The sequence below is a fragment of the Notolepis coatsorum genome (assembly GCF_963971535.1).
Source record: "Notolepis coatsorum genome assembly, chromosome: 9".
NCBI lineage: Eukaryota > Metazoa > Chordata > Actinopteri > Aulopiformes > Paralepididae > Notolepis > Notolepis coatsorum.
In genome coordinates, this window is record NC_140173.1 from 95,679,198 (window position 1) to 95,823,376 (window position 144,179).

Here is a 144,179-nt window from a genome sequence, read left to right on the forward strand (position 1 = left end):
TTTGTTTGTCTGTTATTTTAACTTCACTGTTTTTTATACTTCTTGTTGTTTATCTTCTTTTCTTAACCTTGTCTTTTAACTGCCTTGCTTACTGGGCATACTCACTATAACTGCACCCTGTGTGCCACTGTTTTATATTTCATACGTTTACATTGTTTGTCTTGTTTTTAACTCCACTGACACTTTTGCAAAGATCATTGTTTTAATCCTGATTGTTCTGTTCTTATGCCCTGTAAGGTGACCTTGGGTGTTTTGAAAGGCGCCTCCAAATAAAATGTATTATTATTATTATCTTTAGTTATCCTATGGTTTGTTTATAAGGGGCCAGAGACCAAAACTAAACATTGCATTACAGAAGTCTGTTGTTAGTTTATGTTCATTCCATTTTAAGAGATCAATATTAATGTCACCACAAACAAAAAAAGATTTCTTCACATATCTTCTCAACAATATCACCTATGGTATTCATAAATTGATCAATGCAAGAACCAGGCGTTCTATTATGCAACTCAAGAATATACTCTTAACTTTAGCAGAGTGAATTTCAATTGCCAAACTCTAACAATGATATCATGCGGCACGGTGGTTAACACTGTCGCCTCACAGCAAGAAGGTCCAGGGTTCGATTCCCGCTTGGGGACCAGATTTCCATGATGCCAGGTACCCAGGTGGGGTATCTCCCAGGCCTTTCTGTGTGGAGTTTGCATGTTCTCCCCGTGCTGCAAGGGTTTCCCCCTTCTTTCTGTATAAAATGAAACGCCACCACCCCTTTTGTTTATCCAGTTTACACAGAAATAATCATAACCTTCGAACATAAAATCAGCACCCTTTTCATGTTAGCCACGTCTCACTTATTGCAATGACTTGAAATGTATGGTTTAATGATTTTAAGTAGTCTTTAATTTGATTTTTTGTATATAGGCTTCTGCTATTAAAGTGTATGATTGAAAAACCCTCCAAATTAAGATCATTTAACAGATTCTCAGAATAATATTCAGAATTTGATCTGTAATCATTATAAAGATTTGCCTCAGGATCAATGTAATTTTCAAAACTAAATGGTCTATGCTCAGTCAAATTAAGAAACGATTTAATCACATTAGATATCATCAACTAGTGGATTTTCATTCTCAGAAAGATCACTACTCTCACTTTCTTCAGTAGAAAATGTAAATCTGTCATTTTACGAAAAAAAAATTAATTTATATTTATGTCCAAAACAGATGATTAAGATGTTGTAGATTCTTGTGTCTTCTTTGTCTTATGTTGAATGGTTTGTCGCTCCATCCCAGGGCACATTTCCCCACATGCCATGTCCTGACCACATCTATAGGCATTATTCACTTGTATTGATCCAATCATTCAGATTTCATACCACAACCACCCTGGCTTGCTCTGGTGGTCCGTTTAACTTTATAAACACTTTTCCATTTCTTGTGCAGGTAGCTTGAATCTTGTTTACACTGCCTATTTTTACTTTTCTACTGCACTATAATTTGATTGCCTGTATTTATGTCTTCTACTATTACCCTGCCCATACCTGTACCTCCCCTCCCCCCTCCTGCTATAACGCCCACATTTCCCCACAGGGATTAATAAAGGAATATCGTATACAGTATATGGTGAGAAGAATGACCAGGCTGGCCGCACCAGACCATCTGAGGACTGCTCTGCTCATGCTCACTGTCAGGGTGAAAACATTTCTCACAAAATTGGCCAATGAGCTGAAGCGACACATCTGTACAGTTTTGTTAATTTTATTGATGTCAATAAAGTTAGAGTGAAATCAGACATAGAAAAAAAGGTTGGAAAGAAAAGAAACCCAAATGTGTCCATGCAGCCATCCTTCCAGACCAGCTCCCTACGGGCCAGAGGGGCCCTAATGTCACCAATACACCAGCAAAAGGACCCACACAGCAGGCCAGTAGTCCGGAGTGTGCGATTGTGGACGGAGCCATCACCACGCGTTACGTCATAGATCTACTGTACCAGCCCTGGGGCGAACTGCATTTAAAAACTTTAGCATTCCAGATGGGTGGAGTTTATCGAATAGGACAATGTGAAGAAGCTTTAAAATAGACTATTTTTTTATGTCTCTCTACTTTGACACCAGTGAAAATGTGAAAATGTACACCACCTGTCCTCAGAGGGTGAACCCCACCCATCAGATTAACACAAAAACACTCAATATTTACTAGTAGATGCTATTTGAGCAGGTCTATGCCGCAACGCATACAACACCTCCAGACTGTACTTGAAGTGTTTTACACGGTTGTACCCTTACCTGTAAGATAAGGAGGTCAGAAAAAGGAGTTTTATGCAACTTACTTTATCTAAGACACGTAAAAGTAACTCCAGGTGAAACCTCAACCTTAGTGGTCGGATGAACCCAGGGCCTGGCTCCTGTCTGCTGGCCTGAGAGCCTCCCCAGGGGGGGGGAAGGCTGGTGGAATGACACGAGCGTCAGACTTGGAACGTCCCAGAGAAAATGTAACCCCCAACCCAACCCTGCCCTCCCCTCCCCATGCATCGGACTGTAGTGTGAATGGTGACTAACACAGAGAGGAAAAGTCCAGTGGATTCCGTCTTTAATTGTGTTTTTCCCAGACAGACAGACATCGCTGGTGCAAAGCAGCTTTTAATGTCAATAGGTCTGGGTTTATATAGGTCTGAGATCAGTCATCATTTCTCTCCATCTGTCAGGAGGGTGATATAACAGACGCCATTGGTTATTCTTTACGCAAACCGCACCAAACCCCACCCTGAAGCACCCGAACCCCACCTAACCCTGCCCTGAAGCACCTTAACCCCGCCCTGAAGCACCCTAACCCCACCTAACTCCGCCCAGCCTATTACCTTCCATGAACCAAGCTGTTGAAAGTAGCAGCTCCTGGGCTGATCTGGGACCAGCAGAGGAGTTATTTAGAATTTTCAACTCTAGACTAGTTAGTGGCCAAACGCTCTAATACTAATGCAGGATGGGGGACTGTTACCATGGCTACCACTGTAGTACTAATGCAGGATGGGGGACTGTTACCGCGGCTACCACTGTAGTACTAATGCAGGATGGGGGACTGTTACCGCGGATAACACTGTACAAGTGGCTATTTAAACTGTCCAATCAGCATTGAGAGCGTCTGTCCCGGTCTCTCCTCTCCAGCCAGGTGACATCATTTTAATGTCAATACATTTGGCAAATCATCATCATCACCACCACCATAATAATTATAATAATAATAATATTAAAACAACAAAACAGAATAGTAAAAAACAGACAAGTTCAGTTTACATCAAGGTAGAGAATACAGATCTTATATTTTACGACTAGCTAGGGGAAAGAAAAACGCCACCATGGTACAGAAGCAGAACACGATGACATGTTGTGATGTGTGTGTGTGTCTGTGTTTTAGTGTCCACGTAATGTATATCTATGTGTTAACATTTACAAGCAACATGTTTTTCATTATCAATATAGGAACCGACCGCCCGCCCGCCCGACCGCACCCCCCGCCCGCCCCACACACACACATCAACACGCCCACAGCAGAAAACCTCTTGGAAAATGGAATACTTTAGTAGTGTTAACGGGCTATTTTTCTATCTTTTTCCTTTTTTTTTCTTTTTTTAAACATCCAAACTTTCAGTATATACGTTGCTATGGTTACGGTCCCCAGCAACTTTCTAACTTCAAACGACGAATAAAAAAATAAAACAATGTGATTAAAACAAATCACTGTTCCCCTAACTCCATCCAGTGTGCGTGTGTGTGTGTAGTGTCCACACTTTGTATGGAGTCTGTGTGGTGTTATTTGTGTGTATGTGCGTGCGTAGTGTCTATTTACTCTGTGTGTGTCTAGTGTGTATTATATTATGTGTGCATTGTGCTGTATGTGTTGTTGTGTTTATATTTATATACAATGTGTGTTAGGCATTGTTTAGTCGGTTTAGCTCATGTTTATAACATGATGTGTTTAGTGTTGATGTAGTGTGTCGTCATGGATACCGTATAGAATGGTAGGCATTCAGTGTGTGTGTGTGTTTGTTTGGCGCTCAGGCTGTTTGTACACAGCATGGTAGTGTGTGTGTGTGTGTGTGTGTGTGTGTGTGTGTGTAGTGTGTGTCTATGTGTTGGCGCTGAGGCTCTGTTTGTATACAGCGTGGTAAGCATTCCGTAGCAACACGTAGGGGAAACAGGACTCCAGCAGGTCCATGGTGAGGAAGGGAGACTCCTGCACGATCTGGAACACACACACACACACACACACACACACTTAGCCTGACTATTGAATAGAAAAGCATCAGCATGATAAAAATTATATTTTGATATTTAAAAAGGAACACATACATTATGGGAAATGCGCTTACGGTCTTCAGACAACAAGATAAGATACCAATTTCCTCTCTGTGCGCTCAGTACAGAGCTGTCCAGCTGCAAGTTAGCCTAGCTTAGCACAAATGAATGGAAGCGGATACGGACCACTAAGCCCAGAGGGGTTTTTGCCCAACAGCTAGGCTAGCTGGTCCATACCCACTTCCGTTTATTTGTGCTAAGCTAGCTTGCAGCCGGATAGCTTTTCTACTGAACGCACAGAGAGGAGATTGGTATCTAGAGAGATGGTACGCGCATTTCCCATAATGTTGGCGTGTTCCTTTAATATACAAGAATGTTTGTTTGGATGCATGATACATCCATATGAGAGTCTAGTAGCACACTGTCCATAGACGGCCACTAAGTGAGAGTCTAGTAGCACACTGTCCATAGACACTGAGTCAGTCTAGTAGCACACTGTCCATAGACACTGAGTCAGTCTAGTAGCACACTGTCAATAGACACTGAGGCAGTCTAGTAGCACACTGTCAATAGACACTGAGGCAGTCTAGTAGCACACTGTCCATAGACACTCAGTCTAGTAGCACACTGTCCATAGACACTGAGTCAGAGTCTAGTAGCACACTGTCCATAGACACTCAGTCTAGTAGCACACTGTCCATAGACACTGAGTCAGAGTCTAGTAGCACACTGTCCATAGACACTGAGTCAGTCTAGTAGCACACTGTCCATAGACACTGAGTCAGTCTAGTAGCACACTGTCCATAGACACTCAGTCTAGTAGCACACTGTCCATAGACACTGAGTCAGTCTAGTAGCACACTGTCAATAGACACTGAGGCAGTCTAGTAGCACACTGTCCATAGACACTCAGTCTAGTAGCACACTGTCCATAGACACTGAGTCAGAGTCTAGTAGCACACTGTCCATAGACACTCAGTCTAGTAGCACACTGTCCATAGACACTGAGTCAGAGTCTAGTAGCACACTGTCCATAGACACTGAGTCAGTCTAGTAGCACACTGTCCATAGACACTGAGTCAGTCTAGTAGCACACTGTCCATAGACACTGAGTCAGTCTAGTAGCACTGTCCATAGACGGCCACTGGGTCAACACTGCATTGAAAGAGAAAGCAGACCCTGTCGTCATGGTGGTTAGCAACCTATAGGTGGCGCCTTCTATATTTAATTCTATGCGCCTGCTGCCTTGGGGCCGCCGTATGTTTTCATGAACGTTCTCTTGTTTCACCTGAACAGTTCACATGTTTCTGAAGACACTTGAGGTGAGAAGTAGGCAACGTAGCTGCAGAGTCTTGATTCATGTTTGATTTGGCAACACCAGGTTTACAGCAGCAACGCTTTCAGAGCGATGCGGCCAGATAGGCACATTATTCCCCCCGTCCCCCCCCCGTCCCCCGTCTTATAGTCACAGTACTGTGTGATTCAAACAACACATTATCAAACACTAGATGGATTGGAAACACTGAGATAACACAGTTTATACAACGGCATGCAAATTTCTCGATTCTGATTGGCTGAAACAGTCCATTTACACGTATGTATTGCGATCAGTCCACGCTTGCTGGCCCAGGACCCGCCCACAACCGAATCACATCACATCAATCCGCCGGATCACAAGAAGGTGGACAATAATCTTTACAAATGGATATGTTGATAGACTAAACGACTAAATATCAAGCGATTCTGTCACAGCGAATGTCTTAGTCGTTTAAACAATGTTGGATGATGTAATTGATGGGTCTTGAATCATTCTGTAACAAAAGAAAAATCGCGGATTGATTGATTGATTAATTTTCAATATTTCTTTCAATTTCTTTTTCCTTTCGACTGTCAGCGCTCGCTCTAGTCTACACCCACCGCCACACCCCCCCCCCCCACACACACACACACGCACACACACACACACACGCACACACACACACACACACACACACTCTGCCTGCAACGCGGGGGATAGTCAGACTGAGAGAGAGCTGGGTGCTGCGCTGTTCTAAGTGAGCATGGCCTATTGAGTTGATTGATTGATTGATTGATTGCTAATTTTATTACTGTACGCTTGGTTTCCAACTGGTTAAGTTTAGGCCCTCTACAGTAGGTTTAAAAAAATAAATAAAAGAATAGGGCGAAGAAAACGTTTTTTTCCTATAGGGCAAAGAAAACTTTTTAATTTGTTTTACCTACTTTCTATAGAAGCATCTAAGAATGAAGTTCTATGGAAAGTAGGTCTGCATTCCCTTAACAATTGTGTGTATTGAGCCGTACTGTATTGTACCCATTCTGCATCTGGTAATAAAATTTTCAATCAATCATTCCAATAATACACAGTTGGATGTGTTAGTTGGTTGGATGCACTTCAAGCTGCTTCCACATGAGGCAACTTCTCTCAATCATTCCAATAATACACAGTTGGATGTGTTAGTTGGTTGGATGCACTTCCGATCTGCTTCCACATGGAGGCAAATTGTCTTTTTTGTAGTTGTGGGAACTACTTTTTCTGGCGGATGGTTTTTTCAATAAATCTTCGATTAATGTGTGTTTATTGTATAGAAATAAGGTTGGATGAATGTGGCAGTTGTATAAAAGCTTTACACCACTTGCAGTCGTGATTTGTGAACAATAAACCATGCATAGGGGGGTCTAACGACCACCCCTAGGCATGGTTTATTGTTCACAAACCACTCCTGCGCGTGATGTAATGCTTAAATAACCAGGAGGGACGTTTCATTAGAAAACTGCCTTGAACTGCCATGTTAGTGAAGCTGGTACAACCAATACACTACATGTAAAGAATACACAGGAAACTTGAAAAGGGCTGACTGCCTCTCTCTCCACCTGTCTGTCTCTCTCTCTCCACCCGTCTGCCTCTCTCTCCACCTGACTGCCTCTCTCTCGCTCTCTACCCGTCTGCCTCTCTCTCTCTACCCGTCTGCCTCTCTCTCCACCTGTCTGTCTCTCTCTCTCTCTCTACCTGTCTGCCTCTCTCCACCTGTCTGTCTCTCTCCACCTGTCTGTCTCTCTCTACCTGTCTGTGTCTCCATCAATCAGTCTTACCATGTCCAGTAGCAGGTAGACAGATTCTCGGTTGCGGGTTGTCATCTTGTCCGTCTCCTGGCCAATCTTCAAGAGGCTGGACGACGCCAGCTATATACACACACAAAATATCAATTATTTACCCCTATTTTGAACTATTACAACTTTCCCCACTGTAAACATGGTGGTGTTCTAAACCGGGGCGTCTGGGTAATTTTGAGGTCTAAACCATCAGAGAGCTCTCAGGAAGAATAGATCTTGTATCTCAGTGGGACCTTCCAGACTAAATAAAGGATCAAAATAATAATTTGAGACGCAGCTTACCAGTGTGGCCATTTATTATTTTCTATCTATCTATTCTAAATATATACTTGATAAACATTGTTTTGAATGTTGCCTTTTCAAAGGCTGTATATTAATAGTGTGTATGGCTGTATATTAATTGTGTAATAGTGTGTAAGGCTGTATATCAATAGTGTACGGCTGTATATTAATAGTGTGTAAGGCTGTACATTAATAGTGTGTACGGCTGTATATGAATAGTGTGTACGGCTGTATATCAATAGTGTATAAAGCTGTACATTAATAGTGTATAAGGCTGTATATCAATAGTGTGTACGGCTGTACATTAATATTGTATAGGCTGTACATTAATAGTGCGTACGGCTGTATTCAATAGTGTATAAGGCTGTATATCAATAGTGTATAAGGCTGTATATCAATAGTGTATAAGGCTGTATATTAATAGTGTGTTCGGCTGTATATTAATAGTGTGTGTTCGGCTGTATATCAATAGTGTGTAAGGCTGTATATTAATAGTGTATAAGGCTGTACATTAATAGTGTATAAGGCTGTACATTAATAGTGTGTACGGCTGTATATTAATAGTGTATAAGGCTGTACATTAATAGTGTGTACGGCTGTATATTAATAGTGTGTACGGCTGTATATTAATAGTGTGTACGGCTGTATATTAATAGTGTGTACGGCTGTATATCAATAGTGTATAAGGCTGTACATTATTAGTGTATAAGGCTGTATATTAATAGTGTGTACGGCTTTGGGGACATTATGCAGACCTTGAAGAGTACCTGGGAAAGTGCCTACTGCTATTTTTTTTTATCAATAACTGTTGACTGGTGGCTGATGTGACGAGAGGACATTTCAAGCACCTTTTTCTTACCTAAAATGGCTCAGAAATATATATATATATATATATATATATATATATATATATATATATATATATATATATATATATATATATATATATATATATATGTATGTATGTAATAAAAAAAATAGCCAAGACAGTTGTCACGTATGGAACCTAGATTGGTGTGTGTGTGTGTGTGTGTATCTTACTGCTAGGAACTCTTTGAGGCGGTCTTCGATGCTTCCTTTATGGATAGTGAAGAGAGCAGCAGCAATCTGGTTGATGGCTTTAGCCAGACAATGGATGTTATTACAGTGGCCTGTAGGGGGAGCCAAAAACAAACTGCTGTCATGATGATGATCACAACAACAACAATACTACAGCTACTACAGAAATAATCATAATAATAATAACCCAATAACAATAATACAATATAAAAAATATTCTGACAATCATTGAGCCAGTTTGCTGAGGTATTGCCATAGCGACGTACCTTCGATGGCAGGGCTGTACTGTGACATCACATTGCTAGCCAGGGTTGGCATGGAAACTGCCACAAACACCATCAGCAGGCAGGCGATCTTATACTCCTCCTCTGGACTGATGTTGTCTACACACGCACACACACGTAGATATGGACATGGCTTCATACCAGTTGAAGGAACACTGACTGGATATATGTGTTTTTAATGTGTGTGTGTCTTGCTCAAGATAGTGTGTAGTGTGTATATACTGTGTTTGTTCAGAGTGTAGTGTGTTCAGACTGTATAGTGCGTTTGTTCAGAGTGTAATGTGTTCAGAGTGTAGTGTGTTCAGAGTGTATAGTGTGTTTGTTCAGAGTGTGTATTGTGTGTATAGTCCATGTAGTGTGTTCAGAGTATATAGTGTGCTTGTTCAGAGTGTGTATTGTGTGTATAGTCCATTTGTTCACAGAGTGTGTATTGTGTGTGTAGTGTTTGTTCAGAGTGTGTATCCCGTGTTCAGAGTGTGTATCCTGTGTTCAGAGTGTGTATTCTGTGTTCAGAGTGTGTATTCTGTGTTCAGAGTGTGTATCCTGTGTTCAGAGTTTGTATCCTGTGTTCAGAGTGTGTAGTCTGTGTTCAGAGTGTGTAGTGTGTGTTCAGTGTGTGTTCAGAGTGTGTATCCTGTGTTCAGAGTGTGTAGTCTGTGTTCAGAGTGTGTAGTGTGTTAAGAGTGTGTATCCTGTATTCAGAGTGTGTAGTGTGTGTTCAGAGTGTGTAGTCTGTGTTCAGAGTGTGTAGTCTGTGTTCAGAGTGTGTTCAGTGTGTGTTCAGAGTGTGTATCCTGTGTTCAGAGTGTGTATCCTGTGTTCAGAGTGTGTAGTCTGTGTTCAGTGTGTAGTGTGTGTTCAGAGTGTGTATCCTGTATTCAGAGTGTGTAGTGTGTGTTCAGAGTGTGTAGTGTGTGTTCAGTGTGTAGTCTGTGTTCAGAGTGTGTATCCTGTGTTCAGAGTGTGTATCCTGTGTTCAGAGGGTGTATCCTGTGTTCAGAGGGTGTATCCTGTGTTCAGAGTGTGTAGTCTGTGTTCAGAGTATGTAGTGTGTGTTCAGAGTGTGTGTCTCACCACTCTTCTGTGAGGACAGGGCGACCACCAGCGCTGGGTCGATCTCACACGGCAACCCTGCTGCAGACGACAGCTCATACACATTCATCGCCACCTACACACACACACGCACACACGTTTTAGATCCATAGCAGCTCTTTATATCATCCCAGAGGAGAGGAGAGGAGGGGAGGGGAGAGGAGGGGAGAGGAGAGGAGAGGAGAGGAGAGGAGAGGAGAGGAGAGGAGAGGAGAGGAGAGGAGAGGAGAGGAGAGGAGAGGAGAGGAGAGGAGAGGAGAGGAGAGGAGAGGAGAGGGGAGGAGAGGAGAGGAGTACCTTCATGTCAGTCTCTCTGGGGATGTGGTCTTTAAAGTCCTCCACTGAGCTCACCAGGAAGGGAATGTGACAGGAGAGAACCTACAGGAACACAATATATTATATTATATTATACTACATCACATTAGAATACAACATATTACCTTGTGTATTTATTGTATGTTTAGTGAGTGTTTAGTGTGCGTTTGTGTATGTTCAGGGAGTGTTCAGTGTGTGTATGTTCAGGAAGTGTTTAGTGTGTGTTTGTGTATATTTAGTGAGTGTTTAGTTTGCGTTTGTGTATGTTCAGGGAGTGTTTAGTGAGTGTTTAGTGAGTGTTTAGTGAGTGTTTGTGTGTGTTTGTGTATATTTAGTGAGTGTTTAGTTTGTGTTTGTGTATATTTAGTGAGTGTTTAGTTTGTGTTTGTGTATATTTAGTGAGTGTTTAGTGAGTGTTTAGTGAGTGTTCAGGGAGTGTTTAGTGAGTGTTTAGTGAGTGTTTAGTGAGTGTTTAGTGTGTGTTTAGTGAGTGTTTAGTGAGTGTTTAGTGTGTGTTTGTGTATATTTAGTGAGTGTTTAGTGAGTGTTTAGTGAGTGTTCAGGGAGTGTTTAGTGAGTGTTTAGTGAGTGTTTAGTGTGTGTTTAGTGAGTGTTTAGTGAGTGTTTAGTGTGTGTTTGTGTATATTTAGTGAGTGTTTAGTGAGTGTTTAGTGAGTGTTTAGTGTGTGTTTAGTGAGTGTTTAGTGAGTGTTCAGTGAGTGTTCAGTGTGTGTTTAGTGAGTGTTTAGTGAGTGTTTAGTGAGTGTTTAGTGAGTGTTTAGTGAGTGTTTAGTGTGTGTTTAGTGTGTGTTTGTGTATGTTCAGGGAGTGTTTAGTGAGTGTTTAGTGAGTGTTTAGTGAGTGTTTAGTGAGTGTTCAGGGAGTGTTTAGTGAGTGTTTAGTGAGTGTTTAGTGAGTGTTTAGTGAGTTTAGTGTGTGTTTAGTGAGTGTTCAGGGAGTGTTTAGTGAGTGTTTAGTGAGTGTTTATTGAGTGTTTAGTGTGTGTATGTTCAGGGAGTGTTCAGTGAGTGTTTAGTGAGTGTTTAGTGAGTGTTCAGGGAGTGTTTAGTGTGTGTATGTATAGTGAGTGTTTAGTGTGTGTTTGTTCAGGGAGTGTTTAGTGAGTGTTCAGGGAGTGTTTAGTGTGTGCATATATAGTGAGTGTTTAGTGTGTGTTTGTGTATGTATAGGGAGTGTTTAGTGTGTGCATGTATAGTGAGTGTTTAGTGTGTGTATGTTCAGGGAGTGTTTAGTGAGTATCTTACATCTCGGAGGGCCTCCTGAGCCAGAGAGCGGAAGGACAGAATAACCCCGATGATCGTCATCCTCTTCAACACACTGTCCACAGCTACAGACAAATATATATATATATATATCAGTTAATATATCAGTCATCCTCTTCAACACACTGTCCATATATCAATAAATATCTCAAATATAGTTCATATATTGACATTTTCTCAAGCCATTTTCTCTGTCTCTCATATTTACTGTCATCAATCAATGTATCATCAAATGTAACCCTCAACACAATGTTTACACATAGACAAACACTATCAATATATATCAGTAAATATATATCAGTAAATATATAATATATACGTGAATATATATTGAGTGTGTGTATGTGTGTGTGCTTACATGTGAGCTTCTTGAACAGAGCAGCCATGTGTTCTGGTTTGTCGAAGCTGGTCCTCATCTGAGTCAGAACCTCCACATTATCTACTACCAGTTTCTACAGACAGAGAGAGAGAGAGAGAGAGAGAGAGAGAGAGAGAGAGAGAGAGAGAGAGAGAGAGAGAGAGAGAGAGAGAGAGAGAGAGAGAGACAGACAGACAGACAGAGAGAGAGGAGAGAGAGAGAGAGAGAGGCAGTGAGAGATAGAGAGAAACAGAGAGAGACAGAGAGAAGAGAGAGACAGAGGAGAGAGAGAGGGAGAAAGAGAGGAGAGACAGAGACACAAAGAGAGAGAGAGAGAAGAGAGACAGAGAGGAGAGAGAGAGAAGAGAGAGACAGAGAGGAGAGAGAGACAGAGATACAGAGAGAGACACAAAGAGAGAGAAGAGAGACAGAGGAGAGAGAAGAGAGAGACAGAGATACAGAGAGAGAGACGAAGAGAGAGAAGAGAGACAGAAGGAGAGGGGGCAGAGAGAGAGTTTTAATATATGTGTAATTATGAGTATGTATTGATGTGTGTGTATTGGTGTGTATTAGTGTGTAATTATGAGTATGTATTGATGTGTGTGTGTGTGTATTGGTGTGTATTAGTGTGTAATTATGAGTATGTATTGGTGTGTGTGTGTGTGTGTGTGTGTGTGTATTGGTGTGTATTAGTGTGTAATTAGGAGTATGTATTGATGTGTGTGTGTGTATACCTTAAGTTCAGCGACCTGTGAGGAGATGTGCCACATCAGACTTTCACTAAGAAACTTCATCCCATACGGTCCCAACAGCTCCGACAGAGACCTCATCTCTGCACACACACACATCATAAATGTATACATATGTACATACAAATTAAAACCTCATAGCGTGCACTGGCATGTATATGTGCCGTTTTGCCCTTGCGCTCAAGTCATGGCACTTTGCGAGCTTCTAGCGGCTGCATTTTTCAGCCAACATATAATATACCGTTAGAAAGATCTATTTGTTGCCGTTCGAATGCCACCTCACTCGACCAATTCCGTGCCTCGGTTCTCGAGTTACATGACTATTTACGCGCCGCGCGCCAGATGACCACCCCGGACTCCAGACGACCACCCCGGACTCCAGACGCTTCAGAACTGCCAATCATCCGCTGATGGCGAAAATGATTGGTCAGCGTTGTAGCCAATGAGTGTATGCTTCCAACGATTCCCCACGTGGGGGGTGCAAATACAGGAAGTAGGTGAAAGTTGACGAGCGAAAACTAACGCTTTTTTTTTCTTTTTTACCGCGGTTTACCCGAACCTCTCTCAAAGATCCATTTCTGAACAGATTCTTATCAAATCTGGACCTGTACTACATAAGACTTCAGGCTATGGAACTGCTGTGTTTTCCAGCTCATACCTCTATGCTGGAATATGGAATCTTGCAACCACTAGAGAAAAATGTGAGTACACAAGTTCAAGTTCAACTCAAGTTCAGACCTCTGTTACTCTATTTCATTAGCACTAAAAGTGATTTTCCTTTTTTGCATTAGTAACTTCAGAATGTTATCTTTCAAAAGAGACCAGGTTCATGCATGTGCTATAAGTATAAAGTATAAAGCTAAGCTTTGCAAAAAATAGTATGCAGTCCTCAAGTTCAAGTAAAACAATTGCCACTTTTCTGGGTGCCTGTTAAGAGGTTAAACCCACAAAAACAGTGTGTATATCTCTATCTATTGATAGCAGATGGATCAGAGTACACCTCAGTGTTTATGTACAGTACATCAGGTATTCCTGTATGTATATTTGTTATTCATATATGTATATTTGTTATATTTGTATGTATATCGGTTATTCAATATGTATATTTGTATGTATATTTGTTACGTGTATAGTGTGCATATATTTACCAGAGATCTGAGAGTATTACTAGATCTGGGAGATATTGGAGAATTATTATGTGAATATTGTGCATATATTTATATAGCTTCTATGCTCTGCTCTGATTTTTAAGGCTGAATTTTCTCTCCATCCCGTCTTTGGCACTTTATGTTTTATGTTGTTGTTGTAATTTATTATGTATTGACTGATGAGTGTACTGTTGCTGTTTACATGTGTAACTGTTGTATGAGCTGCTGTCTGTACAGGTCGCACTTGTAAATGAGACCCCGGTCTCAATGTGATTTTACCTGTTTAAATAAAGGCTAAATAAATACAATAAAATATATGTGAGGGCATTATTATGTACACTGTTGTGCATATTGTGTATATATTGTTATCTATATATTGTGTATATATTTACCAGAGATGTAGGAGTATCATGATGTATATTGTTAGGTGTATATTGCATATATATTACATGTATATTGTGTATACATTTACGAAAGATGTGGAAATATTATGATCCATATTGTTAGCTGTATATTAAGTGTAAATTGTTTGTGTATATATTTACCAGAAATGTTAGAGTATTATTGTGTATATTGTTAGGTGTATATTATATATTATATGTATATTTTGTATATATTTACCAGAAATGTCAGAGTATTCCTCTGCATTGAACGTCAGCTCGTTCTCTGTGGGAAGGTTGACGAAGGCCTTCATGGCGGGGAAGTAGGCGATGTGTCCATTACTGACCTGACGAAGCAACGTCTCCAGATACCTACACACACACAACACACACACACCACACACACAGTTAGTTAGTATAGAGGCTGGCGATGGTAGGTTCTAACCTACCAGTTAGTGTAGAGGCTGGTGATGGTAGGTTCTAACCTACCAGTTAGTGTAGAGGCTGGTGATGGTAGGTTCTAACCTACCAGTTAGTGTAGAGGCTGGTGATGGTAGGTTCTAACCTACCAGTTAGTGTAGAGGCTGGTGATGGTAGGTTCTAACCTACCAGTTAGTGTAGAGGCTGGTGATGGTAGGTTCTCCGTGGCTGTCCAGGTGTTGCGTCTGCTGCAGTAGGACGTTGTTGAATACCCGGGTGATGTCGATGGTGACGTAGTTCTCTATAGACTGCAGTACAGTCATGTAGGCTCGCACGCTGGTCAACAGCTCACTGGGCTTGGCTATCTCCTGGGTAGCCTGGTTGTACATGGTCATTCCTACTATAGACCTACACAGAAATAAATACAATATAAGATTTGCATGTTTAGTTAGGCTATTTCACCTTGAACTATATGTGTGTGTGTGCGTGTGTTTACATGATAAAGCATATATCCTGGTGTGAGGTGAGGTACTCTGTGTGTGTGTGTGTGTATGTGTTTACATGATAAAGTGTATCTCCAGGTGTGAGGTGAGGTACTCTGTGTGTGTGTTTACTTGGTAAAGCGTATCTCCAGGTGTGAGGTGAGGTACTCTGTGTGTGTGTTTACTTGGTAAAGCATATATCCTGGTGTGAGGTGAGGTACTCTGTGTGTGCGTGTATGTGTTTACATGATAAAGCGTATCTTCAGGTGTGAGGTGAGGTACTCTGCGTGTGCGTGTGTGTATGTGTTTACATGATAAAGCGTATCTCCAGGTGTGAGGTGAGGTACTCTGCGTGTGTGTGTGTGTATGTGTTTACATGATAAAGCGTATCTCCAGGTGTGAGGTGAGGTACTCTGCGTGTGTGTGTGTGTTTACTTGGTAAAGCGTATCTCCAGGTGTGAGGTGAGGTACTCTGCGCGTGTGTGTGTTTACTTGGTAAAGCGTATCTCCAGGTGTGAGGTGAGGTACTCGTGTGTGCGTTTACTTGGTAAAGCGTATCTCCAGGTGTGAGGTACTCTGTGTGTGTGTGTGTGTGTGTGTGTGTGTGTGTGTGTGTGCTTACTTGGTAAAGCGTATCTCCAGGTGCGAGGTGAGGTACTCTCTGGGTGTGAAGGTATGTTCCCAGACCACCATGTTGGGAACGTAGTTGATGGAGAAACACAGTTCAGACAGAGCTGTGTGGAGTTTATCTAGACTGTAAAACACAACATGTTTATATTACTATAGAGCTGTGTGGAGTGTATCTAGACTGTAAAACACAACAACATGTTTATATTACTATAGAGCTGTGTGGAGTGTATCTAGACTGTAAAACACAACAACATGTTTATATTACTATAGAGAACAGTTTATCTAGACTGTAAAACACATGTTTATATTACTATAGAGCTGTGTGGAGTGTATCTAGACTGGAAAACACAACAACATGTTTATATTACTATAGAGAACAGTTTATCTAGACTGTAAAACACATGTTTATATTACTATAGAGCTGTGTGGAGTGTATCTAGACTGTAAAACACAACAACATGTTTATATTACTATAGAGCTGTGTGGAGTTTATCTAGACTGTAAAACACAACATGTTTATATTACTATAGAGAACATTATAGAGCTGTGTGGAGTTTATCTAGACTGTAAAACACAACATGTTTATATTACTATAGAGCTGTGTGGAGTGTATCTAGACTGTAAAACACAACAACATGTTTATATTACTATAGAGCTGTGTGGAGTGTATCTAGACTGTAAAACACAACAACATGTTTATATTACTATAGAGAACAGTTTATCTAGACTGTAAAACACATGTTTATATTACTATAGAGCTGTGTGGAGTGTATCTAGACTGGAAAACACAACAACATGTTTATATTACTATAGAGAACAGTTTATCTAGACTGTAAAACACATGTTTATATTACTATAGAGCTGTGTGGAGTGTATCTAGACTGTAAAACACAACAACATGTTTATATTACTATAGAGCTGTGTGGAGTTTATCTAGACTGTAAAACACAACATGTTTATATTACTATAGAGAACATTATAGAGCTGTGTGGAGTTTATCTAGACTGTAAAACACAACATGTTTATATTACTATAGAGCTGTGTGGAGTTTATCTAGACTGTAAAACACAACATGTTTATATTACTATAGAGAACATTATAGAGCTGTGTGGAGTTTATCTAGACTGTAAAACACAACATGTTTATATTACTATAGAGCTGTGTGGAGTTTATCAAGACTGTAAACATGTTTATATTACATTGTCATCTAAAATAACAAATTGATGAAAACATCATCATGTTGATCAATTACGACCGACCGACCGACAGACAGACAGACAGACAGACAGACTCTTACTTGGTGACCAGCAGACGGTTCTTTCGCATACTCTCTACACCAGGCTTCTCTCTCTCAGGTTCTCCCTTCTTCCCTCCTGCCTTCTTAGACTTCTTATTCACCGCCTGGCTGATGGTCTTAGCACAGTGTTTAGGAAGCAACTAGAGAGAGAGAGAGAGAGAGAGAGAGAGAGAGAGAGAGAGAGAGAGAGAGAGAGAGAGAGAGAGAGAGAGAGAGAGAGAGAGAGAGAGGGAGATATATATAGAGAGAGAAAGAGAGGAGAAAGGAGAGAAGAGAGAGAGAGATGAGAAGAGAAAGAAGAGAGAAAGGAGAGAGGGAGGGAGAGAGCGAGACAGTAGAGAGGGAGAGCGAGAGAGAAAAAGGAGAGAGACAGAGAGAGATGAGAGACGGAGTAGAGAGGAAGAGAGAGAGGCAGAGAGAGAAAAAAAGAGAAACAGAGAGAGACAGAGAGAGCAAGGTCTATCTGCTGTCCTGGGTGCGTCCATGCTTTCTACAACGGAGTTCGGCGATTTGCGAATCTGATTGGCCACTTGCCCATTTCCGCGTCGAACAGCCTGCAAAGCACCTGGCGTTCTATCACCATGCTCTAAGACAAACTCTAACCTTAACCAACTTCGAAAGAGTGCCTAAGCTTAACCGTCGAAAGAATCTATCGCCATGCTCTAAGACAAACTCTAACCTTAACCAACTTCGAAAGAGCGCCTAAGCTTAACCAGTGTAGACACTTGCGGTCCCACGATTGGGCGTACATGTCACATGACCAGAAATGAATCGCCGAACTCCGTTGTAGAAAGCATACAAGTGTCCTGCGTAGCCAGGCTGTGTGTGTCTGTGTGTGTGTGTGTGTGTGTGTGTGTGTGTGTGTGTGTGTGTGTGTGTGTGTGTGTGTGTATACCTGGTCACTGAGGGTGCACTGCTCAGTGCAGATGTCTGTGATGAGGTTGCGCGCCTGCTTGGCCATCTCATCCAGGAACATGTTACACAACGACAGGCTGCGGTCTCCTATGTGATGACGCTGTCAACACACACACACACACCAGACACACACCGTCTGTTATTATCATTCTCTCAGGGTTTGCTTCTATCTGGTCGTCAGATCTCTTGAAAGTTCAAAGACCCTCCGAGCTCCACCAGCGCAGAGGGAGGGAGGGTCTCTCCATCTATTTAACACGACTCAAGAAACACAGGCGACAGTCACCTTGACAGTCGATTCTGCCATGAGAATAACATACACATTAAAATTGCGATTCTAAGGGGGGGCAGGTGGCGCACGGAGATTACGTTCGTCACCAACACTGGGAGACACTAGATTCGACCGGTTCGAATCCAGCTCCCGGCGTTGCTATCAGCTTGGCTGGCCTCTCACACTGATACAATTGGCTGTATCAGAGGGTGGGAAAGCTGAAGGGTGGGTCCTGGGCGTTGTGGACAGCGACCCCTACAGTTCGGTCGGGGCGCCTGCTCAGCAAGGGTTGGAACTAAGGAGAGATAGTGTGGCCTCCCACACGCTACACTCTCCCCGGTGAGAACCTGCACGGCCAGGTTGGCCTGCCGGCAGGCTGCACATGCGTCGGAGGAAAGCATGTGACAGTCTCCGGTCTCCCGGACCAACAGTAGGGGAAAGTACGCAACAACCAGGAAGGGTGGGATGGGAGAAAAATCGGGAAAAAGAGGGGAAGAAAGATAATAAAAAAATAAATAAAAAATTGCGATTCTAAATCGATAACATTTTCAAATCGATGCAGTTGAATCGTCACCTTAGGATCGATGCATTGTTACACCCCTAATTGACAGCCTTAACTCATTGACCGCCACGCTCTTTTCCCATCTTTACTCCAGGCGCCAGGGTTATTGACCATTTTAGCGATGTTTGCGGACCCATCGTGTGTTCTGTATTATAGCTATGGAGACAATAGTATGGCTAATTTGACAGGCATTGTTCATAGTGCAACACTGACTAACCAGTTCATTTATACATACTGTAGTTTGTGCACTATTCCATGCTAAACATCGCCCGTTTCCAAAATAATCCATAATTCTTTCATAAATCGTGAGATACGACGCGTTATATGCATTATGCCCAAATCGTTCGGGTTGCTCGTCTGAAACTCCAAATACTTCCAAAACAAAAGGTATATACCATGTACATATGAGTCTTCACAAAATAATCAAGGGGGGGGGTTGTTTTAACACAAAACTGCAATCGTTACCAAAAGCATGTTTTAGGTCCGGTAAAATACGACACTGTAATCGGTACAAAAACATGTTTTAGGTTCGGTAAAATAGACATAGAATAGACCTTACCTTAGCCAGAAGGTACTCCAAAAAGAATAATCCCAGTGATCCCATCGCGATTACTCGTGTATATGTGTATACTCGTGTATACGGGAAATAGGTTTGAGGCGATAAAATCTCAGAGTGATCGCTCTGTCCTCATTCCCTCTGAGGGGGAGCAGTTCTTGCAGACAAAAAAGAAGAAAAAAAATGTCCCCACACTAAACTATCCCAGTTCAAAAGGTAGGTGATACTGCCACCTTGCAGGATTCGATCGCCATTGCAATTTTAACGTAGGCAGGTGTGCCAGGGAGACCCAGGGAGCTCCAGCCGAGTGTTTAGAACGGGGATCAAAGGAAAAATATCAAAGGATCAAAACCCAGAGAAAAGTCATGTTTGCCGCTTAACCGTTTTTCTCTGGTTTGGCGGGCAAAGAGTTCATATATATATATTAGAGGTGGGCATAGATTAATTTTTTTAATCTAGATTAATCTATCTGCAATCCTGGATTTAATCTAGATTAATCTAGATTAAAATGGCTAAAAAAAAAAAAAAAAAAAAACCTGCCGAAGGCATTCAAAATATGTGTGTTCTACCCAAATAATGACCAGAAGTAAGTCCTTACTTTTTCTTTCCTCCTTATGTTTCTCAGGCCAGGTGGCCCATTACACCATGATCCCATCTCCCGTTTCCAAAATGCATTACAGACTGTTTGAAAAAGCTGTTTTGCTATGATAATTGGTAATGAAATATCAAAATAATGTTCAATTAGATGTACTTGTGTTTAATAAGTTGTTTTATTCAGAAGTTAACACAAATAAATAATATTACCAGTACAGTACAGTATCTAGCACACTCTCAGGAGCAAAACAGAAAGAATCATTTCAAACTTGAACTATGTGACATGGCTTGAATCAACTGCTCCAGTGGAGTTGCTCAGTGGCCAATGGTGTCAACTGTGGTTGTACTGGGCAGCTCCCAGGTGTGAATGGAACTGTGTGAATGTGAAGCAGGGCGTTCCTGAAAAAGAGCATCTGTGCTCAGCGAACCTACCCTGGGTAAATAAAGGTAAAAAAAAAAAATGTAAAAAAAAAAAAAAAAAAAAAAACGTTTTTTTTTTTTTTTTTTATTAATGCGTTAATTATATTATCGCGCGATACTAGTATAGCGTTAACGCAGCACGTTAACACCGCTAACGGCCCAGCTCTAATATATATATATATATATATAACCTCCTCCCGACACGACTTGTGTGTACAGAACATGAAGTGTGTGTGTGTGTGTGTGTGTGTGTGTGTGTGTGTGTGTGTGTGTGTATATATATATGTATATATTAAGGCTGTCAAATATATCGCGTTAATATCGCGTTAACTCCCGATTCTATTAATGCCACTAATTTTTTTAACTCAAGATTAACTAAAACATTTTTTTTTTTTTTTTACTAGACTTCACTCAGGTGTATTATTGATGCTCTCATTGATACTATGTTTGTTTCTGAAGTGTGTGTGTGTGTGTGTGTGTGTGTGTGTGTGTGTGTGTGTGTGTGTGTGTGTGTGTGTGTGATATAGAGAGAGAGGGGGGTGAGAGAGATGAGGAAGGGGCAAAAGAGAAAGAGAGCTGGGAGAGTGTGTTTGTGAGGGAGAGAGGGGGGTGTGTGATTAATCAGCCCTTGTGTGTGTGAATGTAACAAGTTCCTAACGTTTTCTTTCCCCTATTATTTCATGCACACTTTATTCATTGTTTTAAATTATTATTTTCTTTTAAGTTATTTTGTGCATCACTCTGTTTTGAATTTGATGCAAATTTGCAATGCATGAGGGTCATCCTTTTGTGTTAAATGGCTGCATATTTGTTGACTCGCATGTTGATAAGAGTATTAAAACTTGGAACTTGAAAAAATAAAAAAATAAACGATTAATTTGCGATTAATCGCGAGTTAACTATGGACAATCATGCGATTAATCGAGTTAAATATTTTAATCGTTTGACAGCACTAGTATATATATATTACCTCTTCAGGACACAGCTCGTGTGTACAGGACATGAAGTGTGTACACAGCAGGGGGAAACAGATGGAGTGTCGGCTCTGAGATGGAAGCTCTAGACATTGCTGGAACATCTTCTCAAATGCACGGCTGTAGAAGCTACACACACGCACACACACACACACACATACACACACACACACACACACACATATTCAAAGTTGGAACATCTTAAACAAACCATGTTTGAGCCATTCATTTTACTACAGCACAGTAAAACCATGTCAGAATAGGCTGAACAAAAATCCATCAATCCATCCATCAGCTGCCAACTGTCTGACATGGGTTAATCTATCATCTCACCAGAAGATAGAGAGGTCGGACGTCTCCACCAGCATCTCCACCAGAGAGTCAACCATCCTGGTGTGGAAGATGATGGTGTTCATCATTTTACCCAGTTCTCTGTGGTCAGCCAGGCCCAGACTGGCCTTGGACACACTGCTGTAGGCCTGCATAGAGAGAGAGACCATTACGACACACTGCTATAGGCCTACAAAGAGAGACCATTTAAACACACTTATGTAGGCCCACAGAGAGAGAGACCATTAACTCTTTCAGGGCCAACAGCGCCCTCTGCTGATGCCCTTCTGGGCCAACGCTGTATCCAATGGAGGAAAGGACTTATTTGCGAGTGCATAAAACATATAAAATATAATAGCAATAGATCTAAATAACACAGTGGTCGTCAATGAGTTGCTTCCAGTCAACATGCACGAAACAGATCTTTTTTTTTATACATACATTTCCATTTTATACCGTAATGAATATCAATATATTTCTAGAGCGTTCTATCTCAATTCAATAAACCCCAGCAAATCGAGCTTAAATGTATTTCCTTAGAAATCACGCCATTTATCGCTTGATTTATGAATAGTTTTCAAATAAACGCTAGATTATCGCTATTATATGTGTACTTGTGCACAAAGAGCAGCGGGGTCTGAAAAATCGGTTCTCCGTACTTTGGTCGGCGCGACCTCACACACACACACACTCCGATGGCGGTGATAGGAACCTCTGATTATGCCAAGACTCGTAACATAAAGGCCTTACCTCACATCTGATGTCATGCAAAAAGATTCATCCAATTCCTGATCGCCATTCCAAATATTGATTGCGTTTATTGATCCAACGTTATATCCAAAAACACATAGATCCACGCTGCTCCCAGTCCCCACAGTCAATGCAATGGTATCCAGCTGCATCCCAGAGAAGTAAAACCTGGACCGGACTCATTTTTTTGCTGCACAGTCCCAACCAATCCAATCCAATTATGTGCAATACCATCCGGGAGACGATAGGGGGCGGTATTTGCCCTTTGCAAGCTCAGACCCATTTCCAATGATAACGTCAGGCTGGATGGATGACAAATGTATGGATATCGCTAATAAAAGAAATATGGATTAAAACCCAGATTGTCTCTGGTTTGGCGCCCAGAGCATGGCGAGTTAACACGGACTATCTCGGTTTTGGCCTCCAGTGAGTTAAGACACTTCTGTAGGCCTACAGAGACCATTAAACACATTGCTGTAGGCCTACAGAGAGACCATTAAGACACTTCTGTAGGCCTACAGAGACCATTAAACACATTGCTGTAGGCCTACAGAGAGACCATTAAGACACTTCTGTAGGCCTACAGAGAGACCATTAAACACACTGCTGTTTGCCTACAGAGAGACCATTTAAACACACTGATGTATGCCTAGAGAGAGAGAGACCATTAAAAACACTGCTGTAGACCTACAGAGAGAGAGACTATTAAAAACACTGCTGTGGGCCTACAGAGAGAGAGAGACCAACAACATACTCTATACTTATAGCACATGCATGAGCCTGGTCTCTTTTTAAAGATGACATTCTGAAGTTTCTGATTCCAGAAAGAAAATTCTATTTTAGTGCTAACGTAATAGAGTAACATAGGTCTGAACTTGAGTTGTAGAAAAACTTGTTACTCAAGTTTTTCTGTAGTAGTTAGTAGTCCAGAGGTAGTATTTCCCCAGAAGGGGGTATGGCTTACAAAAGCATTATGTAGTACATGTCCAAATTTCATAAAGATCCATTCAGAAATGAGTGATTAGGAGTGATTTTGGTAAACGGTGTACAAAATAAAAACTGAGTTTTCTCATAGACTTCAATTCATTCTGCTGTTTTTCTCTTCCTGTTTTCGCTCGTTAGTTTTTCACCAGATCCCTGATTCATACATCCCCAGGTGGGGTATCATTGGAAAGCCACACTCATTGGCAACAACCCTCCACAATAATTTCTAGATTGACGGAACTAGAGCCCCAAGAGTCGGGAGTGGTATTTTGCGCAATACCGTGTACTTTGCACAAGCCTCAAATACCGGCATGTAACTCGAGAACCGCTGAACGGATTTTGTCGCGATCGACAGGCAACAAATAAGCCTTCAATTCGATATATATATATTGTATTACAAAATATGCACACCGGAACCAGTAGGGGTCGCCAAAGTGCCGGTAAGCAAATCGTCCTAAAAAGGGCCCACATGTGGTAAGAGGGTATCATACTAACACACTGCTGTGGGCCTACAAAGATACCATTTAAACACACTGCTGTAGGCCTAGAGAGAGAGACCATTAAAAACACACTGCTGTAGGCCTACAGAGATAGACCATTTAAACACACTGCTGTAGGCCTAGAGAGACCATTAAAACACACTGCTGTAGACTTACAGAGAGAGACCATTTAAACACACTGCTGTCGGCCTACAGAGAGAGAGACCATTTAAACACACTTCTGTAGGCCTACAGAGAGAGACCATTAAAAACACACTGCTGTAGGCCTACAGAGACTATTTAAACACACTTATGCATGCCTACAGAGAGAGAGACCATTTAAACACTTCTGTAGGCCTACAGAGAGACCATTTAAACACTTCTGTAGGCCTACAGAGAGAGACCATTTAAACACACTTCTGTAGGCCTACAGAGAGAGACCATTTAAACACTACGGCCTACAAAGAGAGACCATTTAAACACTGCGGCCTACAGAGCAATCAATGAAACACACTATGTAAGTATGTGTATATGTGTGTGTGTGTGTGTGTGTACCTGCAGTCTGAACCAGTCCAGTCTCATGCCTCTGAAGTCAAACACCTCTCCATCCTCCACTGAAACACAAAGGAATAATCCACCCAGAATCACATGTGATCCAGACACTGGGGCCCAATGTGGGGTCTGGGGACCACCAGGGGGCCTTCAAATCAAATCAAATCAAATGTATTTGTAAGGCCCGACAACACACGTTAATGTCCCCTTCAGGGGGTTCCAAGGACAAGGTGTCCCCAGTAAAGTCAGGAATCATTTAATTTCACGATAATTTCATTGACTAGAATCTAAGCCCAATGACTGAATGAATGAGGACTATTCTGAGCACCTCTGAGCTTCTCTCCTCTGTTATCCACCTTCAGTACAGACAGTTACAGAATTCTGAAGACTAAATGACATCTAATAACAAGATGGGGTCATACCGTCACTCATTACAGAATAAATCAGAGCCTCTAGGTGGCAGTATACACATGAGAACAGTCAACCCTCTGCATGTTGTAGAAGAAGACCATCTGAGTTGCATGGCGTGGAGCCATGAGGAATGGGACCTTTCAGAAGTGCTCACTATGTGTTTCTATGGGTCGACCTCACAGAGAACCTGCTGTCCGTGAGGAGAGACCGTGCTGGCTGCACGACAGGTGGCTTGGGAGATACGCTCACTCACCTTAAAAAAAAGGTAAAAAAAGTCACACAGGCCGTAAAATTTAACATAGCCAACTTTAAATACATCCGAGACTGCCTCAACATGGAAACAGCCAAACTTTACTTCAACTCAGTAATTATGTCCCATCTGACATACTGCATAACCAGCTGGTCTCAGTCCTGCAAAACCACATTGACACCAATTCATTCAGTTCATAAACAGGCCCTGAAGGTGTTGGACAAGAAACCCTTTTGCCACCACCACTGTACCATCCTCCAAAAACATGCCCTGCTAAGCTGGGAAAACATGCTGAAACTAAAGGATGCCAGCCTGATATATAAAATCCAACACGGTCTAGCCCCACCACCTCTCTCACAGTTTTTAATAGAAAGCAGCAGGTTCACCAGAACAGTGCTAGAGGAAAATTTCATCATACCAGGAAGGAAAAGCACATCAGCCTTCTCGATCAGAGCTGCAGAGTTCTGGAACACCATCCCATCACACATCCGCAGTACTAATACACTCAGGTCCTTCCCACACACACTCAAAGCATGGCTGTTACAAAATCAGGTCTGTGACCATTAGCAAGTCACGTCGCAGTCCAGCCCCTGTATGCTTGCCCACTAGCCTGACTGTCCTGATTTATGATTATGTATACGTGTGCCTGCCATATGTGTGCCTGCCTATACGGTGCATATACATGTATGGGCTTTGATTTGCCCCTGTACACTGTTTTTTTTATACAGTAGATGCACGAATGCCTAGTGAGTGAATGTACAGAATATGTTTTAAACTGTTTTTATATTAGCTTTAATGTCCTTCTATTTTTCTGCTTCTTTTCTGGCTTAAACATCTAGCCCAGGGACTACAAGTGAAAACTAGCAATCCTGCTAATGTTGACATATTTACAGTTATTTTTTAAAAATTTGTATTCATTTATAAATGTATAACTGTTGATTGTTATGCACTGTCCCTGATCAAATAAACTGAGTAAAACTAAAGCTTGTCCTGAGGGCGGCGCTAGAGGACATGTCTTGGGGATGAGGTTCATGATGAGAGGGACTCTGTGTTGTTACCTTGTTTGACGCTGAGAGACGTCATGGTGTTGACGAAGGAGGACATGATGATAGACTCATCCTCTGGACAGACAGACAGGTTCTATAGATGGACAGACAGGTAGGTTAGAGAAACAGGTTCTACAGACAGACCGGTGGGTTCTATAGACAGACAGACGGGTTCTATAGACAGACCTGAACCAGCTCATTAAGCACCACGGCGTCGAAGCCAGACAGGTACTGAACGTAGTAGCGCTGCATCACTGGGCCGTACTTCCTCACATGAGCCCTTAACTCCTCCATGTAGAAGATCAACTCTGCTATATGTCTAGAGAGAGAGAGAGAGAGAGAGAGAGAGAGAGAGAGATAGAGACATAGAGATGGAGTGAGAAAGAGATGGAAAGAGACAGAGACAGTTAGAGAGAGACAGAGAGAGATGGAGAGACAGAGAGCGATGGAGAGAGAGACAGAGAGTGATGGAGAGACAGAGAGAGAGAGAAATGGAGAGAGAAATGGATAAATGACCTTATTATGGCCAAGTCATACATCTATGGATCGGGCCAAATAATAATAATAATAATAACTTTATTGTATAGCACTTTTCATACAGAAATTGCAGTTCAAAGTGCTTCACAACAGTAAAAAATACAGGCATAAGCGAGCATAAAAAATTAAATACAAAAAGATAGAGGTAGCAAGGTAAGGTAAATCAGTAATACAGATAATAAAATAGAATAGATTAGATAGAGTAAAAAAGTGCGGTTTGATTCAGTTTAAAATAGGCTAAAATAATAAAATAGAACGGACAGTCAAAAGTGTGATAAAATTGTTAAATAAAAAAATATATAACAGAGCAGTGTATCGCTCTTAATACTTTGACTTTCTTTACAAAGTTCTAACATACAACAGAGCATCGCTCTAACATACAACAGAGCAGTGCATGGCTCTTAACACTTTGAGTTTCTTTACAAAGTACAGTTCTAAATTACCTTATAGAACAACAGAGCAGTGCGTCGCTCACAACAACAGAGCATCGCTCTAACATATAACAGAGCATCGCTCTTAACACTGAGTTCCTTTACATCTGTATCTGTATCTGTATCTGACCATTCCTTCATATCCTTCTCACTAACTCTCATGCTTAACCGAAAGGTCTTCACCCCAACTCAAACCGTCTCACTCAGACGTAACCTGGCCTCCCTATCCCCCTCCACCCTCTCCTCTGACATAATATCCGCTCTACCTTTGAGTGACACCTTCTCTGCTCTCCCCACAGAGATGGCAACCTCCACCCTCCTCTCAGCCCTTGCAACCTCCTTTGACAAGCTCTGTCCCCTTGTTGAGAAACCTGGCCGCCGTTCCCCACCCAGTCCATGGCTGACGGATGCAGTGAGAGAACAAAGACAGGTCCTGAGAGCGGCTGAGAGGAAGTATAGAAAGTCACGCCTCACTGCTGACATCGACACATATCACAACCTCTTGTTAACATTCTCCAAAACCATTACTAATGCCAAAGCTTCTTTCTTTCACCATAGGATCGAGGCCTCTGCCAAGAATCTTCGCAAACTGCATGCTACCATGTCCTCCCTCCTCACTCCCCCCCCCCACCCCTCCTCCCTCATCTTTTTCTGCCGAAGACTTTGCGATCTTCTTTGAGGAAAAAGTGGAGAACATCCGCAGCTCCTTCTCCCAACCCCCACCCATTCCAAACGCTGAATCGAGAACCTCATCCTTCACTCTGTCATCTTTCTCTCCCATTACAGAAGCCGAGACCCTGACACTGGTAACATCGAACCGTCCGACTACATGCCGCCCCCTCCGGACGGGTGTCCCCCAGGGCTCGGTCCTAGGACCCCTTCTCTTCTCCCTCTACACTAAATCACTGGGTAACATTATCACGTCTCATGGCTTCTCATATCATTGTTATGCCGATGATACTCAACTCTTCCTCTCCTTCCCTCCCTCAGATATCCACGTCTCTGAGCGGATCTCGGCCTGTCTGTCCGACATCTCCGCCTGGATGACGACCAACCACCTCAAACTGAACCTAAGCAAAACAGAATTGCTCCACCTGCCGGCCAAATCCTCCCCCCTGACCGACCTCTCCATCACAGTCGAGAATGCAGCTGTGACCGCGTCCCCGACCGCCAAGAACCTTGGTGTTGTCCTCGACGACCAGTTGAACTTCTCTGCTCACATCGCAGCGACAACCAGAACCTGCAGATTCCTCCTGAGCAACGTCAGAAGGATACGCCCCTTCCTGACAAAAGAAGCCACCCAACTCCTCGTCCAATCAACAGTCATCTCCCGCCTCGACTACTGCAACGCACTGCTAGCTGGCCTCCCGGCCACTGCCACCAAGCCTCTTCAACTCATTCAAAACGCAGCGGCCCGCCTGATCTCAAACCTACCGAAGTCGGCCCATGTCACCCCACTTCTTAGGGACCTGCACTGGCTCCCCATTGCTGCACGTATCCGCTTCAAGGCCCTCGACCTAGCATACCGTGCGGCAAAGGGAACTGCTCCCGCCTACCTCCGGTCAATGGTCTCTAACTACACACCCTCAAGACCCCTACGCTCTGCATCTTCTGGCCGCCTCAGACCTACTCCTATCCAAGCTCCCGGAGGGTCATCAAAGAGAAGCCGCCTATTCTCAGTCCTTGCCCCACAATGGTGGAATGAACTACCCATCCCAGTTAGGACAGCCGAATCCCGTCCAATCTTTCGCCGTCGACTAAAGACTCACTTCTTCAACCATTATGTGAAATGATTAAAAAAAAATAAAAAATAAAAATCTAACCCTGACTAACCTTACTGTCATGCACTTGTCCTAATAAACTAACCTACACTGTAACACGCAACACTTTGATGAACATTGTTACTCAGCTGATAGAGCTGTACCCTTCTTGCTGTCTTGTCGTACAGAACTTGTAAGTCGCTTTGGATAAAAGCGTCAGCTAAATGACTAAATGTAAATGTAAATGTTTACAAGGTAGAGTTCTAAATTACTTTATAATTTAGCAGAGCAGTGCGTCGCTCACAACTTAATAGTGCATCGCTCTTAACTTTGAGTTTCTTTACAAAGTTCAGTTTTGAATTACAACAGAGCAGTGCTCTTAAAATTACAGTGCATAGGAGGTAGTGAGATAAAATTCGCATAGAACCGACATGAATTTGATAGGAAGTGTATAAAAGTAGGTAGGGTAAGAATAGTGCAGGTAAAGTACAATTTGTGCCAGGATATCCCTGATGTTTCATTGAAATGCCTGAGCAAAGAGATGGGTTTTAAGCTGTCTTTTGAAGATGTCTAGCGAGTTGGCTTCCCTGATGTTTTGGGGTAGTTTGTTCCATAGTTTTGGTGCATAGTTGATAAAGGCTGCATTACCGATCCTCTTTTGACTGTTTCTGGGAGCCTCTAGTAGTCCAGCAGCTGATGATCGCAGTGTTCTTGCTGGCCTGTAATTTGTTAGAGTGTTGGCGATGGAGCTAGGTCCCTGTCCATTTAGAGCTTTGTATGCAAGGAGAATGACCTTAAAGTCAATTCTAAATGGTACAGGAAGCCAGTGTAAAGCAGCCAAGACTGGACTAATGTGCTCTCTCCTTTTGGTTCTCATTAGCAGTCGGGCTGCAGAGTTTTGGATTAGCTGAAGCCTCTCTGTGGTTTTCTTAGGGAGACCTGTGAAAAGTGCATTACAGTAGTCTAACCAGCTAGATATGAATGCATGAATTAGCTTCTCAGCATCGTTTTGATTGATAAATGGCCGTACTCTGGGCGGTCAGGTGGTGTAACGGAGATTGCATTCGTCACCAACCCCGGAGCGGCTGGATTCGCCTGTTCGAATCCAGCTCACAGCTCCGGGGTTGTCACCAGCTTGGCTGGCCGTTCACACTAATACAATTGGCAGTATTAGAGGGTGGGAGAAGCTGGCGGGGTGGGTCCGGGTCGTTGTAAACAGCGACTCCTACAGTTCGGTCGGGGCGCCTGCTAAGCGCGGATAGGATCTAAGTGGGATAGTGTGATCCTTCCACATGCTACGCCCTCTCAGTGAGAATCCGCGCTGCCAGGTGAAAAGAAGCGGTTGATTGGCTGGACGTGTGTCGGAGGAAGCACGTGGTAGCCTCCACTCTCCCAGACCGACTGTGGGGGGTAAGTGCGCAGCGACCAGGAAGGGGATTGGGAATTGGCATAACGACTAACATTGGGATGGGAGAAAATCGGAGGAAAAAGGAGGGGGAAAAAGATCAATACAAAAAAAAAAAAAAAAAAAAAAAAAAAAAAAAAAAAAAAATCGTACTTTTGCTATATCTCTGAGATTGAAGAACAATGTTTTCGTCACTTTGTTAATATGATAATTGAAGTTCAGTTCTGAATCTACGATAACCTTGAGATATGTGACCTCAGATTTGATCCAAGGGGTTAGTCCTCCCAGGTTCTTATTAACGTTTCTTTTTTTGTTTTGGGGCCGATAATTAGAATTTCAGTTTTGTTCTCGTTTAGTTTCAGGAAGTTCCTACTCATCCATTTATTTATTGCCAATAAGCAGTCTGTAATGGAGTTAATAGGTGTATCATTTGGTTCAGCAGATATGTAGTTGTGTATCATCCGCATAGCTATGGAAACCTACATTATGTTCTCTGATGATATCACCCAGCGGTAACATGTAAAGGGAGAAGAGTAAAGGACCTAAGCAACTCCCTTGTGCAACTCCATAGTTGTTGTCATAATATCTCAGACATGTGGCCTCCTAGTTTAACATAGAATTTCCTCCCTCTGATGTATGTTTTAAACCAGCTTAGCACATGTTCTGAGAAACCGACAAGGTTTTCAAGATGATCGATTAGAATATCGTGATCGATTGTATCAAATGCTGCACTGAGATCTAACAGGATAAGGATGGAGACCTTATTCTCGTCAGAGTTTAGTCTGAGGTCACTGATTATTTTGGTGAGGGCAGTTTCAGTGCTATGATATTTTCTGAATCCCGACTGAAATTCTTCTAAGATGTTGTTTTCTTCAAGAAAAGAATTAATTTGAACTGAAACTATCTTTTCAAGTACTTTACTAATGAATGGTAGGTTAGATATTGGTTGATAGTTTGCCATTACTTTACTATCCAAGTTAGGTTTTTTTAGTAATGGCTTTACAACTGCTGTTTTAAAGGAAAGTGTTGATGATATCTAGCACAGGGCTTGAAACACTATTAAACACCCGTTTGAAGAAAGCTGTAGGTATAGGATCAATGTATGAGGTGGAGCAGTTACATTCTGAGACAGTTTTGCAGAGTACATCTAATGTGATGCATGTGAATCTTCTCATGGTTACATTGCGCGGTTTGCTGTAATCAGCTTTATTTCCATCATGAGTAATGCTGGCCCTGATCAATGTTATTTTGTTGTTAAAGAATAGTGCAAGTTCTTCACACTTAACCGTTGATGACTGAGGAGGTGTAGGGGTAGTGTTGAGTAGTAGATTAATAGTGGAAAAATGGATTCTGGAGTTTCCAGCATTTTCTGTAATGATTTTAGAGAAGTAGTCTTTCCTTGCTAATCGGATGGTTTTATTATAAGCAGTTAAAGAATCTTTGTATATATCACAGCAGATGGTGTTTTTTTGTTTTTCTCCATTTTCGCTCAGCTGCACGACATTTCCTTTTTTCTTTGTTGACCGCATTATAGTTCAACCAGGGGGAGGCTCTGGTTCTTTCTACAATTTAATTTAGAGAGCTGTCATGATTGTGTGGTTCATGTAGTCTGATAAGATTAATGAACTTTGATTCAGCCTTGTCGTTTAGGAGCCTCTTTTGAACTATGATTTTTTTTTTTTTTTAAACATAAACATAAACATAACAAATTAGACTCACAAGCATTAACAGTAAACATCCAATGAAATCACCATTTGAATCATTATAAATATAGTTTACGAGATATATACCTAATACTTGCTATCTAATACCCTACATACATATGCTCTTGCTCGCTCACCCCCCCCCGGACCCCCACTTGGATAATCCATCCATTTTCTTTCGTTTCTAACCAGGCACTACACTTCATATGCTAGCTTTTATTCTCTCCACCACTTCTAACCAGATTGCAATGTTGGTTTCACTGACACCTAAAATTCTTGCTGTAGATATTTCTAGATAAATCACATCGAGATAGGTAAGAACCCATACGTTCCGGCACATTTTTTCCGGTTGAATCCATCGTGATGCTATCAGCTTTTTAGCAGCTGTGAGACTGGATAAAACTAGTCTCTTTAGCTGTATAGGGGCTGCAAACTGAAATACATCATTCAACAGCAATACAGAGGGATGTACAGGTATGTTCAGAGATAAGAATACTGATAATAGCTGGGACACTTCTTTCCAAAATATCTTAACCGGTGGGCAATCCCAATACATGTGCATGAATGTACCCTCATCCCCATTTGTACATAAGGGACATAGGGAGTCTTGTTTAAGTCCCATTCTGTTCAATCTTATAGGAGTCAGGTATGTCCTATGAATATAATTAAGATTAATTTGTTGATGGTCCGGGTTACGTGACGCAATTCGAACGTTTGCCCAGACTTCTTGCCAATCAAAATCTATTTCCAAGTCTGGTATATCGCTCCTCCAGACTGAGTCTAGGGGGAGGATTCCATACGAAGACGTTAGTAAGTGATGATAAAAATCAGATACGAATCCTCTCGATGTCTCTCTTTCATAAAATAATTTGTGGTATCTGTGGTGCTCAATTGGTATCCTTAATGGGACTCCATGAGCCTTCAAACAATACAATAACTGTGCGTAAAAATAATATGTGGAACTGGTGAGGTTAAATTTTTTATGTATATCTTGATAGCTACAAAAACCCTGTTTGTTGAAAACATCTCCCAATGTGTGTATGCCCTGCTTTTCCCATTTGGGGTATCTTATAGGTTGTTTTCCAATAAGGAGTGCATTGTTATTGAATACCTCAATTCCTAAACATATATTTTCTTCTAAGTTTCTCCAGGATACAGATGCTTGGGAGTCAAACCAGGTTGTCAGTGGTCTTAAAGAGTACGCTTTAAAATAGTGGTAAAAGTCTGGAAATGCCAAACCTCTGTCGGCTTTGTTTCTCTGTGCGGTGGATCTCTTTATTCGTGGAGGTTTGTTATTCCAAATAAATTTATATGCGGTGGAGTGTAATTTTTTCCAGTAACCATCAGGAGGGGGTAACGGTAACATTGAGCTAATGAAGTTGATTCTAGGTAAAACATCCATCTTAACTATTGATACTCGTGCCTGTACTGAGTTTTTAAGTTTGGACCACCTGTCAAAGTCATATTTGATCTTATCTTGGATTTTTGTGTAATTGTACTTCACCGTTTGGCTTATAGTAGGGAATACCTCAATTCCTAAACATCTGAAGTGTTTAACCATTGATATTTCTTCTGGAAGGAGTATATTCTTTGCAGGGGCATTAAGTGGAAGGAAAGCCGACTTTGGCCAATTTATCCTAAATCCCGATAGATTGCCAAAGTCATCAATCAACTTGAGAAGATGAGGCATTGAGGAGTTAGGGTTTTGCATGAACAATATTACATCGTCCGCATATAAACTAATATGATGTTGTGTGCCCTTAATTGCGATTGGTTCTATGGATTGGGATTGTCTTATATATTGTGCTAAAGGCTCGAATGATAAAGCGAATAGTCCGGGACTAAGAGGGGAACCCTGTCTGGAAGAGCGCGATACCGTAAAGATTTCGGAGGTGATTATACCTGTTGTAATCATGGCCGATGGGTCTTTGTATAATACTTTAATCATATCAATGAATCCTTTTCCTAACCCCATCCTTTCTAATACTGCCCATAGATAAGACCATTCCAACCTATCAAAGGCTTTCATCGCATCCAGGGACAGCATCGCCTTAGGTGTGGTGTCATCCTTGCTGGCATCTAGCACATGTAGTAACCGTCTTATATTATCCGTGATCAAGCGGCCTCTTATGAAGCCAGTCTGGTCAGGATGAACTAAAGACGTCATATGCTTTTGAAGTCTGATGGCTAATACCTTGGAGTACAGCTTGATATCGGTTCCGAGGAGGCTTAAGGGTCTATAACTACCGCAATCGGTGGGGTCTTTGTCTTTTTTAAGGAGGACTGTTATGAGTGCAATATTGTCGTTCTTATGGAAGTTCCCCTCCTTGATTGAATATAGAATCATATTAAGTAATAGGGGTCCAATTACATCCCAACATGAGAGGTACATTTCTGGTGGGATACAGTCTCTTCCAGGAGCCCTACCACTTTGCATTTCAGATATGGCCTCCCTAAGTTCATCTAGTGTGATGGGTGTTTCTAACTGTTTAGCGTCATCCTCTGATAGTTTAGGAAGGTTAATTTGATTAAGATATATGTCCATTTTGTTTTGATCGAAGGCCATTTCTGATTTGTACAAGTTGGAGTAGAACTCTTTGAATGTCTCGTTGATTTTTTTAGAGTCTGTAACAAGTCCTTGCTGTGCCTTAATGATAGTTATATCTGCAAATTCTTTTGAACTATGATTTATTTTTTCGTTTTAGTAAGGGTTATTTGACTATCAAAGAATATACAGTGATGGTCGGAGAGGGGTAATTCAGTTATTGAGAAATGTTTTATGCTTAGCCCAGTTGTTGTTATGACTAAGTCTAATGTATTTCCAAGCCGGTGAGTTGCATTTGTTATATGCTGTGTTAGATCAAAGCTATCCAGTCGATTTTTGAGCTCTATAGTTTTGGAGTCTGTTTTCTTATTAAAATGAATGTTCAAGTCTCCATTTAGGATCACCTTGTCGTATCCGGTAACACATAGTGAAATCAGTTCAGAGAACTCCTGTATAAATATTGGTGAGTGTCTAGGCGGGCGGTATATTGTGACTATAATGGTTGATTCTGTTTGGAGTTCAATGGCAAGATATTCCATAGACATGAACTCACCTAGTTCTGTGATTCTAAACAAGAGTTTTGAGGAGAAAATTGCTGCAACCCCTCCTCCTCTTCTGTTTTTTCTGGGTATTTGATGAAAACTATAGTCTGGTGGGCAGGTCTCTATCATTATTGATGTAGCTGTGTCGTTACAATGACAGACTACAAAGGAACCCCCCTCAAACTGAACAGTGACATCTCCTTAGCAAATGATCTCAACTCCTTCTATGCGAGGTTTGAGGCTGTGAATAACAACACCAGCCTACAAACCACGGCAATGGGGGGGGGGGGGGTCTGCTGATGGAGACTCAGTGTTCAGGGTAACAGAGCATGAGGTGAGACGGATCTTTAAAAAAGTGGATATCAGGAAGGCAGCAGGACCGGACGGCATCCCCGGCCGCGTCCTAAAAGTCTGTGCCGACCAACTGGCCCCGGTATTCACTGACATCTTCAACCTGTCCTTGGAACAGGCCGTCATCCCCACCTGTCTGAAGAAGTCCACCATCATCCCTGTACCCAGAAAATCTACGCCCGCTTGCCTCAACGACTACCGCCCTGTAGCCCTCACCTCCATAGCCATGAAGTGCTTTGAGAAGCTAGTGAAGGGCTACATCTGTTCCTCCCTCCCCATCAACCTGGACCCTCTGCAATTTGCATATCGCCCCAACAGGTCCACGGAGGACGCCATAGCCCATGTGCTGCACACAGCAGCATCACATCTGGACAAGAGGCAGGGGAACTATGTGAGAATGCTGTTCATCGACTACAGCTCAGCATTCAATACCATAGTCCCCTCCAAACTCATAGCCAAGCTCAGGGACCTGGGCTTGAACTATGACCTGTGCCAGTGGGTCCTGGACTTCCTGACGGGCAGACCCCAGGTGGTAAGAGCCGGCAACTGCACCTCCTCATCCATCACGCTCAACATAGGGGCCCCCCAGGGCTGTGTTCTGAGCCCCCTCCTCTACTCCCTGTACACACATGACTGCGTAGCACAGCGGAACAACAACACCATCATCAAATTTGCTGATGACACAGTAGTGGTGGGCCTGATCTCTGCCAACGACGAAAGGGCCTACCTGGAAGAGGTAGAGAACCTGTCACAGTGGTGTCAGGAGAACTGCCTCTCCCTGAACGTCAGCAAAACAAAAGAGATGATTGTGGACTTCAGGAGGTCGGGGTCAAGGACTACAGCCCCCTCAGCATCGACGGGGCACCAGTTGAGAGAGTGAACAGTTTCAAGTACCTCGGAGCCCACATATCCGAGGACTTGACATGGACCACACACATTGACAGTGTTGTGAAGAAGGCACGACAACGCCTCTACTTCCTCAGGCGCCTAAGGAAGTTCCAAGTCAGTCAGAAGATCCTTAGGAACTTCTACTCATGTACAATAGAGAGCATCCTGACCGGCAACATCACCTCCTGGTTTGGGAATAGCACTGCACAAGACCGTAGCAGACTACAAAGAGTGACACGTTCAGCCGAACGCACAATTAGAGGGGGGCTTCCCACCCTCCAGAACATTTACAACAAGCGGTGCAAGGGGAAGGCTAAGAGAATTATTAAGGACTCGAGCCACCCGAACAACTGCCTCTTTGAACTGCTGCCGTCAGGCAAGCGATACCGGAGTCTTATGGCGAGCACAGAAAGACTCAGAAGGAGCTTCTATCCCCAGGCCATCAGGCTGCTAAACGAACAATAATCGCTAAACGAACAATAATCACTATGCAACAACCATCAAATGCACACAGCACACACACGCACACACTCACTCAAACAAACAACACACTGCAGCACCCACTCTCCACACTTTAGATCACACAAACACACTTACACTTTATATTTATTGATAAAGGATTTGCACTACAACTCGTACACCTACTGTGAATTGTACCTAAACTGCACCTCGTCCATTTATGCCTTGCACTATATAGTATTGTATATTAGTACACTGCACAGTATTGTATATTGTATGGTAACTACGTCTACGAACATTGTACATATGTCTAAACTGAACACTGTGACCTCTTTTTTTACTTCTAATTTTTACTATGTCTTTATTTCATACTTATCTTGTCATGCACAGTCTCTGGAGCGCAACAGTAAGAAGCATTTTGTACAAAAGTATTCTGTACTTCTGTATGACAACTATTAAAGAAACTTGAAACTTGAAACTTGAGCTGTGTCGTTATTGAGCCATGTCTCTACTAAGCAGATGCAGTCCAAGTTATTTTCTTTAATCGGATCATTTACTAAAAATGTTTTATTGTTCAGTGATCTAATTTTATTTGTTGGACTTCATGAGAGGAGATCTGATTTGGCTGGAACTTGATAGCTTTGAGGTTAACAGCAGGTGTACACATTGATGGTGTATAGATTGTATAGCTTTTACCATGCCTACCAAATCTCCTCTTTCCAATGGCAGACTTAAATCTGGATTTAGTACCACCAGGCGCCCGTTACATGGCAGCAAAGACCATGAATGAAATCTACTGTAAGTACCAGGGTTAGAAATTAACATTTTTTTTCAAGGGCTTTTTTTGCCCCCCTTAATTGCTTTTCGGGGCTTTTTTTGTATTTCGGGGGCACAACATTTTTATAATGAAAATTAACATAAAGATTATAAAACATTGTTGACACTTTTTTTTACAGTCTTCGTCCCTATGTTTGATAACGTAATGTTAATGTCTCCATATATAGGGCTCTACGCTAACCTTTTTCCCAAGGAGCACATGTGCTCCTAAATAAAATGTTAATAAATAAAATCTAAATACAAATTTAGGAGCACACAGAAATTTAGGAGCACAGTGACAATTGTTCAAGTAACACACACACACGCACACGATGTGTGACATCATGGCTTGGTTTCATGTTTTGAGGTACCTTCAATTATCTGTAAATAATACATACATACTCTATCTAAATAGATTAAATATTATTGTCCCTGAGTGAGGGCAAGTTGTGTTGTTGTCTTGATATAATAACCGGTTGCCTCTGGATCAATGAATGTCTAATATTGAATAATATTATTAGATATTTTATTTTTAACATCCCTAATTCCAACAGTCAAGAGGCTTGTTTCAAATTGATGAAAAACCTCACACACGCAACGTTTGTGAGTATAGGCTCTGGCCAGATCGATCAATGAAATACGTTGCGCGCTCAGCGCTGTGGAATGAAGGAAATGCGCATCGGGATCGGATTTGGATGTTATTCTTTTGGAGTTGTGTTACAAATGGAATGGTCTTTCCCCGCCGAACACAAGTTACTTAACGTTACACAGGTCGCGCTATGCAGATGCTTAGCTTGCTAACGTTAAGATAGCAGTGTAATGCTTGATGAGAGCAGAGCGCTCTCTCTGTGTTCGCAGCACCTCTCAAGTGCCTGTAACACGCAGCGGGCCCCGCCTCCCTCCTCCTTGGAACAAACATTCCACCCAAAAACTGAATTTCAGTCCAGTTTCAATCTGAACTATTAACAGCGGAGCTGTTTTGTAATCTTCACAATCACTCATCTGTCTCGCACACTGCAAGTAAATGATTTTTCCGGTTTGCACACACATATTATTAGGGGCAATACGAGGGAAATGCTCGCACTGTAGAGCATATATATAATTATATATATAATTAGTAAACTGTCGGGGGCTTTTTTTGCCCCCCTTAACTGAATTTCGAGGGCATTTGGTCAATTTTCGAGGGCATTTTGCCCCAAGCCCCCGTTAATTTCGAACCCTGGTAAGTACAGTTACTTTTGTATAATGTCCATAGTTCCGCCATTTTTGATGGGATTGCGACGTGGTTTTTCTCTTTTTTTCCTTTTCGTTCACAGAGCTAATACAGCTGTCCCTCCGATTCTGACACTGGAAGGGACATGCCCTTTTTTTATCTACTTTTTCTCCCATTTTTCAATTTTTCTCCCATCCCCATTTTGTATTGTCCAATTCTACCCTCCCCTGTCTCGAACGCTGTTAGGCCATGCCTCCAACAGGTCGGCAGCAATGTGGACCAAGCCTTGCATCACGAGGAGGCAGCTGTCGCATCTTTTCACCTGAACAGCGCAATCTCTCAGCGGCGAGGGTCTGCGTGGGAGGGACACGCCGCCCTCGTTGCTTCCTGATTCTGCTGCGCAGGCGCACCAACCGACCTGTAGGAGTCGCTGTCCACAACATCCGATCCCCACCCACCAGCTTCCCACACCCTAATACTGCCAATTGTATTAGTATGAACGACCAGCCAAGCTGGTAGCAATGCCGAGAGCTGGGCTCGAACCCAGCATCTCCTGCATTAGTGGCGAGCGCCTTGCCCACTGCGCCACTTAGCCGCCCTGGAAGGGACATGCCTTGACAAAGTAGCATCCTATAAATATCTGGGCATATGGATTGATGAAAAGATGGCCTTTGATGTTCATATTGGGAACCTACTGAGAAAACTTAGACCTAAACTGGGCTTTTTCTTCCGGTTAAAGAAATGTTTCCCGTCTGAAGCCAGGAAGAGAATTGTGCAGAGTTTCGGTCTGTCTTAGACTATGGCGATGTGATCTATATGCATGCTCCTTCCTCCCTGCTTAAAAAGCTGGATTCTGCGTACCATACTGCCATACGTTTTGTAACGGGTGCAGGCTCTCGCACCCACCACTGCACTTTGTATCAGTCCTTAGGATGGTCCTCTCTGTACCAAAGAAGACAATCACACATGTTGATTTTTATCCTTAAGTCATTGCTAGGTAAGCTGCCCCTATATATCTCCAGACTTCTGTCCTTTTATACTTGCTTTTTTAATACCAGACGAGCAGCAAATGGGATGCTTTTAAATGTTCCTTTGATGCAGTCAGAGCTTGGTAAAGCTGCATTCTCCCACTATGCTCCCTTTTTATGGAATACGCTGCAAGTAAAACTTTGTCTAGAGGCACTTCCTACTGTAAATGCTTTTAAAGGTATGCTACGATTAGCCCTTCATGAAGAATGTAACTGTTTTACCTGATGCTATTGCTGATGTGATTATGCTCCTTGCCACTGCACAAATGGCCTTCTGTATTTATATTTGAATTGTATGTTTTTTGTTTAATGCCCTGTTTTATGTTGAAACTTGTTGTGTGCCGTGTTGGTCAGGACTCCCTGGAAGAAGAGATCTTGTATCTCAATGGGACATTCCTGGATAAATAAAAAAAAAATAAAAAAAAGGTAAAGAAACAATATACGTTGTATTTTATGGCAATAACGTTCAGGTTTGTTCGACCCGTGAGATATAATCACGATCTTCACGTCAATATTTTTTTCCACATCAAGCGGCTGCAGCTTCGACTGTGGCTGGTGTGAGCTGGGTAGTCTAGTTTTATGAGATTTCGACGTCCATCGAAAGCCCTGGGTCTCTTTCTTAAAACTACAACGATTTCATGAGTGCTTCTTCTTCTCGTGTCTAAATCATCCATTTTCCGGTGCAATGTGCAGAGATTTTTATAAGCTCATATTTAGCTAATAACACTTAAAATCATTGCTAAACAAACGTAGTGCTGAAAATATACACTTTGACTTCTGTTTTGATGGGGTTAGGGTCCTTTACTCATGGCTATATTTGAAAAAGAAACGCAACATTACTTAATACTTAACATAAATATTGATCTATTTATGACATGAAATAAATCTTGTACTGGTACCGGACAGATCGGGCTTAACTCAATCAGTGCCAGACCCGAGGATAGTCGGGTTATCTCGCCATGCGTTGAGCGCTAGGACCCCCGAAAACCCGAGTATAGTCGGGTTTTCATCATTATTTCTTTCTATTCATTACAGGCACACGGACTCAGGGTTAAAATGGGGAATCATCCTGAGAATGCCAAAGTGCAATAACGGTTGCATCCTCCCAGGTGGCAGTATCGAGCACCCGTTGAAACCTTATATCTTGGCCTGTGCAACGTTGAAATGTCTCCGGGCGCAGTTTTCTTTGTCAGGCGAGTCGAGCGGCTATCCCGATCGCATTGAGAAGCGTCAAATGCCCCTGATGCATCTGTTGTGGTGGATTATGTTGGCGACACGATGGACACCAATACTGGGACTCGCGATCAGACTATTGGAATATTCTTTTTGGGGTACCTCCTAGTGAAGGTAAGGACTAAATTATATCAATCCTGCTTTGATCCAACCATGATTTCACCTCGATCGCAACGTGTGTGTGTAACGTTACTCCACAACGTATGCCATTGGTGACGATCAAAGCATAAAAAAACTACCCCCCCCCCCCCCTTTCATGCATTCATGATGAGACATAATATCTATTATATACATTTGATTTGGAAATAGTAGCGTGTCCAGGCGAGAAACGCCAACGCTTTTAGTGAAATTCACGTTTTGCTGCATATCATCGTTTTCTGGGATTAGACAGGATCACTCTAAAACTATACTTATATTCACCACGGTATAACATGCAAACGTATAGATGAAAAAATTTATTCTTTTTCACATATTGAACGATAGATAGTTGATGTCAAATGGGCCATAGTATTGTATCCATAGCCATAATATTTAATATATAGCCCTGCAAACACTGCCACTTATTCCTATCTTTTAAGGCGTTGGCGTGGTAAGAACAAACGATGCTCAAGTTCAAGTTTCAAGTTTCTTTATTAGTTGTCATACAGAAGTACAGAATACTTTTATACAAAATGCTTCTTTCTGTTACGCTCCAGAGACTGTGCTAGACAAAAATAGATAAGTATAAAATAAAATAAGTCACGTACGTAGACACAAGTGTTCAGTATGTACAATGTTCAATGCAGAGTAGAAGTAACTGAGTTACCATACAATATACTATACAATATACTAATATACTATATAGTGCAAAGGAGAAATGGGATGAGGTACAATTTAGGTACAATTTACAGTAAGGTGTAATGAGGTATGGGTTGTAGTGGAAATTATTTACCAATAAATATAAAGTGTGTTTAGGTGTTCTAAAGTGTGTAAAGTGGGTGCTGCAGTGAGTTGTTTGTTTAAAGTGAGTGTGTGCGTGTGGATGTGTGTGCTGTGAGTGCATTTGATGGTTGTTACATAGTGTTATTGTTCGTTGAGCATCCTGATGGCATGGGGATAGAAGCTTCTTCTGAGTCTTTCTGTGCTTGCCATGAGACTCCGGTATCGCTTGCCTGACCGCAGCAGTTCAAAGAGGCAGTTGTTTGGGTGGCTGGAGTCTTTGATAATTCTCTTAGCCTTACCCATGCACCGCTTGTTGTAAATGTTCTGGAGAGTGGGAAGCCCCCCTCCAATTGTGCGTTCGGCTGAACGGGCCACTCTCTGTAGTCTGCTACGGTCTTGTGCGGTGCTATTCCCAAACCAGGAGGTGATATTGCCAGTCAGGATGCTCTCTATTGTACATGAGTAGAAGTTCTTAAGGATCTTCTGACTGACTTGGAACTTCCTTAGGCGCCTGAGGAAGTAGAAGCGTTGCCGTGCCTTCTTCACAACACTGTCAATGTGTGTGGTCCATGTCAAGTCCTGGGATATGTGGACTCCGAGGTACTTAAAACTGTTCACTCTCTCAACCGGTGCCCCGTCGATGCTGAGGGGGCTGTAGTCCCTGACCCCCGACCTCCTAAAGTCCACAATCATCTCCTTTGTTTTGCTGACGTTCAGGGAGAGGCTGTTCAAGTCAAGTCAAGAGTTTTATTTGTCACGGCATACAAGTATACAATGAAATGCGGGTGGTCTTGCCCGCAACGATGTGCAATACAGTGGTACAACATATAATAGAATCCAATAAAAACAACATTGTGCAATAACAGGTAACAGGTAACATGGTGTGACATCTCGGTATCTGTACATAGTTATTTACAGAGCATATAGGACATGCTAGGTAGCTTTGGTAGTGCAATACACTGTTACTGTTGCTATACTAATTTAAAGTGGCCTTTCCTTTTGGCAATAAGTGTGGGTGAGTGCGGCATGAGTGTGTGCCCGCTCATGTTAAAGTGTTAAAGTGGCTGCTAGTGCACAGCATGCGTGTCGTGTGTGTGCTCATGTGTGCTTGTGTGTGGATAGTTCAGTGTTCTGTGGCACTCAATGTTCATTGTTCAAGGCTCTGATGGCCTGGGGGAAGAAGCTGAGCCTAAGCCTCTCTGTCCTAGTAGCTGGGGTTCGCAGGCATCTGCCTGACCTCAGCAGCTGGAACAGGCTGTTATTGGGGTGGTGGGGGTCTTTCATTATTCTGCAGGCTCTGGATTTGCACCTCTTGTTGTATAGAACCTGCAGGGGAGGTAGTGCAATACCCGTGGTACGCTCGGCTGAGCGCACCACTCTCTGTAGGGCCTTCTTGTCCTGTGCCGTGCTGTTTCCATACCAGGCAGTGATGTTTCCGGTCAAGATGCTCTCTACAGCTCCTGAGTAGAAGGACTGGAGTATCTTCCCCGATACTCTGAACTTCTTTAACTGTCTCAGGTGGTAGAGGCGCTGTTTCGCCTTCTTTACTACTGTGTCTATGTGTGTTGACCATGTCAGATCGTCTGAGATGTAGACCCCCAGGTACTTAAAGCTGCTCACCCTGTCCACGGTAGCCCCGTTAATCCTCAGTGGTGTGTGTGTCTCCTGCTGTCCTCTCCTATAATCCACGATCAGCTCCTTGGTTTTACCAATGTTCAGGAGCAGGCTGTTGTCCTGGCACCAGCGTTCCAGTACCTCAACCTCCTCCCGGTAGGCCTTCTCGTCGTTGTCCGAGATCAGCCCCACCACCACCGTGTCGTCTGCGAACTTCACTATGGAGTTGGAGCTGAACTTGGCCACACGATCGTGTGTGTAGAGTGAGTACAGCAGGGGGCTCAGAACACAGCCCTGGGGGGACCCGATGCTCAGGGTGATGGTGTTGGAGGTCTGACCCCCCACCCTGACCGCCTGGGGTCTTTCGCTCAGAAAGTCCAGTACCCAGGCGCTCAGGGCGGAGCTCAGACCCAGCTCGATCAGCTTGTCCACCAGTCTGGTGGGGACTATGGTGTTGAACGCTGAGCTGTAGTCAATGAACAACAGTCTCACATAGCCCCCCTTCTGACGGTCAAGGTGAGAGAGGGTGCTGTGCAGTACCTGGGAGACCGCATCGTCAGTGGACCTGTTTGTCCTGTATGCAAATTGCATAGGGTCCATATCACTGGGGAGGGAGGCACAAATGTGGTCCTTGACCAGCCTCTCGAAACATTTCATGACCACAGAGGTGAGTGCCACCGGTCTGTAGTCATTTGGACATGTTGGGGAGGGTTTCTTCGGTACAGGGATGATGGTAGACATCTTGAAGCAGGCAGGGACCACTGACTCCGCCAGGGATTGATTAAATATGGCGGTGAACACTGGGGCTAGCTGGTTGGCACAGGACTTAAGTATGCGTCCTGTTATACCATCTGGGCCAGCAGCCTTCCTGGTGTTCACCTGCATAAATGCTCTTCTCACACTGTGTTCCGACAACGAGAGAGCGTCCCCGCCCCCCCGCGGTTGCCCCCCCCCCCCTCCACAACAGCCGGCGCGGCAGTGACGTCACTAGCCGGAGAGCTAGCAGCGCCACTGTCTACACCAAACCGAGCGTAGAAAGAGTTGAGCTTGTCCGCGAGGGAGGCGTCGTCGCTCCCCATTGAGGGGGCGCTGACTTTGTAGTCAGTTATTGTCTTCAGTCCCCGCCATAAGCCTCTTGTGTCGTTTTGTGCCATTTGTGTCTCCAGTTTGTCAGCATATGTCCTCTTAGCAAGTTTAACAGCCTTGCGTAGAGTATAGACTGGAGCCTTATACTCCTCCATGTTTCCTGACTCTCTGCCCAGGTTGTAGGCGGTGGTGCGAGAGTTCAGAGCTGCTCTAATAGTACTGTCCACCCACGGTTTCTGGTTTGGGAAAACCTGCACCTTTTTCGTGGGGACAATACCATCAGCTATTGTTGTTATATAGCTCACCACTGTGTCTGCGAGCTCGCTGACGTCACTGGCGCTGCCTTGGAACATATCCCAATCCGTGTCTGCTAACACGTCCTCGAGCGTGGCCTCTGATTCGTCAGTCCACTTCTTTGTCTCACGTGACACGACGGCGTCACGTGATCTTTGCTTGTATGTGGGGAATAGCAAGATGGAGTCGTGATCGCTCGAGCTTGAAGACCCCGTTAATGGTGGAGCTGCTACCGCCTTGTAGCCGGCTCTGAACGGGGAATAACAGTGGTCGAGTGTGTTCCTCCCTCTGGTGGAGCAGGCGATGTGCTGAAAAAAGGACGGCATCACTTTCTTCAGGTTCGCCTGGTTGAAATCGCCAGCCACTATCATCGCCGCGTCCGGGTGTTTGATCTGGTGACTGTTTAGGTGATCATGTAGTTCCCCCAGCGCTTTGCCAGTATTCGCCTGTGGGGGTATATATACGGCGGTCATGATGACCGCGGTAAACTCCCGGGGGAGGTGGAACGGGCGGCACAGCCCGATACCTCCTCGTCTTCCTCTGTGCCTCTTCCTGCCGTGTCCTTTGTTCTTTTCTTTGTCGCCGTTCTCCCTTTTGATCTCGGTTGGCCATTCTAGGCATAAAGTGTCTCCAAACTCCTCTTTGAGCCCGGGGTTTAGGTCCATAAGTGTCTGGCGGTCGTATGACGTACCCGCCAGTGTTGCTTTAATAAAAAAAGTAGAAAAAACAAACATAATAGCTAAAAGTGTGTACATCGTTGCGGAGCTAAAACCAGAGGCGTCTGACCGGGGTCGCGTCCTCTCTTGACACCATCCCGCTAGGACCTTGACCTCTTCCAGGTAGGCCCTCTCGTCATTTGCAGAGATCAGGCCCACCACTACTGTGTCGTCAGCAAATTTGATGATTGTGTTGTTGTTCCGCTGTGCCACACAGTCATGTGTGTACAAGAAGTATAGAGAAGGGGACTCAGAACACAGCCCTGGGGGGCCCCTATGTTGAGAGTGATGGATGAGGAGGTGCAGTTGCCTGCTCTCACCACCTGGGGTCTGCCCGTCAGGAAGTCCAAGACCCACTGGCAGAGGTCATAGTTCAAGCCCAGGTCCCTGAGCTTGGCTATGAGTTTGGAGGGGACTATGGTATTGAATGCTGAGCTGTAGTCGATGAACAGCATTCTCACATAGTTCCCCTGCCTCTTGTCCAGGTGTGATGCTGCTGTGTGCAGCACATGGGCTATGGCGTCCTCCGTGGACCTGTTGGGGCGGTATGCAAATTGCAGGGGGTCCAGGTTGATGGGGAGGGAGAAGTCTGTGGCGTCCAATGAGTTAAGAGCTTAATGAAAGTGTTTCTTCACTCATCAAAAACAAGTTGTGTAGAGTCACACCTTAGAGCCCCACCAATATATAAGAAGGCAGATGTTACTTGTGAATGTGAATATGTGTGTGTGTGTGTGCATGCGTGCGTGCGTGCGTGCGTGCGTGCGTACTTGTCTATGAAGTCATCTGTGCTTTTCTTCTGTATGTTGTCTGCATGTCTCAGGAGCCAGATGATCTCATCACGGGCGAACGACAACGCCATGAACACAAACAACGCCTGTAGAGAGAGAGAGAGATCAACAATGGAGGCACGCTAAAGTGATATTATGATGTTTTATGGTGGGTTATGGTGGGATTATGGTGTTAAAAGTGGTATTATGTTGTATTAAGTTGTGTTATGGAAATGTTGTCTATGGCCATCTGTGTTAAATCTCTGTACAGCTTGACTAGTTTAATGTGACCAACTAGTGGACTGGTCTGACTACAGCAGACACATATTTGACTGTCTTTTTAAGAACTCCAAGGTGGGGGGAGGATGACTTTTGACCCAATCTTTTCTCTTCTAGTGTGAGAGCAAGGTTATTTTCCCACTCCAGTTAGAGACATAATAATAAACACCGCCTAGCCAAGCAGATTGTTTATTCATTTCTCCCTCTGGGCATATTTTGGTTATCCTTTGTCATATCTGAATGTACGTAATTTCAATTGTATATTTAATCTGTGTCTGACCGGACCTCTTGGTCACTTTCTGGTCAGACGCTTGTGTGTAAACATGTGTGTGTCTCTCTATAAAACTGATCATTTTCACTGTGGCCACAGATGAATAAATCTTTTTTTTTATCCACTCCCCCCCCCCCCCCCCCCTTATTTTCTATTTTTCTCCCATCCCAATTTCGTGTATCCAATTCTCCCCTCCCCTGTCTTGAACGTTGCTCGACTATGCCCCCCACTGGTCGGTTGTAGAGAGGATAGAAGCCTTGCATCACGTGTTCCCTCCGGCACACGAGGAGGCAGCCTGTCACATCTTTTCGCCTGCCAGCGCGGACTCTCATTTTTATCTCGCGCCGATTGCTATCAAACTGTATACAATCATCAATATAATGCATTTAGGGCTATAAATCACGTTCTGGAGAAAGCTGCAGAAAACGATAAAAACATACTTATACTTTAGACCGTATTTTAGTATGAATATGTGAATGAAAAAGTATAACGTTGCTACACCCTGAACAATAGATATAGGACTTTGAATGGGCCATGGTAATGTAAATTTAGCAATACAATTTAAAAAGTTATAGCCCTGCAAAGAAGGGGAACTTCTCCATGTTAAATAGGGCTGGCGAGGGATGGTAAATTATGAATTTAACCCCGGCGATCAAAGGGTTAATGTGGTATTATGGTGTGATGTGGTGATATTATGGTGTGATATGGTGATATTGTAGCGTGTTCATTTGGTATTATGGCATGTTAAGGTGGCATTATGGTGTTATTACGATGTGTTAAAAGTGGTATTATGGTGTGTTATGGTGGCATTATGGTGCCTTAAGGTGATATTTTGATTTTATATGGTGTTATTATGGTGTGTTAGAAGTGGTATTATGCCGTGTTAAGGTGGTATTATAACAATTGTATACATTTATAACAATAAACCCTGGATTAACAAGATTAAAACACCTGCTAAATATGAAAAATAGGGCCTTCGTGGCAGGGGACACTGAGCAGGCCAGGGCTGTCCAACGGGAGCTAAAAGAAGAGCGAAGGGCAGCCAAGGACAGCTACAGAGACAGTCTGGAGGGCAGACTATAGGCAAACAACACCAGGGAGGTGTAGGCGGGTGTCAGGAGGATTACTGGGTTCAAACGGCAGGGCACTGCTGTGGAAGGCCCCCTGGAGCAAGTTTAACACGCTTTTAAACTGCTTTGACCAGAGTAGCCTCTCCACACTCCTCCCCCCACCCATAAACACCAGCACCCCTCCCCACCCCCAAGCACACCTTCCCCCCACACCCATCAGCACCGGCACCCCCACCCATCAACACCAGCACCCCTCCCCACCCCCAAGCACACCTTCCCCCTACACCCATCAGCACCGGCACCCCACTCCCAACAGCAGTAGCCTGCCCACCACCACCCACAAACACCAACCCCACCACCTCAGCCAACGGCACACTACCTATGGAGACACCAGCTTGCCCTGCCCCAACCCAACAATCCATCCTTCAACGTGTGCAATAGACTGCTGCAGTCGTTCTACTGTCTGTAGTGGCCAGCGTCCTCTTCTATGCCGTGGGATGCTGGGGGGGCTACATCAACCCGAGGGACACCAACAAACTGAACAAGCTGGTGTAATAGTAAATTGTTATATGTTATGTTATATGTTATGTACTACCGGTATGTATGTATGTAAATAAAAAAATATATAAATTAAAAACGTACGTCTTCAGGGGTAGGGCCCGACAAGCCTAGTGCTTCTCGCTAGCCCTTTTCGGACAATGCTGCAATAGCAGCTGGTAAAACTTTGGCGATTTATGGAATGACCATGTGTCCAAAACCCGAAATAAAAAATAACTGAACTGAACATAATTTGTACAGTGTATTGGACATGTCCATAAACTCTGTGTTAAATACATATTCTCTGTACAGCCTTGACTAGTTAACAATGGTCAACTAGTATAACAGCTCAAGACACTAGGGTGACAGTCTGACAGTGTTTCTTAAAACAACAGCCACAGGGCCAGGATATATGACATTTGGCCTTGGCTCCAGTTCTTGTGTGAGACATAACAAAACCCTAGACCCATCTTTTATTTTCATTTTCTCACTAGGGCATTTTTTGTTTACCCTTCTTGTCAGATCTGTTATTAATTTGTCATCTTATGTACGTCATGTCAAACTATGTATTTATTGTAAGTCTAACCAAAGCTCTTTGTCACTTTCTGGTCAGACGCTCGTGTGTCTGATTATAAACTGATCATTCTTTCTATGGCCATGGAAACAAATTATGTTCTATTTTTTATATACAATTTGACTCATCTGAATTTCTACAGTTGACTGTTTTGACAGATTAAAAATATTCCACAACACTGGTGAGGAAGGCTAGCTCCGTGGTGGGAGTCGAACTGGTCAGACTAGAGATGGTGGCAGAGAGGAGGATGAGAAGGAAGCTGGCTGCTATCCTGGAGAATCCCTCCCACCCCCTCTACAACGAGCTAGTCAAGGTGAGAAGCACGATCAGTCACAGACTCATACCCCCCCGACACTCAACTAACCGCCTTGGCCAGTCCTTCATACCAGTTATGGTGGTATTATGGTGAGTTATGGTGGTATTATGGTGAGTTATGGTGGTATTATGGTGTGTTATGGTGGTATTACCTTAGGTCCCAGCAGGCCTGGTTGGTCAGCAAGGACAGTCGCCAGCTCCTTCAAAGCTGAACGCAGGAACTTACGTCTCTCTCTGTGCATGCCGCCACTATACACACACACACACACACACACACACGCAATGTTAAATATCACATAACAGAACCCTATTCATAAGAGAAGAGAAGAGACAAGATGAGAAGAGACAAGATGAGAGAAGAGACAAGATGAGAGAAGAGAAGAGAGAGGACACAAGAAAAAAAGAGACAAGATGAGAGAAGAGAAGAGACAAGATGAGAAGAGACGAGATGAGAAGAGACAAGGTGAGAGAGGACACGAGATGAGAGGACATAATAGAAGAGACAACATGAGAGAAGAGACAACATGAGAGACAAGATGAGAGGACATAAGGGCCCTTTCTCACTCACTCTATTCGTTTCTATTTCGTTCCGTTCCGCCCGTGCCGAGATCTGATGCAAACTCCCCCCCCCCCTCTCCCCCCTCTAGTTTGTGTACACACTTCAGTCTGGGTTTTGTTTACGGTTTGCGTTTTGAGCTTGTAAGCTTGCCGTAGTCGATGATGTCACGCTCGAAATGTAAACACAGGAAGTGTGTTAACACGGAGACTGGAGAATGGATGTTGATATAAAGAAACAAATAACTAATAAATATGAAGTTATATTTGAACCTCAAGTTCAAGTTCAAGTTCTTTAATAGTTGTCATACAGAAGTACAGAATACTTTCATACAAAATGCTTCTTACTGTTACGCTCCAGAGACTGTGCTAGACAAGATAGTATCAAATAACATAATAACATAATATAGCATGAATTTAGAAGAAGAAAATGAGGTCAGTGTTCGGTATAGACATATGTACAATGTTCTGAGTTACCATATAATATACAATACACAATACTATGCAGTGTACTAATGTACAGTACTATCTAGTGCAAAGCAGAAATGGGATGAGGTACAATTTTAGGTACAATTTACAGTAAGTTGTACGAGTTGTAGTGCAATCCTTCATCCATAAATATAAAGTGTGGGGAGTGGGTGCTACAGTGTGTTTGTTTAAAGTGGGTGTGTGCTATAAGTGTGTGGAGTGGGTGCTACAGTGTGTTTGTTTAAAGTGAGTGTGTGCGTGTGGATGTGTGTGCTATGTGCGTTTGGTGGTTGTTGTTGTGTAGTGTTCATTCATTGTTCGTTTAGCAGCCTGATGGCCTGGGGATAGAAGCTTCTTCTGAGTCTTTCTGTGCTCGCCTTGAGACTCCTGTATCGCTTGCCTGACGGCAGCAGTTCAAAGAGGCAGTTGTTCGGGTGACTGGAGTCTTTAATGATTCTCTTAGCCTTGCCCTTGCAACGCTTGTAGTAAATGTTCTGGAGGGTGGGGAGCCCCCCTCCAATTGTGCGTTCGGCTGAACGTGTCACTCTTTGTAGTCTGCTTTGGTCTTGTGCAGTGCTATTCCCAAACCAGGAGGTGATGTTGCCGGTCAAGATGCTCTCTATTGTACATGAGTAGAAGTTCTTAAGGATCTTCTGGCTGACTTGGAACTTCCTTAGGCGCCTGAGGAAGTAGAGGCGTTGTCGTGCCTTCTTCACAGCACTGTTAATGTGTGTGGTCCATGTCAAGTCCTCGGATATGTAGGCTCCGAGGTACTTAAAGCTGTTGACTCTCTCAACCGGTGCCCCGTCGATGCTGAGGGGGCTGTAGTCCTTGACCCCCGACCTCCTGAAGTCCACAATCATCTCCTTTGTTTTGCTGACGTTCAGGGAGAGGCTGTTTTCCTGGCACCATCCCGCCAGGACCTTGACCTCTTCCAGGTAGGCCCTCTCGTCGTTGGCAGAGATCAGGCCCACCACCACTGTGTCGTCAGCAAATTTGACGATTGTATTGCTACTCCGCTGAGCCACACAGTCGTGTGTGTACAGGGAGTAGAGGAGGGGACTCAGAACACAGCCCTATGTTGAGGGTGATGGATGAGGAGGTGCAGTTGCCTGCTCTCACCACCTGGGGTCTGCCAGTCAGGAAGTCCAAGACCCACTGGCAGAGGTCATAGCCCAAGCCCAGGTCCCTGAGCTTGGCTATGAGTATGGAGGGGACTATGGTATTGAATGCCGAGCTGTAGTCGATGAATAGCATTCTCACATAGTTCCCCTGCCTCTTGTCCAGGTGTGATGCTGCTGTGTGCAGCACATGGGATATGGCGTCCTCCGTGGACCTGTTGGGGCGGTATGCAAATTGCAGGGGGTCCATGTTGATGGGGAGGGAGGAGCAGATGTAGCCCTTTACTAGCTTCTCGAAGCACTTCATGGCTATGGAGGTGAGAGCTACAGGGCGGTAGTCGTTGAGGCAAGCAGGCTTGGATTTTTTGGGTACAGGGATAATAGTGGACTTCTTCAGGCAGGTGGGGATGACAGCCTGTTCTAAGGACAGGTTAAATATGTCAGTGAATACTGGGGCCAGTTGGTCGGCACAGACTTTTAGGACGCGGCCGGGGATGCCGTCTGGACCTGCTGCCTTCCTGATATTCACTTTTTTAAAGGTCCGCCTCACCTCATGCTCTGTTACCCTGAACACTGCGCCTCCATCAGCAGCCGACCCCCCCCCCCCCATTGCCGAGGCTTGTGAGCTGGTGTTGTTATTACCAGCATCAAACCTCGCATAGAAGGTATTGAGGTCATTTGCTAAGGAGATGTCACTGTTCAGTTTGAGGGAGGCGCCTTTGTAGTCTGTCATCGTTTTGAGCCCCTGCCACATAGCTCTAGAGTCAGCTTGTTCAAACTGGAGTTCAATTTTATCCCTGTAGCGTCGTTTGGCCTCTGACACAGTCCTCCTTACGTTGTATCGCGCCACCTTGTGGTCATTCATGTTGCCTGCCTCTAGGCCGTCGTTGTATGCTTTGGTGCGCTCTCTCAGAGCTTCACGGACGGATTTGTCTACCCAGGGTTTTTGATTTGGGTAAACTTTCATTTTGGTAGTGGGGATTGTTTCTTTCACCCTAGTACAAACATAGTCCAGCACTGTCTCCGTGTAGGCATTAATGTTATCTGTGTCGCGGAACACATTCCAGTCTGTGTTGTGAAACACTGACCGGATCGTATCCTCTGACGTCACATCCCATTTCTGCACCTCTCGCGAGACTACGGGAGTACTTTTAATTTTCTGTCTGTACTTCGGTGTAAGAAAAATTGATGCGTGATCTGACTTACCGAAGCCACTATCAGAATGAGCCTTGTAGCCACATTTAAATTGCGTGTAACAGTGATCTAGGATGTTACCGCCTCTGGTGTTGCAAGTCACATGCTGATAGAAGTCGGGCAATACCTTTCTCAGATTGGCGCTATTGAAATCTCCCAGAACTAAAATGGCGGCGTTAACATTCGCCTCTTGGATTCTATTTACCTCGTCGTGTAGTCTGGAGAGCGCAACCTTGTTGCTGGCTTCAGCTTGCGGTGGAATATACACTCCGACCAGGACGATCGCCGTTAACTCCCTCGGGAGGAAGAAAGGACGACACCTCTGTTGTCAAGCCTTGTCAATATAACCCACCCCCCTTTTCTCATGAATGGAACTCTGTTGTAGAGTCCGCTTTTGATCGTTTTGCAGGGTTAACAATAACGCTAAGCTAACGGCTAACGCTAACGTTACTACATGCAACATACTAGTAACATTGCTCGCATCGATTATATTGAATGTCATTGATCTACTGGTCGACCGAAAATGTAAACGGGAATGTCTTAACACGACTGCGGACTCTGGATGTTGATATAAAATGAACAAATTGCCAATAAATATGAAGTTATATTTGTCAATATAACCCACCCCATTTTATCACGAATGGATGGTGTTGTAGAGTCCGCTTTTGAGCGTTTTGAGCGATCTACTGGTCGACCACGGCCGACTGGTTGGGCACCACTGGTCTAATAGAAATAAATGCATTCGAACAATGTATAGACATAGCAATGGCAAACAAAATGTATGACGTTATGTCAGCACCAGGCGCCACGCCCGTGAAAAGGTACAAGCTCGCAAAGCCACACCCCCCGTTCTCCCGGGACCGACCCCGAGACCACCTCTGCCAGCTGATCCCGTTCAGCGGGGGGTGAAACGATTCAGCGCCGTCTCGCACCCCAAAAGGGGTGAGTGAGAACACTGCCCCCCGTGCTCCGGGACGGTGATTCGATACAAAAGGCTGAGTGTGAAAGCCCCCTAAGAGACAAGATGCGAGATGGCATGAGAAGAGAAGAGACAAGATGTGAGAGGACATGAGAAGAGACAAGAAAAGAGAGGAGAAGAGGTACATACGCGTGAGACAGCGCCTGTTCTTTACATTCTCTGATGTCATTGATCCGTTTGTTATACCTGAAACACACAAGCATTCATCAGAGAGATAGATAGACATACAGATAGACAGAGACGGAGAGAGAGATATCTGTAAAGCATTCCCGGTAACTGGAGAAAGGTATTCCCGTAACCTATGGGTAACCGAGAATACCTTGAGGTACCAGGAATACCTTGCATAGGTATTCCTGGTTACCTAAATAGGTATTCCCGTTACCCGATAGGTATTCACGGTAACTTTAGATATAGATATGTATTCCGGTTACTTGTGAAAAGGAGAGATTACCAGGAATACCGTTACCATATAGGTATTCACGGTAACTTATATGTATTCCGGTAATTAATTAATTAAATTTAGGCAATCATATTATCAGGGGTAGGCTAGCTAGAGAGAGAGACAGACAGAGGGAGTGAGTGTGTGTATGTGTGTGTGTGTGTATATGGATGCACGTGTGTTAGGGCTGGCCCGAACATTCCAATGGTTCGAAATTTGTTTAGTATATTGACAAGCTCAATTCAGGATTCTAATGATTTTTTTATTATTATTATTATTGCATGTAGATCATTTGGGTAAATGATTGTCAAGCTCTGACTGTGAGGTGTGTGTGTGTTCGCTCTGACTGTGAGGTGTGTGTTCGCTCTGACTGAGGTGTGTGTGTTCGCTCTGACTGTGAGGTGTGTGTGTGTGTGTTCGCTCTGACTGTGAGGTGTGTGTGTGTGTTCGCTCTGACTGAGGTGTGTGTGTTCGCTCTGACTGTGAGGTGTGTGTGTGTTCGCTCTGACTGTGAGGTGTGTGTGTGTTCGCTCTGACTGTGAGGTGTGTGTGTGTTCGCTCTGACTGAGGTGTGTGTGTTCGCTCTGACTGTGAGGTGTGTGTGTGTTCGCTCTGACTGTGAGGTGTGTGTGTTCGCTCTGACTGTGAGGTGTGTGTGTGTGTTCGCTCTGACTGAGGTGTGTGTGTTCGCTCTGACTGTGAGGTGTGTGTGTGTTCGCTCTGACTGTGAGGTGTGTGTGTGTTCGCTCTGACTGAGGTGTGTGTGTTTGCTCTGACTGTGAGGTGTGTGTGTGTTCGCTCTGACTGTGAGGTGTGTGTGTGTTAGCTCTGACTGAGGTGTGTGTGTTCGCTCTGACTGTGAGGTGTGTGTGTTCGCTCTAACTGAGGTGTGTGTGTGTTCGCTCTGACTGTGAGGTGTGTGTGTGTGTTCGCTCTGACTGTGAGGTGTGTGTGTGTTCGCTCTGACTGTTGAGGTGTGTGTTCGCTCTGACTGTGAGGTGTGTGTGTTCGCTCTGACTGTGAGGTGTGTGTGTGTTCGCTCTGACTGTGAGGTGTGTGTGTTCGCTCTGACTGAGGTGTGTGTTCGCTCTGACTGTGAGGTGTGTGTGTTCGCTCTGACTGTGAGGTGTGTGTTCGCTCTGACTGTGAGGTGTGTGTGTGTTCGCTCTGACTGAGGTGTGTGTGTGTTCGCTCTGACTGTGAGGTGTGCGTGTGTTCGCTCTGACTGTGAGGTGTGTGTTCGCTCTGACTGTGAGGTGTGTGTTCGCTCTGACTGTGAGGTGTGTGTGTGTGTTCGCTCTGACTGTGAGGTGTGTGTTTGCTCTGACTGTGAGGTGTGTGTTCGCTCTGACTGTGAGGTGTGTGTGTGTGTAAGAGTAGGAAGACGTTGGGAACTAAGCTAATGGAGGAACCTACTTCCAGTGACTGACGCTAAGCTAGGCTAACGGTGCGCGTCTTCCTACTCCTACTGCATGCACAGAGAAGAAAAAGGTATGTATCTTAACACTCCAACATTTTGGGAACCCTGGAGTTAGACAAGAAGATGCATACCTTTTTCTTCTCTGTGCATGCAGTAGGAGTAGGAAGACGTTTGGAACTAGGCTAATGGAGGAACCTACTTCCAGTGACTGACGCTAAGCTAGGCTAACGGTGCATGTCTTCCTACTCCTACTGCATGCACAGAGAAGAAAAGGGTATGTATCTTCGTGTCTAACTCCAGGGTAGATGCCAAATAAGCTCATTTCCCAAAATGTTGGAGTTTTCCTTTAAATGGTGAGTTTAACGCAGAAGCAGTGAGGGGAGCTGCTATTGTGATCACATGACGACAGAACATTTGACCTCGCTGCCTACGGTATTCCTGGTTTTTGAGCATATTTTTGTGAGAGCGAATGTAGGGAGCTTCGTTCGTAAACAGAAACGAACATCCGAACCCTAAAAAATGGCATTCGGGCCTCAGCCCTAGTGTGTGTGTGTGTCTGTAGTGTACCCTCTAATGTTGACAAACAGGTCCTCTGCTGCTTTGTGGATGTGTGTGTGTGTGTCTGTAGTGTACCCTCTAATGTTGACAAACAGGTCCTCTGCTGCTTTGTGGATGTGTGTGCGTGTCGCCGTGTCTGTACCCTCTAATGTTGACAAACAGGTCCTCGGCTGCTTTGTGGATGTGTGTGTGTGTGTGTGTGTCTGTAGTGTACCCTCTAATGTTGACAAACAGCTCCTCGGCTGCTTTGTGGATGTGTGTGTGTGTCTGTAGTGTACCCTCTAATGTTGACAAACAGGTCCTCGGCTGTTTTGTGGATGTGTGTGTGTGTCTGTAGTGTACCCTCTAATGTTGACAAACAGGTCCTCGGCTGCTTTGTGGATGTGAAAGACTTCGTCTCTGAACAGACAGAGGCAGGTGGAGCTCTGGAGAGCCAGTTTCCATAACGACAAGGCTGCTGCATCAGTGTTCAACACCACATGGCACAGGATGAACCCAACTAGAGAGAGAGAGGGTGAGGGGGGGGGGAGTGAGATAGAGAGAACTCTTAATAGGAATTAAACTAAATAGAGGTATACTTCAGAGAGAGATAAGGATAGCGGGACATATTGTAGCTGTTGAGTTACTTACACACAATCCACTTCTCCATGGTGTCCAGAGAGAGGTATTCACATGGCATCTAGATAGAGAGACAGACATGTACTTATATAGCATATAGACAAACAGGTTGCCATATAGTATCCAGACAAACAGGTTGCCATATAGTATCCAGACAAACAGGTTGCCATATAGTATCCAGACAGACAGACAGACAGACAGACAGACAGACAGACAGACAGACAGACAGACAGACAGACAGACAGACAGACAGACAGACAGACAGACAGACAGACAGACAGACAGACAGACAGACAGACAGACAGACAGACAGACAGACAGACAGACAGACAGACAGACAGACAGACAGACAGACAGACAGACAGACAGACAGACAGACAGACAGACAGACAGACAGACAGACAGACAGACAGACAGACAGACAGACAGACAGACAGACAGACAGACAGACAGACAGACAGACAGACAGACAGACAGACAGACAGACAGACAGACAGACAGACAGACAGACAGACAGACAGACAGACAGACAGACAGACAGACAGACAGACAGACAGACAGACAGACAGACAGACAGACAGACAGACAGACAGACAGACAGACAGACAGACAGACAGACAGACAGACAGACAGACAGACAGACAGACAGACAGACAGACAGACAGACAGACAGACAGACAGACAGACAGACAGACAGACAGACAGACAGACAGACAGACAGACAGACAGACAGACAGACAGACAGACAGACAGACAGACAGACAGACAGACAGACAGACAGACAGACAGACAGACAGACAGACAGACAGACAGACAGACAGACAGACAGACAGACAGACAGACAGACAGACAGACAGACAGACAGACAGACAGACAGACAGACAGACAGACAGACAGACAGACAGACAGACAGACAGACAGACAGACAGACAGACAGACAGACAGACAGACAGACAGACAGACAGACAGACAGACAGACAGACAGACAGACAGACAGACAGACAGACAGACAGACAGACAGACAGACAGACAGACAGACAGACAGACAGACAGACAGACAGACAGACAGACAGACAGACAGACAGACAGACAGACAGACAGACAGACAGACAGACAGACAGACAGACAGACAGACAGACAGACAGACAGACAGACAGACAGACAGACAGACAGACAGACAGACAGACAGACAGACAGACAGACAGACAGACAGACAGACAGACAGACAGACAGACAGACAGACAGACAGACAGACAGACAGACAGACAGACAGACAGACAGACAGACAGACAGACAGACAGACAGACAGACAGACAGACAGACAGACAGACAGACAGACAGACAGACAGACAGACAGACAGACAGACAGACAGACAGACAGACAGACAGACAGACAGACAGACAGACAGACAGACAGACAGACAGACAGACAGACAGACAGACAGACAGACAGACAGACAGACAGACAGACAGACAGACAGACAGACAGACAGACAGACAGACAGACAGACAGACAGACAGACAGACAGACAGACAGACAGACAGACAGACAGACAGACAGACAGACAGACAGACAGACAGACAGACAGACAGACAGACAGACAGACAGACAGACAGACAGACAGACAGACAGACAGACAGACAGACAGACAGACAGACAGACAGACAGACAGACAGACAGACAGACAGACAGACAGACAGACAGACAGACAGACAGACAGACAGACAGACAGACAGACAGACAGACAGACAGACAGACAGACAGACAGACAGACAGACAGACAGACAGACAGACAGACAGACAGACAGACAGACAGACAGACAGACAGACAGACAGACAGACAGACAGACAGACAGACAGACAGACAGACAGACAGACAGACAGACAGACAGACAGACAGACAGACAGACAGACAGACAGACAGACAGACAGACAGACAGACAGACAGACAGACAGACAGACAGACAGACAGACAGACAGACAGACAGACAGACAGACAGACAGACAGACAGACAGACAGACAGACAGACAGACAGACAGACAGACACTAACAGTGTCTGACTGGGCAGGGTTCAGCATGGTGGAGGGGGCTGAGATGAGGGACAGGAGCTGAGCGTTCCTCCACTGGTCTGCTGACAGGTTCCTCCTGGGATAAACCATCTGGAGACTGATCAGACCATCAGACAGAGACTGAGGAGAGGAGGACACAAAAAGAGAAAGATGAGATTTTAAAATCATCATCATCATCATCATTTATTTATTCGTATATGGAATTACCACAGTCCAACAGTACATATTAATATAATTAACACCTTTGTTTTAAGGTGGTTCGTTCAAATTGGTGCTTAAAATTGAATTTCCTACTGACAATGTAAGTAGCCAATCAGCATTTACCAGCTAACTATTTCCATGGTAATTAGTCATCATTGTTCCGTCCACAACATTTAAACATGACTAAACTCAAGTCAATTGGTATCTGTCTGAATTGGTTTTAAAGCTTTACTGCACCGGGACAGCTTCCCAAATTAATAGTTTTAATGAGTTACTGAGAGGTTTATGTTGTTCCCTCTTAACTGGTTCTGCGCCAAAAACGAGTATACTCGTTATTGCCCGCCAATCTAATAACGCCAAGAACGAGTTTACTCGTTTTTATGATCGTCGTTTCCTTTATTCGCTATTGGCATTCATAATTCATCCAGCAAGGCTCCGGGAGCCAGCTGGACTCTGTCTGATATTGCAACGCCTCAATACCGCCACCTGGTGGATTTCAGGCAAGTTGCACTCCACTCTAAACCGGATGTGGCGCTCTGTGCATCGGGGAAAATGTTCCGGCAGAGCTATCTTGTTACGTGGATCCAGACAAACACTCAAGTGGCATTGGATCGCTTTCGAGACGCAAGAATCAATATGCTTTCGGCGTTTATTGCGTCGTACAAACAGAAAATGGATCTAACAGATCGAAATTAAATAATTGGAATTTTTTTCTCCAGACTAATCAGCCACAGGTAAGAGAAAACATTAATTCGATTGTGCATTTATTTCATTGCAATCCATCTGATCAACGCATGATGGAGCATAATGTATAGCGATCATATGCATTTTTTAATATAGTGTGTATAGGAATGTATAATATGCGTCAGGGCCTATAACTCGCATTCTAGGAATTACTGCTCTACACTCTAAAAACATACTTATATTCACGACGGTACTAACACGACAATGTATGAATGGAAAAATATAACGTTCCCACATCCGGAACGATAGATACCCGATGTTGAATGGGCCATAGTAATGTCGATATAGCTATAATATTTTAAAAGTTATAGCCCTGCAAAGAAGGTGAGCGACTCCATAGGGTTACAGCACTGGCAGAGAGTGGTATAAGATGGGCAAACTGCGTGGCAGACAATGTGTTAATGGGTCCAAACAACCCATTATTTAACTGTGTTAATAAACAAACAAACAAACTTCATGGTCTGTATCACTCATATCATCCATACTGTCACCTAAACTCCAGGGTCTGTAGCATCCATCTCATTCATACTCTTCAGTACACCAACTGACACAGGTGGGTCTGTACTTTGCACTCACTCACACACAGCCCTACCTTGCCATGTGGTACAAACTCCTCCATCATCTTCTTCAAAGGGTTCTCGTAGTCAACGATCATCTGACCCAGCCTGGGGTACTCCCTGTCGCTATGGAAACACACAAAGAAACCATGTTTAGCATGCGTGCACACACACACACAGGCTACCGTCTATTGTTTGATGCACATACTGCTCAATGTATGGAGAGTGATACTTATAGTCTACTATTCTATTGTTTGATGTACATAGTAGTACTAAAAGTATGAAAAGTGATACATATGTTTATTGTTTGTGGTGCTGTCATTTACTGTACTGTGGGTGAGGTCCTGTTGTCAGTGTATCATGTGTGTCTGTTGTTGATGAAGTTGATGTTCTTGTTGCGTCTCTGTACCATATTGTTAACAATAAAGACAATGATTAATTTGAGTTAGTACTAAAGGGAATGCAATTTACATATGTGTGTATATGTACAGTATGTATATACTAGTATATACCCGTTTACTGTATGTAAACAACGACCACGCTCCTCCTTTGGGGAGAGACTCCAGGAGGCAGTCTGGATTCAACCATGTGACGTACAGCGTTGATGGTCTACTAGTACTGGGCCCTGTTCCTCGTACCTGGCTAACTGAGTTAGCCGGATAATTTTGAACCTGCTCCAGCGCAGGGTTTAGTTCAGTTAGCTCGATAACCTGCATGGCCACACCCTCGCAAAGAAATCCCAACTCGCTTTCTGAAATAATTCTCACAGTCTAGATCCTATTATACCATTCTGAATTATGTTTTTGTGCTTCGTTCTTCTAGAGGGGGCTTTTGAAATGTAAAATAATATACCTAAAATGGTGATAATAAATCATATTCAGTCTATAGATTTACTTTGTCCTAAATAATGCACGTCATATTTATACGGATACGGCGCTCGGAGTCGCGATACACACAATGGTTATTTTAATAACGGCGCATTGCAAATGTAAATCCCGCAGGGATATTTTTAATGAATGAAACATATCGGGCGTTTGGCTGATTAGTTTCATATTCTTCGCTGTTGATGTATTTGCTTAACGGAGTGCCGGATTGTGTTTCATTCAAGCATAAATTGAAGCGTCTTTATGCATGGACTGTGGATATGGATTACAAGGAATCTGAATCTGTGGATTGTTGAATTGTACCACTGTCACTCACGTTATTGTGATATTGTAACTGTGATTAAAATGTCTGATGAAAAAAATGTGATATCGGTTGATATCGGTATCGGAAATTAAGAGTTGGACAATATCGGTATAGGTAAAAAAGCCAATATCGAGCATCCCTAGTATAAACCAAAGGTTAATCAATTCAATGCATGTATAGATGATGTCCGAAACAGATTAAAACCCGATTAGTAGTGAAACTGTATAGCCTCCCTCCAAGCCTCTCTGACACGTTATTTCGGGGGTCGCGCCTTGAAAACTGTGTTTATATATAAAGTACATGATACCTAAGCCGAGCGCATACAGTACAGATATCCTCATAAGTATCTATTATTTCGTATCAATTAGATACTCTTTGGGCTTGTTTGTATCTACTTATTCTGAAAGTTGAACTAATTATTTTCGCTAGCAAGATCCCATTCGATTATTCATTCCATTAACACTTTGACGACCGATGGGCTTAGTCTAATTAGTGGCTAGAGGACCGGGGAATGTAAACAAACATGTGGGTTTTCTAACAGCTATATCTATACTTTATAGTGTTGCTATCTGTCCATTCTCATTGTCAATTGAGTGCATAAACCGTCCCTTCAAAATGGCTTAAAGAAAAAAAAAATCCATCGGTAGGTTGTCATTTGATAGCGCCGTGAATATAAGCTTTATCGCAGATTTCGTATCATCTATTTTCTGGAAAGCTAGTTATAGAGCTAAAGGCTACTAACGTTATATTCAACGACATTTCCGTTTTATATATGCTAATGAAATAACACAAACTGCTTATGATCCGGACAATCCCAGAGCATCTATGGATGAAAGGGGGGCGGCGGGGGACGTCGATTAGTATTATTGATTACCAATACAGTGTCTGTGTAAGTAGCCACATTCACAGATCGATTGCTTGCGTTGCACAGCAAGCTCCGATCCGGCTATAAATTAGGTGATAAATGTCTTACCGTCAGCCCGTGTGATACCCGGCAGCATTTCCCCGTTATCGATCGGCATCTGGTAGATCGATATGTCCATTGGTTGATGATAAATCCCCTTATTCCATGGTGAAATATCCGCTTCGAAACGTGATACACGGTGCAATCGGTGCATGCTGTTGGTTTGGAATCAGAGTAATATGATACTCCATTGGAGGGTAAAAAAAGAAAAATTCCATTCGCCCACAATGATACTGCAGTGGAGCGATGGCGCCCCTAAGAGGATCTGGCCGGTATTGCATGTTGCCGATTCCACAGAGGAGGGTAGATCTGCAGAGTCGATCGGGGATCTTGATCCGGTTATTAATATGGAATAAAACAATAACAACTTGCCACGGCTATATACGTGCCTCTGGTCCACAACGCATGACACCGAAAGCCGTATATATACACGTGGCCGTCCCCATTGTGTTAAGCCTACTGCCAGCAGGCACATTTAAAGAAATATAATCTGATTGATTGGGGTAATGACTCTGAGGGACTTAACATTAGCCTATAGATTATGCATTTAACTTGTCGGTGAGGCTATTGAGCCGTACTGTATTGTACCCATTCTGCAATCTGTTAATAAAGTTTTCAATCAATCAATGCCATTAGAAAATCAGGATTTCAGCGATCGACACCTGCTGTCTTTTCAGGTGAGGCGGCCGCGCGCAATTATCCTGAGTATCAAGTCTGATTCGAATTAACAAGACTGAATCAGCGTTCGAGGAACAGGGAAAGCCTGGATTCAAACATCGGGTTAATTGAATCTGGATAATGGGACTTTTGATCGACTTAGTTGAAACAAGGTACCTAGGGCCCTGGTCTAAAAAAATAATAATAATAATAATAGAAAATAAAGAAATCTAACCCTAACTAACCTTACTGTCATGCACTTGTCCTAATAAACTAACCTACACTGTAGCACTCAACACTTTGATGAACATTGTTACTCAGCTGATAAGAGTTGTGCCCTTCCTGATGACTTGTCGTACAGAACTTGTAAGTCGCTTTGGATAAAAGAGTCAGCTAAATGACTAAATGTAAATGTTCTAGTGTTTACGTGTAGTTACCTGGCTCAACCACGTGACGTACAGCGTTGATGGTCTACTGGTGTTTACGTGTAGTTACCTGGCTCAACCACGTGATGTACAGTGTTGATGGTCTACTGGTGTTTACGTGTAGTTACCTGGCTCAACCACGTGATGTACAGTGTTGATGGTCTACTGGTGTTTACGTGTAGTTACCTGGCTCAACCACGTGATGTACAGCGTTGCTGGTCTACTGGTGTTTACGTGTAGTTACCTGGCTCCGTGTGTCATCTCGTGGGCGTAGTTGTAGAGGCCAATTATGGCCTTTCGCTCCTCGATGCGAGACAGCAACATCATCAGCGTAGTGTAGGTCACCACCAGGTCAAGGTAGTTCTTGGTTAGGTCAAAGTTCACCGTCTTGACAGACAGGGACATCACAACACAACAGGAAGTTAGATTTTTATAGACGTTTATAGCAGCGGAAAACGTTTATTTTGTACATTATCTAACGTTAACACGAACCTAAACTAACTTTAGGTTAGTTGTAACGTTAGTTTAGGTTCGTGTTAACGTTAGATAATGTACAAAATAAACGTTTTTCCGCTGCTATAAACGTCGCACTTTTATTTTGACAACCCCAGAAAGGAAGTCATTATATATGCTTTACCATCCTGATCTGTGTTAGCTCCGGTTAGCTCAGAGCGTCCGATATAACAATACCAGCCATTGGATTACTGTTTTCTAAATTGGGGAGGCTTTTAATCGTCAAGGTAAGAGGATTTCAAGTCATGGTATCCATAAACTTCAATCGGTTCGGATCATTTGAATGAATGAGAATGTCAACAATCACGACGACACGTTGAAATCACTGGCTGCGCTCAGAGAGGAGTGGTTGGGCAAAAAAATAGTTCAGAGTATATTTGCTTATAAAACGTAATTGTCTAATTCAATTATTTTTTATTTCTCCACGTGGTGAATACACAGGTCACAACATGTTTACATGAACGTTTTGGAGTTGTATTTGGAGTGTATTCTGCAATCTGTTAATAAACTTTTCAATCAATCAATCAAACTATACACTGTAAGGCTCCGGCCCCGCCTCACTTCCAGTGATGAAGCTAAGCTATGCTAACGGAGCGACTGTTCCCTAAGCTAAATGCACGCACAGAGACAAAAAAGGTATGTATCTTCTTGTCTAACTCCAGGGAAGATGTTAAATAAGCTAATTTCCCAAAATGTTGGAGTTTTCCTTTAACACATTGAGTGCCAGCAGGGGGCACACGATTTATCGCTTGAATGCCAGCCTTTTGGGACTGATTTTCCGATATTTCATGATTTTCGCGGAGCTATTTCTATATTCTATATTATGGCTATGTGTCTAATACGCCCGTCGCTTATCAGTGACTTGCTTGCACTGCAGTCAACATGTACGAAACAGATTGTTTTTTCATCTGTACATTTCCGTTTTATACCGTTTTGAAAAACGGACGTTTTTGGAAATGGCTAAAAAATAAATAAAAGATTCTGCGGAAATAGCCATTTACTGGAATACACACAACACGTTGTGATTTCTCGGCTGATTTATGAATCGTTTTCAAATAAACGCTAGATTATCGATAGTATATGTGTACTTATGCACGCTAGAGAAGCAGGCTGAAAAATCGATTATCTATGACCTGGTCAGCGCTAACGTCATATACACACATAGGGGACGTTGTGGAATATGTGAAAAGAAAACATCTGATTACCCCAAGACTGGTAAAATAGATTCCTTACCTCACATCAGATGTTCTGCAAAAAGATTATTCCAATTCCTGATCGCCATTCCAAATATCGATCGCGTTTATTGATCCAACGATCCAACCTCGAAACACATATTCCACGCTGCTCTTGAGGGTCCCCAATGAATGCAATCGTCTCGGGTTACATGCCTGAGAAGTAAAATGTGGAATCCGGGTTTTTTTCCCCCCATGAATTTCCATTGAGTCCAATCCAATGGGTGCATTACCATCAGGGAGACGATAGGGGGCGGTATTCTCCCTTTTCAAGGTCAGAGCCAGTCCCAATGATAACGTGAGGCTGGATTGATGAAAAATGAATGGATATCGCTAATAAAAGCAATAACGATTAAATAACGAGATTTCCCGTCGTTGGCACTCAACGCATGGCGGCGAACAACGCGATTTCTCGTTGTTGGCACTCAAAGTGTTAAGAACCAGCCAGTCACTAGAATGGGTTCCATAGGTTCCAAAATTCCATTCCAATAATGATGTAGTATAAAGGAGGTAGCTTACCAATAATTATGTAGTATAAGGAGGTAGCTTACCAATAATGATGCAGTATAAGGAGGTAGCTTACCAATAATGATGATTATAATGATAATGAGTATAAGCCATGTACCATATTATTATCATTAGTAGTAGTAGCAGTGGTATAATATGGGTATTGAACTCACAATGTCAAAGAAGACCTGGCAGGCATCGATGGTGTTCAACAGCTCACAGACATGGTCCTGTAGAGGGCGGCGACACCACCATCATCATTTTACACATCATTTTTCATCAACGTTACACACATAACACCATTTATTATTAAAAGATTTGCACTACATATCTACCTCATTTGCATTTTGTACTTTCGTTTTGTATATTGTATATTTTGTATAGTGTTTGGTCTTTATTCTTTTTACTTTACTGTGTGAAGCACAATCTTAGGGGGCTCATACAGAACCAAGCATTTCACTGTAATGTACCTTATATGTGACAAATATAACAAAACTTGAATCATCACCATCACCACTACCATTATCATCGCTCTGTGTGTGTGTGTGTGTGTGTGTGTGTGTGTGTGTGTGTGTGTGTGTGTGTGTGTGTGTGTGTGTGTTTGTGTGTTTGTGTGTGTGTGTGTTCCTACCTTAAACTCCATGACATCTACGAAGGTAAAGTAGTACAAGGCCAAGTTCTTCAAAATCTCGGACTTCTCCTTTTGGAGTTGGGCCAACTGTTGCTATGGAAACCACACCCCAGAATACAAACAATCACTTCCACATTACAACAGACCAAGTCTATAAGAAATATGGGATCGATCACCAAATACCCAAGAATATCAATAAACCCAATCACCATTACCACCTTTCGTCATAGCGACCTACCCTGGCATCAGTTCACTTCCAGTGGCATACAGAAGTGCTGCCCACTTTGCTTACAGCTGGTCCCACTTTTTGAAAATATTCTTATGAGCAAATGGGCTGAAAACTAACATTTCTTTTAATTCAGAGTTAAAGGGATAATGCTGTTTTTCAGGAAGCCTAGCCCTGTTTTTTACTCCACAGTGGAAACTAAGTAGATGTCAGTGAGCCTCAGTCAACTTGTACAGACAGGAGTGTGACCCCATTGACTTTGCATTGGTCTGTGGCTAACTATGTGGAGCTAGTGTGAGGAACAGCATGGATTGTAATGAAACTCTTGAATGAATCCAGACTCTGGGTCAACAGGGGTCAGAGGTCAACAGGTCATGTAGGACAGCATGCTGGGAGATTGAAATCGTATTTTAAAAGCAGAATTAGCCAGGCCATCAAAACCTAGAGTTCTGTTGGCTTTACCAGAGGCAGAGAGAAAGAGAGGCAGAGAGAGACAGAGAGGCAGAGAGAGAGAGAGGCAGAGATATAGATAGAGAGAGGCAGAGAGGGCAAGAGAGAGATGCAGAAAGGGTGAGAGACAGAGGCAGAGAGGGCGCGAGATAGAGAGAGAGAGAGAGAGAGAGAGAGAGAGAGAGAGAGAGAGAGAGAGAGAGAGAGAGAGAGAGAGAGAGATGAACTGCTCAGGACTGACTTCTTAATTTTCAGTCAGTTTCATAATTGACAGTGAGATGTCTGGCCTGAGAAGGCTGTCCTGTCTAACCCAGTGGTTTCCATTAAGAACTGGTTCAACTGGAAGTGAACTAAGACCAGATATACTGCTCTTCCTCTACACCCGGGGTTAGTCAGGCTCTATATGGTATAGATCTATATCTAAGGGTTAGATCTACAACTTAGTGGAAACATGGTGTGTTTGGCTGATCCTCGACATGTCGCCTAGTAGGAGGTGTATCATGTGACCAAGTCCTATCAATCAGGTGACAGCGGCCAGGTGCTTAGTTAGGTCAGAAAGTGAGAACCAATCAGATCCAAAATAAGATTTAGAACCAATCAGATCCAAGGCAGCAGATCCAGTACCAATGAGATCCAAGGAAGCAGATTCAAAACCAATCAGATCCAAGGCAACAGATTCGGAACCAAATCCGATCCTGTGGGGGACTGTATGGACATGCCATGGCGAACCGCACTGTAAAACCAAGCTTTTTGAAGTGACGGATACGTTCACATTAGGCTCTAATTTTAAAATGAACAAATAAATGGACAGTAATTTCTATCCGTTCAGTGACGGATCAATGTACAGCCTAACCATGTTTTCATGCATTTCTCTATGACTATGTGTATTACATGATATGGACGTTCAATTTCACATTTGGCCTGTAAATTTGAATCTCGTCTACCAGGTTGGCCGGCCAAAATAATTGCTAGCGGAAATCCTGCTTGGATGTGATTGGTCCAGACTGACCTCACTGGCACACATTAACGCTGTCACCTCGTATATATATATATATATAGGTCTCGTGATTGGAGAACCGGCCGAACACACCACGAGAAACAACAGGTGTGGGCAGGGCTAGGGCCTGCTGCTGCACCAAGGAGCCAATAGGAGGGGAATGTGAACGTGTGGGGCTTCTTAACGAGCTGCTGGTCAGCTTCCACCACCGCGCTCCTTAACGTCTGGAAGAACAGATTTGATCACGGCACAATACAATGGAACGCTCCTTGGTGCAGACCGGTCAGTCAGTCAGTCAGTCAGTAGTGAAAGTAAAATGCTGGCAGCAGAGAGGCAGAGCAAAGCAAAATGGGAAAAAATAGTTACAAAAAAGCTACATTGTTACAAAACTAAATGACAGAAACTAAGATACAAAAACTTACCAAAAAGCACAAGTCCGGAATAAGCCAAGTTTAGCATGCAAAACAAAACACAAACAAACACAGAAACACAGCAGAAAACAACATAAGAGACAGGTTTGGCACAGTTATATCGAATAAAGCAGTTAGCTACAAATACTCACACTCACACACAAACAGCAATTAGCTAAATGACAGTTCCACATAAATAAATAAACACACACACACACAGCACAAGCTAAGCTAACAGTTAGTGTTTTTTTTTGTTAACAAAAACACTTGATGAGCACTCAAGTCAGTTTAAATCCACAAGCACGCACACGCACACAAACACGCACGCACACACACACACGCACAGCTGGTGGTCAAAAGTTCTGAATCTGTTTTGTGTAAAAGGACCCCTATCTGATCAGATGTATGTTGTCAGATGTATGTCGTACATCCTCTCGTTCACCTCTAACCTTTTGTGAATTAGATAATGAGATGAAGCTATTCATCTTATTGTTCTGGGGACCCCCTGAAACCCCCTCAAGGACCCCTGGAGGTCCCCAGACCCCATGTTGAGAACCACCGGTTTATGTGAGGGACGGTAACAGCAAGATTATGTTAAACAGGGTAATAATCTAACTGTCAAGACATGCCTTTAACGGCAGTGGTCTCACTCACTCACACACTCGCTCAGGTTCGCTTATCTTACGTTGTTGTTGCGAGTCTCCACGGCAGGAAACTTCCTGACGATGAATTTCACCGCCGACTCCAGGTTTTTGTCCACCAGATAGGAGGGCTTTGCCTTGGGATCTCCACATGCCTGCAGGAGAGGGGAGGAGGGGGAGAGAGGAGGACGGGAGAGGAGGAGAAGCAAAGAGGATGGGGAGAGCAGAGAACGAGGAGATTAAACAAAATGTCAACACCACTGCTACTCAAAACAAGACCCTCTCTGTCTCTATGTATGTCTGTATCCCTCTCTCTATCTCAGCCTGTCTCCATCTCTCCATCAGTCTATCCCTCCCTCTGTCGGTCTATCTTTCTCTCCGTCTTTCCTGTCATCTTCCTACATGTCATGTGTGGTTTCAGCCTGCAGCAGGAGCGAGGTGTTTCAGGACAATGAGAGGTTGAGATGTAGAGGAAGGCCAACCGACATGAAGCATGCATGAAACAGTGAGACGATCCATGTTGTAGCTTAAGCTCCATGTTGTAGCTTAAGCTCCATGTTGTGGTTTAAGCTCAGTGTTGTGGTTTACGCTTAATGTATCGATGGGGGGGGGGGGGGGGGGTTCCATCCATTAACACTTTCAATGCCAACAACGAGATATCTCGTTTGTTCATTGCCAACGACGAGAGATCTCGTATTTTTTTTATTAGCGATTTGAATTCATATTTCATCAATCTAGCCTCACGTTAGTGCTGCAAACTCTCTGAGCTCCATTGGGAAAATACCGCCCCCTATCGTCTCTCCCTGTGGTACTGCACCCCTTTGGAATGGATTGAATGAAACACATGGGGGGGGAAATCCTGCTTCCTCATTTTACTTCTCAGACAAGTCACCCGAGATGATCGGATTCATTGCCGAGCCCCAGAACAGCGTGGAATACATATTTCCAGTACCCAGCGTTGGATCAATAAACGCGATCGATATTTGGAATGGCGATCAGGAATTGGAATAATCTTTTTGGAGAACATCTGATCTGAGGTAAGGAATCTATTTGACCAGTCTTAGGATAATCAGAGCTTTTTTCACAGAGATATCAACGTGTGTCCTATGTGTGTGTGTGTGCGTGTGTGTGTGTGTGTGCTGATCAGGAAATGAGATAATCGATTTTTCAGCCAGCTTCTATAGCGTGCATAAGTACACATATACTATCGATAATCTAGCGTTTATTTGAAAACTATTCATAAATAGGCCAAAAAATGACAACGTTTTTTGTGTATTCCAGTATATTCCAGTAACGGGCAATTATCACAGAATCTTTATATTTTCCTGAAACTTAAAAAAAAAGATTTTTTTTCAAAATGGTATAAAACGGAAATTAACCGATTAAAAAACAATCCGTTTCGACAATGTTGACTGCAAACAAGTCATTGATAAGCGACGGCCAGATTAGACACATAGCCATAATTTAAGATGTAGTTTATGCGTTCGCAAATATGAGAGCGCTATCATTGAAGCGGGTGGTGGCACGCAAGCACTAAATCGTGCACCCCCTGCTGGCACTGAAAGTGTTAACAGAAGGATAAAAGATGGTCTTCGTTTTGACATCATTTGTAAATGATTGTCACCCTGATTTACAATGCATTGCAGTGACACAACATGCTAGATTTAACTTGAAAACATTTGCTAGCATACTTGCTAATTACATTTCATAACAGTAGCCAGAATTAGGTCTAATGTTTGGAAGATGTTAGCTCTAGTGTGACATTAGGATCTCTGATAATAGTTCATGGTAGAGCCAGTGATAGCTAATGTTAGCTGGTTAGTTCATGGGGACCAGCCTTATTAAAGATATTTAATGGTATTGTTTTGTTGACTGGTTAGGCTATAATCTTGTAATTTTATAATCTTCATTATATATATTAAATTAATCACTTGTTAACATTGTATATTGTTAATGCACTTTACTGTTACCTTGCACTCTGGTTAGGTGCCAACTTATTTTCGTTATACTGTATACTTGTGCTTATTTTAATCAATCTATACTGAAGATGATGTTTGTTAGTCTGAGGTTGATGTTTGTTAGTATGTTGGCTGTCTTGTTGTGATCCGCAAGTCATTTAGTTACTGTTTCCTCCAGATCCATTCAGCAGTGGAGGGTTACCATGGCAACACTGCCACGCTGATAGAAAACATAAAAATGGCAAATTAGTTTAGTCAAAACACTAAATTACTAGAATAGGTTTAGTGCTGCATCCAGTACCAAGAACCAACACATTCTAGAAACACTCACCACCACTGTTACTAAACATTCTAGAAACACTGACCACCACCTCAAAACATTCTAGAAACACTGACCACCGCTGTTACTAAACATTCTAGAAACACTGACCACCGCTGTTACTAAACATTCTAGAAACACTGACCACTGCCGTTACTAAACATTCTAGAAACACTGACCACTGCTTTACTAAACATTCTAGAAACACTCACCACCACTGTTACTAAACATTCTAGAAACACTCACCACCACTGTCACTAAATATTCTAGAAACACTGACCACCGCTGTTACTAAACATTCTAGAAACACTCACCACCACTGTCACAAAATATTCCACACACACACACACGTGTGCATTCAGTTAAATTGGAATTAGAGATGTTCCGATACCATTTTTTCCTTTCCGATCCGATTCCGATACCTAAGCTTTGGGTATCGGCCGATACCGATACTGATCCGATAAAAGTGCATACATTAAAAAAAAATTATATAAACAAAAAAAAAATTATATACAGCTACTGTTTTATATACTGTTTTTTAGTAATAACTAGAAAGTAATGGTATTTATTCAACAACAGGTGATTGTATAGATTTGTATTAGTATCATTAATCAATGAGTGGGGCTGCAGCACTGCAGATATACCCTACGCCAATGATCCACACGGACATTATTAGTTGCTGCACTTGCTACCAGAAGGCTCCGGTTCAGTTAGTAGTAGAGGCTCTGTTGTGATTTTTGCACAATAAATATTCAACATTCTCTTTTGAGACTCCGCCTCAGACTCTTATCATTTGGCACTAAAAGCTAAACATTGTCACCGATATGGCTGTCCGCAACATGTCATTAATTGTGTACGCGAAGTGGTTCAGTGACGACGCTAACGTGAGCTAGGTTAGCTAGCATGAGCTACCGGCAGATGGAAAGACTAACGTTACTGGTGAAAATGTGATTTACGTTGGAATACTCCTTTGCCAACTTGCTGTACTTTGCTTGCAGGTCTGCAGCCTTTATTGCTGGATTATGAATAGCCCCAACTTTAGCCAAGGTAACGTTATGGCTAAACCTTTAACGTTAGTTAACGCTAGCTTTCGGTTAGCTGTTCAATGCTAATAACACCACCAAGCGAACCCATCTGAGCTCCCCGTCAACACCGCTCTGTCGGGAGGATGGCATTTAAGAAAGTATCTGCTGTTAAAATGACAAACAGCATTGACACTTTAATTCACGGTCGGTTAAACACACGTTTGTTTTATAATGCTCACTCAACAGACCGCAGTGTTGTTGATAAATTACGTGGTATCGGTACTCGCCGATACCGATACCAGCATTTTAGGCAGTATCTGCGGCATTTCCGATACTGGTATCGGAACAACTCTAGGATATGACTGTAATACAAACAGTTCAGTTTGTCAGGTACATGCAACACAGATTACAGTGTTGACATCCGTCTGCTTGAGAAAATACCATGTTCTGCAATAAAAATGATTGAAGTGAGATGAACAGACTGAACTTTATTTTATTAGATAAAACATGTTGACAGGGGAGCTCCAGTAGCTCACCACGTACCGCGAGCGCTATTTCAGCGCCGTGGACAACCGTGCTCGTCTGGGGATCTGGGGTTTAGCGAGTTCGAATCCCGGACTGCAGCCGTGCCTTTCCCAGAGTGTCTTCCCCCCCATCTGAACCCTTTCAGCCTGTTTCTGTCGGTCGTCCTTGACCAGAATAAATGCGATAAACGTATAAAAGAGCCAGGGGAATGGCCAAAGTAAAAAAAAAAAAAAAAAAAAAAAAAAAAAAAAAAAACATGTTGACAAAGTTTTACTTTGCAGTTGAAAAAAAGTAATAATTTAAATTTGATAAAAAAAAAAGAAAATCGCAATATTAATATCGCAATACTCAGCGTATCGCGATATATTTAGTATCGTGAGGTCACTGGTGATTCCCACCCCTACTAGTAATTTGTGATTACTACTACGGCAGAATAAAATGTAGTTGATATCGCAATATGTATTTCTGCCCTATAATTCATAATGTCACATTTTTGTTTCACAATATATAAAAATTTGAATATACTGTCCAATCCCATTCCCTACTGACTAATGTCTGTATCGTGCTGCCATCAGAGAGGCTCACAGCCACTGGGAGAGGACCAGATAGGACCAACCAACATGTGTACACACACACACACACATACACACAGTATACCGAGCTGAATGACTGACAGAGTGGAGCAGAAAAGTAATGGAGAGGCAGAGAGAACAAGAGCTTAACATAGAAGCACAGAAAAAGATGATGAGAACCGAGTTATAACTAGAGATAGAGAGACAGACAGTGACAGTGTGTGAGAGACAGTGAGTGAGAGAGAGAGAAAGGGAAAGACAGTGAGAGAGAGAGTGAGAGGGAGTGAGAGTGAGAGGGAAAGACAGTGAGAAAGAGTGAGAGGGAAAGACAGTGAGAAAGAGTGAGAGGGAAAGACAATGAGAGAGAGTGAGAGGGAAAGACAGTGAGAGAGAAAGAGATGGAGACAGAGAGAGCTAGCCACGTGCTCTACAGTCATAACTCCAGAGCATCACTATTACAATCCTCTCATATCCGTTCACTACTACTCCTGGGGGCGCTCTATCAACCCTGCTCCGATGCTGGCAGGAACTGCTGTGCATTGTGGGTAGTGTAGTCGTGACCGATGTGGAGGATGTAGTCCATACATGACGTGTGTGCCATAGACAGGGTTTGTATTGGCGCTGGGATGGCATGGAATCCTACGGGAGCTCAGTGATCACGGTGCGGTTGTCATAACGTAATGTACCAGTCAATCTCGCTCCGGGGGTAAAATCCACGTACAACCAGTTTCCACTGCGTTTAAAAGTGAAAACCGATCCGTCTTTATAGAGAAGCTAACGTTAGCTAACTACTTCACTGAAACACCGCTCTGTCCTGTCCGCTGCTCAGACACCCTTATTAGTCAATGCTAATGTTAGCAATCTAGGTAACTTAGCGAATGCTAGATGGACAACCAACACATGCACACACTCACTTTAAACATCCACCTTTAACATTCACTTACACTTTGAACACTTTTGACAACTACACCATATTTTATCTATTTATCTATTATCAAAAGATTTGTGCTACATCTCTACCTCATTTTAGCATTTGTTGCATTTTGTACTTCAGTTTTGTATATTGTATATTTTGTGTAGTGTTTGGTCTTTATTCTTTTTACTTTTACTGTATGAAGCACAATCTTAGGAGGCTCATACAGAACCAAGCATTTCACTGTAATGTACATGTACCTTATATGTCACAAATAAAACAAAACTTGAAAGTATTGATAACAATAACATTTGCAGGCAGCCTATATACAGTAGCTACCCAGGCTAACCCAGCTGTTAATACTATTGGCAAATATATATTGAAATTATTTTATTGGGATAACCACATTGAGATATATAAATATGCTCCCATGGTTTGACAAACGATTAGAAAGCTTGCGAGTTCACCTAATTAGCCAAATAAATGGCTGCCCAACGATACAATGTTTGCCCCGGGTACAATTTTGATTGGACACAGCTGAGGAGAAGAGGGACATTTGCATAGTGTACTCTTGCTTGGTGACGTGACTGACATGGACACTACATCACACAGTGGTTCTGCTGGTACTTCAGTTCTGGGAGCGGAAACCAAAGTGGTGAAGGAGAGTGAATGCATACATTTATGGTACACATTAGAGCTAGAGTTGGGAGGTATAACAAATATTAACATATACGGTCCGTCATGGATCCATGCAAAGGTATGGATTGTTACTGTACCATCATCAACGATATATAGAAATCGTAAATTACATATATCTTATTCTGTAAATTTATCTAAAAAGATGAATAAAAATAAATCCTTGCAACAGTATTATGAAGATTTTGGGATATATCCCTTTTTTCTTTTCTTTTTTAAACTTTGGCCATTCCGCTGGCTCTTTTTTGCGTTTATCGCATTTTCTCTGGTCAAGAATGACCGACAGAAACAGGTTTGAATGGGTACAGATGGGGGAAGACACTCTGAGAAAGATACGGCTGCAGTCCGGGAATCGAACTCGCTAACCCCAGATCCGTGACGAGCACGGTTGTCCCCGGCGCCGAAATAGCGCTCGAGGTACGCGGTGAGCTACTGGAGCTCCCATATCCATTTTTTCTTAATGCACCATGTCAATTGTATTACAGAAAAATACATCAAAATTATGTCAAATCATAACATCATTTGCACTGGAAAAAACTAAACTGTATAATATATAATATTATCATATTTTGACCATATGGCCCAGCCCTAACTAGAGCAATGTGTAGAAGAACAAAACATACATTCTCCTGTTTTCATTCCTCCATAACATAGGCTACATAAGTAGGCTAGCATTTATTGGTTGTTACAGAAATTAAATACATTTAGATTATATCACTACTATAATATTATAATGTAGAATTACCTTCATGTTGTTCTGAATATATATTTCACGTTATGTACAACTTTATAAAATACCACTAGACAGAATTATATATATTGAAATTCTTTATTTGGAATTACCCCTTGAGATGAACCATCTTGTTTTCAAGGGGGTCCACATAATAATGATTATTATCATAACGATAATTACGTGCCAACTCTGCCGTAGTCCCATTTCTGCAGATAAATGGAGCCCCTGGTCTGGGTACATAATGTGTCATAGTACAGCTAACAACTAGTTAACAGTTCTGTTGGTACATGCTGCTCAAATGTCATTATTTTCTTCATAAGAGTAAGATTTGACCCTCCAAAAAGGGGGTGGTCCTATATCGGGGTCAATATGGTAATAATTTGTTGCTTCTTTAGTTCCATGTATTGGGTACGTCATCAATGTATGGAAACACCAGTGAATCGGCTTAACTGTAGGGCATGGCGATATGGCCAAAAATTATATCACGATAAAAAAATTTATATCGTTCGATATCAATAATTATCTATATTTTTATTAGTATAAAAGAATATATATTTTTTTAATTATTATTTAAACAACAAATGTATGTTTATTTTGCAGCAATTCTTTGTCGTTGCCGCCATCTTTAGTGTTACAGCCCCTCACACCAGTTCTCAGGATGCAGCTGGTTTGAAAGCGAAAGTACCAAAAAAAGTGGCTGTGGCTCCAGGGGAGTTGAACAGTTCTGGCTCTGCTAGTTTCTTTTCTATCTTTTGGAGCTTTTTTGGTGGACAAACCACAGCACACATGCACCGTGACTCGCGACTGGAGACTAGCTCTGCTAGCATACATAGCCTACTGTGTACAGACAGTTTCAAACTGTATTTTAAATTAGAAAGCAAACAAAATAAATCTCAATTTGGTCAGTATTGTCATTTGGACAAGCAAACTTTAGCAGGCTATTTATATAGCCTATAGTTTAGCTAGCTAGTTAAGTCTACAGACTTAATAGATTGAATATTTAGCTAGCTAGCTAGTTAGTTCACAGACTAAAATCATCTGAGAAGCTGGAACATTTCAACAGAACATGCCAAGCTTTATAGGTGGGTCTAGAACTCATATACCACTGCTGGGTCCGGAACACTGCACTGGGGCCGGGGACATCACAGAGGACACAACAACATGGGTTCAACACCCGTCAGCTACACAGGCTGGATCTCAGAGTCTCAACTTGTTTCCTTGGGTCCCAAAACCACCCCAAGCTGCTTAAATTATACACAAGACCTAAATGAGGCCCAATTTAATAAACTGTGAAACAAGGAACCAAGTTGTGACTGCCAGCATCCATGGAGTTTTCTAAGTACACTGTTGTTGCTAGGACAATGATAACTGATGCTAACACCGCTCTAGCCAAGCACTATGGTCAGACTTGTCTCCTGATTGGCTACTGGAGAGGTTACCCTTTGACCCGGCCTGAAGAACTGTGGGGAAAAAACAACACTGTCTTTCAATTTACTGGTTAATATCAGTTCACTAATAACTATAACAACTACTATACACCTAGCTAAACTACTTTAGAACTAGCCTACGCTAGTTTACCATCTCTCACTAGAACTACGCTAACTTGCTAATTTATTGCATTAGAACAAAGTTAACTAACTAAGTGGATTTACTGCGTTAGAACTACACTAACTTAATAGCTGAACTATCTTAGTTTCTGAACTCACTTACTAGCTGAACTAATTTACTAAATTAATTAACATAGTAGCGGAAACTTGTTAGCTCCCAGTAGAAAGCATAATTACAGATCTAGTAAAAGTGTTAGTAGTGGCTAGTGCAACGAGCTAGCTGACTGGTAGTTTTCATGGGGATTAATAATGTGTGTCGTTAGTAGTGGCTAGTGCAACGAGCTAGCTGACTGGTAGTTTTCATGGGGATTAATAATGTGTGTCGTTAGTAGTGGCTAGTGCAACGAGCTAGCTGACTGGTAGTTTTCATGGGGATTAATAATGTGTGTCGTTAGTAGTGGCTAGTGCAACGAGCTAACTGACTAGGCAGAGTGAGAAGTGGAAGAAACAACGGATGGATGGAGGGATGGATGGATGAGTGCAGTGAATGGAGGGGTGGATCATGGGAATACGCTGAGAACCAGGGGTGTTAAAGGTAAGGGTGTGTGTGTGGGGGGGGGGGGGGGGGGGGTGCCAGAACAGACCTCTCTCTCCACTCTGAAAGCAACAAAGTAGCACTGGACGTCACACTCAACCACAAACTTAGTTATGCTAACTAGTACAAAATATTTAAAAACATTAAACATCATTACGTTTTTTCTATGTAGTGACCGTGCGGGTCCCAAGACACTACTTTGAGAACTAGTAGGTTACAACACAAATGTAATCATAAGATAAGACAAGATATTCCTTTATTGGCCCCCCTGGGGGAAACCTTTGGGGTGAGATGGTATAAGTTATCACTGACTGACTGCCAGTTTTGTATTGTATTGCTGTTTTGTCTGGTTTTTGGTATTGTATTATTGTCTTGCCTAGTTGTTAGTATTGTATTGTTGTCCAGTTGTTAGTATTGCATTGCTATCTTGTCTAGTTCTTAGTATCGTATTGTTGTCTAGTACTTAGTATTGTATTGTCTCCTCATCTAGTTCTTAGTATTGTATTGTCTAATTCTTAGTATTGTCTAGTTCTTATTACATTGTCTCCTCATCTAGTTCTTAGTATTGTATTGTCTAATTCTTAGTATTGTCTAGTTCTTAGTATTGTATTGTCCTGTTTTTAGTATTGTATTGTCTAGTTCTTAGTATTGTATTGTTTAGTACTTAGTATTGTATTGTCTCCTCATCTAGTTCTTAGTATTGTATCGTCTAGTAGTTCTTAGCATTGTAGTCTAGTACACTACTTAGTATTGTATTGCTATCTAGTTTGTAGTATACTTAGCATTGTATTGCTGTTTTAACTAGTTCTTAGCATTGCATTGTCTGGGTCTTAGTATTGTATTGTTGTCTTATCTCATTCTTAGTACTGCATTGCTGCCTTGACTAGTTCTTAGTACTGGTGTCTAGTTCTTAGCATTGTATTGCTGTCTCCTTTACTGGTTTCTACTGTTGTATCCATGTAAATCTCTCTGGCAGCCAGACATCGTCAGCTACATGATTAAACTGGAATGATATTCTTTGCTCTGTTGGCTGTCTGTTGGACTAATGTTGCATCTCAGATCTGCTGTGTCATTAGGAAACATGGCCCAGCTCAGCAGCAGCTGGTCTGGGGTCAGCTCACTGACAATACAACCAATTCAGGAAGTTGCATTTCTTTCAAATTCCAAACATGAAAAAACCTGTGGCATTAGAAGGTCATCATATGGAAGCTTTTAATAAATCTCCTGTGGGAGGGGCCTCTGTCTGCTCTCAATCCCGACTGGTCCAGACAAGCAGAGGGAGGAGCAACAACAACAACAACAACAAATACAACAACAACAGAGAGCAGAGTGGAGAGAGAGATCAGGACTGGCAGCCAGGAGGAGGAGGAGGAGAGTAGGAAGGGTGGAGAGGGTTTCATCAGTGGAAGGTGATAAACTTTGCAAACCTTCCAAACTTGTCCTTGCTGCATAGGAGAAGGGGAGGCATTGGAACGGAGAGAAGAAGAGACAGATCAACACAGAGTCGGCCAGCACACACACACACACACACACACACACACACACACTCACATCATCTGGTGTATTTTTCAAGCCGTCTGTGTATCTAGTACAACACAACATGGAGAACAACAGGCTGTTAACATGCTGGAATGTCATCAGGAATTATCACCAAGGTAACGATGATCAAATTATCATTATATTCTACAATCTACAGTCACTCAAAAAAGGAATTCAAACCCAAATTTGCATACACAGGTATCTCAAAATGTATTTTATATATATATATATATATATATATATATATATATATATATATATATATATATATATTACATATTTAATTAAATTTTTTAAACTAAAACCACAATGAAACCCTGGCATCTGCAGGCTTCAGCAGAAGCTGAATTGAATAGCAGATATTATCCTGATTGACTGTAGAGTGTAGAGTTATGTTATGTCATAACAGGATCGCTCAGCTCTATAGAGGCATTGCGCAGAATGTTTGTGTACTTGTCTCTCTTCCAACATGGCTGGTAACCATTGGTAACGGCATTCAAAAGAAAATGCCTGATTTCTGTGAAGGTAAAACATTGGAAAAGTACGATATCTCTGCAACTTGTTTACAAGATCCAGTAATTAGGCACAATTTGTATAAAAAAAAAGATATATTTCTCATAAATAAATACATAGCAACTGTTGTATTTTCCATTGCTGTATTAGACGCATATCAACAGAAATTAAACAAACTGGTGTCTTATCACTTGAAATGGAGTGTGAGCACGGGAAGTCGACTACACGATATATGCTTGGCGTTCACATGGTTAAAGCACTGAGAACACTGTTGCTAGGCAACTGCATAACTTGAAACCACTGAGGCTAACAATTGAGCTATCAAGCAAACGTGAAATGGAAATAATGACAAGAGGAAAGAAAGACGAGATTGTCGGGATAGATCTCTACAATTACAATAATTATTATATTATATAATAATTAGGGCTGTCAGTTTATCGTGTTAATTAGATTAATTAATTACACAGCAAATTATGGCGTTATGAAAATTAACTCAAAAATAATAAAAAAAAATTATTTACAGACTTTTTTTAATATGGTCCAATATGCATGTTCTTGGCATCTGATTCTAGGGACATCTATGGATCTCAGGGAATGTATTCTCAGTGTCAGAAATACTGTGTCTGTTACTAGGCTTGAGTAAATTGTAATGAACCAAATGAGAATATCAATTCAATTTTTTTTATTATCTTTATCTGTGAATAACACCATGCTAAAATTTACCAGACCTGAAAAATCTAAGCAAATGAATAAATGGAAGATGATTAAACAGAAGGTTTTGTGATTAATTCTGCCATCCAGACACATGCAATTTGAAATATGATTATAGAATATAGAATATCATAGAATAGTCCTCTCATCACCACAGCCATTAACCACTCCCTCCAAGCCGGCCATGTTCCACCTGCTCTAAAAACAGCCATCATTACACCCCTCCTGAAAAAACCCACCACCCTCGATCCGGAAGTTCTTTCTAACTACAGGCCCATCTCCAACCTGCCCTTTCTCTCAAAGGTGCTGGAAAAAGTAGTGGCCGCCCAACTTCACCAACCTCAAAACACAATAACCTATATGAGAAATTTCAGTCGGGGTTCCGCTCAGCCCACAGCACGAAAACAGCGCTGGTCAGGGTCACTAATGACCTTCTGATGGCTGCTGACGGTGGTTCCCCCTAGGGCTGGGCGATATAACGATAACGATAATTATCGCAATATATTTTAATAATCGATATCGGAAGAAAAAAATATCGGGAAAAAAAATATCGATATTTTTGTTTTCTTTTTCTACCCTGCAACAGGGCAGTTTTAAAACCAGAGACAGTGGACAGACTTGTCTTTCTTGCCTGCAACTTAAAGTAATGGCTTTGCTTGTCCAAATGACAATACTGACCAAATTGAGATTTATTTTTATTTTATTTTGTTTGCTTTCTAATTTAAAATACAGTTTGAAACAGTCTGTACACAGTAGGGTATGTGTGCTAGCAGAGCTAGCAGAGCTAGTCTCCAGTCATGAGTCACGGTGCACATGTGCAGTGGTTTGTCCACCAAAAAAGCACCAAAAGATAGAAAAGAAACTAGCAGAGCCAGAACTGTTCAACTCCCCTGGAGCCACAGCCAGCAGAGAAGCCGGTTTACTTTCGCTTTCAAACCAGCTGCAGCCTGAGAACTGTGAGGGGATGTAACACAAAATATGGCGGCAACGACAAAGATTGCTGCAAAATAAACATACATCTGTTGTTTATAAAAAAAAATTATTAAAAAATAAAAATTTCGATTTTATTTTATTTGTATCAAGTGATATGATATTGTTATCGATATCGTTATCGCGATATAATTTTTGGCCATATCGCCCAGCCCTAGTTCCCACTCCCTCCTCATCCTCCTGGACTTGTCAGCAGCCTTTGACACGGTCGACCACACCAATTTCCTAGAACTAAACAGCACCAAAACAGAAGCCATTTTAATCGGCACCCCACACCAAATCAAATCATCCCCAATAACCAGCATCACCTTTTCCAGCCAGAACCTCCCCCTCTCACCTGTAATAACTAACCTGGGCATAAAAATGGACCCCCACCTGACCTTTGACTCCCACATTAACCCTTTATCTGCCGGAGATTATTCTCATCTTAATCCCTTCTCTGCCAGTACTGTAAATCTATGGAGATGTTCCCCTTCTTTGCAGGGCTATAACTTTTTAAATTGTATTGCTAAATTGACATTACTATGGCCCATTCAACATCAAGTATCTATCGTTTAGGATGTAGCAACATTCTACTTTTTCATTCACACATTCATACTAAAATATGGTCTAAAGTATAAATATGTTTTTATCGTTTTCTGCAGCATTCCATAGAACGTGAGTTATAGCCATAAATACATATATTAGATCATCAAATGTAGTTTGATACCGATTGACGTCAGATTAAAAATTTCAATTGTACAAGGTCCTAAACGTCATGACTCATCATCTGCTGGTGCCCGGAGTGAGGGGGGGGGGGGTTATAAGTCCGTGGCCGACGTTAAATCATTTATGTAGTATGGGTGATGTATAGATCAGAGCAGTTGGTATGGATAATAATCAAACACGCTGAAACTCACAGCAGCTTCCTCGTAGCGATGGGGGATGCTAATGGAGCAAAAAGATCGTTATTATGGGATGTCGATCTAGTTGGTCCAGTTCCAGGTTGTATAATACTAATATACGTCCAATCATGTTGTTTTTATCGAGTTATGGCAACGGATCCATGTCCAGTGTGTCGAGATGGAGTCCCGCGAGCGATAGCGAGTGGCCGGACGAAATATGGGTGAGCACCACTTCCGGCCGCTCACTTCCGGTTTTGGCAACTCGCCGATCGGCCACCAGATGGCGGTCTTGAACCGTTGGAGAGTTGAGAGGAGATCTACAGCACCCGTCAAGTCTCCGTGGGTGAAATATGATTGCCATGACAGATTTTTGAAATATTGATCTCAAAGACGCTGTACAACGTCATTGGCAGATTACGCATGGCGAGGAATGACGTCTAAACACGTCATTGGCGATTAAAGGGTTAAGCACCTGTGCAAAACCTCATTCTTCCACCTTAGAAACATAGCAAGACTCCATCCCACACTCACCCTGCCAGATGCGGAAAAGCTCGTTCACGCCTTTGTCTCCTCAAGGCTTGACTACTGCAACGCACTGTTCATCGGGATAGCAAGAGCATCCAGAAGCTCCAACACATTCAGAACTGTGTCACCGCTCTAGACACTCAAACACGCTCCAACCCATACACAGGACACACCTTTGCACCATGGGTGACCGGGCCTTCTGCTCAGCTGCTCCTCGGCTGTGGAATGCCCTCCCCGACCATCTGAGAGCACCAAAGTCCCTTGAGGTTTTCAAAAAGGGGCCTAAAAACATTCATTTTTAACAAGGCATTTGCCTGAATTATTCTTTGACTTTATTCATTTTATTATTATAATATTATTTTTATGTTCTTCCATTTCATTGGTTGTTTTATTCATTTTAATTGTTTTTATTCATTTAACTTTTTTCATCTTTATCTCCTGTAGCACTTTGAGATTTTCACAAATATAAAGTGCGGTACAAATTGAATTTATTATTATTATTATCAGGCCTAAAATGGTTATGCGATTAAAATGCGATTAATTCGATTTAATTACAAATCCTGTAATTAATTAGAAAAATTTTTTTAATCGCCTGACAGCACTAATAATAATATATTATTATAATCACACCACATAATTAACTCTTTGCCCGCCGGCCAAACCCGAGAAAAGTCAGGTTTCGTCACCAACCGACTTTTCTCTGGGTTTGATCCTTTGATATTTTTCCTTTGATCCCCATTCTAAACACTCGCTCTGAGCTGCCTGGGTCTCCCTGGCACAGCTGCCTACGTTGGAATTGCAATCCCGAACTGAGTGAACTGGGGATATCAGTTGTCTTCCAGTACCGAGTTTACCTCCGGCTGCTTCTGCCTCGGAGTGGATCAGGACATAGCAATCAGGAGGAGATCTGCTGCTTCCGCCTCGGAGTGGATCAGGACATAGCAATCGGGAGGAGATCTGGTGCCTCAGACCTATTCTTTCCCATATGGTAGCCATGCCCAATATACACAAGTAATTGCAATCGCCATGGGACGACTGGGATTTATTCATTTTGGAGTAAGTTCTGACTGAGGTAAGGTGTATCTTAGGTAACCTGTTGGTATTTTTTTTACCTAAAACATGCTTCTGTACCGATCACAGTGTCGTATTTTACCGGACTCAAAAGATGCTTTTGGTAACGATCGCAGTTTCAAGTTAAAACGACCCCCCCCCCCCCCCCCCCCTTGATGATATTGTGAAGACACGTATGTATATGGTATATACCTTTGATTTGGAAGTACTTGGAGTTTCAGGCGAGCAACCAGAACGATTTGGGCATAATGCATATAACGCATTATTTTGGAAAGGGGCGATGTTTAGCATGGAATATGGCACAAACTACAGTATGTAGAAATTAACTGGTTAGTCAGTGTTGGACTATGAACAATGCCTGTAAAATTTGCCATATTATTGTCTCCATAGCTATAATACAGAACACACGATGGGTCCGCAAACATCGCTAAAATGGTCAATAATGCTGGTGCCATTGAGTAGAGATGGGAAAACAGTGTGGCGGTCATGGGCTCCACCATTATAATTTTTTTTTTACGTCATCACATCACAACTCTTGAACTCTGACCTATCAGAGGTGTGGACGTTTTCCTCTGAGGCCTCTGTTTACACCTCTTCCTCCCCCCTTTATCCTCCCCTTCCTCTCCCGCGTCTCTACAATTCGTAGCCGCATTTCTGCAGACCCCTCTCTGATTGGTTGAGGCCATTTCTGCAGACCCCTCTCTGATTGGCAGAGCGCGCGCATGCGCATGAGCCGCGACAAGCTCCTCTAGCCAGGAGTCGAAACTCCGTTAAGCTCCAGAGAGAGAGGCTGAAAACCCACAGTTGTTGCCCGACGGATGGGAGCCGAATCCCGGATCAGAGTTTTCTGATGAATAGCCCCAAAACATGGAGGTCGCGAACGCAATTTATACGCATGGAAGTATTGATTATGCCATAACGAATCATTAAAAAAATATACCGTTAACTAGGGCTGTCTTAAATGCTTCGAAGCTTCGAACGTTCGATTCGATGGCACAAGCTTCGAACATTAAAAAAAAATCGAAGTTTAAAAAAAAAAATAAAAAAAAAATCAATCAATCAATTTTTTTTTTTTTACTTCGATTTGTGTAGGTGTGTGTGTGTGTGTGTGTGTGTGTGTGTGTGTGTGTGTGTGTGTGTGTGTGTGTGTGTGTGTGTGTGTGTGTGAACTACCCATCCCAGTTAGGACAGCCGAATCCCGTCCAATCTTTCGCCGTCGACTAAAGACTCACTTCTTCAACCATTATCTGAAATGATAAAAAAAAAAAAAAAAAAAAATCTAACCGTGACTAACCTTACTGTCATGCACTTGTCCTAATAAACTAACCTACACTGTAACACGCAACACTTTGATGAACATTGTTACTCAGCTGATAGAGTTGTACCCTTCTTGCTGTCTTGTCGTACAGAACTTGTAAGTCGCTTTGGATAAAAGCGTCAGCTAAATGACTAAATGTAAGTGTGTGTGTGTGTGTGTGTGTGTGTGTGTGTGTGTGTGTGTGTGTGTGTGTGTGTGTAGGTGTGTGTGTGTGTGTGTGTCAGGGTTTCCGTTAGAAATTTTTTTTGCCGGTCTCCGTGACCTGCAAGATATCAATCTACCGGACAAATGAGATTAATTCCGGTCATAGTTTATTGAGCTTTAAAACAATTGATAGGCAGGCTATATAAAGAATGTCATCCTCAAGGCATGTAGATTTATTTATTTACTAGGCTACTTTTGCGTATACAGTCATTAATATATTCCAAATAAAATAAGTCCCTCGATACTCCGTGCTGCTGCTGACTTGAAATAAAATAGACCGCGTATGTGGGCAGTCGGTCTGACACTAAACAGCAGTCTGTTATAATCACATTTTTATGAGCTAACGAATTCCGTTATATTGGACATTTGTATTAATTATATCAAGCGAAGAACTGAGAAATTTTGCAGAGAGAGACGGCAACATTATCGTGGGTTTGCGTGATGTATATCTCCACCTCCCAACGACTTGGTGCTGGTCATAATGTCCGGTGAAAACAACTCCCTCCAAGCACAACTTGACCACCCGAACCGTACCAAAACAGGCCAAAATTAAATAGCCCATGCGACGAACGATTCATTACATTCGTTTCATCGTTGCTCCACCAAGCAGCCGGTCCAACAATGAAAGCTGTTATCAGCGCGAGCCGGCCGCAGTTAGTTTGCAAGAAGCATCCAGCTGCAGACCCGCAGAGCAGCTTTCCAGGTCTGGGGACCGCACTGTGCCAGCAAAGCTGGTGGGTTCTGTGGGTCTGCAGCTGCATGCCTTCCGCAAATCCAGCAGCAAGCTCTCGCTGAGCGAAGCAACGACAACAAACGCAATGATTGTTTCGTTCATCGCATAGGCCACCCAACTCCAGCCCATCCAAATACAATTCAAATAATCAAACTGTGCCCAGAGGGAACTATTTTCACCGGACACTATGACCGGAGAGATTAAATATGTCGGACTTCAACAGATTTTGCCGGTCAAATACCGGTAATTACCGGCTAACGGAAACGCTGGTGTGTGTGTGCGCGCACCTTGTAGAATTCCACACATAAGAAAGAAAGATACTGGGATGAATAAACAAAATAGGAAATAAAATGTAGAAATGCATGCAATACATAAATAAATATGAATCTCCATATATGAAATATAACATTTAGATAAGGTGCTACTGAGATGTTTTGGTGAGTTCTTTGTTTTTTTGTGGAAGTTGCCCTTCTTAAAAATGCATGAACATTCACTGATAATTGGTCTGTAGTAGAGTCTACAAGGTCTACATTGCCGGACCATGTAGAATCCGGACCTTGTAGACTGACATAATTCTGTGCATAGTTTAGTCTACACAGGCCATATTTCAAATAATCAAAATCTTACTTCATTCATCTTAAACATTCTTGATTTGGGGGATTGGTAGTTCCCATGAAATCTGAAGTTGTTCAAACGACAACAGCGATCCACCTTAAATTAAATCACACAGCCGAGTGAAACCTTGTTGGATGCGTCAGTCACGAAAGGGGCTACTTAATTAATTAATCCAACCCACTTTATTTATAGAGCACATTTAAAAACAACAACGTTTACGAAAGTGCTGTACAAGTCCCACAACATAAAAAAAAAAAAAAAAAAAAAAACATTTTTTTTTATTTTTTTTTCGAAGCTTCGAATTAAAATCGAAGCTCGGCCCCGATTGCCAAAAAAAAGCTTCGAAGGTCAGCCCTACCGTTAACTGGAATATGTTGTGTGTGCCTTTACACATATGTTGGACACAACATTTCCGTAGCAATTGACCACCAGACTCTCTTAAGGCATTAACTGGGTTAATTAATATAAATGTTATATTGTAACTGTCTAGTTACACATTGGTTCCGAAACATGTATGTTCCAGGCTGCAATTAAAACTTTGAATCTGAAAGAGCTCTGGTCAGCGAAGCTGGCGAGCGATTATTATTGGTTTTTAATGACAAACCAATTACATAATCCTATCCAACATATGTGTAAAGGCACACACAACATATTCCAGTTAACGGTATATTTTTTTAATGATTCGTTATGGCGTAATCAATACTTCCATGCGTATAAATTGCGTTCGCGATCTCCATGTTTTGGGGCTATTCATCAGAAAACTCGGATCCGGGATTCGGCTCCCATCCGTCGGGCAACAACTGTGGGTTTTCAGCCTCTCTCTCTGGAGCTTAACGGAGTTTCGACTCCTGGAGCTTGTCGCGGCTCATGCGCATGCGCGCTCTCGGCCAATCAGAGAGGGGTCTGCAGAAATGGCCTCAACCAATCAGAGAGGGGTCTGCAAAAATGCGGCTACGAATTGTAGAGACGCTCCTCTCCCCTCACCCTAATGTTTGTTTCACCCCCCCCCCCCCCCCCACAACCCCCACCCCCTTTTCACAGAAAGCAAGTATTTGTATTTGATTAGCAAGCATTAACACATTGTGCGCCAAGAATGGCGTAAATCGTTATTGCCCGCCATGCGTTGAACGCCAACAACGGCGTATCACGTGTTTGGGATCAATATTTAATTTTTTCGCCATGACATTCATAATTCATCCAGCCTCCCTCCGGATCGCAGCCGGATCCTGTTCTGATATTGCAACGCCGCAATATGGATGGTCGGGCGAGTTACACTCACGCCAAACCGGAAGTGGCGATCGGTGCATCGAGGAAATTCCTCCGCCAGAGATATATTGTGGCGTGGATCAATATACACACTCGAGTGCATTTGGATCGCTTTCGAAACGATCAAGGAATTATAAACGACCCCCGCCCCCCTCCCCTTTCCTTCACGCATGATGAAGCATAATGTATACCGATCATATACATTTGAATTTTTTAATATAGCGTGTATAGGAAAGAAACGCCAATCGATAATCTATCATATGCTTCAGGGCCTATAACTAGCGTTTTTGGAATTACAGCTGAAAAGCTTAAAAACACTTATATTCTCGACAGTATTAAACACATTGAGTGCCACGGACGCGTTTTTGTCGTTAGTTCATGCCGACCTTTGAGTGCCCCCGACGCTATATAGCGTTTGTTTGTCTTTTTTTTTTATTGGCGATTTGAATTATTTTTATTATTTTTTTTAATCTTTTTCCCCCTCCTTTTTCATCAGATTTTTCTCCCGTCCCAATGTTAGTCGTTATGCCATTCCCAATCCCCTTCCTGGTCGCTGCGCACTTACCCCCCAGAGTCAGTCTGGGAGAGTGGAGACTATCACGTGCTTCCTCCGACACACATCTAGCCAATCAACCACTTCTTTTCACCTGGCAGCGCGGACTCTCACTGAGAGGGTGTAACGTGTGGAAGGATCACACTACCCCCCTTAGATCCTATCCGCGCTGAGCAGGCGCCCCGACCTGAACTGTAGGAGTCGCTGTTTACAACGACCCGGACCCACCCCGCCAGCTGCCAATTGTATTAGTGTGAACGGCCAGCCAAGCTGGTGACAACGCCGGGAGCTGGATTCGAACAGGCGAATCCAGCGTCTCCGGCGTTGGTGATGAACGCAATCTCCGCTACACCACCTGACCACCACGCCACCTGACCGCCGCTGAATTCATATTTCAACAATCGAGCCTCGGGTTAGTGCTGCAGAGTCTCTCTGAGCTCAATTGGGAAGATACCGCCCCCTATTGTCTCTCCCTGTGTAATTGCACCCCATTACTTTACACTGACGAAGGGGGGGTGGCCAGTTTCCTCATTTTACTTTTCCCTCAAGCCAACTGAAGAATCCATTGTGCTCGCCGGCCCGGAAAACGCGTGGATTATGTATTTACAGTACCCAACACTGTAATCAAAAAGCATGATTGGAATAATCTTTTTGGATAACATCTGATCTCAGTGTGCATATTACAAGCAAAACGTGTAATAGCTCCTAATTGGAAAAATTTTGATGGACCAAGAATTGGTATGTGGATTAAAGAAATGGCTTCAAATATGTCAATGGAAAAGATGGTGTATATTGTTAGACGTAAACAAAACATTTTGATAATGCCTGGGGACCGTTTGTGTACTTCTTAAAGCATAATACGAATGTTGGGAACTTGCTTCAACAAGAACAGGATTAGGGGGAGTAGTAGTACTATGGGACAACTCTTATTATTGCGTAAAAACGACAAGAAACACCCTTTACTTAATGTGTAAAACATTTTGGTTGTATTATTATTTATTTATGTTTATTTTTTTATTTTTTATTATTTAAATCTGTATCCTTCCTATGTGAACTGAATTATTATTTTGTGTGGGGTGGGGTGGGGTTAGGGGAGGGAGAACGGGGTGAAAATGTTTGCTGAATACTGCTCTGCTGATATACATGTTGTAATTTGCAAACTAAAACCCAATAAATATATTGTTAAAAAAAAAAGTCAGAGTATCTGGCTAAAAATACACTTGAAAAAAAAACATCTGATCTCAAGTAAGGAATTTATTTTACCAGTCTTAGGATAATCAGAGCTATTTTCACCTATATATCAGCGTTTGCCCTATTCGTGTGTGTGTGTGTGTGTGTGGCTGTGATCGCTGATGAGGAAATGAGAATCGATTTTTCAGCCCGCGTCTATAGCGTGCATAAGTATACATATACTATCGATAATCTAGCGTTTATTTGAAAACTATTCATAAATAGGCCGAAAAATTACAGCGTGTTTGTGTATTCCAGAATATTCCAGTAAATGCCTTTTATCACGGAATCTATATATTTTCCTGAAAAACGAGGGCTTTTCAAAATGCTATAAAACGGAAATTAACCGATTAAAAAACAATCTGTTTCGACAATGTTGACTGCAAACAAGTCATTGATAAGCGACAGGCAGATTAGACACATAGCCATAAGTTAAGACAGAGATTATGAGTTCACAACGCTATCATTGAAGTGGGTGGTGGCATTTAACCATGCTTTACCATGTTAATGGCCGGCACTGAAAGTGTTAACACAACAATGTATGAATGAAAAAATATAACGTTCCCACATCCGGAACGATAGATACCCGATGTTGAATGGGCCATAGTAATGCAGATATAGCTATAATATTTAAAAAGTTATAGCCCTGCAAAGAAGGTAAACATCTCCATAGGCTTACAGCGGTGGCAGAGAGGGCATAATGATGGGCACAATGCATGGCGCCCAATGTGTTAACAATAAATTTGTATCAACCATGAATATTTGACCACACGCATAAGAAGATTTCCACCACAACTCATTCACAAGTCATTCATATGGACTCTCTCTTCTTGTGTGAACACGGTAAACACAACCCCATTTGAAGGAACCAAACTACACAAACATCCCATGCAAGGCTTCTATGGCACTGCCGTGAACACATTTGAATACGTAGGAAATCACAGGATGTGTTGTCTATTACTAGTAAGGCTGTCCCTGAAGCCCGTTTTTGGGATTCGAACTTCGTCAGGGTTTTTCAAACAGACGTTCGAACCTTAGTTTTTAATAAAAAAAAAGCAATTTTTTTTTTATAAATATCCTCAAACTAAATCCTCAATTTGAATAAAGTGATTAATCTGATTTAATAAAAAAAGAAAAGACTAATTTAATCAGATTAATCACTTTATTCAAATTGTGGATTTAGTTTGAGGATATTTATAAAAAAAAAAAATCTTTATTTGTTTAAGATTTTTTTTTTTGCGTTTATCGCTTTTTACTACTGGGCAGTCCAGTAGAGAGAGAGGAGCCCTAGTTAAGGTGAGTTAATAAATTCACTCTGAAAATCTGCTCCTCTGATAAACTGACTCTTTGGTCAGAGCGTCCAGTGTGCACTCTGAGCCCTCAGAATTTCCGAACAACTTGAGTGCGCTCGCTCTGACACTGGTTGTAAATAGTTATGAGTGTTGTATGTGCCTCCCTGTATTGTAAATAGTTAATATGTGTGTTGTCACTACTGTATGTATAATTGTAAATAAGTTAATTTATGTGTTGTAAATAAATATTGTTAAATATTGTTAATATTTATTTACCTAATTAACACATTGGACGCCAAAAATTAGTATACTCGTTATTGCCCGCCATGCGTTGTGCGCCAGAAAAACGAGTTTGTCAATCAATATTTAATTTTTTCGCCATGGCATTCATAATTCATCCAGCCTCCCTCCGGGACTGCAGCTGGACCCTGTCTGATACATTTGAATGTTTTAATATAGCGTGTATAGGAAAGAAACGCCAAACGATAATCTATCATATGCGTCAGGGCCTATAACTCGCGTTTTAGGAATTACTGCAGAAAACCTTAAAAACATACTTATATTCTCGACGGTACTAACACGACAATGTATGAATGAAAAAATATAACGTTCCCACATCCGGAACGATAGATACCCGATGTTGAATGGGCCATAGTAATGTCGATATAGCTATAATATTTAAAAAGTTATAGCCCTGCAAAGAAGGTAAACATCTCCATAGGGTTACAGCACTGGCAGACTGGGCATAAGGATGGGTACAATGCATGGCGGACAATGTGTTAATGCATTCTGCCACTTTGCACTCACTACATCCACACTGATTATTGTATTGTAAATGACTGCTATTTTATTGTTGTTTCTGCTGCGATTTTATGCTATTTCTGATTATTCTGTTGTCTTGTTATTGGCTGCAAATTAGGCTGCAATTCTTGTATGAAAGGGTACAAAAAAATGTTTCATTGCAGCAGTATTTAAAAAAAGTTTAATAAAATATTTCTAATAAAATAGCACCATAATTGAGGTAAGATAATGAGGTAAAAGAATGTTATATTAAATCATGTGTACCGGAAAACTAAATACAGTCAAATACCGTTATACACTAGGGGTGGACGGTATAAGGTATAAACGGTATGAATTTGCCTATACCTTCATACCTTGTGACCGGTAGACTAGAGCAGCTAGTCACAGCAGTAGCAATGGCGTTAACGTTACTTGACGATTCACTCTACGTTTGCAGTGGTCGTTGCATAGTGTTTAATTGTACTGAGTTTTTCTCCACTTGCTCACGGACCTTGACATATAGTTTGGGCATTTCAATTTGGCTAAGGAGGCTGAGAGGAGACTTGCTTTAGCGCAGCAACGGGCTAACATTAGCCACTAAGCTAACGTTCTTACGTGACTCCGCGGCACCAGTTTCATTAGTGAGGTTATATTGACGAGGCTTGACAACAGAGGTTCAAAGATAACTTCACATTTATTGGCTATTCGTTTCTTTATATCGCTTTATCCATCAGGCTGCTCCCGTTTCCAACTCTTGTGTGTTGACAATGACATCCTGGTGTGACATCATCAACTACGGCAACTTAGGATGCTCAAACCTAAAACTCAAACCTATTACATCACGCTCTCTCGCTCTCTATACGTTGTCAAACATGTATACTAAAGTTAAGTTATGTTGGAGTTTTATTGTGTTTGAGTTGTTTGAGGGAAAGAAACCGCATGTCCTGCAGTAGTTTTTATTTTCACTTTGTGCCGCTTGATTTGATTGTATTTCATAAAAAAGTGTTTTTCAGAGATGGAAGTAACTTGAGAAAAGGTTTTGCATTTTTCTATTGCAGTTTTGCACAATAAATGTTCTTAAAATACCTCTGTACTATGTGAAATATGTCCTAGACAGTAATACAAGAGTACAGTAATAGCTGCCAGATTTTTACCCCTTCAGAAGCATTTATATAGACATTTTAAGATAAATGAATATACCGTGATATATACCGTTACCGTCTATGCTTCAAATTATACCGTGATATAAATTTTAGACCATACCGTCCAGCCCTACGTTATATACCGTCAAAAGAAAATATTGTGATATATTTTGGCCTTACCACCCAACCCTAAATAATGTAATTCAACATGAAATAAGCATGTAATTTAAGATTAAATAAGCATGTAATTTAGTCTTCGAGTCAACAGACCTCATTATCTTCCTGCAGTGAGAGCTGGGTCAGGGTTTCAGACTGCTGTGCCACTTACTGGAGTAAATATAGTTATTTTGGATGCAATCGTTTGACTCCAAAATACCTTTTTATCATACTGCAGGAGCGATTACAGGAAATGTCAGGATAATTTTATGGATTTTTGGAACTCTTCAGAAGAAGGTTGGGGTGGAGCTGCAACAGAATTGACAGGACTTTCAGCCTTTACTTCGTAATCCCATTGGCTGCATCATAGGATTCCACTTTCATTGATATTGAGATCACATGACCAGGGTTTCATTGCTCTTGAGATCACATGACCATGGTTTCACTGATCTTGAGATCACATGACCAGGGTTTCACTAATCTTGAGATCACATGACCAGAGTTCCCCCTCCGCTAAAGTTGGACAAAGTGATACATGGTTACTCAATTTAAAACTCCAATCTTCTACGCTCAGCCAAACTGCTCTAGCTGAAAACTGTAAAAAAAAAAAAAATATATATATATATATATATATATATATATATATATATATATATATATATATATACATAATATGTAACAAACACACCAATGATACATGTTCTACTGTGGTGCAGTTACAATTCTAAGCTAAACAAACACTGGATCAGCTGTGGGCAAATAACACCACTGCTGACCCCCAGCAGGGGAAACACTGAACCTCTAAATTCATAGGGAGTAAAAAATAAATGTCTTTTTAAAGGAATAAATCTTGGGAAATTTGCAGAAAATGTCTACTTTCATAGAACAGACTGGAAGTAGATTTGGGTGGAATTTCCCTTTAAAGGTTTCCCGGCCCCATGGAGCATATCATTAACAGCTGATTGATGGAGAGAGGAATGAAAGATGATGGGAGAGAGCAAGACAGCAAGAGCGAAAAAGAGAGAGAGGAAGGGCGTCTCTAAATGGATAATTACAGGAGATCCCTCAGAAGCAGTTCATATGATTGTCTAATTATTTTCATTCCTTGGGGGAACTCACTTGAGCCCGACAGTAGCTGATATCTGGAAGGCTTGTTGTACACAGCAACAGTAAAGTAGTGAAGCGAGACATCGACTGGTTTATTGTTCTGGTGCTTCATCAACAGGTAACTTCAAAGTGTTCTGAGTAGTATACTCACAATGCCTGCTAAATGTGTATGTTTACTAAGCTACTGGTGTACTCACAATGCCTGCTAAATTTGTATATTTATTAAGTTACTAGGTGTACTAACAATGCCTGCTAGATTTTTATATTTATTAAGCTACTAGTGTACTCACACAATGCCTGCTAAATTAGTATTTATTAAGCAAGCTACTAGTGTACTCACAATGCCTGCTAAATTAGTATATTTATTAAGCTACTAGGGCCTAACAAAATAAATTGTTTGGTTCCTGTTGGTTGTCAGTTAAGGCCATGGGTAGGTAGGGAATTTATTTTATAAAAAAAAAAATTCCACAGCGACTATGGATAGGGAATCTCTTTATTTAATTAAAATGTTCACAACAACATGGACGCATGTACTCTGCCAGCATGTTTAATATCCATAATACTAAAGGTTAAAATACAAAGACACTGTTTTACAAAAGTACAATGTACAAAGGTAGTAGTATAAAAAATGCCACCCCTAAATACTACTCAGTAAATATCCTGACATCAGAGAGCTCTGCAAATATTGTGAAATACTTTTTTTAAACTCATAAAATTAATTTGGGTCGCACCTAAATCGGCAACCGGAACCAAACCATTTATTTAGCATGGCCTAGTGCTAAATTAAATTAGTATATTTATTAAGCTACTAGTGTACTCAGAATACCTACTAAATTTAATATGTTTTTATATATGTTATATTTAATAATAAAATACTTATAGTATTGCTCCTCTATTCTAGCAGACATCCTGGTTTAACTGTACTGTATGTTTTACTCTATTATAGATGATGACAACCTCACAACCTGGTCTAACTGTTTCTACTCTAGCAGATGACCAAGGAGGTGGAAGCTCCACTCACAACCTGGTCTAACTGTTTCTACTCTAGCAGATGACCAAGGAGGAAGAAGCTCCACCCACAGCCTGGTCTAACTGTTTCTACTCTAGCAGATGACCAAGGAGGAAGAAGCTCCACTCACAACCTGGTCTAACTGTTTCTACTCTAGCAGATGACCAAGGAGGAAGAAGCTCCACTCACAGCCTGGTCTAACTGTTTCTACTTTAGCAGATGACAAAGGAGGAAGAAGCTCCACTCACAGCCTGGTCTAACTGTTTCTACTCTAGCAGATGACCAAGGAGGTGGAAGCTCCACTCACAACCTGGTCTAACTGTTTCTACTCTAGCAGATGACCAAGGAGGAAGAAGCTCCACCCACAGCCTGGTCTAACTGTTTCTACTCTAGCAGATGACCAAGGAGGAAGAAGCTCCACTCACAACCTGGTCTAACTGTTTCTACTCTAGCAGATGACCAAGGAGGAAGAAGCTCCACTCACAGCCTGGTCTAACTGTTTCTACTTTAGCAGATGACAAAGGAGGAAGAAGCTCCACTCACAGCCTGGTCTAACTGTTTCTACTCTAGCAGATGACCAAGGAGCAAGAAGCTCCCCTCACAACCTGGTCTAACTGTTTCTACTCTAGCAGATGACCAAGGAGGAAGAAGCTCCACTCACAACCTGGTCTAAACTGTTTCTACTCTAGCAGATGACCAAGGAGGTGGAAGCTCCACTCACAACCTGGTCTAACTGTTTCTACTCTAGCAGATGACCAAGGAGGAAGAAGCTCCACCCACAGCCTGGTCTAACTGTTTCTACTCTAGCAGATGACCAAGGAGGAAGAAGCTCCACTCACAACCTGGTCTAACTGTTTATACTCTAGCAGATGACAAAGGAGGAAGAAGCTCCACTCACAGCCTGGTCTAACTGTTTCTACTCTAGCAGATGACCAAGGAGCAAGAAGCTCCCCTCACAACCTGGTCTAACTGTTTCTACTCTAGCAGATGACCAAGGAGGAAGAAGCTCCACTCACAACCTGGTCTAACTGTTTCTACTCTAGCAGATGACCAAGGAGGAAGAAGCTCCACTCACAACCTGGTCTAAACTGTTTCTACTCTAGCAGATGACCAAGGAGGAAGAAGCTCCACTCACAGCCTGGTCTAACTGTTTCTACTCTAGCAGATGACCAAGGAGGTGGAAGCTCCACTCACAACCTGGTCTAACTGTTTCTACTCTAGCAGATGACCAAGGAGGAAGAAGCTCCACTCCCAACCTGGTCTAACTGTTTCTACTCTAGCAGATGACCAAGGAGGAAGAAGCTCCCCTCACAACCTGGTCTAAACTGTTTCTACTCTAGCAGATGACCAAGGAGGTGGAAGCTCCACTCACAGCCTGGTCTAAACTGTTTCTACTCTAGCAGATGACCAAGGAGGAAGAAGCTCCACTCACAACCTGGTCTAACTGTTTCTACTCTAGCAGATGACCAAGGAGGAAGACGCTCCACTCACAGCCTGGTCTAACTGTTTCTACTCTAGCAGACGACCAAGGAGGTGGAAGCTCGCCTCACAACTTGTGTCAAAGCTGAAGCTTAAACTCTGCTTCTTTTTCAGAAACAGGTCCTGTTTTTCACTTGAAGTGAGAAGTCACCTGATCTCGACCACCTTCTTACCACTACTCGATTATGGTGACTTACTCTATATGTATGCACCTGATCAGTACCTTAGAAAGCTTGATACTGTGTACCATTCTGCCTTACGCTTTGTCACGGGATGTGGAAATCGAGTGCACCATTGCACCCTATATTAGGGCTTACCTTCGAAGCTTTTTTTGGCAATCGAAGCTTCGGGGCCGAGCTTCGATTTTAATTCGAAGCTTCGAGAGAAAAAAAAAATTAATATTTTTTTTTTTTTTATCTTATGTTGTGGGACTTGTACAGCACTTTCGTAAACTTTGTTGTTTTTAAATGTGCTCTATAAATAAAGTGGGTTGGATTAATTAATTAAGTAGCCCCTTTCGTGACTGACGCATCCAACAAGGTTTCACTCGGCTGTGTGATTTAATTCAAGGTGGATCGCTGTTGTCGTTTGAACAACTTCAGATTTCATGGGAACTACCAATCCCCCAAATCAAGAATGTTTAAGATGAATGAAGTAAGATTTTGATTATTTGAAATATGGCCTGTGTAGACTAAACTATGCACAGAATTATGTCAGTCTACAAGGTCCGGATTCTACATGGTCCGGCAATGTAGACCTTGTAGACTCCACTACAGACCAATTATCAGTGAATGTTCATGCATTTTTAAGAAGGGCAACTTCCACAAAAAAACAAAGAACTCACCAAAACATCTCAGTAGCACCTTATCTAAATGTTATATTTCATATATGGAGATTCATATTTATTTATGTATTGCATGCATTTCTACATTTTATTTCCTATTTTGTTTATTCATCCTAGTATCTTTCTTTCTTATGTGTGGAATTCTACAAGGCGCGCGCACACACCTACACACACACTTACATTTAGTCATTTAGCTGACGCTTTTATCCAAAACGACTTACAAGTTCTGTACGACAAGACAGCAAGAAGGGTACAACCAGGGAACAAAATAAGTACCAGCCAACCGCCAATGGCTGGTAAAAAATCTGCCTGGCTGGTAGTTTTTAAAATCTACCAGCCAAATGGCTGGTAAGTCAAAAAGTTAAGTTTGTTCCCTGAGAGCAGAGCTACACAGCAGTGCGCCTATTTTGCGAGCCGAAATAAGTCTGTGGTTTTTTCTTCTTCTCACAACGGGTCAAATGCATCTAACATGCATTGCATCGTCGCCATTCCTTTATGCCCACATCGCCCGAAATGAACGTTATGTTAGCGTAAGCTAACAAGCTAATCCTGATCAGCGGCAGAGCCATAGAGAACAGCAGACAGTGTGGACTGGGGAAAGGGAAATGGGGGGGGGGGGGGGGGGCACTCTCCCTTTCTCTGTGTGTGTGCGTGCGTTTGGAAAGACGATGAAGTCACTAGTCAGGACTCAGGAGAGGAGTATATTGTAGTAAACTGAGGATTACTGAGGATGCACAGATAATGTTGATATTCAAATATAAAAAGGTTTCGAGAGGAGTGGAAGTTTGAAGACAGACTAGACTACAATATGATGCGGGGGTGGTGAGTTGAAACAGTGTGTGTGTCCCCGACCCCACTTCTATGTTTCAATAAATTATTTGCATTTAAAACTATTAACGCTGACTCATTCCTTCAGTCCACTCAAAATTATGCTAATATTCCTTATGTTGTTTATGATATTAATTGAAAATAGCATATGAGAGTATTATATAGTAATAATAACACATGGCGATATACTAAAAAGCTATTTTTAATTTTTGGCTGGTAAAAAATCTGCCTGGCTGGTAGTTTTAAAAATCTACCAGCCAAATGGCTGGTAAGTCAAAAAGTTAATTTTGTTCCCTGGGTACAACTCTATCAGCTGAGTAACAATGTTCATCAAAGTGTTGCGTGTTACAGTGTAGGTTTATTAGGACAAGTGCATGACAGTAAGGTTAGTCACGGTTAGATTATTATTATTTTTTTTTATCATTTCAGATAATGGTTGAAGAAGTGAGTCTTTAGTCGACGGCGAAAAATTGGACGGAATTCGGCTGTCCTAACTGGGATGGGTAGTTCACACACACACACACACACACACACACAAATCGAAGTAAAAAAAAAAATTTTGAAAAAAAAATATTTGAATTTTTTTTTTTTTTTTTTTTTTTTTTAAACTTCGATTTTTTTTTTATGTTCGAAGCTTGTGCCATCGAATCGAACGTTCGAAGCTTAGAAGCATTTAAGACAGCCCTACCCTATATACCATTGCAAGTTATCCATCTCTACAAATACGACGATTTTCTCGATGGCTCTCGCTGGTGCACAAAGCTCTGCTTAAACTGGTTCCCTCGTACCTAAGTGTGCTTCTGTGCACAAAGCAATATAAGTATGCCCTTCGTTCTCAAGCTGTTCTAACACTGGAAGTTCCCCATATGAGAACTGAATTGGGAAAAAGGGCTTTTAAATATGCTGCTCCTTCATCTTGGAACAAGATACAGGAGGACCTAAAATTACCAGGACTGGTCACCCTCGGAGAATTCAAAGCCATTTTAAAATCCTACGAACTCAGTTCCCTTGGTCAGTGCAACTGTGTTTGATCATTTGCCTGAAATTGGAGCTTGATGTAAATGTTTTATCTGTATTTTATTGTGATGTTCTTTTTTATGTTGAAACTTTCTGCTGCCTTGCTTGGCCAGATCGCTCTTGAAAAAGAGATTTTAATCTCAATGATGCTTATCTGGTTAAATAAAGGATTTGATTGATTGATTGATTAAACTGTTTCTACTCTAGCAGATGACCAAGGAGGAAGAAGCTCCACTCACAGCCTGGTCCAACTGTTCCTACTCTAGCAGATGACCAAGGAGGAAGAAGCTCCACTCACAACCTGGTCTAACCGTTTCTACTCTAGCAGATGACCAAAGACCAACCTGGGCTAAGTTAACACTTGCCCAAGCCAACATATACTGGAGGCTGAGTCACCCAACACAAGTCTGACTCACGTCATTATGACATCAAGCCCTGTGCATTTTCCCCGCCTATGGCAGAGATTACAGTCTTTTCCTTTCCTCTTTACCATTTACCAGTAATTTTGTCCTTGATACTACATGTGGGGTTAACCTGTTATGCCCTAGCCATATTTTCTTTGACAGTGAATAACACCATGCCAACATTGACCAGACGTGAAAAATTGCCATTGAGCTCATTCAGCACCTTCTTGAGATCACGTGTACAAAAGAAATTAGGGCTGTCAGTTTATCACGTTAATTACACAGCAAATTATCGCGTTATGAAAATTAACTCAAAATGTATTTAAAAAAAAATATATATATATATTTTTAAATCTCATTCATTCCATAAGAACATAGAATACACATTTACAGACTTTTTTTTAATATGGTCCATTTGCATGTTCTTGGTATCTGATTCTAGGGACATCTATGGATCTCAGGGAATCTATTCCCAGTGTCAGAAATACTGTCTGTTACTAGGCTTGAGTAAATTGTAATGAACCAAATGAGAGTATCAATTAATATTTTTTTTATCTTTGACTGTGAATAACGCCATTGTTACAAAGGATCAGATTAAACCGAATATATATATTTATTGATTGATATATATTGCATAGTAGGGGTGGACGGTATGGTCTAAAATTTATATCACGGTATAATTTGAAGCATAGACGGTAACGGTATATATCACGGTATCATCGTTTTTGATAAAAAAAAAAATATTATTTTATATAATTTTTTTTTTTTTTTAATAAAATATATATATTATATAATTAGACTTGTACTTGTATTATCTGCGAGACATCGCCACCACGCAACAAGCTCCACTGTCTGTGTGTACTCTAGTAGCCTCCAGCTACGGCCAGGTTTCCCCGGAGCTGCACCTGGACCTATACTCAGTAGCCTCGAGCAGAGCTACGGCCAGGATTCTCCGGCGCTGCACCTGGACCCTATTATATTGGAATAACGTTAGCAAGCCCTCAGCTCGAATACGCATCGAATCAGTGTTATAAGACATTGATATCAGGAGCTATCCGGCTAAGCCGGATATATAACGTTAATACAACGCCTCAGTGAATTATTTAGTTCAATGGGACATTTCGTTTTGAACGGTGAACTAACTCGCGTTAACGTGAGCTAACGGCTAACAGGTAGCACACACACGTCTCTCTCTACTAGACTTTGTGGAGTGTTTGTTGATGTCAGGAGCTATCGGTAGCTGGCCAACTAGATACCGTTCGGTTAGACAATGCCTCATCATGTATTAAACTAAAAGTGAATAGTTGACTGGGTCATTTTGTAACGGTAGCTAAGCTAACGTTAGCTCAGGGAGACGCCGCCGACAGCTGAGCTCCCGTGTCCCGTCCCACTAGACTACTAGATCCGTGTTTACATGCGTGCGGTAGGGGCTGGCACGCCCACTGCGCGAAGCCTCCTAAATAACTTTTTCCAGTTCGCACATATCTATTATCTATGACTAATTCTATCTATTTTTAGGGGCAAATGCGAGTGAAATAGTCACGCTGTGGTTACATGACGTCATTGGTATTTTAGAGCTGCACTACCGGTTTAGACGGTATAGTCAAAATCCATACCGTAGAGCAAATTCATACCGTTTATACCGTATACCGTTTATACCGTCCACCCCTATTGCATAGTATTTGTATATCGTTTGATATCCCTTGTATATTCCTTGTACATATACACAGAATATCCCTTTAGCCTATTACAGACCATAATATTTCATTCTCCTATTGGACAGCGGTCCACAGGCGCCGGGGCCGTGCCTCCAGAGTCAGGTTCAAGGCCACCGCCAAGACATGTCTGTACATGCCCGGCCTTGCCCAGGGATACGAGACAGAAATGAGGTTGGCACTAGATTGTTCGCCGTGCATATAAATATGGCGCAGGTGAATACAGAAGTAGAGTTACCCAATAAGTTGAAGCCTCACCCACGATACTCCGTGCGGTGAAGTATGGCCTGTTTGGCCCCAAAATAGAGCATTGAGACCGCGTGCGAATTAATAACTGAATTGTCAGAGTTTGGCGCTATACCGTCGAGTGCGACATATTTCTATTAAGTCAGTAATAGTCTATTTGTGTATAGTGTATCGTGCGGCTAAAGTTCTACAGTGACCAGCATCACCAACGCTTCCTCTTATCAGCTAGAGTGCTTATCCAGGCTGGGCTGCTTTCATGGCGCTTTCACCCGAGGAGACCTAGACGAGAACCGTGTGGACATGTACACTGGATTAATCTACCTGACGACTACATAGCCCTTTGCGGCTGGATTATATTTGTTTTGGTCCTGTGATTTATGGAGCGGAGAATCGCCGACGCCTACACGTGTGGGATTTACCCTGTGAGGACCAGTCGAGTCTGCGCCTCAGAGAGCCTGAGGCCGGCTAGCTTTCTTCACTGTGGAGCTACAGTCTACGGAGAACAGCTGTATTCGTCTGTGGATCAAGAGACTATTGCACCGTCTCCTGTACTTGGAGTCTCCTTAGTCATCGTTGACCAGACTCTCTACTACCGACAGATCCTCTACCCCTGCTGGCTTACAACCGGGGGGACCCTTCCAGTATCTCCCGCTATATATTACTAGTGTACCATAGATATAATTCCCTAAGATTCAGGTTGTATAATTACCTCCTGCGTAACCAGAGAATGGACATTCATTATTGATTTGCCTACGCACATTCCTTTGCCTTATAAGCGCATCCAAAGTAAAATACAGAGAAGTATATTATGTACCTTTTGCTGCAATAAATACTTGATTACACCTTTGTGTGGAACCGGTTCATTGTGGGAAGTGTTCATCATATTTATATATCATGTACTGTATGGCCAGTAATTAAAGTACATAAAGCGGTAGTGGTTTAATGATACCATACTTATCAATACAGTCAGGGAATTGTACCCCTCAGTTACAATTGGTCCTTCGAGCCGGAGGGTAACTAGCGTAATATTAATATAGTGGTATTAATATTGACATGGCCTATGATGAACACTCCACAAAACGGTTCTCCTAAAGTAGATCGCCCGCAGCGTAGACGGCAGACACCTCAGTACTTAGAGGATTACGTTGCCAATATACTACCTAGCTTTCTACAGACGGTAAACGCGGAAAAAGTAGATAGTAAAATTATGTCCGACCCTATCGACCAGGCTACCCCGCCAATAGAGGCCCTAGTGGGTTCTAACGTAACTGACCAAGCTCACGGTAGGGACCAGGAGGGACCCGACATGACTTTACCCCCCGCCAAGACCGAAGAAGTAGTCCCCGGAGAGCTCCAGGATAAAGACAGCCCTCCAGGGATGGAACTCTACCCGCTACAAGAAGAGGAGAGCACCCCGGAGATGGATCTCCAGGACTCGCCACAGGAGAACAGATCTCCAACGAGTACTGCCAGGAGCGGATCACCTCAACCAGCGTCTTCCCCCAGCGAGGCGGACAAGATGCTGGCACAGGCATTCCTCGCCAGCCTAGCAGCCTCAACAGAGCGCGATCGACTCTAAGCACAGACGCTTAGTGAGCGCAAACATTCTTCCATGGAAAGAGAACGCCTTCAGGCGCAGCAACGGAGCGACGAAGATCGTATACGTCTAGAGATTAGACGCCTTCAGACGGAAGAGAATATGGTAAGGGACGGGCCGAAGCCCAGCGCGCCGCCGCCGAAGCCCAGCGCGCCGCTGCCCAAAGAGAAGCAGAGCGCGACCTCGCTCTCACCAAGCGCGAAGCCGAGCGCGACCGATTACAAGCGCAGATAATGGAGCAGCTGATCACCAGGGCAACACCCCCTCCCTCCGCACGGGGTTCCAGGGCCTCGTCAAGACAAGGGTCAAGGGCACCCTCCCCTACCCGATCAAGCGACCCTGAGCCCGACCACCAGAGAGAGCCTATACCCCCCTCCGAACTCCTTCCCCGACCGGTCCAAGCGAGACCCAGCTACAAGGAAGAAACGGTCTACACCGCGGAGAGGCTAAATAGACGACTACAGGATCTAGAGGACCTGCCAGAGGAAGAAGAGGGAGAGGAGGAGAGTCAAGCCCGACAGCAGCACAGTACTCCACAGGACCAGGAGGTCCAGTACAGCCCAGGCTCTACCCCGCGGCTCTGCGCTACAGACCCGACTCAATTCACGGGTGAGCTTGACGCACGACCAGCCCCGAGGAACAGCACCTGGATACGCGGGCCATGGTACCCAGCAGGTACCAGCCCACCAAGAGGCGTAAGAGGAGACTCGCCTAGGAGGCCTCTCTTCCAACGCTCACCGATGTGCCAGCCATCCATGGCATCATACATTGGCACACCGACGTTTCCGGACTTCACCCACGAGAACAGAGCACAGTACACGGAGCTACGAATGTGCTTAGAGACAATGATGTCCGATGTAGCTGATGAACCGTACAAGTATGCTATCCTACTGAAGCACCTCAAGGTGCCCCGAGCGCACAATATAGCGCTGGCCTATGCCACCTCTACTACCCCATACACAGCGGCTCTAGCAGCACTCGACCAAAGATATGGACGCATATGGGACTACGTAATACAAGAGATAAGGCATATTGACCGCCTACCCCCAGCCACAGACAATCGCTCACTAGATGACCTGTCTATCAAGGTACAATCCCTGGTAGGGATGCTGGGGGCGCAAAGAGAAAAGGGTATGCACGAACTGTACGCAAACTCTAATGTCGAGAGGATTTTAGAGAAGCTTCCGCCCGCCCGACAAGAGCGCTTCAGGCGGCAAAGAGACCACCGTGATCCTAACGGTCCCGAGCCATCCCTCCTAGACCTAGCCGACTTCCTGGCGAGAGAAGTCAACAGCCTACGGTTGGATACGTTCATGCGGAGCACCCCAAGCTCCAGAGAGGGACCTAGGAGAGCAAACGATGGCCGAAGATTGGTGACCGTCATGCATCAATCAGAATCAGTACCGAGCAGCAAGAACCACAGTACCCCCTCGATGAAAGAGAAGTGGAAGATGGTGTGCCCGTACTGCGAAAAGGAACACTGGTTGTCACAATGTGACACGTTCAAGAAGATGACTGCCGACGAGGTGAGTCAATGGATAAAGTCCAACCGACGCCGTTACCGATGTGCGCGCAGTCACATGGCAGCCGATTGCCGCTTAAAGAAGAGGTGTAATCGGTGTGACGGAGCCCACCTAGATGTCCTACACGACAGTAACAGAAGAAAGCCTGCACCCTCAAGCAGCACAAAGGCAAGTGTTATGTACATTGACCCCGCCAGCAGCGGGGGCGCCCGGGTGCTCTTAAAGGTGGTCCGCGTAACACTGAGTTACCAAGATAAGGTCATGGACACTTACGCCGTCCTTGACGACGGGTCAGAGAAGACCCTTCTCCTCGCGTCCGCTGCGGCCCAGCTGGGGCTGCGGGGGAGCGAAAACCAGATGACGATTCGGACAATAAGAAGAGATCTAAAGACGATAAAGGGCGAGAATGTCTCCTTCACTATCGCAGCAAGCGGGCAGCCAGAGAGACGGTATAGGATTACTAACGCTTTCACCAGCCAAGAAATAGGCCTGTCGCAGTACACCTACCCCATCGCCAAGCTGATGGATAAATATGTGCACCTGCGTCAACTACCTATACCGCTCATAGACGGTGCCACCCCGACCCTGCTGATAGGCTCCGACCATGCAGACCTCATCGTCCCGATTGACCGGGTCCACACAGGGCCCAGAGGCTGTCCTGCAGCAGTCGAGACCCGCCTAGGATGGACATTACAAGGCCCCCTCGCTAAGTCTCTTAACCGAACAGCAGCCACTAACTGCCTCCACTCCAGAGTGACAGAAGAAGACACCACCCTCCTACAGCATGTCGAGAGGCTATGGACACTAGAGACAATGCCCTTTAAGAACGAAAGGAAAGACATTCGTTCCAAGGAAGACATTTACGCTATAGCCCTCCTCGAGCAGGGGACAAAGAGAGTCAAAGTCAACGGAGTGATGAGATACGCAACTCCACTCCTGAGGCGAGAGGGTATGCCTACCTTCCACGCCCCAAAAGAAGCTACGGAGCGGTATCTATTGAACACAGAGCGGCGCCTAGCCAGAGACCCCGCTCAAGAGACTGTGTACCGCGCTGAGATTAACAAGCTAATCACAGCGGGACACATAAAGAAAATTGACATTAAAGAGGCCGATCAGACGACCGAATCATGGTACGTGCCGCACCACAAAGTCCACCACAACGGCAAGGATCGTATTGTGTTCAACTGCAGCTACCAGATCGGATCACAAAATCTGAATAAAGAGCTCTTGCCCGGCCCAACACTCGGCCCCTCTCTACTAGGCGTGTTACTACGTTTCCGCCAAGACAAGGTGGCCATCAGCGGCGACATCAAAGGGATGTTCCTGCAGGTGAGACTAGTGGAGGAGGACAAGCCCCTGCTGCGGTTCCTATGGAGAGAGGGGATCGGGGATGAGCAACCAGCCATCTATCAATGGGAAGTCCTCCCTTTCGGAACCACATGCAGCCCATGCTGTGCTACGTTTGCACTGCAAAAACACGTCGCAGAGGACCCAGCAGCTGATGAAGAGGTCCGACAAAGTGTAGGAAATAGTTTCTACGTGGACAACTGTCTGCAAAGCGTCTCGACGCCAGAAGAAGCCGAGGCCCTTCTACTCAAGCTCCGCGCCTCCCTGATCAAAGGCGGCTTTGATCTCAGGCAGTGGGCCAGCAGCGACCCGCAAGTATTGCGCAGCCTCTCCCCCGAGGACAAGGCAGCAAGCAGCGAGACCTGGATGGCGACCATCCCAGGAGAAGCCCAAGAAATGACATTAGGACTAGTCTGGCGCTTCAAAACAGACTCGCTCCATTATAAACACACACCCCTGACCAAGGAGCAGGGAAGGTCGACTGCACTACCGACCACCAGACGGAGTGTATACAGAACACTCGCCAGACAATATGACCCGTTGGGATGTATTCTACCTTACACCACCAGGGCAAAGATGATTGTAAGAGCGTTATGGGACAAGGACCAGGGCTGGGACGACCCCATACCCGAACACCTTGCATCCACATGGAGAGAGTGGGAGACGGAACTCAGCTCACTCCCAGGTGTCAACATATGCCGCAGCTACTTCCCACCCACAGTGAGGTCGGAGACGTGCCAGATGGACCTGCACGTCTTCAGCGACGCCTCCGAAGTAGCCTACGGTTCAGTGGCCTACTTGCGTGCCCGAGAGGAGGGAGGAGAAATACATACTGCTTTCATCCTGGCTCGCTCAAGAATAGCCCCACGAAAGCAACAATCTATCCCGCGTCTAGAGCTCTGCGCAGCCCTAGCAGGAGCGCAACTCGCCACGTTAATCCAACGTGAACTCACCATTCCGGTGCAAAGAACAATCTTGTGGTCAGACTCCACGACAGTACTCACATGGATCCGGTCTGATTCGTGCAGATACAAGGTCTTCGTGGGAGTCAGAGTCACAGAGATTCAAGATTTAACAGAAGTAGCAAGCTGGAGGTATGTGGACACAAAACACAACCCAGCTGACGTCATCACCCGGGGAATGTCCCTGGATGACCTCACCCGTCACAACCTATACAGTGACGGGCCAGAGTTCCTCAAGCTCCCGGAAGAAGAGTGGCCTACACCCACCCCACGGGAAGCGAGTAAAGAGGAGGCCGAAAACAAGAAATCTATGTTCTGTGGATTGAACACACGCGTCTCCACAGACCCCGACATAGACGATTGCCTCACCCTAGAGAGTGCGCAGCTAAAGACATTCCTGTGGCACCACCCAGAGGTTCAGCTCACTACTGACATTACAGCAGCTGACTACGAAGAAGCAGAACTTCTTCTACTACAACGAGCCCAGAGAGACTCGTTCCCCGATGAGCTAGACTGTCTACAGGGAGCAAAGCCCGTCCCATCAGACAGCAGACTGCTCCACCTAGCCCCCGAGAGCGACGCCCATGGTCTCATCAGAGTGGGTGGTCGTCTGCGGAGAGCTCCAGACTTACCGGATGACGTCAAGTACCCGATAGTCTTAAACAGCCGACACAAGGTCACAGAGCTGATCATAAAGAAATACGACGAGGATGTGCATCACGCCGGGGCAGAGAGAGTCTTCGCGGAGATCAGACGTCGTTATTGGATACTGCAAGGGAGAGAAGCAGTGCGGCGCTTCCAGCGAACCTGTCTAGACTGTCGTAAGTGGCGAGCGCAGCCCAGTATACCCCGGATGGCTGACCTACCTCCCTGTCACCTCCGACTCGGCGACAAGCCTTTTCACTCCACCGGTATGGACTGTTTCGGCCCGCTGTATATAAAGAAAGGAAGAGGAACCGAGAAGCGGTGGGGTATTGTATTCAAATGCATGACCACCCGAGCGATGCATATAGAACTCCTTCCAACCATGAGCACAGACTCATTCCTTATGGCCTTCCGAAGATTCACATCGCGGAAAGGCAAACCGTCTATATTATTGTCTGATCACGGGACAAACTTCAAAGGCGGAGAAAGAGAGCTGAGAGAGAGCTTCCAAGCTATGGGCCCAGAACTTAAGACCCACCTCGCTCCATCCCAGATTGACTTCCAGTTTAATCCCCCGAACGCACCTCACTTCGGTGGAACTTGGGAACGAGAAGTACGTTCAATAAAGACAGCCCTGTACGCCGTGCTTGGGGCCCAGACCGTGGCGGAAGAAGTCCTAATGACAGTCCTCACGGAGATCGAGGGAGTATTGAACTCAAAGCCCCTCGGTTACGTCTCAAGTGATGTAGCAGATGTCGACCCAGTCACCCCCAACACACTCTTGATGGTGCGGCTGGACCCCGCGCTACCACAGACAATGTACAGGCCTGAAGAAGCAAACGGCCGAAGAATGTGGAGGTACAGTCAAGTATTGGCTGACAAGTTTTGGAACAGCTTCCTACTCCACTATCTACCGTCTCTACAGACCCGCCAGAAATGGGTGAAAGAGAGAGACAATTTGACAGAAGGAACAGTCGTCATGATTATCGACCAGTCACTACCCCGAGCTATGTGGCCGGCTGGCCGCGTAAGCAAAGTGATCACCGGTGCCGACGGAAAGGTCCGAGCAGCCGAAGTGCTCGTCCAAGGACGGATCTACACCCGACCCGTGGCGAGGCTAATAGAACTGCCAAGGCTCCCCGATACTATCGATGACGACCATGACCCCATGACTTTGTGAACTGCCCGACCCCTCACAACAGACATTGAGTAGTGGACAGTGCGGTTAATCTGTCTCTGCTTAGCTAATTAGGTGGGACTAATTAGGAGGCGGCTGTTACAAAGGATCAGATTAAACCGAATATATATATTTATTGATTGATATATATTGCATAGTATTTGTATATCGTTTGATATCCCTTGTATATTCCTTGTACATATACACGGAATATCCCTTTAGCCTATTACAGACCATAATATTTCATTCTCCTATTGGACAGCGGTCCACAGGCGCCGGGGCCGTGCCTCCAGAGTCAGGTTCAAGGCCACCGCCAAGACATGTCTGTACATGCCCGGCCTTGCCCAGGGATACGAGACAGAAATGAGGTTGGCACTAGATTGTTCGCCGTGCATATAAATATGGCGCAGGTGAATACAGAAGTAGAGTTACCCAATAAGTTGAAGCCTCACCCACGATACTCCGTGCGGTGAAGTATGGCCTGTTTGGCCCCAAAATAGAGCATTGAGACCGCGTGCGAATTAATAACTGAATTGTCAGAGTTTGGCGCTATACCGTCGAGTGCGACATATTTCTATTAAGTCAGTAATAGTCTATTTGTGTATAGTGTATCGTGCGGCTAAAGTTCTACAGTGACCAGCATCACCAACGCTTCCTCTTATCAGCTAGAGTGCTTATCCAGGCTGGGCTGCTTTCATGGCGCTTTCACCCGAGGAGACCTAGACGAGAACCGTGTGGACATGTACACTGGATTAATCTACCCGACGACTACATAGCCCTTTGCGGCTGGATTATATTTGTTTTGGTCCTGTGATTTATGGAGCGGAGAATCGCCGACGCCTACACGTGTGGGATTTACCCTGTGAGGACCAGTCGAGTCTGCGCCTCAGAGAGCCTGAGGCCGGCTAGCTTTCTTCACTGTGGAGCTACAGTCTACGGAGAACAGCTGTATTCGTCTGTGGATCAAGAGACTATTGCACCGTCTCCTGTACTTGGAGTCTCCTTAGTCATCGTTGACCAGACTCTCTACTACCGACAGATCCTCTACCCCTGCTGGCTTACAACCGGGGGGACCCTTCCAGTATCTCCCGCTATATATTACTAGTGTACCATAGATATAATTCCCTAAGATTCAGGTTGTATAATTACCTCCTGCGTAACCAGAGAATGGACATTCATTATTGATTTGCCTACGCACATTCCTTTGCCTTATAAGCGCATCCAAAGTAAAATACAGAGAAGTATATTATGTACCTTTTGCTGCAATAAATACTTGATTACACCTTTGTGTGGAACCGGTTCATTGTGGGAAGTGTTCATCATATTTATATATCATGTACTGTATGGCCAGTAATTAAAGTACATAAAGCGGTAGTGGTTTAATGATACCATACTTATCAATACAGTCAGGGAATTGTACCCCTCAGTTACAGCCATGCTAAAATTGACTAGACCTGACAAATCTAAGCAAATGAATAAATGAAAGATGATTAAACAGAAGGTTTTGTATAGAATATAGAATATCAGGCCTAAAAGTGTTATGCGATTAAAATGTGATTAATTAATTACAAATCCTGTAATTAATTAGATAAATAGTTTTAATCGCCTGACAGCACTAAAAGAATCTCAGCAAATGAATAAAGGACAGATGATTTATAGGGTTTTTGTAGATAGAGTACTGGATTTTGCCATCCGGACACATGCAATTTGAAATATGAATATAGAATATCAGGCCTATAAATTACCTTATTATGGCCAAGTCATACATATATGGATTGGGGCAAATCTCCTCTTTCCAATGGCAGAGTTCAATCTGGATTTAGTACCACCAGGTGCCCCTGACATGGCAGCAAAGACCGTGAAGGAAATCTACTGTAAGTACAGTTACTTTTTTGTAATGAAAAATGCTCTGCCATTTTTCATCAGATCGAGAGACGTTTTTCTAGACGTTCACAGAAAGGTAAAGAAACAAAGTACGTTTTATTTTATGGCAATAAAGTTCAGGGATGTTTGACCCGTGAGACATAATCACGAAAAAAATAACATTCAAAAATTATTTCACGCCAGACGGCTCCAAGTTTGACAGGGGCTGGCGTGAGCTGGGTAGTGTAGTTTTATGAAATTCGAAAGCCCTGGATCTCTTCTTTCATAGGACTACACTCACGTATGACTTTGCCATTTCCTCGCGTCAATATCCGCCGGTCAATGCGTGAGATTTCTATAAACTCCTATGTATTCATATAACACTTAAAAATAAAATCATTGGTGAACAAACGTAGCGCTGAAAATATACACTTTGGCGGCTGTTTTGATAGGGTTAGGGTCTTTCCTTTTGAAAATAAAACGCTACATTCATTAATACGGACTGTATTGATCCATTTATGGTGTGAAATTATTGTCTGCCCGGTACCGGACCGCTTGGGCTTAACTGCCATGCTGTTTTCCCATCTTTACTCAATGGCGCCAGCGTTATTGACCATTTTCGCGATGTTTGCGGTCTATTGCGGACCCATCGTGTGTTCTGTATTATAGCTATGGAGACAATAGTATGGCTCATTTGACAGGCATTGTTTATAGTCCAACACTGATGAACCAGTTCATTTCTACATACTTTAGTTTGTGCGCTATTCCACGCTAAACATCGCCCCTTTCCAAAATAATCCAGTCTTTTTTTCTAGATCGCGAGATATGACGTGTTATATGCATATGCCCAAATCATTCGGGTTGCCCGCCTGAAACCTATATTATTTCCAAATCAAAAAGTGATATACAATATATAGATGTTTCTTCACAAAATCATCAAGGGGTCGTTTTACAAAGCTGCATCGTTACCAAAAGCATGTTTTAGGTTCGGTAAAAGACGACGCTGTGATCGATACAAAAGCATGTTTTAGGTTCGTAAAATATACCTAGAATAGACCTTACCTTAGTCAGAAGGTACTCCAAAATTAATAATCCCAGTAATCGCGATCGCAATTATTCATGTGCATTGGGCACGGCTAAAATATGGGAAACAATAGGTTCCGGCAGTCGGATCTCCGACAGATTGCTCTGTGCTGATTCACTTTGAGGGGGAGGCGTTGCACAGAGAGAGAGAGCACAGAGAGAGAGAGGTACCCAGAGACTAGAGCCCCAGTTCAAAAGGTAGGTGATACTGCCACCTGGCGGGATTCAATCTTCATTGCAATTTTAACGTAGGCAGCGGTACAGGGAGACACAGGGAGGTCCGTGCACGTGTTTAGAATGGGGATCAAAGGAAAAAGATCAAAGGATCTAAAAACAAGAAAACTCGTTATTGGCGCTCAACGGTTGGCGACGAAACACGAGTATTCTCGTTTTTCGTGGCCAATGAGTTAAGGGGTTAATGGGAAAATTGGAATGTTAACAAAACATGAAATCCTTAGGTGAAATGCAATTTTTTAAAGCCAAATTGCTTAGGGATGGGCATTTTAAAGAAAAATCCAGATCGATTGACCGCATGCTATACTCGAGTGATCGTGTATTACTTGTAATGGGGGGGGGGGGGACTCAAATTCGTTTCTTTTTTTTTTACGTAATTTTGTTCATTCACGTATATGTTTAAGGAAACCAACAAACAGTTATAATCTTACACATACATGTGAAACAAATATGTAAAAAAATGTAAAAAAAAAATTCATAACAATTCTTAATCTAAGATCGATTTTTCTCATAGCTACGAGTAATCGATTACTCACGCCCATCCCTAATTAATTGCTAACCCTAAATGATCTGCAATGCTAAGCTAGTTTTGACGATTTTATGTTTTTGTTTTTAAACTGCAGCTTAAAATTCTAGATCCACTGCCTTATCAGAGAGAGAAATGTATATTAGGAGGCTTTGTTCACGGGACCACAGCTGCATGAACCACAGACAAAGCTAGGAGAGATCTATTAATGGTCCATTCATTTTCCTAGAGCTGCAGCTAAGGCTGAAGACTGAGCTGCTGGAAAATATGTCACCCATGAGTAGGGTTGGGCACCGAAAACCGGTTCTAATAGGAACCGGTTCCTAACTTCCGGTTCTGGAACCGGAAGCAGGGTGAGATCCACGGGGGAGCTGTGGGAGCCATGGCTCCCTTAGATCAGACATCAGCTCACCTGAATACATGATTTGTGAATCTTTGGGGGGTCTCTAAATTACTGAAAATAAATGCTACTTTTGCCATGCATTTCTAATTTTTCTGTAATTTTCTGTATCATCATCGTGTATAATAATAAACGTATGCTATTTTGGATGTATGATTAATGATTTGCGTGTAGTGGCTACTTACTGGGACATAATTCACGGCATTCTAGCCTTTTGTGGTGTTTACTACATCTCCCATGACCCTTAGCGGGGGATGACGTAGTTAAAGAGAGACAGACGAGTGAAAGTTGAATGGAAGTGTTGTTTGTGCGACAGTAGCGTGCGTAATAAACTAATGTTTTTGCATCGGAACACGACTCCGTCTACGCTATCATTACTGCATTCCTACATTTGTGACCCTTGGACGTATTTCGGAGATTATATCGAACATGTCAACTGAACAACAGAACGCAGATCGCAGAACTTTGAACGCAGTTTCACTCAAGCTGCGCAGAGTGCCAACGCTTGGTTCGCGCAAGCCGAAGCCCAATTCGCTCTCAGGGATATTACCGCGGATGCCACCAAGTACTACTACGTGGTAGCAGCCCTTACGAATTCAACGGCAGCAAGAGTGGTGAGTTTGCTGGAAAACCCACCTACACATGACAAATATGTGACTATAAAAACACGCTCCCCGGGAGCTCCCCCGAAAATTGTGATATGGTTCGCACACTGACCGGAAGTAACATATTTGCATTTCGATTCTTATTTTTTTTTTTTTACTTTGTTAATTAATACCCTAGTTACAGTACAGCAACCAAATTAAACTGTATCAAGTCAACTGAAAATGTGAATAGTATGAAACAAATTTAAGATTAAAAAAAATATATATATATCTCCTGCGAAATAAGCTGTGCCTGTTTTGACCTGTACCTCAAAGAATCGGAATCGAGAATCGTTTAGAACAGGAATCGATATGGGGAACCGGAACCGGAATCGTTCATATCCAAACGATGCCCAACCCTACCCGTGAGAGAGTCTATAGTGAGACCGACGTCAATAATGAGACGTCTATAGTGAGACGTCTATAGTGAGAGGCCTATAGTGAGAGGTCTATAGTGAGAGGCCTATTGTGAGAGGCCTATGGTGAGAAGTCTATAGTGAGAAGTCTATAGTTAGAGGCCTATAGTGAGAGGTCTATAGTGAGAGGTCTATAGTGAGAGGTCTATAGTGAGAGGCCTATAGTGAGAGGTCTATAGTGAGAGGTCTATAGTGAGAGGTCTATAGTGAGAGGTCTATAGTGAGAGGTCTATAGTGAGAGGCCTATAGTGAGAGGTCTATAGTGAGAGGTCTATAGTGAGAGGTCTATAGTGAGAGGCCTATAGTGAGAGGTCTATAGTGAGAGGTCTATAGTGAGAGGTCTATAGTGAGAGGCCTATAGTGAGAGGTATAGTGAGACGTCTATAGTGAGAGGTCTATAGTGAGAGGTCTATAGTGAGAGGCCTATAGTGAGAGGTCTATAGTGAGAGGTCTATAGTGAGAGGTCTATAGTGAGAGGTCTATAGTGAGAAGTCTATAGTGAGAGGACTATAGTGAGAGGTCTATTGTGAGAGGCCTATAGTGAGAGGTCTATAGTGAGAGGCCTATAGTGAGAGGTCTATAGTGAGAGGTCTATAGTGAGAGGTCTATAGTGAGAGGTCTATAGTGAGAGGTCTATAGTGAGAAGTCTATAGTGAGAGGACTATAGTGAGAGGCCTATAGTGAGAGGCCTATAGTGAGAGGTCTATAGTGAGAGGCCTATAGTGAGAGGTCTATAGTGAGAGGTCTATAGTGAGAGGTCTATAGTGAGGGGCCTATAGTGAGAGGTATAGTGAGACGTCTATGGGAGTATGACATGTGCTGTGCCGGAGGAGTGCTGTGGTGCCAAATAGAATGGTGGTGCCGACTCATTTTTACCTGCACATGTGTTATACCCCAATTTCAGAATGACGGCCGTGTGCCCCCTCCTCCATCATTTAGCCTCCTCCTCCAATCAATGCAAGAAGCTAAGGCCTTAACAAATCAACATGTGTATTCCTGTTCCAGCACCAAGACTCATAAGCTGCCTTCCATATCCATCCATATACAATACCCCTCAGGGCAGACATTTAATGCTTCTGTGTATTTGTTAGTCATCTTTACTCCAATTGAAAACCTATAACACTAAATGACAGTTTCTTCACTCATACACCCCAAGACACTCCACACACCCTTACAAACTATTTCTCTCACACAAACACTATAGCCCTGGGGAGTGAGGTTCCACTGTGATCTATAGACCTGGGGAGTGAGGTTCCACTGTGATCTATAGACCTGGGGAGTGAGGTTCCACTGTGATCTATAGCCCTGGGGAGTGAGGTTCCACTGTGATCTATAGAACTGGGGCGTGAGGTTCCATTGTGATCTATAGCCCTGGGGAGTGAGGTTCCACTGTGATCTATAGCCCTGGGGAGTGAGGTTCCACTGTGATCTATAGCCCTGGGGATTGAGGTTCTACTGTGATCTATAGCACTGCCCCCGAGTGAGGTTCCACTGTGATATATAGACCTGGGGAGTGAGGTTCTACTGTGATCTATAGTCCTGAGGAGTGAGGTTCCACTGTGATATATAGACCTGGGGAGTGAGGTTCCACTGTGATTGTTCCCCTTTTGCAGCTGCCCAGTGAAGCTCAAACTATCAGTACTTGCGGCCACATTGTGTTGTGTGTAGGTTCATAGACTTTGACGGAGGTATATATTATATAATTATTTTACTGTTACAACCAATTAAGGTGAATGCTTCAACTTCCAACTTTGAGGAAATGCGTTTCATATTGTAGTCTTTACTCGTTTCCATGGTAACTAACTACTACAATACCCATAAGCCGTCCAATCACAAGAGCACTCTACTCTGATGTTGGTATTCCTCAACATTCTCATTTGCTACTTTGCTAACCACCGCCATATTTGATTTAATTTATCGTTATGAACATTTACATAAAGAATATGAGAACTACCGTTTAAAAACAAACATTTCAGGTAATGAGTATATAATTCCAAAAGTGTGTTACAGTATGTCTTGTTGTTTTGACTATTTTGTTTTCATAACATTGTCCTCTCGGCTGTGCAGCATTCGCTCAAGAACAGGCTTCAAAACACAGATCTTATTTAATTAGGCTCAACTGTGCTCCCGTCAAATGCCAGACCAATTGAATAAGTGGAACCATAACCTGCTACTATGACAAGCTCCCATGGTAAAGAGCATTGGGAAAAATGTTTCCAGAACCAGGCAGGTCTTAGAACTAACACCTGACCTGACTCCCCATGTCTATTAGGAACCAGGCGGGTCTTAGAACTAACACCTAACTCCCCAAGGTATATACACAGTTGATGTACAAACCCAGCAAGATGGATTGGCTAGAAGCCCAGTAAGACTAAGAAATCTGCCCTGTACATAACCACCTGATTATCTATATCTATCTTGTTTAAATTTCCATGAGGGGTTGGGCAAGGGATTTCAACTAGCAACCTCGGCCTGTGATGTGAAGTAGAGTGCCACGTTCATTAGCACAAGAATGGATAAATATAACATTAAAAGTAACATAGTTGGAAATTAAAATCACTAAAATGTCATCCAGTTCTGTATAGAGGTAACAGATTAGGTGGTGAACCGCTATAATCATAAGCACACATTCATTTAGTTTGACAGTTATTGAGAGTAAATTAGTTTGAATATGGCCGTCTGGTGATGTCATCGGGGACATTGAATCCTTTTGTTGTGTTAAGTACAGCTCAATGAAATGATAAGGTAGCAGTCTGTTGCTATTTTTCCATAGTCTACATCATTTCATGGTGCAGTAATTAACACAACTCAAGGATCCAACGTCCCCAATGACATCAATGGTGACCATATTCAAACTCATGTACTCTCAATATTGATTGAAAACTTTATTAACAGATTGCAGAATGGGTACAGTACAGTACAGCTCAAAACATACAATTGTTAAGGGGATGCAGACCAGAGAAATACTTTCGTCTTGTTTACATCAGGGTCCCCCATTTTCAATTCATCATAAATTGATGTCCAAATAAATAAAAGTGCACACAAAAGTGTGTGAGATTATGTGGGAAATAAAATCAGCATTGTTTTTTGGTAAATTGCCCATGTAATGCATATATAATTATTACACTATAATAGATGCAGTATAGTATACCATCAACGTCTGTCTCTGATACTGTGGTTATTAAGTAGGACATCACACAGCCGCCCCCACACACACCACAACATCGGCCAAAGCCTAGCGTGCTATTCATCCCGTCTCTGTGGATAGTACTAGTAACGTTTACATGTAATGTTTAAAACAAAGAAGGTTTGGTGGCTGGGGACTCTTAAACATGTCTGGCTCTGGTTAAAAGCTGTAAACCGTGCTAGTATATACTGTATACACGGCTGCTAGCAGCTGGTTTGAGCAGCAGAGAGAGACGACGCCCCATCTAGCTTAGCGTTAGCTGAGCGGCCATTCCACACAATATACTCAGGCCTGGAGTTCAGCCTGTTAGCGTCTCGTCTCTCTCTGTCTCCCGGTTAGTTTACAACACGGGGACACCTCCACGGTGTTCACTTTAACCTGGGATGTTATTATCTGCCAGTGCCACACAATGGGGCTGTAAAGGGGGCGCCAGCTACTCCTCGAAAACGGCGTTGTGTTTAAAGTATAGTTAGCATCCCTCAACTGAAACCAATGGACACCACTAGCTGCAAGCTATCTAACGTTAGTTGTGTTAAAGGGGGATGTAACAACAATCAGTGTTTTCGACTTGACTGAAGGGACGGTCCAGAAATACCCCCAAATTGAGACATTGCTTAAACATAGCACTAAAAATCCAAAATATAGAGGAAGACAGCTTGCTAGTTTTGTGTTTTTCCCCCTTTAGCTCTGGGCTTTAACGTTAGCTGGTCGACATCCTGACAGGGCTAACGTTGCATCGGTTATTTAGCCACTGTAAACTGCCATTAGGTTAGGTTGGGTGTAGTATTGATCATAAAGCAGCATTGTATACGATGCAGATAATAGTGTGTTGGGGGCGAACCTTTTTAATATTGTAAACCCGGGTCAACATCCCGATGCCTCTGTCGTTGAGGATGGTGAGCTTCTCCGCCAGCTTCTGCTGGCTCGGCTGGATCACTCCCCGGGACATCTTCAAGCCGGAGAACCTCCACTCCAAGAGGGGCAAATGTGCTCAGAGCTCCGCCGATCTATCTATCGCGCCCGAAAACTACCAGAGAAAAAAAATCACTGCGTTTAGTGTTTTAGATTTCGCCCATATTATCCGACTCCTGGATGACACCACGGCTTCCTGTACTCCACCCCGCCGTCTAAATCTAATACTGACAGACTGGCTGTTTCTTTTTTTCTCCAGCCGGAGAACAGGGAGGGGAGGGGGGAGTAGGGAGAACAGGGAGGGGAGGGGGAGCAGGGAGAACAGGGAGGTGGGGGGGAGCAGGGAGAACAGAGGGGGGAGTAGGGAGGGGAGGGGAGAGTAGGGAGAACAGGGAGGTGGGGGGGGAGTAGGGAGAACAGGGAGGGGGGGGAGTAAGGAGAACAGGGAGGAGAGGGAGGAGAACAGGGAGGGGGGAGTAGGGAGAACAGAGGGGGGAGTAGGGAGAACAGAGAGGGGAGGGGGGAGTAGGGAGAACAGAGAGGGGAGTAGGGAGAACGAGTAGGGTATATCTGCAGAGCCGCAAGCTCAACGTCTGGGCGGGGCTTCAGGGCTTGTACTCGGTTTGACTGTGTGTGGGCGGGGCGTCGGGGCTTGTACCTTGTCTTGTTTCCTGTAAAACCCGGAAGTAGTCAGTTTGTGCTGTTTATTTTCAAGTTCAAGTTCAAGTTCTTTAATAGTTGTCATACAGAAGTACAGAATACTTTCATACAAAATGCTTCTTACTGTTACTGTTGTGAAGGGCCAGATTAAACCGAATATATATATTTATTTATATATATATATTTAATTGTATTTGTATATTCTCTAATATTCCCTGATATCCCTTGTATATTCCTTGTACAATATGCATTGAATATCCATTCTAGCCTACTGAACATCCCATAATAGTCTCCATTCTACTATTGGTCGAGACCTTGGTGCCAGGCTGCCATACCCCTCAGACCCAGTTCAAACGTACCGCTCGACATGTACGAACAAGTCCTAGTTCCGCGTAGGAATTTGGCTACCGCACCACTAATGGGACTATTTGTTCATAGTGCGTATATATACTGCGCTACTAAAGTAGGACTTTCTTTTCAGTCCAGTTTCTTACCCTCCAATAGAGTCACAGACGTAAAGCCTCCCCGCGATGCCACGTGTGGGAGTAAGGCCAAGTTCGGCCTACCATCGGTATTGAGACATCGTGTATATTAATATTTGAATAGTCATATTTGGCACTATATCGTCGAGTTGGACGTAGTCTATTAAGCTAATAATAGTCTGTTAATATATAGTGCTTCGTGCGGTGAGAATACTACCGTAGTCAGTACCCCATCGTTTCGGGCAGAGAACTGGCTGCTTACCCAGGGTGGTTGACCCTATGTGAAGCTGCACCCGAGGAGCCCCAGAGCCGATGAGCGAGTGGACCTGTATACCGGATTATTCTACCGACGACAGCCCGCCTTCCCAGGCACGGATTATGCTTTGGATACTTTGATTATTCTATGGATAAAGACCCCCGACACTACCGTGTGTTGGAACCCCCCCCCCCTGGAGAGGACGCAAGGTGAGGAGACGCTCTGCAAGACGAGGTCTCTCCACATCTCTCCCCCGTGGACCGGAGAGAGCCGGCCCACAAAGAGTCCACCTGCTTTCATCTGTGGTCCAAGGATCGCCGGCGCATTGAACGGCACTACAGTGGGTTCTCCTGGGATACCCTTGGCCGGACGAGGCAGCTGGATTCTACCCCCCCCCCCTCCTACTCCTGTCGGCTTACAAGCGACCGGATTAACCCCCTCTAGTGTATCCAGCCTATAATCATTAAAGTATCATTGCTGTTATTCCTTAACTATTCCAGGTCGTATATTTACCACCTGCGCCTTCAGAGATTGGACATTATCTATTGATATACCGACGAATACTCCTTGCCATAAAAGTGCATACTATTTCAATTCATAAATGTAATTAAGTGATTAAGTGTTTATTCTACACACCATCGCTGTGTAGGAAATAAAGACCTGCTTCTAATTCGTACATTTGTGTTGGATCCGTTTCATCTACGTGAGAGTGTTCATGATAATATATTTATGCCGTGTACTGGGTGGCCGAATATTAAGTACAAAGGTAGTGGTAGTAAGTATCATATCTAGTAATACAGTCAGGGAATTGTACCCCTCAGTTACAATTGGTCCTTCGAGCCGGATGGTAATTAGTGTAATATTAATATAGTGTTATTAATATTGAAATGGCCTATGATGAACACTCCACGAAACGATCCTCCTAACCAACGCCCGCAGCGCGAACGACGGCTCCCTCAGTACTTAGAGGCTTACGCTGTCAGTCAACAACCTAGTCTTCTACTAACAGTAAACGCGGTAAAACTAGAAAGTAAAAGTATGTCTAACCCCAACGCCCAGACTACCCCGACCATAGAGGCCCCTACGGGCTCTAATGTAACTGACCAAGTTCACGGTGGGGACCAGTGGGAACCAGACATGACTTCACACCCCGCCAGTACTGAAGAAGTAGTCCCCGATGAGTCCCGGGAGGAATACAACGCTACCGAGAGAGAACTCGGCACGGAAGAAGACGGGGAGAGCACCGTGGAGATAGAGCTCCAAGGCTCCGCAAGGAGTACCCCGAGGGAAGGCTCCCCTATACAACCGCCTTCTCCCAGCGAGGCAGAGAGGACCCTACAGCAGGCATTCCTCGTCAGCCTGAAAGCCTCTACTGAACGCGATAGACTCCGGGGTGAACGCGATCGATTGCAGCTACAGCAACGGAGCGAAGAAGAGCACATACGCCTGGAAATAAGACGCATTCAGATGGAAGAGAATGTGGCCCGAGACCGAGCAGACAGCCAGCGAGCAGCTGCTGGTGCTCTACGGGACGCAGAGCGCGACAGACAGCAAGCACAACTAATAGAACAGCTGATCAGACGGACAACACCCTCTCCCTCCGCCAGAGGCTCCAGGAACTCGTCTAGACACACCTCCAGGGCGGCATCCCCTAGCCGAGTAAACAACCCTGAACTTGACCAACAGACGAGGTCTATACCCCCCACAGACCACCTCCCCCCACCGGTCCAAGCGAGACCTAGCAACCGGGAAGGAGCAGCATATCCTGTGGAGAGGCTAAACCAGAGACTACAAGCACTGGATGACCTAACTGAAGACGAAGAGGAAGAGGAGGAGAACCGCGCCCGAAGACAGCACAGTACTCTACCGGACCAGGAGGTCCGGTACAGCCCAGGCTATACTCCCGCGGAGCTGCGCTACAGACCCCCGACTCTATACACGGGTGAGCACGACGCACGACCCGCACCGAGGAACAGCACCTGGACAAGCGGGCCATGGTACACTGCCGGTACCAGCCCATACCAAGGAGCGGGAGGAGACTCGCCTAGGAGGCCTCTCCCCCAACGCTCGCCGATGTATCCACAGTCAGCGTCATACATTGGCACGCCTATGGTACCCGACTTCACCCAAGAGAACCGGGCCCAGTATACAGAACTCCGCATGTGTCTGGAGACCATGTTGGTGGATGTATTGGATGAACGCCACAAATACGCCATCCTACTGCAGCACTTAAAGGTGCCCCGCGCACATAATATAGCGCTCGCCTACGCGACTTCCACCACCCCATACACAGCAGCGCTGGTAGCATTGGACCAGAGGTATGGGCGCATATGGGATTACGTGATCCAGGAGATCCGACACATCGACCGCTTACCCCCAGCAATAGACAATCGAGCACTGGACGACCTGTCCATCAGAGTGCAGTCCCTGGTAGGGATGTTGGGAGCGCAAAGAGAGAAGGGGAAGTATGAACTTTACGCCAACTCAAATGTGGAAAGGATCCTGGAGAAGCTGCCGCCCGCTCGTCAGGAGCGCTTTAGGCGGCAGAGGGACCACAGAGACCCGAATGGCCCCGAACCGAACCTCCTCGATCTAGCAGACTTCCTGGCGAGAGAAGTCAGCAGCCTACGGCTAGATACATTCGGACGGAGCACCCCTGGCTCCAGAGAAGGAACCAGACGACTAAATGATGGAAGAAGATCGGTGACTGTGATGCACCAATCGGAGTCAGTACCGAGCAGCAGGAGCCACAGTACCCCCTCCAGAACGGAGAAGTGGAAGATAGTGTGCCCCTACTGTGAGAAAGAACACTGGCTAGCGCAATGTGACTCCTTCCCCAAGCTGAACACGGAGGAAGCAGGTCAATGGATAAAGTCCAACAAGCGCTGTTTTCGCTGTGCGCGCTCACACATGGCAGCCGAATGCCGCTTAAAGAAAAGGTGCACCAAGTGCGATGGAGCCCATCTGGACATACTTCACGACAGTAACAGACGGCGCCCTTCACCTGCACCATCCAGCCGCAAAGCGAGCGTCATGTACATCGATCCCGCCAGCAGCAGTGGAGCCCGAGTACTCCTAAAAGTAGTGCGTGTGACACTAAGCTACCAGAATAAAGTCCTGGACACTTACGCCGTCCTCGATGACGGGTCAGAGAAGACCCTGCTGCTCGCCTCCGCTGCGGCCCAGCTAGGGCTGCGGGGAAGCGAAACCCAAATGACAATTCGGACAATAAGACGAGATTTGAAGACGATAAAGGGCGAGAATGTCTCATTCTCTATCGCAGCAAGCGGCCAGCCTGAGCGACGGTACCAGATTGCAGACGCTTTCACCAGCCAAGAAATAGGACTGTCGCGGTACACATACCCCGTCGCCAAGCTGATGGAGAAATATGCACATCTGCGCAAGTTACCGATCCCGCTCATAGACAATGCTATGCCGACCCTGTTGATAGGCTCCGACCATGCAGACCTCATTGTCCCGATAGACCGGGTTCATACCGGACCCCGAGGCTGTCCTGCAGCAGTCGAGACCCGTTTGGGATGGACTCTCCAAGGCCCGCTCGCCAAATCTCTCAACCGAAGTACAGCCACTAGATGTCTCCACTCCCGAGTCACAGAGGGAGAAACCGCACTCCTGCAACACGTAGAGCGGCTATGGAGCTTGGAACAAATGCCCTTTAAGAATGGAAAGAAAGACATTCGCTCTAAAGATGACATTTACGCCATTCACCTCCTCGAGACAGGGACCAAGAGAGTCCCGGTCAACGGCGTGTTGAGATACGCCACGCCACTCCTGCGGCGAGAAGGAATGCCTACTTTCCACGCCAAGACAGACGCCATAGAATGGTACCTGCTGAACACGGAGCGGCGCTTAGCCAAGAACCCCGCCCAAGAGAGTGTATACCGCGCTGAGATTGAGAAGCTCATCACAGCGGGACACGTCACAAAGATGGACATTAAAGAGGCTGACCAGACCACTGAATCGTGGTACGTGCCCCACCACAAGGTCCATCACAACGGTAAAGACCGCATAGTATTTAACTGCAGCTACCAGATCGGATCCCAAAATCTGAATAAAGAGTTACTGCCCGGTCCCACACTCGGCCCCTCCCTACTCTGCGTTCTACTCCGCTTCCGCCAGGAAAAGGTGGCCATCAGCGGGGACATTAAAGGAATGTTCCTGCAGGTGAGATTAGTAGAGGCGGACAAGCCCCTGTTACGGTTCCTATGGAGAGAGAAGCCAGGAGATGAGCACCCAGCCATCTACCAATGGGAAGTCCTCCCCTTCGGAACGACGTGCAGCCCCTGCTGTGCGACATTTGCACTACAGAAACATGTAGCAGAGGACCCAGCAGCGGACGAAGAGGTCCGACACAGCGTAAAGAACAGCTTCTACGTAGACAACTGTCTACAAAGCCTTTCAACCCAGGAAGAAGCCGAGGCTCTCCTGATTAAACTCCGCGCCTCATTGATCAAAGGCGGCTTTGATCTCAGGCAGTGGGCCAGCAGCGATCCGCAAGTACTGCGCAGCCTCTCCTCCGAGGACAAGGCAGCCAGCAGCGAGACCTGGATGGCTACAATCCCGGGAGAAGCCCAGGAGATGACCCTGGGATTGGTGTGGCGATTCAAAACAGATTCGCTTCACTACAGACACAAGCCCCTGACTACGGAGCAGGGAAGGCCGGCGGCGGCGCCGACCACCAGACGGAGTGTGTACACAACACTCGCCCGACAATATGACCCGCTAGGATGTATTCTACCGTACACCACCAGGGCAAAAATGATTGTACGAGCATTGTGGGACAAGGACCAGGGCTGGGACGACCCCATTCCCGCACACCTTGCATCCACCTGGAGAGAGTGGGAGATGGAGCTCCACTCACTCCCAGGCGTTAATATGCGCCGAAGCTACTTCCCACCCACGGTGAGGCCAGAGACATGTAAAATGGACTTACACGTCTTCAGTGACGCCTCAGAGGTCGCATACGGATCAGTAGCCTACTTGCGGGCCCAAGACCAGGTGGGAGAGATCTACACAGCATTTGTCCTCGCCCGCTCGAGAATAGCCCCACGCAAGCAACAATCTATCCCACGTCTAGAGCTCTGCGCAGCCCTAGCCGGAGCGCACCTAGCCACGCTCATCCAACGTGAGCTCACCATACCGGTGTCTAGAACAATCCTGTGGTCAGATTCCATGACGGTACTCGCCTGGATCAAATCGGACTCATGCAAGTACAAAGTCTTCGTGGGAGTCAGAGTCACCGAAATTCAAGACTTAACCGAAGAGTTAACCGGAGAAACAGAGTGGCGCTACGTTGATACAAAACAGAACCCAGCTGACGTCATCACCCGGGGGATGCCCCTGGATGACCTCACCCGTCGCAATGTCTACAGTGACGGCCCCGCATTCCTAAGACTCCCGGAAGGACAGTGGCCCATGCCTATCCCGAGGGAAGCAAGTCCAGAGGAGGTGGAAATTAAGAAGTCTGTGTTCTGTGGATTGAGCACCGTAGCCTCCACCGACCCTAACATAAACGATTGCACGTCCATAGAGACTGCACAACAAAGAACATTCCTGCGGTACCACCCGGAGTGCAAGTCCCCCGCTGATATGTCAGCAGCTAACTACGAGGAAGCAGAATTGCTTCTACTGCAGCGAGCCCAGAGAGACTCGTTCCCCGATGAATTGGCCTGTCTACAGGGATGAATTGGCCTGTCTACAGGGAGGAAAGCCTGTCCCATCCGACAGCAGATTAATTCACCTGGCCCCCGAGAGCGACGCTCACACCCTCATCAGAGTGGGTGGTCGCCTACGCAGAGCCCCCAATCTACCGGATGACATTAAATACCCGATCGTATTGAACAGCCGACACAAGGTCACAGAGCTGATTATAAAGAAATACGATGAGGATGTACATCACGCAGGAGCAGAAAGAGTCTTCGCGGAAATCAGACGTTGTTACTGGATCCTACAAGGAAGAGAGGCGGTACGACGCTTCCAACGAACATGTCTAGACTGCCGCAAGTGGCGCGCGCAGCCCAGCATACCAAGGATGGCTGACCTTCCTCCATGTCGCCTCCGAATCGGTGACAAGCCATTCCACTCAACGGGTATGGACTGCTTTGGCCCGCTGCACATAAAGAAAGGAAGAGGAACCGAGAAGCGGTGGGGTATTGTATTCAAATGCATGACCACCAGAGCGATACACATCGAGCTTCTCCCGACCATGAGCACAGACTCATTCCTTATGGCCTTCCGTAGATTCATATCACGGAAAGGAAGACCGTCTACCCTATTGTCCGATCATGGGACAAACTTTAAAGGCGGCGAAAGAGAGCTGAGAGAGAGCTTCCAAGCTATGGGCCCAGAACTTAAGACCCACCTCGCTCCAGCACAGGTTGATTTCCAATTCAACCCCCCAAACGCACCCCACTTCGGTGGCACTTGGGAACGAGAAGTGCGCTCCATAAAGACAGCCCTGTACGCAGTACTTGGGGCCCAGACTGTGGCGGAAGAAGTCCTAATGACAGTCCTCACGGAGATTGAGGGAGTACTTAACTCGAAGCCCCTCGGATATGTCTCCAGTGATGTGGCGGATATCGACCCAGTTACCCCCAACACACTCCTGATGGGGCGGCTAGATCCCACATTACCCCAGACAATGTACCGGCCTGAAGAAGCGAACGGCCGACGAATGTGGAGGTACAGCCAAGTATTAGCCGACAAGTTTTGGAACAGTTTCCTACTGCACTACCTACCGTCTCTACAGACCCGCCAGAAGTGGGTAAAGGAGAGAGACAATTTGACAGAAGGAACAGTCGTCATGATTATTGATCAATCACTGCCCAGAGCTATGTGGCCGGCCGGCCGCGTAAGCAAAGTGATCACCGGTGCCGACGGCAAGGTCCGAGCAGCTGAAGTGCTCGTCCAGGGTCGCACTTACACCCGTCCCGTGGCAAGGCTCATAGAACTGCCTCGACTCCCAGACACAATCGATGATGACCATGACCCTACAACCCTATGACTTTGTGAAGTTGACTGACCCCTACAGCAAACCCTTATGTGTAAATAGACAACGCGATTAATCTGTCTCCGTTTAACTGATTAGGTCTGGGACCTATTCAGGGGGTGGCTGTTGTGAAGGGCCAGATTAAACCGAATATATATATTTATTTATATATATATATTTAATTGTATTTGTATATTCTCTAATATTCCCTGATATCCCTTGTATATTCCTTGTACAATATGCATTGAATATCCATTCTAGCCTACTGAACATCCCATAATAGTCTCCATTCTACTATTGGTCGAGACCTTGGTGCCAGGCTGCCATACCCCTCAGACCCAGTTCAAACGTACCGCTCGACATGTACGAACAAGTCCTAGTTCCGCGTAGGAATTTGGCTACCGCACCACTAATGGGACTATTTGTTCATAGTGCGTATATATACTGCGCTACTAAAGTAGGACTTTCTTTTCAGTCCAGTTTCTTACCCTCCAATAGAGTCACAGACGTAAAGCCTCCCCGCGATGCCACGTGTGGGAGTAAGGCCAAGTTCGGCCTACCATCGGTATTGAGACATCGTGTATATTAATATTTGAATAGTCATATTTGGCACTATATCGTCGAGTTGGACGTAGTCTATTAAGCTAATAATAGTCTGTTAATATATAGTGCTTCGTGCGGTGAGAATACTACCGTAGTCAGTACCCCATCGTTTCGGGCAGAGAACTGGCTGCTTACCCAGGGTGGTTGACCCTATGTGAAGCTGCACCCGAGGAGCCCCAGAGCCGACGAGCGAGTGGACCTGTATACCGGATTATTCTACCGACGACAGCCCGCCTTCCCAGGCACGGATTATGCTTTGGATACTTTGATTATTCTATGGATAAAGACCCCCGACACTACCGTGTGTTGGAACCCCCCCCCCCTGGAGAGGACGCAAGGTGAGGAGACGCTCTGCAAGACGAGGTCTCTCCACATCTCTCCCCCGTGGACCGGAGAGAGCCGGCCCACAAAGAGTCCACCTGCTTTCATCTGTGGTCCAAGGATCGCCGGCGCATTGAACGGCACTACAGTGGGTTCTCCTGGGATACCCTTGGCCGGACGAGGCAGCTGGATTCTACCCCCCCCCCCCCCTCCTACTCCTGTCGGCTTACAAGCGACCGGATTAACCCCCTCTAGTGTATCCAGCCTATAATCATTAAAGTATCATTGCTGTTATTCCTTAACTATTCCAGGTCGTATATTTACCACCTGCGCCTTCAGAGATTGGACATTATCTATTGATATACCGACGAATACTCCTTGCCATAAAAGTGCATACTATTTCAATTCATAAATGTAATTAAGTGATTAAGTGTTCATTCTACACACCATCGCTGTGTAGGAAATAAAGACCTGCTTCTAATTCGTACATTTGTGTTGGATCCGTTTCATCTACGTGAGAGTGTTCATGATAATATATTTATGCCGTGTACTGGGTGGCCGAATATTAAGTACAAAGGTAGTGGTAGTAAGTATCATATCTAGTAATACAGTCAGGGAATTGTACCCCTCAGTTACAGTTACGCTCCAGAGACTGTGCTAGACAAGATAGTATCAAATAACATAATAACATAATATAGCATGAATTTAGAAGAAGAAAATGAGGTCACAGTGTTCGGTATAGACATATATGTACAATGTTCTGAGTTACCATATAATATACAATACACAATACTATGCAGTGTACTAATGTACAGTACTATCTAGTGCAAAGCAGAAATGGGATGAGGTACAATTTTAGGTACAATTTACAGTAGGGTGTACGAGTTGTAGTGCAATCCTTCATCCATAAATATAAAGTGTGGGGAGTGGGTGCTACAGTGTGTTTGTTTAAAGTGGGTGTGTGCTATAAAGTGTGTGGAGTGGGTGCTACAGTGTGTTTGTTTAAAGTGAGTGTGTGCGTGTGGATGTGTGTGCTATGTGCGTTTGGTGGTTGTTGTTGTGTAGTGTTCATTCATTGTTCGTTTAGCAGCCTGATGGCCTGGGGATAGAAGCTACTTCTGAGTCTTTCTGTGCTCGCCTTGAGACTCCGGTATCGCTTGCCTGACCGCAGCAGTTCAAAGAGGCAGTTGTTCGGGTGACTGGAGTCTTTAATGATTCTCTTAGCCTTGCCCTTGCAACGCTTGTAGTAAATGTTCTGGAGGGTGGGGAGCCCCCCTCCAATTGTGCGTTCGGCTGAACGTGTCACTCTTTGTAGTCTGCTTCGGTCTTTTGCAGTGCTATTCCCAAACCAGGAGGTGATGTTGCCGGTCAAGATTTTTAACCCTAACCCAGTGGTGCAGTCGTAATATGGGAACTACCCCCCCCCCCATCCAATGTAAATTACCTAGTATGGTTGTCAATATCCCAATGTACAGTTTTGCTTGTACAGTTGTACAGTGTTTCCCCCCCCAACCCCTCCCTACCCAACCCCCCCGACACAACCCCACCCAACCTCCTCCAATGTACAGTTTTTACGTCAAATGTATATACTCCCTTTTCTGGACTCTTTTTGTATCACAAACAGTACTGTATTTGCAAATCTGGTATGTCATAAATGTATAGATGTAGCAGTACTGTCTATCTGTATGTTGTAGCGCTGAGATAAAGGAGTCGGAGGCGGTGTATCGAAGTTGAACCTAATCCCTTTATTATTCAGCAACATAACAACATGTCAACGTAATCGAGTTGATAGATAGAATGACTGACCGTGGCAGGATATCGTCCGGGGGGAACTACTATTCCCAACAACAGTTCTGTGTGAATTATATACAGTCACTACACAAGCCCCCCCAGAATTCACCCATAGTCAAAATCCCCTCGGCGTGGGGTAACAATTGCCCGGCCTCGGCGCGTGCGGAAAACCGGGGGCGGGGAGGGCGGAGCGGCGTAAGTGCTTGCGCCCTCCACGACACCCGGGGGCACGAAACGGCCTCGGCGAGCGCGGAAAACCGGGGGCGGAGAGGGGGAAGCGTCACAAGCGCCCGTACCCTCTCCGACACCCGGGGCCACTGGCATCAGTGAGGCTGCCGGTGGCTCCGTAGGAGGCGGCTCCTGGGGCAACGGCAGACGACCCCTGCGGGGGGGAAGGGCCAACTCCAAAGGTTGGGAAACGTCCACGTGAGCGGGCTTGATCCTGTCTATTAACACGGTCTCCGTCCTACCGCCCATGTCGACCATGAGGTCCTTATCACCGTGTCGCAGGACCCTAAACGGGCCATCGTAAGGGGGGCGTAGGGGCCCACGGTGCGCGTCGTGGCGAACAAAAACGTACTCCGCCGTGTGCAGGCTGCGCGGCACCCGGGAAACGGGGGTACCATGCTGCAACGTGGGAATCGGGGCGAAGGTCTGAGCAGCTTCCACCAGCAGGGTGGAACGTTGGCTGGCCGCGGACCAAGGGGTTGTCAAGTCCGGAATAAAATCCCCCGGGACGCGCAATGTCTGGCCGTATAACAGCTCCGTGGACGAGGACTGCAGGTCTTCTTTGGGGGCACTCCTAAGTCCGAGCATGACCCACGGCAGCTTATCCACCCAGTTGCCATCTGTCAGGCCTGCGCGCGGCGCCGCCTTCATGGACCGGTGGAAACGTTCGCATAGCCCGTTGGCCCAGGAGCTCTCTGTCAAATGCGCTGTACTTGCGTTCCCTGGGGGTCAGCTGACTGCTGAAAAACGCCAGCGGTTGCCAGGCGCCGTCAACGTACTGTTCATGAACCGCGCCCACCGCGTAGTCTGACGCGTCGGTGGTAATGGTGACCGGGGCCCCCGGCGACGGGTGAGCCAACATGGCGGCATCCGCCAGGGCCGTCTTGGTGGCTGCGAAGGCTGTCGTCCTCTCGGCCGTCCAGTCGACAGGCTGGTTGGGGGACTTGTCCTTCAGAGCCTCGTAAAGCGGCCGCATGGTGTGGGCTGCCCGGGGGATGAACCGGTGATAAAACGTCACCATCCCGAGGAATTCTCTGAGTGCTCGGGCCGTCGGGGGTCGTGGGAAAGCGGAAACGGCTTCCACCTTCCGCCCCCCTCCTGTCGATGAGATGTCCGAGGAACTGTATGGAGGTCAACCCGAACTGGCACTTAGCCAGGTTGATGATTAGGCCGTGTTGGCCAAGCCTCGTAAAGAGGCACCGGAGGTGCGCCAGGTGCTCTTCGGGCGAGGAGCTGGCAACGAGGATGTCGTCCAGATAAACAAAAATAAACGGCATGTCTCTGAGCGTCGAGTCCATTAGCCTCTGGAAAGACTGTGCCGCGTTCTTAAGTCCGAACGGCATCCGTAGGAACTTGAATAGTCCGAAGGGTATTACCACCGCCGTCTTCGGGACGTCCAAGGGGTGTACCGGCACTTGGTGGTAATTGCGTACCAGGTCTACTTTTGAAAAGAACAGCTTACCCGCCAGGTGCCCTGAGAAGTCCTGGATGTGGGGGACCGGGTAGCGGTCTGGCGTGGTAGCGTCATTGAGGCGTCTGTAGTTGCCGCACGGTCTCCATCCCCCGTCCGCTTTAGGCACGATGTGTAGCGGCGAGGCCCAGGGACGAGGCCCTAGCATACACGGGAGCTCCCTGAGTCTCGATGTGATGTTCGACCCCGTGTTTGGTGGTCGCGGCCGAGAATGTAGGTTGTGTCAAGCTGGGAAACTCCCGCAGTAGGCGTTGGTATACGTCACCTTCTGCGAGCGAGTTGGCTAGCCCGCTGTATACTACCTCATTGCGCATACATGTCAATGAAGCATATGTCTGAGCGTCTACTAGGCGGCCGTGCCTCACGTCCACGAGGAGCCCATGTGCGCAGAGGAAATCCGCCCCGAGTAGTGGGAACGAGATGTCGGCCGTGACAAACTCCCAATTGAACCGCTGGCCCCCGAAACACAACTCCACGGTCCTCGTGCCGTAGGTACGGATAGGGTTACCGTTAGCGGTCGTCAGTCGCGGACCCCCATCCCCACCGGCGGCGTCCTCTACTGTCGCTGGTAGAACGCTCCTCTGTGCTCCGGTGTCGCAGAGGAATTTACGACGGAGAGTGTGTCTTTAATGAACAGGAGCCTGTTTGACGTACCTGCGCTCACGGCCGCTACTGGGCACAGGTGTTGGCGTTTCCCGCCCTGACAAAAGTACAAGGTGGGCGGCACTTTGTTGCTCTCGCGCCGAAGCGCGCATGTAAATAACACAGGCCTGTGTCATTATTGCCGTCGGCCGCGGCGCCTCTCTCCATCTTCGCCCCTCCCCCTCTGGGCATGTGCACCTGTGCCGGGGCTAGCACCTCTGGGGCTAAGTGATGCGTGGCCAGGTAGAAACGGTCCACCTCGGGGCTCCAGTAGCTCACCGCGTATCTCGGCGCTATTTCTGCGTCGGGAGGAGCCGTGCTGCGTCACGGTTCTGGTTGACTCCGAGTTCGATTCCCGGACCCGCCGTCATTTGCCGAATGTCTTCCCCTGCTCTATATCCCGTTTCACCCTGTATCTGTCGGTCATGCTTGACCAGAAAAGCGATAAACGCTAAAAAAAAATAAAGTTTAAAAAAAAAAAAAACTGTCCGCCTCTTCTGCTAGAGCACGGGGATCCACAATCGTTGTATTGGCGAGTGCCGTCTGTACCTGTGGCGGCATGTGTCTGAAGAACAGCTCTTTAAATAAAAAATTAGGCTGTTCAGCACCCAGTAGGTTCAGCATCATCTCCATGTGCTCTGACGGCTTGCTGTCTCCCAAGCCTCGTATAGCCAGCAAGCGTCAAAAATCCTGAGTAGGTGCGTCTTAAACGCCTCATATTTATTCTGGGCAGGTGGAGCCGTAATGAAGCCTACCGTCCTCGCCGCCGTAGTGTTGTTAAGGCTCGAGACGACGTGGAAGTATTTTGCGGCGTCATCAACGATTCCCCGTAGGGCGAATTGCGCCTCCGTTTGGGCGAACCACGCAGCTGCCGACTGCTCCCAAAACTCCGGCAGTCTGAGAAAAACGGCGTTGTTTGCCATGTTCGTCAGATTATCTGTCTCGGAAACTTCTTCGAGACTAATGTCGGGGTCACCAGTGTAGCGCTGAGATAAAGGAGTCGGAGGCGGTGTATCGAAGTTGAACCTAATCCCTTTATTATTCAGCAACATAACAACATGTCAACGTAATTGAGTTGATAGATAGAATGACTGACCGTGGCAGGAAGTGCCACACACAATATCGTCCGGGGGGAACTACTATTCCCAACAACAGTTCTGTGTGAATTATGTACAGTCACTACAATGTCATGTATATATGTCATATATACTGATGAATTGAAAATGGGGGACCCTGATATAAACAAGATGAAAGTCTTTCTCTGGTCTGCATCCCCTTAACAATTGTGTGTATTGAGCTGTACTGTATTGTACCCATTCTGCAATCTGTTAATAAAGTTTTCAATCAATCAATCAGCACGCACGCATGCGCACAGAACAGATTATTATTATGCAGAATAAATAGTAGAAAACATGTTTGTATAGGAAATTACTAGTTTTAGTTTAGTTTTTGTAAATATTGCCTTGAAATAGAGAAGCTGAAAAAGGTAGCAGGATGTAGCCTTCAATATATAAAGAAATTATATTGTCAACAGATATGGTTGAAAAACAAACAATGTTTTAAATGTAATTGTAGTTACAATTTCTTTAATTGAATGAACTTAAACTAGAAAAGTAAATACAAACTAAATTAACAATGTAACTTAGTTTACAGAAGGACAGTTTCCTTCTGAAGCACAACTTAATGCCTCATCCTTGATCCTTCCAGTCGGGACCATTGTCACATAGTGAGAGGTTCCACAGCTCAAGCAAACCCCCACCAATTGGTACAGGCTTGTATTTTGGTTTGGCTCTTCTCGTTCTTTGTTATGCTATCGGTATCCTATTATTATGCAAAGTCTAGGTGATAGATAAGTGCCGGCCGCCGGGTACTTTGCGCACGACGCCGACGAGTCCAGTGACAATTGTGAACGCATTTTTGTGTGCGCGCGCGTGCACATCCGTGCGCGACTGTGCGTACTTCTGCTCAGCGAACTACTAGGACGTGGTACCCCGTCCACCCACCACTGCAATGCATCACTGCCCTAACCTTATAGTTTGTCTCTCCTGTGACAAAATGGCATCCAATGTAATAAAAAAAGTCAACCAACGAACTTGATTCTTGTACCGGATCTCCTCTCTGGTAAACAAGAATACCCTGAAGACTCTGGCAGGAGCACTCATTCAGGGGTACTACGACTATGCTTGCACCCCATGGTACCAAAGCACCTCAAAGGCGCTAAAAACAAAATTACAAACATCTCAAAACAAACTGGTCAGACTACTGCTTGACCTTACTCCTAGAACCCACCTCACCCCTGCCCACTTTGACAACCTAGGATGGCTTAGAGTAGACGACAGAGTACAGCAACTTGCAATGGGCCTGGTCTACAAGATACACTACACGACCAAGGTACCCATGTACATGTCAAAATACTTCCCAAAGGTCAGTGAATACCACGATCACAACACCAGAGGGAGCTCCACAAATCATGTTAAACCCAGATTCGGCTCAAATAAGGGACTAAACACGTTTCGCAATTATGCCACATCAATGTGGAACGCCCTACCCAAAGCTGTAAAGGAATGTGGATCACTACCCACTTTCAAAACCTCCCTCAAGGGACACCTACGGGAGACTGCAATTCAACACTGGCCCCTGTAAATATCCTAACCCAACCCCCTCCAATGTACAGTCATTTACCTAGTATGGTTGTCAATAGTCCAATGTACAATTTTGTTTGTTTGTACAGTGTCTCCCCCCCCCCCCCCCCCCTCAATGTACAGTTTTGCTTGTTTATACAGTGTGCCCCCCCCCCCCCCCCCCAACCACCTCCAATGTAAATTACCCAGTATGGTTGTCAATGTCCCAACGTACCCAACCCCCCCCACCCAACCTCCTCCAATGTACAGTTTCTACGTCAAATGTATATACTCCCTTTTCTTGACTCCTTCTGTATCACAAACAGTACTGTATTTGCAAATCTGGTATGTCATAAATGTATAGATGTAGCAGTACTGACTATCTGTATGTCATGTATGTCATATATGTCCTGATGAATTGAAAATGGGGGACCCTGATGTAAACAAGACGAAAGTCTTTCTCTGGTCTGCATCCCCTTAACAATTGTGTGTATTGAGCTGTACTGTATTGTACCCATTCTGCAATCTGTTAATAAAGTTTTCAATCAATCAATCAATCAATCAATTCAACCTTAACCCCAACCCTAACCTTAACCTTAACCTTAACCAGCTTAACCTTAATCTTAACCCTAACCCTAACCCTAACCTGCAACACGGAACACAGAAATGCAAATGCTGTCGAGTCCCTCCTCACTGCTTGTAAAAATAAACGGCACAAACTAACTACTGCACAGTCAAACCGAGTACAAGCCCGAATGCACAGTCAAACCGAGTACAAGCCCCGAAGCCCCGCCCAGACGTTGGGCTTGCAGCTCTGCAGATATCCCCTATTGGCAGGGAGGTGGGGGGTAGTAGGGGAGATCATAGATATGGGGGAGATGCCCTAGTTTTCACAACAAGTCTGCAGCGTTCGTTGGTACTCGTAAACTCAGAGGTGATTAGATTCTATTCGATTCACATTTATTTGCATTATACGGCACAGCGGCACTGCAGTACAACGCAAATAAATTGGCATCAAACCAGAGTGCAAATGTAACAGTGAAGTGCAATATCAAAATACAGTACAATGTATTGATTGATTGATTGATTGATTGATTGATTGAAAACTTTATTAACAGATTGCAGAATGGGTACAATACAGTATGGCTCAATACAAACAATTAAGGGGATGCAGACAAGACTTTCGTCTTGTTTACATCAGGGTCCCCCATTTTCAATTCATCAAGACATTTATGACATACATGACATATAGTACTGTTTCATCAAGACATTTATGACATACACAGTACTGAGAAAGAGATCATAAAAAAATATATATACATTCGAAGGGGAAGAACTGTACATTGGAGGGCATTGGGGGGGGGCGGGGGTTGGACATTTACCGGTGCCAGTTTCTAACTATAACGTTTTGATAGTTTCATCAGCCATTACTCTGTCAATATACACACTGACAAAATAGTTATTAGTTAATCATGTACAAGTGATTAAACTGGAGTATATATATAAACGAGTACTACTGTGTAATAATACTATTACTAATGCTAAGTAATGATGCTAATTATTACAGTAGTTATACTGTACTTGTGCTGTATAATGACAATACATTTGAATCGAATCAGATGTATATCCAGTGTTATAGTATTATTATGTATAGTGATACAGGTGTAACAAACAAAACAAAAAATATATATATATCATGTGACACTGCCAGTTGTAGACTGCCCCATGTCAGAAATCAGACTTCACCAACATGGAAATATCATTTTTTTTTTTATATATATATATATATATATATATATTTGTTTAGGGCTGTCAAAGTTAATGCTTTAATTTGGGAGATTCATTTCACACATGTGGGCCCTTTTGAGGACGATTTGCCCACCGGCACTTTGACGACCTCTAGTGGCTCGGGTGTGCATATTTTTTAATACAATATATATATATCGAATTAAAGCCCCATTTGTTGCCTGTCGATAGCCCTTTCAGGTGACATAATCCGTTCAGCGGTTCTCGAGTTACATGCCGATATTTGAGGCTTGTGCAAAGTACACAATATTGCACAAATACTACTTCCGACTCTTGGGGCTCTACTTCCGTCAATCATTTGGCGATCTCGAAATGATTGGACAGGGTTGTAGCCAATGAGTGTGGCTTTCCAATGATACCCCACCTGGGGATGTACGAATCAGGGATCTGGTGAAAAACTCACGAGCGAAAACAAGAAGAGAAAAACCGCTGAATTAATTGAAGTCTATGAGAAAACTGAGCTTTTCTTTTGTACACAGTTTACCAAAATCACCTCTAATCACTCATTTCTGAACGGATCTTTATGACATTTAGACATGTACTACATAAGGCTTCAGGCGTTTTTTAAGCCATACGAATTTCTGGGGAAATACTACTTCTGGACTACTAACACTGCAGAAAAACTTGAGTAACAAGTTTTTCTACAACTCAAGTTCAGACCTATGTTACTCTATTTCATTAGCACTAAAAGTGAGCTTTCTTTATTGTATCATAAACTTCAGAATGTTATCTTTCAAAAGAGACCAGGCTTATGCATGTGCTATAAGTATAAAGTATAGTATTTTGGTTTGCAAAAAGGGTATGCAGTCCTCAAAAATGAAAACAAAAATGGCCACTTTTCTGCCCGCATGTTACGAGTTAATATGATTTATATTACTGGTAGTTCATACAAGACATTATTGTCCTCTAAGCCAATCTGCACTTTAAGTAGAAAAATGCGATTAATCGCAATTAATTTATTGATAAAATACAGAAAATTGTGTGATTAATTAGTAAAAACATTTAATCTATTGACAGCACTAATTCTTTTTTACAAGCAAGTGCAAGGAGTAAAACATTTATTTTGAATAAAAAAAAGCACCTGAGAGTGTGCTACATACAGTAAAAAGAAAGTAAGTTAAAAAAAAATAAAAAATAAAAATAAGAAGTAAGTAAAAAGTAAGTAAAGGCAATATACACAATATACAATACAGAGTAAAATGAGTAACAGTGAGGTACAATGCAGAAATTAGATGAGGTACGAAACTTAAGGTAGCGTGTAAATGCAAACGGGACAGGGACAATCTCGTAATGGCGAGAAGTCAAAATGATAATGGTATGGTCCTTTAACTGTTAAGTAGGCTATAGTACGAATACAAGGAAACATATTATAATTTATATTCGCAGAAATGCACGATTAAGTTTTAAATTAGGTTATTATTGTAACTATTACTATTAGTCAAATAATAATTGACTATCCAGCGGCCTCTGCCCTGCATCTAACAATTAGCGAGTTTTACAAGTAGCCCTCGAACGCACCATTTAGTTGACGCGGCTTGCGACATTATTTGTGGCTGAGGAGGACAGCTGTTAGCTCGATCTAACTAGACTCCGTACTAACAGCTGTGTCCGTAAACAGTGGAGCCAAGTCATATTAGCAGTGCTAATTTAGCACACATCAATCCAATGAGCAGACATTTGTATAGACATTGTATTTCTTTGCAATAGCCTTTGCTGGAGTCCCTCGTCGGAGGGAGTAATTCGTCTCGACCAGGTGGGTGTAACAGGAAACCAGAGGATAGCCAACCTGATTCAGTTGACCAGAAAACTAAAATCACCACACGAGGTCTTCTTGAATGATTAACGCTAATTGCCTTCAAATCAAGCATGGACTGTATTTATTTACTTTCTGTCAATATAACTCTGAATTATAAATATGTTATATATATAGGACTCTTTTGTATCACAAACAATACTGTATTTGCAAATCTGGTATGTCATAAATGTATAGATGTAGCAGTACTGTCCATCTGTATGTCATGTATGACTTTGTATGTCATATATGTCCTGATGAATTGAAAATGGGGGACCCTGATGTAAACAAGACGAAAGTCTTTCTCTGGTCTGCATCCCCTTAACAATTGTGTGTATTGAGCTGTACTGTATTGTACCCATTCTGCAATCTGGTTTTCAATCAATCAATCAATGTTCATTAGATACCACCCATATGACTGATTGACCTTCCATTATTTAAGTTTAGTTATACACATTAAAATGTGTGTGTGTGTGTGTGTGTGTGTATGTTGAGGATGTGCTCTTTATCAACAACACACTCTCATAAACCTCTATGATTCACGCCTGCAGGGTTAATTCAATCACAGTATGACACTGGACACATTTCTAAAATCAGGATTAACCAGTAGGCAGATAACAGTGGAAAATATGCTACATTTCATTGTTGGTGTTTTAAATATTTAGTCAAATGAGACATAGATGTCGGTCTTTATGTCATTATAAAGGACACTGTTGAGTTGAGACATGTTGAGTTCTCTTGTCTCCAGCCCACAGAACTGTACAGCGCCAGCCATGCATTCTCTGAGCCAGGAGATCCACAGCTTCTCCAAGGAGCGTCTGAAGAAACAAAGCACCGTCGTGACCACAGTGATCGGTAAACGACATCTGGAGAGACGGAGAGATGGAGAAGACGGCGAGATGGTGGAGGAGGTAGAGGAGATGGCTCGTTGGGGTTTTGTGGAAGATACTCGCTTGGATCTCAACGTTGGCATCGTCAGACCCTTTCTACTACTAGGTTATTATTATTATTATTATTTAGGAGTAGGCTAGAAGTAGTAGGATAGTGGTGGTGGTAATAGTAATTGTAACTGAGGGGTACAATTCCCTGACTGTATTGATAAGTATGGTATCATTAAACCACTACCGCTTTATGTACTTTAATTACTGGCCATACAGTACATGATATATAAATATGATGAACACTTCCCACAATGAATCGGTTCCACACAAAGTGGTAATTAAGTATTTATTGCAGCAAAAGGTACATAATATATTTCTCTATTTTACTTTGGATGCGCTTATAAGGCAAAGGAATGTGCGTAGGCAAATCAATAATGAATGTCCATTCTCTGGTTACGCAGGAGGTAATTATACAACCTGAATCTTAGGGAATTATATCTATGGTACACTAGTAATATATAGCGGGAGATACTGGAAGGGTCCCCCCGGTTGTAAGCCAGCAGGGGTAGAGGATCTGTCGGTAGTAGAGAGTCTGGTCAACGATGACTAAGGAGACTCCAAGTACAGGAGACGGTGCAATAGTCTCTTGATCCACAGACGAATACAGCTGTTCTCCGTAGACTGTAGCTCCACAGTGAAGAAAGCTAGCCGGCCTCAGGCTCTCTGAGGCGCAGACTCGACGTGGCTCCTCACAGGGTAAATCCCACACGTGTAGGCGTCGGCGATTCTCCGCTCCATAAATCACAGGACCAAAACAAATATAATCCAGCCGCAAAGGGCTATGTAGTCGTCGGGTAGATTAATCCAGTGTACATGTCCACACGGTTCTCGTCTAGGTCTCCTCGGGTGAAAGCGCCATGAAAGCAGCCCAGCCTGGATAAGCACTCTAGCTGATACGAGGAAGCGTTGGTGATGCTGGTCACTGTAGAACTTTAGCCGCACGATACACTATACACAAATAGACTATTACTGACTTAATAGAAATATGTCGCACTCGACGGTATAGCGCCAAACTCTGACAATTCAGTTATTAATTCGCACGCGGTCTCAATGCTCTATTTGGGGCCAAACAGGCCATACTTCACCGCACGGAGTATCGTGGGTGAGGCTTCAACTTATTGGGTAACTCTACTTCTGTATTCACCTGCGCCATATTTATATGCACGGCGAACAATCTAGTGCCAACCTCATTTCTGTCTCGTATCCCTGGGCAAGGCCGGGCATGTACAGACATGTCTTGACGGTGGCCTTGAACCTGACTCTGGAGGCATGGCCCTGGCGCCTGTGGACCGCTGTCCAATAGGAGAATGAAATATTATGGTCTGTACTAGGCTAAAGGGATATTCCGTGTATATGTACAAGGAATATACAAGGGATATCAAACGATATACAAATACTATGCAATATATATCAATCAACAAATATATATATTCGGTTTAATCTGATCCTTTGTAACAGTAATAGTAGGCTATCAGTAGTAGGATAGTGGTGGTGGTAATAGTAGTAGTAGGCTAGCAGTAGTAGGATAGTGGTGGTGGTAATAGTAATAGTAGTAGTAGGCTAGCAGTAGTAGGTTAGGATAGTGGTGGTGGTGGTGGTGGTAATAGTAGTTGTAGTAGTAGTAGTAGGCTATCGGTAGTAGGATAGTGGTGGTGGTAATAGTAGTAGTAGGCTAGCAGTAGTAGGATAGTGGTGGTGGTAATAGTAGTAGTAGGCTAGCAGTAGTAGGATAGTGGTGGTAATAGTAGGCTAGCCGTACTGTAGTAGGATAGTGGTGGTGGTAGTAATAGTAGGCTAGCAGTAGTAGGATAGTGGTGGTAATAGTAGTAGTAGGATAGTGGTGGTGGTAAAAGTAGTAGTAGGCTAGCAGTAGTAGGATGGTGGTGGTGGTGGTGGTAATAGTAGTAGTGGGCTAGCAGTAGTAGGATAGTGGTGGTGGTAATATTAATGGTAGTAGTAGGCTAGCAGTAGTAGGGTAGTGGTGTTAATAGTAGTAGGCTAGCAGTAGTAGGATGGTGGTGGTAATAGTAGTAGTAGTAGGCTAGCAGTAGTAGGTTAGGATAGTGGTGGTGGTGGTGGTAATAGTAGTAGTAGGCTATCAGTAGTAGGATAGTGGTGGTGGTAATAGTAGTAGTAGGCTAGCAGTAGTAGGATAGTGGTGGTGGTAATAGTAGTAGTAGGCTAGCAGTAGTAGGATAGTGGTGGTAATAGTAGGCTAGCCGTACTGTAGTAGGATAGTGGTGGTGGTAGTAATAGTAGGCTAGCAGTAGTAGGATAGTGGTGGTAATAGTAGTAGTAGGATAGTGGTGGTGGTAAAAGTAGTAGTAGGCTAGCAGTAGTAGGATGGTGGTGGTGGTAATAGTAGTAGTAGGCTAGCAGTAGTAGGATAGTGGTGGTGGTAATATTAATGGTAGTAGTAGGCTAGCAGTAGTAGGGTAGTGGTGGTAATAGTAGTAGGCTAGCAGTAGTAGGATGGTGGTGGTAATAGTAGTAGTAGTAGTAGGCTAGCAGTAGTAGGATAGTGGTGGTGGTAATAATAGTAATAGTAGTAGTAGGCTAGCAGTAGTAGGATAGTGGTGGTGGTAATAGTAGTAGTAGGATAGTGGTGGTGGTAATAGTAATAGTAGTAGTAGGCTAGCAGTAGTAGGATAGTGGTGGTGGTAATAATAGTAATAGTAGGCTAGCAGTAGTAGGATAGTGGTGGTGGTGGTTAGGGATGTCCCGATCCGATCACGTGATCGGAATCGGCGTCGATCACGTGCTTTTCAGAGGCTCGGGGATCGGGAAAAAATAATAATAAAAATCGGCAGTCAAAAAAAGAAATTTTATTCAACAAACATGACCATGTCCACGTCTTAAACTCATACGGAGGCCTTAGTTTTGGTTTTAAATTACATATAATATATCATCATTAATGTATTTATTGTCACACAGAGCAGAATAATTGTCCACACCAAACACATTCCCCTTTAATTTAGACGCTACACGCTACACGCTCGACCACATCACAACAACAACAGTACAACACGTCGCTCCCGAAACACGGTTAATATCCACTGACTTGAGCAGCTAGACTTAATGTCAGAGGTTTGGAACTAAGCATTTTAAAATAGAAAGTCAAGCCAGTTGCAATGTTTGCAAGGACAGGCTGGAGGCGAAGTTTTCAGACTAACTTTTCACCTGGAGGATAACGTTACGTGACTGAGGATTATCGTCGGCGTTTCAGACCAGAATGGACCATTACGTAAGTCGAACACTGAATGTATACTAATGTGCAAACATATATTGAAACTTTTAATATTTCTCATATGAAGCAGAAGCACATTTCTCAGGGTGAATGTAATAACAAAAGCCTCCGCTCTCGCGCCCCGGACTATTATAGGCAACAGATGGGCTTGTCTCGCTCTGCCAGTTTCTGACAAAAATGCGTCAAAATTGATTACTAATGTGAAAGATCGGATCGGAAACGATCGGATCGATAGATATTTAAAATCACATGATCGGGATCGGATCGGAAGCAAAAAAAGGCGATCGGGACATCCCTAGTGGTGGTAATAGTAATAGTAGGCTAGTAGGATAGTGGTGGTGATAATAGTAATGGTAGTAGTAGGCTAGCAGTAGGGCTGGGCTATGACAAAATGTTATCACGATATATCACGATAACATTTTTCATATTGTTCGATATCGATATTTTTTATTAGTATTAAAAAAAAGTAATTTTTTTTATTATTATTTAAACAACAAATGTATGTTTATTTTGCAGCAATTATTTGTCGTCATTACCGCCATCTTTAGTGTTACTATTAATAGTAATAGGCTAGCGGTAGTAGGATAGTGGTGGTGGTAATAATAGTAATAGTAGTAGGCTAGCAGTAGTAGGATAGTGGTGGTGGTGGTAATAGTAATAGTAGGGATAGTGGTGGTGGTGGTATTAGTAGTAGTAGGCTAGCAGTAGTAATAATCAATCCATTTCAAATTGAGCCAGATTCACTTCCCCTCAGATCTGTTTTGTATGGAGATACATTCAATCATAACAGTAGTAAGATCCACAATTAAGTACCTCAGATGAAGAACCATATAACTCCATTTGAACCTTTCAGAGGAACATGGTAAGTTACAGTACGTTGTGTTAATTCATAGTTAAAGACGGACACATTCACACTCCAAGTGATTTGTGTCAACTTTACAACTGCTAATACTGTACATGGGCTGTCCCAACAACAAAATGGCAAAGTTATATTTACATTTACATTTACATTTAGTCATTTAGCTGACGCTTTTATCCAAAGCGACTTACAAGTTCTGTACGACAAGCCATCAGGAAGGGCACAACTCTATCAGCTGAGCAACAATGTTCATCAAAGTGTTGAGTGCTACAGTGTAGGTTAGTTTATTAGGACAAGTGCATGACAGTACGGTTAGTTAGGGTTAGATTTTTATATTTATTTTTTTTAATTTTTTTTTAATTCAGATAATGGTTGAAGAAGTGCGTCTTTAGTCGACGGCGAAAGATTGGACGTGATTCGGCTGTCCTAACTGGGGTGGGTAGTTCATTCCACCATTGTGGGGCAA

At 43.9% G+C, this 144,179-nt stretch overlaps 2 protein-coding genes across 5 annotated transcripts in view; one reads left to right on the top strand and one right to left on the bottom strand.

The window, feature by feature from the left end:
* Positions 1 to 3,602: 3,602 nt before the first annotated feature.
* On the bottom strand, positions 3,603 to 119,234 carry nckap1 (NCK-associated protein 1). Of its 4 annotated transcripts, none has more exons than XM_084322266.1 (32): positions 118,914 to 119,234; positions 79,725 to 79,742; positions 69,459 to 69,569; positions 66,691 to 66,777; positions 66,233 to 66,289; positions 64,052 to 64,194; positions 60,609 to 60,699; positions 59,054 to 59,191; positions 57,013 to 57,061; positions 56,725 to 56,881; positions 54,095 to 54,151; positions 49,801 to 49,897; positions 46,603 to 46,709; positions 26,480 to 26,612; positions 26,306 to 26,387; positions 24,590 to 24,648; positions 21,825 to 21,970; positions 21,488 to 21,620; positions 18,098 to 18,217; positions 17,203 to 17,342; positions 15,898 to 16,029; positions 14,983 to 15,201; positions 14,615 to 14,745; positions 12,831 to 12,928; positions 12,097 to 12,190; positions 11,721 to 11,803; positions 10,438 to 10,518; positions 10,123 to 10,216; positions 9,031 to 9,147; positions 8,747 to 8,856; positions 7,403 to 7,492; positions 3,603 to 4,238 (listed from the first exon to the last, which is right to left on the bottom strand). In XM_084322266.1, the coding sequence occupies exons 1-32, from the start codon at positions 119,019 to 119,021 to the stop codon at positions 4,122 to 4,124; spliced, it is 3,399 nt and encodes a 1,132-aa protein (XP_084178392.1). In that variant the 5' UTR covers positions 119,022 to 119,234; the 3' UTR covers positions 3,603 to 4,121. The 4 variants fall into 4 exon arrangements, with proteins under 4 accessions (XP_084178392.1, XP_084178391.1, XP_084178394.1 ...); XM_084322265.1 differs by having other exon boundaries at positions 66,691 to 66,783; XM_084322268.1 differs by lacking the exon at positions 79,725 to 79,742.
* A 19,176-nt stretch (positions 119,235 to 138,410) lies between these two features.
* The window catches only part of LOC311234896 (dual specificity protein phosphatase 19-like), a 10,862-nt gene continuing 5,093 nt past the window's right edge, over positions 138,411 to 144,179 (top strand). The window contains exons 1-2 of the mRNA XM_084322170.1: positions 138,411 to 138,627; positions 139,415 to 139,662. Of these exons, the coding sequence (XP_084178296.1) occupies positions 139,440 to 139,662 (223 nt within the window). The 5' untranslated portion in view covers positions 138,411 to 138,627; positions 139,415 to 139,439. The remainder of the gene's footprint in view (positions 138,628 to 139,414; positions 139,663 to 144,179) is intronic.

What these genes read in the sequence shown, in the direction of transcription:
- nckap1 (XM_084322265.1), bottom strand. Translation starts at nt 119,021, where the DNA reads ATGTCCCGGGGAGTGATCCAGCCGAGCCAGCAGAAGCTGGCGGAGAAG. An exon ending in AGTTTGTACCACATGGCAAG is followed by an intron (nt 59,192 to 60,608) that starts GTAGGGCTGTGT and finishes TCCTCTCCTCAG; the next exon opens with TCTCTGTCTGATGGTCTGAT. An exon ending in CTCAGGAGGCCCTCCGAGAT is followed by an intron (nt 10,519 to 11,720) that starts GTAAGATACTCA and finishes GTGTTCCTGTAG; the next exon opens with GTTCTCTCCTGTCACATTCC.